Below are 122,599 nucleotides of genomic sequence, written 5' to 3' on the forward strand. Positions count from 1 at the left end.
GAATTCTGGTTTTATCCTGTTTCGTTCTGTTATTTCTTGTTTAAATGTTTTCTTTTGTTGTTTTTTTCCCCTCCTTTTAATAGAACTGTTTTCTGCCCGGTGAATTGCTGTTAAGTTGTTTTGTTTGTGCTAATTCCTGCGTATTTGATTATTCTGCTCAAATCAAATAGGTTAAATTAAACTGACAGAGTTTATTTTTTGCGTTCAGAAACGGAAAGCGTCAGACGACAACGAGAGGAAGCCGAAGCGCCTGTCGACCGACGGGACGGCAGCCGACCAGACGGTCCGTCTGCTTGAGCTCGCCGTCGCCGCGTCGCCGCACGGAGAAACCGGTCCGATGGAGTCGAGCGTGGGTTCTCTAGGAGTGGACCCGGCCGATGGAGTCAGATCGGGTTTGAACTTCCCACTGACTCTCTACCAGACAGCCGACGGCCTGATGAGCGATGCAGGCGCTGCGGAGCTGCTGATGATGTCAGACGGCGCCGCAGAGGACGGCCAGGTGGAGCTGGTGAACGGAATCACGGCTGCCATCTTAAGCCAGGGCGCCATGCTGGTCCTCAACGAGGGGGCGCCCGATCCGGACCTCGCGTCCTTCGCCGGCGAAGACGTCCCGCAGGAAGTGGTGGCTTACTTTGAGACGGTACCGAACGTTCTCCCCGGTGGGACGTCGACCCGGGTCGCCTCCCACCCCGACACGGTGCTGTCGCCGGCTCTGAGCTCCAAGCCCATCTCATCCACTCTGCCCATCGTGTCCAAACACGTCCCAACGCCGCAGCCGCCGCCATCACTCGTCCTCACGCTGGAGCGGCTGGACGAAGCGGAGGACGGGGACACCATGACGGACACAGAGGAGCCGGAGAGGGACGACCAGCAGCTGGAGGAGCACTGGTGAGGACAGACACCATCTGTTTACCTTACCATCAACAATCACAATACGATACTTTGACCGTTTTGAATTCTGCACCTAAAAATTAAACAAAATATGGAAAAACTAAACTGCTGCTATAATAAAAGCTACTAAACTAAACATTTAACTAATAAAAAGTATCAAACACACTAAAAACTAATTAGTTTGTTTGCTCATTTGTTTTTAGCAAACTAATTAGCTATAAATTTGTTTGCTAAACTAATTTTAGAAAACTCATTTTGCTGAAAAAAGAGCAATTTCTTTGGTTAAAGTAAATTAGCAAAAACGTTTTTACTTTACCCCAAAAAATGTGTAAAAAGTTAATTTTTTTTTTCTTACAAAAGCTTTTTGTGTCTATAAGAACTAAATGTTTTTAGTTTTTCCTAAAATACATTTTTATTCTAATAAAAACTAAATCAAAACTAAACATTTAACTAATAAAGTAGAAAACACACTAAAAACTAATTAGTTTCTTTCCCAATTAGTTTTTAGCTACAAAATTGTTTGCAAAACTAATTTTATCAAACTAATTTTTGCTAAAAAGAAAAATGTGCAGAAAATTTAATTAAAAAATGTTTTTTTAAGAATGTTTTTGGCTTTTACACAAACTAAAACTGTTTAAATATCTAATATCAACTAAACAAAATGAACTAATAAATTGGCCAATTAAAAGTTTTCTTGTTCATTAGTTTTAGCAAACTAATATTAGCAAACACATTTTTAGCACATTTGTTGCTAAAAAAATTAGCTACACATTTTTTGCAAATTTTAAATGAAAACTTTTACTTTAGTTTTTATAGAGCTAATAAACATTTAACTAATTAAAACCAGCAAAACGCTAAAAACTAGAAGAATTAGGCAAAAAGTCAATGAAATAAAACTGAAACATGATGAAAAACTCCAAACTATTACAACCCTGCTGCACATTCATCATGGCTTTTTTAACTAGCAGCTAATTTGTGTTCACACATGCTAGAGGTTCCTGGATAAATTGGCCCTGATTTCCTTAGTTTTAGGCAATCAGCCAATACTTGCATGAGAAATCGATCTTATCCGTCAATCTTTTCTGAATCCACAAACGTCTGAAAATCAGCCACTGTCAAAAGATCGGTATCGGCCAAAATTGGAATCAGCAGGTCAGACTCTTTAAAGGTGACATGTTGTGCTTCCTTGAACAGCTTTGAAACAAAACATTGCCTGTTTTTCTTCGGTTGACATTATTAGACGGTTCCTTGGAAGCATAAAAACAGCCGTTTTAAACAGCCTCATGCGTTATCACGGTTTTCACGTTTTGTGTGCCTTTGTGACGTGAGCAGCTACCACAAGAACAGCTTGAGTAAGGAGCAGCTGGAGGCGATCGTGGCCGAGCTGCAGAAGAAGGTGAAGGTGCTGCAGCAGCGGCACCGCCGGCACCTGGAGAAGCTGCTGGGGCTGGAGAACACCGTGAGCCAGCTGAGGCAGAGCAACATGCTCAACGAGGAGCGGCTGCAGCTGCTGGAGAGGGTATTTATTCAAACATCTCACTCCTAGCTGCTGCCAGTATAGAGACCGTGTCAAACACAGGGCTCAGGGGCCAAATCTGGCCCACGATAGCGATTTAATGTGGTCCTCTGGACTCCGTAAGCCAAGTTACATCAATTAGTCCCTCCAGTTTTTCACCTGTTATGCTTCCTTGAACAGGTTAGGTTAGGTCTATGGCCTATACAAAACATTTTCATTACATATTTTGCTAAAAAATCTTTCTTAGATACTGAGATTTTAGTCAGTTCTGCCTATTTTGAGCTGTTTTAAGGCGTCTTGTCACTTTAAATCCAAATAAGCTGCTGCTGGCCACGCCCCCCCAACGCAACGTTTACACTTTTATGCAAACAGATGCAACATTATTCAGTCCATAAGAATGCAGTAAGTGGTTTCTGGACAACAAAACACTTGTCTTTTCCAGCAGCCATTGTACAGTGTATACACTGCAAAAACACACAATCTTACTGAGTATTTTTTGTTTAGTTTCCATTGTAAATATTGTAATACACTTTTTAAAAAAAGACAAAAAAATCAATTAAAGTAACTTTTTAGCAAGACATTGGAGCTTGTTTTAAGTCAATAATCCATTAATATAGATAAGAAGAGCTAGTTCCACTTGTAGATTGTTTCATTTTAAATAAGACATTTTTCACAAGTAGCAAGTGAAATAATCTGCTAATGGAATTACAATATTTTCATCAGTAGTAAGAAATTATTGAGCTAAAAAACGACCCTAAATTTAGCTGAAAAGTTACTTGTAAGTTACTTTTCTCTTATTTCAAGTGTAATAAGATATTTGCACTAGAAACTAGACCAAAAATACTTTGTAAGTTTTGTCCAAACATGCTGGAACTCAGCTTGGGTTGCTAAGTAACAAGCTGGGCTTTGCAAGGGTTGCTAGGTAACGGGCAGTGCCTGCTGATTTGTGAGGTTACATTCCAGGAGGTTTTTAGAAAGGGCTCATTTTCCAGATACCAAAAAACATCCACTTCTTGCCAAAAAAAAAAAAAGTTTTATTGTGGCAGTGTTTTCCTAAGGTCTATTTTTATTTAATGGACTTTGAAGGCTGTTTTTAGAAGCAGTGAAGACTTAAATGGAAGTACAAAAACGTGGGTAATGTGAATTTTGTTTAATTTCCCCCCATTTATGTAATGCTAGGTCCCACCTGCAGGTGGCAGCATTTCTTACTTTTATGACTGTTGCCTCAGCCTAACTTGTTGTCAATTTATAGTCACACTTAGCTTCATACATAAGTGCAGATGTTTTTAAATTAGCACAACTAAATCAGTTGCAAAAAATCAGAAAAACAATCACAAAATCTTGGAGGTACTGACCAATGTGAAAAGTTGTTCAATATTATTAAACTTTAAGAAGCACTTATCTAATGCAGATGAGGATATTTGTTAGTATTTTAACAGATTGATGGGTTTTATCGATACATTCTGGCACAACCAGCATTCATAATCTTAATTTAGCTCAAAATAAGAATGAGTTTGACGCTCCTGCAGTAGAGTAACTGTTTTTATGTTTCTCTCTGCTGGTTCTCCGTCAGGCGTATTTGCAGACGAGTGCAGCTGTGTCGGATGCCGGTGAGACCGTCGCCATCATCTACGGAGACGACGACGCTGCTGCGTACTTTTACACTCCACTGAGCGACCATGCAGGGATGGAGTTGAATATGGACGAGAAATAAAATGACTGGATATTCTGTTTGTGTCTGTGCCAAAAAATTAACTAAAGGGGCTAATTTTGTTGTTTTCTATAATCAGAACTTTATACACGATCAAAATAAAGTGATTCCTTCCTTCTCCTGTGAATAATGAATGATGGGGCAATACTGAATGTTTTTGCTACGCTCTTTGCTTTCTACTCCAACTCTTGTTTGACTGTTTATTTTTGCTTGTTAATTTATTTTTCTTTATGAAAATTTACAGATCATTAAAAATAAATTTACACAAAAGTCTAAAGCTTCTGTTCTGCGTCAAACCGTCACCACAATTCAGTGAACTGCACTTTCTGCATGTGGAAAGTTTGAAACAATGCATGATAACATTCACAGATAAGAACAAAATCTGCAAAAATGTTTAAAATCTAGGTTTATGAATGATGGAGCATGTTGGGAATGTCTCAGAAAACCGTTTAGTTTAAATGAAAACTGGCAACGCAGATTGTTTATGATGCACATTTACACGTTTTAAGCTTTTCACAATAGTTCTGTGTTTTCTGTCTTTCCACTAGAGGGCAGTAGAGTCCGCTGCGTCCAAATGGGTTCATCACTGAAAGATTGGACCTGACGCAACTGTTACAAAGACCCGATCTAACAGCTAAATATTATACACATAATATTACCATACATTATATATGAGTAAATGCCAACATTTACTCATATATATCATTTAATTTAAATGATAAATTTATCATTTAATTTATATTTTTGAAGAATACTTGTAGCATAAACAGACGGGCGGAGCTTGTTGCCGAGTGTGCTGCAGTTTTTTCCTGTGATAAAAGTTAAAGAGAAAATACCAAATATGGTTTTTACAAACATTTAGAAAGTGAATCCTTAATTGGTTGTTCTTCATTTTGGTTGGCAGGTGGACCAGCCAATGGATTTTAATAAACACACTGACCAATTTCTTGTCTTTTTTCCATAATGTCTGTCCAGATCAGATCTAACCCAGTAATGGTGACCTGCACTGGGCGCTAGGCAAGTGTAAATGGACAATTGATGGATGAACAAAAATTTTATTTTCGTTTTGAGGTTTTAAAATATATTACAAAAAATATAAACCTTTTATCTATCTGTAATCTGGCTACTGATTTACAATTCCGCTCGATTTTAATCTCCCATTAACTTTAATTTCTCCGGCACAATTTCAACCAGGCCAATCAGCGATCAGAAGGAGAGACGTGAACGATGACGTCGATATTCTGCGCTACCTGTAGCTTTAGCAATGGCATCAGAGGAGGTGAACAAATTCGCCTTAAGTCCGTGTAGTCAATGCTTCCAAGTATGAAATTAACATCAGCAGCCATCTTGTTCGGCTCGCTACTTCTCTCTTTGCAGTGGAGGATGGTTGTTTACATCGCAAGCAATTTCCGGTAAACTTCATAGCATCGAACTAGCTCATTACGTAATGGCCAAATGGTTAGCGATTGCTCCACTAAGCTGATGGTAAAACAAGAGGCTAATTTTTAGCAGGCTAACATACATGTTAGTAAACGTTTTCTTCAATGGATTGTTGAAATTTTGTAGAACAAAGCTCATATTTTACAACCAAAACACAAAAATATCTCATATTAGCTCCATTCTTAACATTGCATGTATGCAGACAGCGAAGAATAGCTGCTAATGCTAGCTTTTTTGTTGTTACATTTAAAAAGCGTTGCCCAAATCTTTAGCATTTTTGACCGAAGTTCTTAGGTACCTCTGGACCCGCAGGTTTTGCATCTCTTTTAGGATAGTCAGGTATTTTTTGCCCTTCTAAAATAAGACCTTTGCAGCAACAAAACAGAGTCGGTTAGTAACTAGTTACATTTACTTGAGTAACGTTTTGGGAAAAGTGTACTATTAGGTACTTTTGCTACCCTGTACTTTTTACTTTTTCTTGAGTGAAAAGTTGTTAAAGTAGATCTGCTCTGGCCACTCTACCCTCCTCTGAAAACAAATGGTTAAAAACTTAACTCTACCAGAAGGATGTCAGGTGAGTTTCTGTTCCCACTGAGTGGACACAGTGAGTCTGTGATAATCGCAGGTGGGGGCTGAGTTTTCCTCGTCTACCTTCAGGGTCCAGGCCGCCTCCCTGCCCTTCACATTCCCCAGTATCAGTCACGTGAGCAGAGTTTGGCCAGAACCAACGGAGCACGACAAGACACGCTCACAGAACCTCCTTTCTTCCCTTTCCCCGCAGCCGTCCAGGTATGTGATGAGATAGTGTTTCATCGGCGCCTCGGGGGTTTTGGTCAGCATTCACCAACTTTCCTTTGTGTTTGGTTCAAAACGACCTGAACCTGCTGGTCTCATTGGAAATTATTTACATGAAGAAAATAAGTTGTTTCCTGGATTAAACGTGCAAATCAGAGATACAGTGATTAGTTTAGCGATGACCAAACATGCCTGAAGGTCGTTAGCAAGTCAATAGGAGAGGAAAGTAACTGACTGCAGCAAAAACACAAAATCTTACTGAGAAGTTTTGATCTAGTTTAACGTGGAAATATTGTAGCACAGTAGAAATCAAAACTAACTTTCCAGCAACATGTAGGAGATTATTTTAAGTCAATAATTCCTTAATATTGGTCAAAAAGTGCTAATTCCACTAGTATAATATTCCACTCCGCCGTTACTTAGCAACCCCAGCCAAGCCCAGGCCGTTACCTAGCAACTCAGTTCTAGTTCCCCTGGCAGATTATTCCACTTATAGTGAAATGACCTGCCAGTGTAACTAGTGCTTTTTAAATATTGTTTTAGTAGTAAGTATTATTGAATTTGAATTGAATCAATATTAAGAAATTATTGATTTAAAAAAGCCCCCATGTTGCTGAAAAGTTCCTTATTTCATGTGTGCTGCAATATTTCAGCTTTTATTAGATTTAAGCTTTCATTATGATTAGTGATAAACAGAATTTGCACCATTGTTGCTAATTCAGATTGTGAATGATAGCCTCCCTCCCCCCTGCTGTGCAGTTTGTTACAGTAAAATGTCTCCAAATCTGTAGTTACTGTAACCTCCCCTCTGGTGGCGGTGACACCGATATGAGTAACCTGATATGGAATCAAGCACCTCTCCCATGTTTACTGTGAAATGCTCATCAATTTTTCATTTCTCTGCCTCTGAAACCATTCTGTAACATTTTTAAAATGTGTCCACATCTGAAAACTGAAGTTTCAGTATGGAAAGTTTGAGTAACTCGACTCGGCTCCCTTTGTGCTCCTCCTCGCCCCTGCCCGTAAAACCGATCTTGTGGCTAATCGCTAACAGCCACGTTGCCACCTTGACGTAACGCAATCCTCGGGGATTGAATGTCGAGGTTTTGCCTTACGAAGCCTCGGCACATGCTCCATCATTTCTGATAAATGCCGAAGTCATTTTCTCATCTGGACTCGCTGCAGAAAGCTTCAATTTTTAACACAAAACCAGACAAATAAGCAGCTAGTGACACTTTTATTTAAAAAACAAAACAACAACATAAACATCACAGGAGTGAGTGTCTAAGACGTCAAGGTGATTCACTGTAAATTAATACGTAATGTCTCGAAACACCATAATCTCTCTTCACCACAACAAACTAGCAGTTGTGTTGAATGCAGTTATTATCTGTGTTCATGTTTCTACTGCTAGTATTTACAACTCTGGAAGTCCCTTTACTGGAAATTCATCCATTTTCTTTTTACTTAAAGTGGGTTTTGATGATAAAAATCAGAGATCAGTTTTCAGTTGCAAACATTAAAAAGCTACAATCTTATAAAAGGAACTGATTTTTACAGTGAAAGACTTTTAAATTGACAGTGCACAAAGAAATTTGAATAAACAGTTTCAACACTATAAAAACACTAAATTCCACCAAGTATTTTTTTTTCCAGCTTTTAGCAAAAATCTCATTACACTTAAAGGAAGACAAAACTAACTTTCAAGTAACTTTTCAGTAAGCTGTAGGAGCTGATTTTAAGTAAGTAATTCCTTAAATTAAATGCTGAAAATCAATGACTTGATGCAATCTGCTTAGATTTAATACTATTTTGAAGAAATAATTGAATTAATTCTTTTTATATTTTGTACTTAAGGAAGAATGTTGTTCTGATACTAGTGGAGGTAGTACTTTTTAAAATCAATATTCAAGAATTAATGACTTAAAACAAGCTCCTAAAATGTTAGTTGTATCTCAATTAAAGAGTAATAAGATATTTTCACAAAAAATTAGACCAAAATAATTGGTAAAAATGTGTGTTTTTCAATACAAAAACATTTTTGCTCTAGTGTTTAGTGCAAATAAATGAGTACACTTGAAATAAGACAAAACTAACTTACTAGTAACTTATTAGGAAGATATAGGAGCTTATTCTGAATCAATATTTTATTAATATTGTCAAATTATTTCACTTATAACAAAATATTTTCCACCGTGTTTTAAATTAAATAATCTGCCAGAGGAACTAGTACTTTTTTTCATCTGTGTTAAGAAGTTATTGACTTAAAACAAGCTCCTCTATCTTGCAAAAAAATTATTTGAGTTAGTTTTGTCCTATTTTAAGTGTACTGAGATATTTGCACTAGAAACTAGATAAAAAATACTTGGTAAGATTTTGAGTTTTTGCAGTGTAGTTCCACTGGCAGATTTTTCCCCCCAAATGTCTTACTGTAAAGTGGAGCTAGTACATTTTTTAATCAATATTTAAGCCTTATTGACTTAAAACAACCTCCTGAAAGTTACATGGTAGTTTTGTCCTTTTTTCAGGAGAACCAGGATATTAGCAGAAAAAACTCTTGGTAAAGTTTTGTTTTTGCAGTGAAACTCTTGTTTTCTTCAAGTCCCCTCCCCTCCGGACTCGGTGTTCCTGTGGGATCCGGTCGTGTTTGACCTCCACTCATACGTAGTCCTTTCTCTCTAAAACCGGGCCGCCCGCGGACCGGGCTGAGTACGCCATCCTGGAGCTGTTGTACCTCGTCTCCCGAGGCGGACAGGAGCAGCAAAGAAGTCCTCCTCCGAGAACCAGGAGCGCGGCGGCGCCCCAGCCGACGTACAGCGCCGCCCCCAGCTCCCGCCGCTGGGCATCGGTCAGCAGCGGGTTGTAGAAGTCCCTGATGATGGTGTGGGCCGACCAGGAAACGGGGATGAGCTGCATGGCGCCAGAAACGATGAATAGCACCCCGGATAAGATGATCACCTTGGCCTTGGAGGCCTCGTCCTCGATGCAGTTGGTGCACTTTGCCCCGGCGATGGCCACCAGCACGGCCAGGATGGCCAGCAGGATGGAGATGACGGTGAGTGCGCGGGCCGCCTGGAGGTCCGGCGACAGCGCCAACATGGAGTCGTACACCTTACACTGCATCTGGCCGGTGCTCTGCACCACGCAGCTCATCCACAGGCCCTCCCAGATGATCTGCGCCGTCACGATGTTGCTGCCGATGAACGCCGTCACCCGCCACATGGGCAGGGCGCACGCCACGATGGCGATGATCCATCCCAGGATGCACAGGGAGATGCCAATCAGCTCCAGTCCTATAGACATACTGGCTGCTGAGGTCGCCCAGTTAGTGTTAGTGAGTGTGTGATGATCTGCTACCTGGACTGGTAAAGCATCCGTTTTATACCAGTGGGTTGGAGCAGGGGAGGAGTCTGGGATGGAGGTGACATCACTAGGAGGAGAGGAAGGACCTGGGGACTCTCAGGATTCTCTATCGGCTTACAGGGCGACCACAAAGGGCCTGGCCACAAAGAGGCTCTTTACAGCCGAAAGGCCGTACACTGCAAAAACACAACGTCTCACCAAGAGTTTTTGGCCTAGTTTTAGTGAAAATATCTTCATACACTTAAAATAAAACATAACTGATTTAGAAGTGACTTTTCAGCAAAACAGGAGTTTTTTTAAGCCAATAACTACTTAATACTGATGAAAAAGTTGTAGTTCCACTGGCAGATTCTTTTACTTATCAGTGAAATAATCTGCTTAGGAACTACAACTTTTTATCAGTATTAAGGAATTATTGATTTAGAACAAGCTCCTATATCATGCTGAAAACATATTGGTAAGTTAGATATTTGTACTAGAAACCAGACCAGAAATGTTTTTGAAAATGTTTTTGGAAAAACCAAGATGTTTTTTGGTCTTACCAAGTATTTTTGGTCAGTTGGTAGAAATATTGTACCACAAGTGAAATAAGGAACCTGTCAGCAACAGCAATAATAATTCAAATTCAAAAACGATTTTTAAAAAAAGTACTTATAACAAAACATTTTTCCAATGTTATAAGTGAAATAATCTGCCTGTGGAACTAGAACTGAGTTGCTAGGTAACTGCCTGGGCTTGGCTCGGGTTGCTAAGTAACGCGCAGTGGAACTTTCTATTGGTGGAACTAGAACTTTAAAAAAAAAAAATCAATATTAAGGATTTATTTACTTAAAACAAGCTGCTATTTCTTGCTGAAAACTTACTGGCAAGTTATGTTTGTCCTATTTCAAGTGTACTAAGACATTTGTACTAGAAACTAAACCAAAAATACTTGGTGAGATTTAGTATTTTTGCAGTGAAACATGTCTTTTTGTACCCAAAGACACACTGCATGTAGATTTTGTTCACAGAAATCAATAAAGGTCCCTATAAAGTGTTCAGGTCTGAGATCTCAGTTTCTAATTTGTTACTAAAGTCGTTGCTTACTTCAAACTTTTCATCTTTCTTGCTACAAATTACTTTGGTACACTGCAAAAACACAAAGTCTTATATTGTTGGTCTGGTTTTAGTACTTTAGTACACTTGAAATAAAACAAATCTAACTTGCAAGTGACTTTTCAGCACAATAAAGGAACTTGTTTTAAGTTAGTAATTTCTTAATATTAATGAAAAATCTCTGGCAGATTTGTTTACTTCAAGAAAAATGGGGAAAAGAATTGCTAAGAGTGAAATAATTTTCCAGAGGATCTAGTACTTTTTTAAGCTATATTAAGGAATTGCTGAAGTAGAAACATCTTATATCTTGCTGAAAAGTTACTTGTAAGTTTTTTTTTCTTTTTTACTTGAATTGTACTAAGATATTTGCGATGGAAACTAGACCAAAAATACATAATGCGATTTTCTGTCTTTGCGGTGTGGGCTCCAGGGATTCAGTGTAATTATTCATCGGTTAGAATGGTCTAATCAAAGTCAAGACATGAGTCAGAATTGAGAAACTAGGGCAAGACTTACAAATTGTTCTTTGGTGTTGCTATTTAAGGTTTCAATCTTTCTATTTTAATGAAGTTTATTACATAAAACTGTAAAAACAAATATGTGAAAGTTTGCAGTTTTAATATTGAAAACTGAATAGTTTTATAATTCACTTCAGTTAAGAAAACACCAGAAGTGAAAGTTTTTGGGGGATTTTTATGAGTCTGTCTGCCTCCAGAATGTCACTGGGTTTTTTAGGAGTCTGGACAGTTTCCAGAGGAATGCCGCCATTCCTCAGCCTCACTCTGCTGACTGAAACCAAACAAGATGGCTGCCTCCTGTGGAGAGCTGGCCACACTGCCAGTTATCACAAAGTCAACTCATGGATAAGAAAGGTGGGCATGCCACACTTTAGGTCTGGGCTTGCAGGAAGAAAATCACTTCTTTTACCTTTTCAAAGCAGCAGCATCAAACTAATGCTTTTAAAAAGTTATTTTCCTTTGCTTTTTAACTCTGGGAAAAGTAGTTCCACTGGTAGATTATTTTACTTATAAAAAAGAATTGTTTTCTTATTATAAATGAAATAATCTGCCAATGAAACTAAGATTTTTTTTCACAATTACTAAGAAATTATTGACTAAAAACAAGCTCCTATATTTTGCTCAAAAGTTACTTGTAAGTTAGTTTTGTCTTATTTCAAATGTTCTAAGATGTTTTAAAGTTTTAAACCTAAATTACTTGGTAAGATTATGAGATTTTACAGTGCAGGCCTTTTTGCTGCAAAGCTGCCAACATTCAGCTTGTAATTTAAATGATTGAACATAAAATTACAATTCCAGAGGACAACTTGAGAAAACTAAAACCTTTCACTTAAATTATTTAGCTCTAGAATAATGTTGTTGTTTAAAGGGTTTGCCAAGCAGTTTGGATTTCTGGGTATCTTACATCTTTAGTACATTAAGATGTAACTTGTATATTTAAATGGTCTCTGCTGCCACTTTTTAAACTGTTCAGTCAGTTTTTAGCTCAAACGTTGAGCCACAATAATTACTTGTTTTTGCCAATCTTATGACAAGCTTGGTTGGTTTGGTGGTTTTCCAATCAGCATCTCCTCCTGATCAAACTGGATCATTAATACATTTACGCAACATGTATTTATTCAAAATTCTTTATTGTTTAGAATTGTGGTAAGTAAAATTACAAATTTCTACAATCGATTTTAAATGTAAAGTAAGTAGAGCCACCATAAAGGATTGATTCGGGCTCAAAAATGTAAAATGTTTTACATATAAAAAGGCAATAAGTGGAACATGTAAAATATTTCTGTGACTTTTGTTTGCCTGAAATACAAATCAAATTAAAAACATCAATCAAATCCTTGCAAAAAACATTATAAATCTTTGGGATTATTCTCCAACAGCACTTTATAAAGCCAACAACCTTTTAAAATGCAGACATCCCAGATGAGCTCATTAAAAATGACAATTTTTGTTTTCTTTTGGATGCAAAACATTAACAAACATTCTAAACTACTTTAAAAGAAACTTTAATGAAATCACTAATTCTACCATATGCAACTTACAGTATTTACTCAGTGCTTCCAATATAACATAAAAAGGAAGAAAGAAAACTATGATGCGGGATTTTGACTGAATAGAGAGAAAGTTTCATTTTTATGGGTTTTCTTAGCAAATAAAAATAACTTTAGTGGTAAAAACTACTTGACCTAGTGTCAGTAAGTGAAAAACCAAGTTTGAACAGCAAAACGACAAAATATACACAAGTATTTTTGGCTTAATTTCTAGTGGAAATTCCTAGTACACTTGAAATAAGACAAAAGTCACAAAGAAATTCTTCAGCAAGAAATAGCTTGATTTAAGTCAATAATTCCTTAATCTTGATGAAAAGCTCTGCTTCCACTGGCAGATTATTTCACTTATATTCACATGTTGTAATTGAAATAATCTGCCACTGGAATTAGAACTTTTTAAAACCAATATTAAGGAATTATTTACTAAAACCAAGCTCTTATATCTTGGTGAAAAGTTACTTGTAAAGTAGTTTCGTCTTATTTCAAGTATTTTTAGATATTTGCACAAGAAACTGGTCAAAAATACTTTTGTCAAAAATAGTTTTTTCAGTTTTTAGACGTTTTTGTTCTTTTCGGTTCTGTTTCCGGAGTCTTTAATGAGTTGGTACACGTTGGTCGGTGCGTGAGAGCGGAGCAGATGTCGCTTCAGACGTAGTCTCTCCTGTCATAGCCGTTCGGTACCACCGATCTGGTTTGGGAGTACGGCGTTCTGTACCTTTTCTCCGGCCCCCGAGGGCAGCTGGAGGACAGGATGCCGCCTCCGATGAGCAGGAAGGCAGCGGCGGCCCAACCCAGATACAGCGCAGCACCGATCTCCCTCTTCTGGGCCTCTGGTACGGCCGGACTGTAGAACTCCGTGATGATGGTGTGAGCGGACCAGGACACGGGGATTATCTGGGTGAGGGAGGCCAGAACGAAAGCCCCTCCGGAGGCGATCATCACCCGTGCTTTAGCCGCCTCTTCGTCCACGCAGTTGGTGCACTTTGCCCCCATGACGGACATCAGGAGTCCCAGAACTCCCAACACAACGGAGATGACCGTGAGAGCGCGGGCGGCCTGAAGGTCGGCGCTCAGAGCCAACATGGAGTCGTAGACCTTGCACTGCATCTGGCCGGTGCTCTGGACCACGCAGCTCATCCAGATGCCCTCCCAGATGGTCAGTGCCGTCACGATATTCACCCCGATGAACGCCGACACTCTCCACATGGGCAAAGCGCAGGAAACGATGGCGGAGATCCAGCCCAGCAGAGCCAGAGTCACTCCTAATATCTCAAATCCCGCTGATGGCATGTCTGAAGAAATCCCCTCCACGATCAGCACTCACTGACGGATCTAGTGAGCGTCCAGCAGGTGGAACGTCCAAATAAGCAGCAGGTTGTTTTGAGGGAGGAATCAAAGGCGGAACCTCTCGATTATTGGAGAATTCAAATTCTCTCTCGTATGAACAGTGGAAAGCTCGGTTTGGAATGTAAACAGCTCCAGTTTAATCATTCAACTCCCACAGCGCTGGTAGCTCCACCACCTGCTTGGGTGAGGGGCGTAAACGGGTGTAGAGTGGTTCAAACCTAACGGAGAATGAATGAATGAAAGTGGGCAGCAAACTATCAGCTGCTGCTGCTGCTGAGAAACACATTCAATCATCTTAAAGGTGACGTATTATGCTTCCTAGAACAGGTCAGGTTAGGTCTTTGAGCAAAACAAAACATTCTCATTATCTCATTCTGAGATGATGTGATTATAGTCTGCTCAGTTCACACTACTTTGAGCTGTTTTAGGGCCTCTGTCACTTTAATTTAGAATATATTGCTCCTGGCCACGCCCCAAACTCAGTGTTTACACTTGATGTGAAAATAGCTGGAAACAGATCCGTAATTATACAACCATATCTTTGAAAAGCATTGGTGAAGCCTCCTGCACAACCAATAGGAATGCAGCAAGTGGTTTCTGGATTGTAAGTCAACAACAAAACACTTGTCTTTTCCAGCAGCCATTGTACAAAATCTTACCAAGTGTTTTTGGTCGATTTTTGTGCAAATATTTTAGTGCACTTGAACAAAGACAAAACTACTTACAAGTAGCTTTCAGAAAAATACAGGAACCTGTTTTAATTCAACAATGCTGTAATAATAAAAAATACTAATTTCATGTATTTTTCAAATGTTAAGTCAAAGAATCTGCCCATAGAAGTAGTACTTTTTCATTAGTATTAAGGAATTATTGACTTAAAACAAGCTCCTGTATCTTGCTTCATACTTATTTGTAATTACTTTTCTTATCTCAAGTGTATTAAGATGTTTGCACTAAAAGCTAGACAAAAATACTTGGCAAGATTTTGTTTTGCAGCGTACAGCAGTAAAACCAGTTAACCAAATGTGCTAGAGCTCTGCTCTGGTTGCTAGGCAATGAACTGGGCTCCTGGGGTTGCTAGGTAACAGGCAGTGCCTGCTGATTTTTCACGTTACATTCAGAAGGTTTTTGAAATGGCTTATTTTCCAAACACCAAAAAACATGAACTTATTGCCAAAAACATCTGGGTATTTTTTAGAAGCAGTAGAGGCCCAGACATACGGACACGCTGTATTAATCCCACCATGGGGAATTTCATGTCACAGCAGCAAAGAACAAAGTTGCAATAAGCAACTAACAATGACAAGCAGTCAAATCACAATGAAAAACAACATAAAATATAAAATAACTAAAAACTATACAAGACAAAAGTCTGGTAAACATTCTGTGAATAAACTACACTGGTGACACATTCGAAACCTGCAAAATGACAAAAAGCTAAATAAATACAAGTCCCGTAACTCCACACCAACGTGGGTCTGGAGGATTCCAAGGACAAGAATGGCAAATAGAGAATGAGCCGGTGTGGTGGAGGCTGATGAAACTCTGTGTGTGCACATAGTTGGGGGATGGTCTTATCACTTTCCCCTACGCAGGTGAAACTTTTGAGTCTGCTAGTTTCAAAAATAAGTTTCAGTCAAAAGGAAGGAAGTGAGTGAGACTGATAAAGAAATGACGAGCAGCTGAAGAGGAGTAAACGAATGAAACAGAACAAAGATGGAGCCTAAACAATAACGGAAATTAATACTAAATCTAACAAACGCATCCAATACTCAACAAGAAGGAACAACGTCAACTAACAGAAGAAATAAACTAAACAGGGAGGAAATGCAAAAGAACAAATCCAAAATTCAAATGAGAAATAACATAAAACATAAAATATTACAAAGTATTTTTAGTCTAGTTTCTCAGTACACTTAAAATAAGACAAAACTAGCCTGCAATGAACTTTTCAGCAAGATGGGAGCTTGTTTTAAGTCAACAGTTCTTTAATATAGATTAAAAAAAAAAGCTTTAGCTTCACATGTGGATTATTTCACTTATAACAAGGGAAAACTTACTTGTTCTGAATTAAGTAATCTGCCAATGGAACTAGTACTTTTAAAATCAGTATTAAGGAAATATTTACTTAAAACAATCTCCTATATCTTGCTGAAAAGTTAATTTTTAAGTTAGTTTTGTCTTATTTAAAGTGTACTGAGATATTTGCACTAGAAACTAGACCTAAAATACTTGGTAATACTAGATTTTGTGTTTTTGTAGTAAATAAGAAGTCAATGCAAGGAAATAACAGAACCAAAAGTCCAAAATGTTAAGAGAGAGGCAGTACAGGGCAGAAATATAATGTAGAAAACTGAAAGGGAGATGGGGAAAAATGCAAAAATAAAAATACTGAAACTAACCCATTTCTTCATTAAAATGTTAATTGGACTGAACTTATATAGCAGTTTTCCAATCATTTTGACTTCTCAAAGCGCTTTACACTATTCGCACTCACAAACGCACACACATTTCTACATCGATGCCCAGATCAGTAAGCAATTTGGGGTTAAGTGCCTTGCCCAGAGGCACATCGACATGTGGCAGGAGGAAACTGGAATCGAACCTACAACCTTCCAATCACAAGATGACTACTCAACCCACAGAGCCTGCAAAGACCTAATCTTTTATAATCATTATTAAAAATCATGACTTAGATTATTAAAACTTCTTGAGATGTTATTTGCTGTGCTCTTCTTTTTGATTGGCTGTCAAATAGCTCCTCAAGCTAGCACAGCTTGCGTGAAACGAAAGGGAACCGTCAGAAGCCCTGCTATGGAAGGCTACACAATCAGAAGGCAAGAGACGACATTTATGCTAAACGACTAATAATTACCAAATACTGAATAAAAGTGAGACAATATCATTCTAAAAGTCGACGTTTCTTCAGCTGTTTTGTAGTATTGGCCAGAAGCTAATGCTGTTCGGGGGCCGTGGCATCGGAAAGTTCGGGAATCCGCCATGTATGCTAACCACGAAGCTGTATTTGTGTACAGCAAACTAAGTGAGTAACATTTTAAAGTTTCGTATTGTTTGCTGATTATAATAACCAATAACTAAGTTGAGTTGGATTTAGCTAATTTCAAATAAGCTAAATTAGCACCGAGCTAATTCCGAATTAGCTGAATGCAACTGTTGTTGGGATGACAAATGCGGAGGGGGATTAATAGGCTTATGCAGATTTGCTTATGTAAGCAGATGTTTAATATATATATTTTTTAAATGCTGATTAAATTATGTGCTATTTTTAATTCGTTACTAACAATTGCCCTGTTTTAATAAGCTGATGAGAGAAGTTGAATGAATACTTTGGAAAAGATTACGGTATATAACCGATGTGCTAATTAGTGAGTTTTCTGTTGCTTATTTAATTTATAGAACTGTGCACTAAGAAAGTAGAATGTGCATCAAACTGAGCAGAAATAGGTTAAACTACTAAAATAAATGGTGAATCGTAATTTTTAACCAAATAGCCTTTATGTCAGAGAGGTAGCAACTAGATAGCTGTATTACCAAACTTCTGTTTGCAATCACACTGCATTATGTGCCACCCCACAAAATCCGTATATAATCAAAGATTTTGTAAAGTGTCCTTTGTCATAGTGAATTAAAGCCAGATAAAAAAAAAACAATCAAAATGAAGATTTTTCCAGGTCCTGGTAACCTCAGGAGCAAAGGGACTGTAGCTCTGCAGCTGAGCTTGAGCTACTGTTAAAATATCTGTTTAAACGTCCATTTAAATCCTCATGATATTCTTCATTACTGCTACTTGAGGACTCCTCACTTTCCTAAATGTGTTCAGTAAGTGTCAGGGTTCTACTCATATTTTACTTTACATAAATGTTTTTGCGGCTGATTTTGTAGATAAGCTTCCTCTTAAATGTAAGGTACGTACTTTGTGGGTTTGGCACAACTTCTAACTGATTTTTATCATGAAGACACTGTATGTCTGCGCAGGAAAGTTAAATATCATCTGTGGTCACTGAATGGAGGTTTCTACCACATTCAGATGAGTCTGAGCTAAATAACTTACCTCTAGCTTTTCACTGCTGTGTGTTTTTGTAGTCACTATAAACACACAGCAAAAACACAAAATCTTACCAAGTATTTTTTTAATCTAGTTTCTGCAAATATCTGAGTACACTGGAAATAAGGCAAAACTAACTTAGATGTAACTTTTCAGGAGGATTTAGGCGCTTGGTTTGACTCAATGATTCCTTGATATTCATATAAAAAAGTATTATTTCTACTAGCAGGTTATTTCACTCATAAGAAATGTTTTTCATGTTATTATGGAAATAATCTGTCAGTAGAACTATAACTGGGTTGCTAGGTAACGGGCTGGGCTGGGGTTGCTAGGTAACGGCATAGTAGAATATTACTGGTGGAACTCAAAACTTTTTCATCAATATTAAGGAATTATTCACTTAAAACAGGCTCATGTTTCATGCTGAAAAGTTACTTGTCAGTTAGTTTTGTCTGATTTCCAATGCACTAAGATATTTGCACTAGAAACTAGATAAAAGTACTTGGCAATGTTTTGTGTTTTTGCAGTGCATTTTTGGCTTCATTTGTGTGACTTCCAGGAAGCAAAATGGTGTAATTCAATCTGAAACGAAGCTTTTTGCTTCTGTTTTATCTCAACATATATGCGTTTTTTGATGCACTTTCCTTTAGTTTTATGTTCACGTTTCTGTAATTTCTGGATGCTTTTTGCCTCTGTTGTACGGCACCTTAAGAAGGATGAGGTAAACAATTTCAAACGACTGATCAATAGAACCTTTGTGTCTCAGTTCGGACTCAGTTACAGTCCAAATTTCATCCCCCCTCCGAACAGATGGAGACCTTTATCTCTTAGTCAGTTTCGCCTTGCAGATGGAGGACAGGTCACAATAGACGGAGAGCATAAGGCGCTCCTCGGAAACAAGCCCCCCATTGTTCTTTACCTGCACTTACCCTGAAATAAAACTCCTCATTTTGGCTCGCACCAGAACCGCTCTTATTGGTCAGACTCTGCTCACCGACGGACCTGGCATGTGTCCGAGGTTCTGCATAACGGAGTAATTTGGAGCATGAAAGTATTCATTTTAATAACAAATTAGAGTTAAAGAAAAGCTGAAATCACAGAATTAAAAACTTGGTTTTCCATTTTTAGGAACAGAATCTACATACAGAATGTAAAGAAAGGCATTCTGCAACGACATGCTTGTTGGTCTAGTTTCTAGTGAAAATATCTTAGTACACTTGAATTAAGACAAAACTAACAAGTAACTTTTTTAGCAAGATATAGGAGCTTGGTTTAAGTAAATATTTCCTTGATATTGATGAAACGTTCTAGTTCCACTGGCAGATTATTTCACTTGTAACAAAACATTTCTTCCATATCATAAGCAGAGTAATTTTCCAGTGAAACTAGAACATTTTCATCATTATTCAGAAATGATTTACCTAAAACAAACTCTATATCTTACCGACATTTTAATTGTAAGGTAATTTTGTCTTCTTTCAACTGTCCTGTAAGATATTTGCTATAGAAACTAGACAAAAATTCTTGGAAAGATTTTATGTTTTTACAGTGTACTGAAGAAAGATCAAAGTTTTTAAGTAATTATTAATTTTTCGTAACAAATTAGTTTTAATGAAAAGCTAAAATGTCAAATTGAAACATTTTACAGGAACATTTTTCCATCTTTAGGAACAAAATCTACATGAAAAATGTACAAAACCAAAATCCTACCAAGTATTTTTGGTTTAGTTCCAGTGGAATATCTCAGTTCACTTTGAATTAAATACAGTCAAGTTTATTTGTTTCACACATTTCAGTTACAAGGCAGTTCAAAGTGCTTCACATCCTAAAAACATCATGCAGTCATCAGTTATGAAGCAGTTAGTACACATTACATTTGGTCAAATATAAAACTCATCAATCAGATTCACATCAAACATATTGATCAATGATTCACTTATTACTAATCAAAGATAACTCTGAACAGCCTTGATTTAAAGGAACTCTGTTTCAGTTGGCTTGGAAAGACAAAACTAACTTTGAAGAAACTTTTCAGCAAGATTTTAAGTCAATAATAATTCATTATTGATTAAAAAGTATTGATTAGTTCCTCTGGGATATTATTTCACTCATATCAAGACATTTTTTCCCATGTTGTGTTTTTCTCTTAGCAATTATTGACTTAAAACAAGCTCCTAAATCTTGCTGAAACGTGACCTGTAAGTTAGTTCTGTCTTATTCCAAGTGTAAATATAAACTAGACAAAAAAATTTGGCAAGATTTTGTGTTTTTACAGTGTACTGAAGTAATTTGCATGAAAGATCCAACGTTTTGAAGTAAAAAGTCATTTTAATAACAATTCAGTCTTAAATAAAAGCTACAATCTCAGAAACAAAAAGTTTATAGGAACAAAATCTACATGCAAAATATCTTTGAGTACAAAAGATATTATTTCACTGTAAAAACATAAAATCTTACCAATTATTTTTTTAGTTTTAGCACATATGAAATAAGACAAAACTAACTTATAAGTAACTTTTCAGCAAGATGGAGGAGCTTTTATTACGTAAATAATTCCTTTATATTGATGAAAAAGTTCTCCACTGGTTGATATTTTATTTGTAACAAAACATTTTTTCCAATATTAAGTGTTTTAAAATTAAGGAATTATTGACTTAGAATTATTGACTCCTAAATCTATCTGTAAAGTTACTTGTAAGTTAGTTTTGTCTTAATTCATGTGTGTTAAAATGTTTTCCTAGAAACCAGAGAAAAATTACTTGGTAAGATTTTATTTAAAATTGTTATTTTTTTGCAGTTGTTGCAAAAAACTGTAAAACCATCACAGTTTTTGCTTGTTCTGAACATTTTAATTAAGAATCTGATATTTTAGAAAACTTTAGACTAAACGATAAACGATTGTCCTAAATCAAAATTAGATTTTTATGAATAAATTTAGTTGTAAACTAGTTTAAGTCATAGCTCATCTTCAAAGCTTTAGCTCCTATTTTGTAGAAAAGTTCCTTGTAAGTTAGTTTTGTTCAGTTTTGCATTAGAAACTAGAGGAAAATACTTGGTAAGATTCTCTGTTTTTGTTTTTCTATCCACAAACATTTTCAGTCATATCAGTCGTTCAGACATAGTCCTTCCTGGTGTATCCGTTGACCGAAGTGCTTTTGACGGCTGAGTAATCCACCCTGGGCGCTGCGGAGACGGCGCCACTCGGCGCTGCCGCTGCTTTAGACGGACAGGAGCAGCAGAGCAGAGCGCCCCCCAGGATGAGCAGGCAGGACGCGGCCCAGCCGAAGTACAGAGCGTTCCCGAACTCCCGCTTCCCCGTCTCCTCCAGCATGGGGTCGTAGAAGCCCAGCACGATGGCGTGGGCCATCCACGACACGGCCACCAGCATCAGCAGCCCGGCCGCCACGAACGTCACGCCGGCCGCCGCCACCAGCCGCGGCTTGCTGCTCACGTCCCGGCTGCAGTTGGTGCACTTGGCGCCGGCCACCGCCAAGCCGATTCCCACGATGCTCATCACCATGGAGACGATGACCAAGGCCCGGGCGGCCTGCAGGTCCGTGGGAAGCCCCAGCATGGACTCGTGGACGCGGCAGTGCATCTGGCCCGTGCTCTGCACCGAGCAGTTCATCCACAGGCCCTCCCAGATCACCTGGGAGATGACGATGTTCTGGCCGATGAAGGCCGCCACGCGCCACATGGGCAGGCCGCACGCCACCATCACCCCCAGCCAGCCCGCCACCGCCAGGATCATCCCCAGGATCTCCAGGCCTGCAGAGTACATGGTGGGAGGACGAGGCTCGGCGGGACACAAGGCCTTCTGTGTCTGGAGACGAAGGCGATATCGGATCTCTGCCGCTGGAGGAGTTTAAGCGAGGAAGAAGGAGAGGGAGAAACAGATTCCTTTTACAGCTTGGAGGACTGAAGGTGGAGTCAGCTTCAGGTGGTTCACCTTTAAACTTTGGTACACTGCAAAAACACAATCCTACCAAGACGTTTGGTCTAGTTTGTCTTGAGAAAACTAACTTTAAGTAACTTGTCAGCAAGAAATAGGAACTTTACTTTAAGTCAGCAAGTCCTTAGTATTGATTAAAAAGAGATTAAAGGCAGATTGTTTAACTTATGACAATACATTTCCCCATTTTTAAGTGAAATAATCTCCCACTGCGACATTTAATCCATTGGGTTGACTTAAATTGTGTTAAAGAGAGTTTCTATCTAGTTTCTACTGCCAATATCTGATTACACCCGAAAATAGACAAAAGTAAATTTCAATTAACTGTTCAGCTAGATATAGTGATATGATTTTAGCAATTTTACAACAGACTAAACAGTTAATATCTCCACATTCTTGTGTAGAAGTATAATTTAGATTTAGAATAACAATATCTTTAGTTCAAACGTTTTCTAAAATATCAAAACAAGACTTGGGATGGTTTTTTTCAACAAAGCACAAAATCTTACAAAGTATTTTTGTCCAGTTTGTCTCGACAAAACGAACTTACTAGTAATTTTTTAGTGAAGTAACTGTTTTAGTTTGTTTTAAGTCAATAATTCCTTCATATTGATAAAAATGAAGGTACTAGTTCCAACGGCAGATTATTTTACTCATAAAAATACATTTTCCCAATTTTATAGTGAAATAATCTGATAGTGCTGCATTTAACCCATTGGGGCGACTTAAAATGGAGCCCAGTGGAGGTGTGCACATTAAATGTTTCTCCATTTGGGAGAAATGGGGAAAACATTGCAAAAACAATGAGTGTTACCAATTATATTTGGTTTAGTTTCCAGTGCAAATATCTTAGCAAACTTGAAATAAGACAAAATGAACTCACAAGTAACTTCATCAAGAAATAGGAGCTAAAACCTTTGAAGATAAACCATAAATTTAGCAATTTAGTCGTCCTAAATCTAAGTTTCTGTACTTGGTGTAGATTTGCTCTAAATCTCATTTAGATTGAGGAAAAAATTACTTTTAATTCAAAAGTTGTTTAAAAGTATATATTATACAGTCTTTTGAAACCACTGCAAAACTTTAGTATTTTGTCTTTAGTTTCCAACACAAATATCTTAGTACATTTAAAATAACACAATTAGCTCACGAGTAATGTTTCAGCAAGATTAGGAGCGTTATTTAAATCAATAATTCCTTAATATTAATGAAAAGTTCTAGTTTACTGGTAGATTATTGACTCACACAGGAAATATATCTTGTAAGTGAATAAATCTACCAGTGAAACTAGAACGTCTTCATCAGTATTAAGGAATTATTGACTCCTTTATCTTACTGAAAAGTTCATTGTGAGTTAGTTTAGTTTTATTTCAAGTATAATAAGATATTTGCAGTAGAAACTAGACCAAAATATTTGGTAATATTTTGTTTTTGCCATCACAAAAGACTGAAAGCTGCCCAATTATTTGTTGTTGGACATTTTTATTACGAATTTTGAAGAAAGCGTTTGAAATAAAATTAGTGTTTTTTCATCTAAATTAGATTTCCACAAAAAAAAGTTACTGTTATTAGTAAAATTGCTAAAATTGTGGCATATATTCTTTTAGATCGTATTTACTGGATGTCGACCAGATATGACGGCATGGCAGAAAAAGATTGGCTCATTGTTTAAATAAGACTTTTCTGTATTAAAAATGACAAAACAACGCAGCGTTTTGTTTTTAGCTGGTCTGTCATGCAAATAGAAGAAAAACAAGCCTTCATTTCAAGTTTTTTTCCTTCAATGTTGCTAGTTTTTGGCAGGCATACATCTAAAAAGAATAGAAGATACGTTTTGTGGACTTCAGCTGTAAATGTAATGAGAAAATGTAAAGTTAAGAGGTGAATGCATGCTGGAAGAGTCCATTAAAGCTGCTTTCATCTTTATCCCTTTTTATTGTTTCCTGCTGAACAGATCAAAAACCCTGAACCAGGAATTATCTCCTAAATGATCCTTTTACCTGACAGACAGCAGAGGAATAAATGAGGAACTCTCTGTCATTAAAGACTCTCCACTCATTAACAAAGGTCACCGGGGGGGTCAGAGGTCAAGTCAGGTGAAGGATCTTTGCTTTCATTGTGTTTTTGTCTGATGCACTGCAAAAACACAAAATCTAACCAAGTATTTGTGTCTAGTTTCTAGTGGAAGTATCGTAGCACACAGTTTTAGAATTAGACAATATTTATAATAAAAAGCAAAAAACGTGCTTTAATTCCCAATAAGTGTCTTTGAATTAAACTGTTATTGCATAGTTCCACCGGCAGGGGGAGCCAGTCTCTCCCGCTGTCTCTTAATTGGTCCATATGGTCAAAGCAGGAATTTGTTTGGATTTGCCTTTAATGCAAATTCTAACCTGCTTTATTCAAATAAGAACCAGGTTAAAAATAAAACACCTGGATGCTTTAATGTGCAGACATGTGATACTTTGTTGGTTCAGCTTGTATTTCTGTTCCAGCATTCAGTTTTTTAGTTCACATTTCCATCAGTTATACATTTTCCTGACATTTGCTCATTCGCATCGTTGCACTTAAGCCATAATTGGTAGAGAAAAATATAAAATCTCACCAAGTATTTTTGTTTTTTCCTGCCAGATATGGACGCTTGTTCTAAGTCAATAATTTGTTGATATTGATGAAAAGTTTTAGTTCCACATGCAAATTATTTCACTTAAAACAGGACATTTTTCCCCTTGTTGTAAGTGAAATAATTTTCCAGTGGAAATAGTATTTTTTTAATCAATATTAAGGAATCAACACAAGCTCTTGTGTCTTGCTGAAAAGTTACTTGTAAGTTAACTATGTCTTATAAGATATTTGCACTAGAAACTAGACACAAATACTTGGTGAGATTTTGTGTTTTTGCAGTGCATTCCTGAAACTCCTGATCTCAGGAATAGTCAGAATCTAAAACATGTTATGCAAACCGTTTTATAATTTTTTTTACAAAAAGCTGGTGTTTTTAAAATGTCAGACTGTTGAGATGAAAAGATAAACATGAAGTCAAATAACGGTGAGTTCAAACATCAGTCAGATTTCTCATTTGATTGTTTTTCTGTGGAAATAATAAAGTTTTGGAGCAGCTTAATCATAATCCAGACGTAAATTCAAATTAAGATTTGGTCTAAATCTTGAAGCTCCATTGTAACCTGAGTCCAGCATTTCAAGGCTTTGTGATGACGCATAGAGATTAAATCACCATAATAAAACACAGACATGAAAGGAAAAGCAGGATCAGATTTAAAAAAAGAAGAAAAAAAAACAATTTTAGCTTGAGCTTTTTCACTAACATGCTAATAAAATAAATAAATAATAAAATTACGAGGATAAAAACATTAAATTACATGAATAACATAATATCATGACTTTGTTTTCATGTATTATTATGACTTTATGCTTGCATGACTTTATTCTCCTAATTATATCTTTTCATGTTTTATTTTGTGTTAGTCTGGCCATAATAATCCACCGTACAATTAAATGTTGCACTTAAAGGAGCAGGAATCTTCACCATTTCTCTTTTTCTCACAAACTGACAGAATAAGACAAATATTGATTCTCAGAGTCCAAACAAAGAATCCTGAGGCCTAAAATCAAGGATAACAGACACATCACTGTTAAACTGTCACATTCTTCATATAAAAGAAGGCAACCAGTCACTTAAATTTGGTTTGTTTTGTGTAATTCTGCTCGAATCAAAAAGCTGAAATGTAATAAAAGAGGAACTAAAGCCCTTTAGTCGTTCCTCTCCACCCTCTCCGTGTTGCCATTGTTTCTCTGTAAGTTAACTGTAAGTTAAATCATCAAGTACTAATCGCTGCTTCATGATTTAACTCCATGATTTAAGCTACCGCAGTTTTTTTCCTGTAACAGTTTGTTCCAGGAGTTTTAGGGAGTGTCCACTGTGAACGTGTTGTAACTCGTTTCTTGTCAGAACGTTCTTTAAAAGCAATGAAGTCACCGCAGGAGGCGTAAATGTGAAGCAATCAGCAGAAGATTTGAACACAGATTAAACTTCCTGTCACACAGCAGGAGGAATGTTCTCCAGTAGACGGGTTATTAAAGAATAACTAAACCCAAATTAACTTTTTTTCCCCGTCTTTGTTTTACTCTGCAGATTGTGACATTTTTGTGTAAAATCTGGTTCAATTCTGGAAATTACACTTTAACCATGCTTCCATTAATCCCTCTCTTTTGCGCCAGAGACATTTTATTTATTTAAAAAAAAGATTTTAAAAGCCAAAACCAAGGTTTGAGTAGTAAAAAAAAAACTAAGTAGAATAATTCAGTTCAGATTGTTGTCATGCCGGTATCAGACAGAAACTCTTTTGTCACAAAACAAATAAAGATCTCAGGAATATCACAGCCTTAGCAGGAAGCTACTATGCAAAATTCCCTTTTTGCACATTTTTATCCTCCAGCTGCTTCTACAAACAACCCAAGCGCTTAAAACAAACATCCAGTCATTTTTTAGCAATAAGTTAATATTCTTTTGTTGTCTGGAAAATTTGCTGTTTCAGAAACTTTCTGAATGCAACGCCACAAATCAGCAGGCACTGCTCCGTTACCTAGCAACCCCGGTGAATCTCCAGCACGTTTGGTCAGCTGGTTTTACCGCTGTATGTGCTGCACAAGTGTTTTGTTGGTGACTTACCATCCAGAAACCAGTTGCTGCATTCTTGTTGGTTGTGCAGGAGGCTCTACTAATGCTGTTCAAAGATGTACAGTCGCATAATTGCGGATCTTTTTGCAGCCATCTTCATGTGTGAGTGTTCATGTTGAGCTTGGGGGCGTGGCCAGCAGCAGCTCATTTGGATTTAAAGTGACAGGACGCCCTAAAACAGCTGAAAATAGGCAGAACTGGGCAGACTGAAATTTAATAAAAAATTATTTTGTTCAAAAAAACGTAATGAACATGTTTAGTTTACCTGTCATAACCTGTTCAAGGAAGCATAACAAATCATCTTTAAATAATCTCAGGGAGGTTATTTAAACCTCTAGTCATATTGGTATGACTAGACATACCAATAAGCTGCTTTTATCTCTTGTGTCGCCCCCTGGCTCAGTGACGCCCTGGGCAAACTATCACATAACAAATACCAAACATGCACTGCATATTCTGAAACGTGCAGAAGCAGAAAGTCACATTTTGAGTCATGAGTTAGATTTTTTTCAGTAGCTTCCAGGTTCCTAGTGTTAGTATTTCCCTCTTAGAAGTTTTGACTTTACAATAAAGTCTATATATTTTTATTCTTACATAAAATAAAAAAAATAAAACACTTTTAAAAAAATTATTTGCAAAAAATAAAATTCAAAACCACAGAGAAAAAAAGCTAACAATTAGCTACAATGGTAATAACAACACAGAAGAAGCAAAAGGAAAAAAAAACCTTTTAATAATACAAACAAAAAAAACTTTTCTGTTGCTCAAAGTGGTCTGATTGTGGTTCCTCTTGTGTTGCAGCAGGCGCAGCGAACATGTCTGGACCGTTTCCTAGCAGCAGGTGTGCAGTCAGAGAAGGAACACCTGGGTATCACCTGGGAGCGGCAACCAGTCGCACCACTTCCAAGAAGCTACAGCAGGTTTTCCTTTTAATACGTTTGTGTTGGCACATTACGACCCGAGGCGGTCTTTAAAAACAAACACAAGCACCTTCATGTGTCGCTTCCGGCGCGAACGGGTTTGTTTATTTATTTATTCAGCCTCTTTTGTTTGTTTATTCCTGTTGCTGTTTAGTTGTACGATGTGAATAATATGAAAATATGCAACAGGAAGAGAACCTGAACAATAACGCAATAATAAGTAATTAACAAAGTCCTATATCTTGCTGCAAAGTGACTTTAATCTCAGAACTCTGACAGTTTTCTCAGAACTGAGATTAAAATCAGAATTCTTTAATTTTAGAAAGAATTTAAAGCATTTCTTCTTTAAATTTCAGAATTCTTAAATCTCAGATTTCTGAGATTAATGTCAGAATTAATTTTTTCCCCTCCTCCCCAGTGGCCCTAACCGTCTTCCGTAAAAATACTTTGTAGGATGAAATGTTTTTTGCAGTATAAAATATTATTTAATACATGGATAAAATGCATTACAGCATCTAATTTGACATGTGTTACAGTTAATCCAGCTATAACGATTTCTTGATCATAAGGTTCTGTGTAGAAACGATGAATCAGGAGGTCGATGTTTATGTCACGCTCCACATGTGTTTTTATAAATAGCCACAGAAACTGTGACTCCCGGTGAGCAACGCTCTGAGGTGCGCCGACGCGTCACACCGGTCACCAAACACACTTCCTTCCCGCTCGGAGTTAAGACAACGTTCCTGAAAGCACTTTGTTATTTTTGTTCCCAGATGAGGCAGCAGATGCTTCAGCTAATGAGATAATTGAATGTCCAAACTATTCTTTGAATTGTGATTCCCGACCCAGGCTGGATGAAGTGTTGGGCTGAGTTACAGCGATCGGCAGCTCTTACACTCTGCAGTCTGGGCTTGGTTCGGTTTACCTGCTGGTACTTGTTGCTTCTCCCTCTGGAATTTTCTCACGACTCAAACTTATCAGCGGTTGCTGCAGAGACACGCAGCGAGTTTATCTGTCTGCTTTGTGACGAAGAATTGGCTAAACGAAATGAATAGTTTTTTTATTTATTTTTTATTAACCTGCTTATTTTCCTCTGGATAAATCCGTGCCCCTCTGAAATTATTTGTTAATCTTTTAAGTCTTTGTTTTTTTACAGTGTGTGACCCAAAGTAGTATTTCTGGACTAAATTACCAATGTCCCACATTTTTGTAATTTTGCTCAACAAGTTCTGCTGTTATCTTTTTCAAACTTGTGGATTTTAAATGGCTACAGATTTCAGGCATTGCTATGCTTCATGGGTGTCCAAAGTGTGGCCCGGGGACCATTTGTGGCCCTTGGACTGATTTTGTGCGGCCCCCCCAGCTGCAATTCAAAACAAGATACAAATTTGGCCTGTAAATGCAGATGGAAACTTTTAATTTGTTATCAGGATAAAAACTATTTTACAGTAAAATGTAAAGTACTACACAAAGTATTTGTTTATCCAAAGACTTTTACTGAAAAGCTGCACCAAAATCACCTTTTGTTCTTTCTTAAACTCGGCTAAATGTAGCGAGCATTTTGAAAAAAAGAAAAAAAAGACCTAAATCCTGTTCTTATTACTGAAAATAAATTTATTCAATCAAGCCCCAAAAACCCCCTGAAAACAAGATGATTTTTGTGCAAAATCCACAGCGGCGTATTAGGGCCATTGTAAAATAAATAAATAGTAAATTTCTGCCAAAACACTCAGAAATTTTGAGATTAATTTTCAAGAAAAAAATAAAGGTATGTGCTACAAAAAAAAGTCTAATTTTTAGAGTAATCATAAATTTCAGAAGTTTTTGCAGGAATCGACTTTTTTTCCAGTCTATGACAGCCGTAACACCGTTGTAAAAATACCTTTCATCTTTTGGATCTTTTGGATATTTAGTTGGGGTGCTTTTGGCTTTTGAGTCTACAATTTTGGCCCAGGTGACAAAACGTTTGGACCCCCTGCTGTACTTTCTCCTAATTGCTAAGGAAACCAGTTTTTAGTTGAACATGATTGAAATCAAGTTTATTTTAAAGTACGTTCCAGCAACAAGCAGCTCAAAATGCTTCACACCATAAAAACATCACACAGTCACTACAATCTATGAACATTACATTTTGTCAAACACCATCACCAAAACAATCACTACACATCAAATATGCTGATCAGTGTTCCAGTTATTGTTAATCAAATAAAACTTGATTAACAAGAGTTTTTAGTCTTGATTTAGATGCCAGTATTTTGGCTGTTTTGCAGTTTTCTGGAAGATAATTTGAGTTTTTTTTGTCCTGAGAATGTTCTTCAGGTGACAGAAGGCTGATTTCGCAACTATCTTTATGTGTCTGTGAAGGTTCAGTCGCAGATTTCAGTAGTTTCTAGCTGTAATAACTGAAGCTGTGAGTTTTGATCGTTCTCAAATCAACAGTATAAGATTGTTGATTTGAATTGGATGCAATACATGATATTTCAGTTGACTCTAGTTGATTTCAACTTTAGTTGACTGTGTCCAGCTTTAGTTTTTGCAGTGATTTTAGGCTGATCTCGTCCCGAAAGAGTCTGTCCTCGGCATCTTAATTGCAGAAATTCCTGCGTCCCCCCAGAACCCGATCTCCATGGCCCGGCTCCGGTCCCTTTATCTGATCCCACCTCAGATAAAACAGAGTATTATATCCGAAAGAGCAGCTCCGGCCCTTAAACACAGCATCCATTCATTTCTCTACCGCCCTCAGTCTCCGTAGCACTGTTCCCTTTTTTTTTGTTGCAGCAGAAAATCTAAAGAGATTTTTCTTTCCATTTTGAAATCGTTTCCCAACCGATGTGTTCCCATTGCGGTGGAAAGACGATTGGTAATAAAATCATTGATCTGGACTGTAGAGCGCATTTCCGTCTGAAGACGAGACGCTCCTCGCCGTTCATCCTCTAACGCCTGGCGTCGCAACAAGGTCGGCTGTTTTCTTTTAAATTCCCTTTTATGCTCATTTCTTGGTTACCAGAATATAGAAAATAAAAGTTGAAAACATTGTTTTAAATGTCAGGTGGCAGCACTGCAAATAACACTACAGTAGATGTTACCAAATATTTTTGGTTTATTTCCTAGGGAAAATATCTAAGACAAAACTTACTTAGAAGTAACTTTCCAGCAAAATATAAGGGTTAAATTTAAGTAAATAATTCCTTAATATGGATAAAAAGTAGATTTTCACATTTATAACAATTTTTCCATTTTCTAAGTAAAATAATCTGCAAACTATTATTTTTTTTTCATCAATATTAAGGACTTGTTGACTTAAAACCAGCTAGTAACCGTTACTTCTAAATTAGTTTTGTCTTATTTCAAGGGAACTAAGATATTTGCAGAATAAAATGCTTGGTAAGATTTTGTGTTTTTGCAGTGCAGTAACGCCATCCCACGTCTTGTTTGTTTTGGACTTTTTCAGAATGAATCTGGTATTTTTGAAAGCTTTTGAGTTAAAGATAGTTTGATCATAAATCTAAATCAGATTTCTATGAAAAAATAGAGATGCTAACTTCTGATTTAGCTGTTAAAATTGTGGTATTTTCAAAGCTTTATTAGTTTGGAAGGATTGTATTTCCTGGATGTCTGCCGTTTATGACGACCTTGGAGAAAAAGGTTGTTAAAAACCACAGACAATGCAGAGAAGGACAGAAAAAAACCTGATTGTAAAAGCCAAATCAAGGCTTCATTTTGCATTTTTTAAACTCAGTGTTGTCAGTTTTTGGCATGTATACATCTACAAACAATTGAAGATAATTTTGGTGGACTTCAGCTATGAATTTAACCGGAAAAGTTAAAAGATGAACGCATTGCTGGAAGAGTTTCATTTTTATCTACAAGTCGGCGTTTCTCTTTTTATTGTTTTTTGCTAAAGAGATAAAAAAAAAAAACTAAACTTGTGGAGTTATTTCCTAAATTATTCTTTAACCTTGTAAATACTAATGCTTGTGTACTTCTCTTTTTTTTATTCGCGTGACGTTTTTCTTTGTGGTTGAAAGCAGTTACTTTATATTCATGGTGAGTAATAAGATCCCCCAGTTCTACATTTTTCTGTTTACCGTCAAACACAGCAGCTTTTCAGCAGAGAATAAAAACATTTTCTGCTTTTTTTCCTGCATTTGGACTCATGAAGTAACACATAATAGAAACAGCCTGTTTTGATTTTTGTGATCTTGCCAGATGTTGTGTAACCCTGCGTGTAAACCATTAAAATCTGGAAAAGTTAGCAAGAAATCTAAAGAAAGAAATCAGATTCATGGTTTTACATCGAGAATCTTTGACACTTTGTGTTTTACTGTTGCACTGGATTTTATTTAGTGGTAAAAGGGGATAAATTTATGCACTGAAGTTGGTGATTGCTACGTAACAAGCTGTAAGAAAGTCCAACTGTTGGCATGTCTTCTTGAGGACTGTGAATGATTAGCTTGGCGTTTTTTATAAGTCACTTTTCAAACAACCCAGAGGTTTTACAGAGCAAACTTCCTGTTGTGTAGGTGAAAAAAAACTCACAGTCTGAGGTTAAGAAAACACATCTGAAGGTTTTTTTTCCTCTTCGTAAAAATAAATCAGCTGTAAAATGACATAAATGAAACAAAAAACAGGATCTTGTTCTGGAATTTGAGATAAATCACTTTTAAAAGAAAATCCTTGAGACTTTTTCATTGAGTCATTTCAAACCAGAACGATTTTCTTACAAATACACTGCAAAAACATAAAATATTACCAAGTATGTTTGGTCTAATTTCTAGTGAAAATATCTTAGTACTCTTGAAATAAGACAAAACTAACTTACAAATGACATCATAATGAGAAGTATGAGCTTTTTTAAGTCACTAGTTCCTTAATATAGATAATAGACAAAAATGACCTACAAGTAACTTCCTGTTTTTAAAAATAAATCAGCTCTGAAATGTGTCATAAATGACACAAAAAGACAGAATCTTGTTCTGGAATTTGAGATAAATCTCTGGAATTTCATTGATGTACCTTAAAATAAACAAAAAGAGTATTTTTATTAAAAACCTGAAGGATTTTCCTGTTGCTTTTCTTGTGTTTCTTTGATTTGAGTGTATCATAGCAGCCAAGAAATGAGTCATGTTGTTGCATTTCTAGCTGTTTTGATTGCCCTGAAAAGGACAAAAACCTGACAGGATGAGACATGCCTGGAGGAGGGGAGTGTGTGTGTGTGTGTGTGTGTGTGTGTTTGTACGTCACATCGTGACCATGTGACAAGCCCCTCCTGGCTCAAGCATGTATAAAAGACTCGCTTCCACCCTGGACAAACATTTACTCTTGGGGATCTCTCAAGCGACACTTGCAAATAAAGACAAAGCAGACAGAACTTTTGGACGGTTTTCCTCGTGAGTTAGCATGGCATCTGCAGGATTACAGATCTTGGGCATTGCCCTCGGCATCATTGGCTGGATCGGGGCCATCATCACCTGCGCTCTCCCCCAGTGGAGAGTGACGGCCTTCATCGGCTCCAACATCGTCACGTCTCAGACCATCTGGAAGGGCATCTGGATGGAGTGCGTTCATCAGAGCACGGGCCAGATGCAGTGCAAGGTCTACGACTCCATGCTGGCGCTAGAGCGGGACCTCCAGGCGGCCCGCGCCCTCACCATCATCTCCATCCTCGTCGGCATCCTCGCCGTCCTCCTCGCCGTCGCGGGGGGCAAATGCACCAACTGCATCGAGGACGAGAGCGCCAAAACCAAAGTGTGCATCACAGCCGGAGTCATGTTCATCATTTCTGGCCTTCTGTGCATCATTCCCGTCTCCTGGACGGCTAGCAGCATCATAAGCGAGTTCTACAACCCATATGTGACCAACGCACAGAAAATGGAGCTTGGAGCATCGCTCTTCATCGGCTGGGGGGCCTCCGCCCTCCTCATCCTGGGCGGTGGACTTCTCTGCGCCAACTGCCCTCCCAAAGACAACTACAGCGCCAAGTACTCAGCCCCTCGATCAACCGCTCCCAAGGACTATGTCTGAGAGGGCCGAGACATTAAGAAGAGACTCTGATTCATTTCTGGGGAACAAAATGTTTTGGACTCGTTGTGTTCAGGATTCAGTCTGATTTGTTTCATCGTGAGGACGAGACGGCGGCCACGCCCGATTAACTGTCACCGGGAAGCAGGAGAGAAAATGACGACAGATCCCTGGGAACAACTTTTCTTGTATTACTTTAACTCATAGTGTTATGTTTTTTAAATGCATTTCATTTGTTTTTATTCATTTCATTATTTTTTTTTTTACTGTTTGAATTATTCACTTTATACTAGTTTCTGTCTGAAACTGTAAATAAAGATTTTTTGTTATTAATACTAAGATTAAGTAATCTGTTTGACTCATTTTTGTTCAGAAATGAAATACTTAAGACAAACTCCAGAACAAAATCTCACCAAGTAGTTTTAATCTATTTTCTTGTACACGTGAAATAAGGCAAAACTAACCTACAGTCCAACTGTCAGATTATTTCACTTAGGGGAAAAATGTTATAAGTGAAATAATCTGCCAGTGGAACTAGAACTGCGTTGCTAGGTAACGGGCAAGTCTTGGCTGGGGTTGCTAGGTAACGGCGCCGTGCCCGTTGATTGTGAATAAAGTGGAATAATCTACCCTATTGTACTTTTTCATCAATATTAAGGAATTGTTCACTTAAAACAGGCTCATATCTTTCTGAAAGGTTACTTGCAAATTAGTTTTGTCTTATTTCACGTAAATTTAAAATATCCGCAGTAGAAACTAGACAAAAATACTTAGCGTGATTTTGTGTTTCTGCAGTGTACCTTTCTGAGCTGATCAAATACTTTTTGGGGTAAATTTCTTAGATTTTTTTCCTGATCTGTTTCCAATAAAAGCAGACCTACACTCCTTTGTGTAACATTGCTCTTCATTAAGCTAATCTCCAAGAATTTTTATTTTTCTAGATTTTTTTTCAAGCGTTTGTAACCAGCAGGTGTTGGATAGGTGTGGCTCTCTGGGAAGAGTAGCTTTTGTTTTCAGGAAGGTGAGGGTTTGACTCCAGCCAACCGTTTTATGCAAATGTTCCCTTAGGCAAAATACTTTACTCAAACTTTCCTACAAATGTTTTACCAGCGAAAACTGCAGCTGGTTTGATGGAATTTGATCAATTCAGTTCTTTTTTGTGAGGCAGAAACAACATGGATTCTCTATAATTACACTTTATATGTCAGTTCATGAGCTAGCTATGTTCTGCTGTTCAGCATTTCTTAACAATTTAAGACATTTTCTGTCAGTTTGAAACTTTGTTCAGGCACTTTGTCCAACATACGAGGACATTTATAGCTTTAAAATATGAGCATTTAGAGGATTTCAAGGTTTGAGAACATACTATCATAAATCAGGAGTCTTTTTCTTAAAAATACAGACTAAAATTTGTAATATCTTTGAAAGGATATTACTGAGCTGTCTGGGTAAACAGCTGCGCAACACTGCCCCTCACTGGTAGAGGAAGAAAAATTATTTTCTCATTCAAATTCTTAATTTAGCCTATTTAAGCATTCTATTTAAAATTAGGCTGATTTTATAATTGATATTTAAGGGACTAATCCAGAAAGTAGCAGCAGCAACACATCGGCTTGAGTAAAAAATATGTGTGACAAGCTTTAATACTCGTTTTTCATTGATAAATGTTAGAAACTGATCAGTTATTAGAGCTTTCTTTCCTTTTAGGCTCCATGTTTACATATTTGTTTCTTAAGTCTGAACTTTGGTGCTTTTATTTTCAGGTCACTTATCATCACTAAACATGTCGATAAAATAAAAATAAAAAAATTATTAGGCTTCATCAAGAAGTTTTGAATAAAACTTTTAACCTCTTCCAGAGAAATATTTGATATTGTGACATTTTTAACACAGAAACTAAGCTTTGAATGGTTTGGTTTTGTGGCTAAATAAATTAGCATGAATTTGAAATATGTGAAACATGCAGCTTAAAATCAGGAAAAGCAGGGATTGTGTTTAAACACTACTCATGCTTGGGGTAATTAAAACTCCTTTTCAGAAACGGGATCAAAATTACTGAAAACAGTACATAAAAAATTTAGATATATGAAGTAAATGAAAAGATAAACAGTAAAATATAATAATTGTGTTAAAAGAAACAGGAGAATAGAAACAAAATGATCTCAACTTGTTTAGTTATAGTTCCAAAAACACAGATCTCTGATGACCTGAGGGGTCAACCTGAGCAGCAAGTCTGTGACCTTTCACACACTAAAAACTACATTTGTAAAATAATAACAGGATAGGAGTGTCTAAATGGTTCATTTTCCTGGTGCAGGCAACCAGTAAATTACAAAAGATTAACCCAAAAATTAAATCTTTAATAGAATTTGTCCAACATTGAGTCCATAGCTAAACTTTAAGGCCTATTCTAGTGTTCACCCTAATTCAGAGCATCTTAAGTGTTCATCTTTTCATTTGTTGTTTAATGCAAATGTATTTTTGCTTTAAATTGGGGGAAATTGTGGCTGAAATAACCAGTGATAACACAAAGATTGTTGCAAAGAGACTGTAATTTGGTGACACAAAAATATAACGTTGTGTGTCATCAGCATAGCCGTCTACATTTGAAACAATAAGTTTACACAAGTTGAGTAAAGATACACACCTGTTTTTTTCTCATTGTCTGACATTAAATCAGACCAAACCTGTTCAGTCATAATTATAAAAAAATATTTCTATTTGCTAAATGCAACAATAGTGAGAGATTTATTTATTAAGATCAGAAGTTGTCAAACCAGAAAGCAACGTTTTCCAGGTGTGGCCTTTAAATACATTCATATCCTCAGCTTTACCTCGTTGATAAAGAGGCACTAATCATTCTTTATGTTGACTTTAGATTTCAAAGATATTAATAAATAAATTTGTGATATTCTCTCATTATTGTGACATGGCTGATCTTAAACAAGAGAAATTGGGTCAGATTTAACTTCAGACAGAGAGAAATGTATGCAAACGTTTGGTTTTGTTGTAGTCTGTGCTGAGATAGGGAGTGTGAAATAAAAGGGCACTAAGATGGGAGCCTTGAGGAACCCCACAAGTAAATTTTCTGTGCTCAAATTTACAGGAAAATGTTGGCGTGGGATGTTTTTTTTAACAACTTATTGTGTGAACAAGCGTGATTTTAAATACGTTTCATAGACTTATCCTAATCTGTTCAGGGAGGCATAATAAGTCATCTTCAACAAACCTCTTGTATGTTATTGTTTACATCCGGAAATTTCGCACATGCTCACAACGCTGTAGGGCAAAAAGACGATTCTTTTACTTTCCATCCATTACAGCCACAGTAACAGTAATGTTAGCTGTATGAATTGCCTTTTTCCTTATTTTGTAACTGAACCAAACACACTGAATTCCACCTCACATCTATATGTTAAGATTGTCATAGTCAAGCTAGCACCACTGACCTACTTCCCTCTCCCTAGCTATTTTTCATCATTAAAACTTTTTCCTGATCTTGTTATCTAGTGTTCGTAGTGTTGACAATTAGTATTGTCCCTTTTTCTTTTATATATCACGCAAACATTTAAGATTTTATGCGTTATGTTGACAACTTAACAGCTAAAACCAATGCTAGCCATCATCAGTGAGTAGCTTTTTGCCCAGGGAGATGGAGTCCATATTGAAGGGGTATCTTCTTTCAATGAAGATCCCAGTGCCATTAGTTTAGGTTTCATACTGATTGCTCACCTTGAAACTTGCAGGTCAGCACTGCATTAAGGACACCTTCATAAACTGTGAAGTGTTTTGTGTACAAACACTTCACAGCCAATAGCTGCTGAGGTTGGTGGTATCGGCTACCCTCATGCTTCTGCTCACATAAGAACCTTTACAGTCCAGCCTGCGACATTTCCACTGTTTTCTCGTTGAGTTCGGCGTGTCGCAGCAAGGCAGGAAGATGGTCTCTCAGGGCATCCAGTTCACCGGCATAGTCATAGCCTCGATCGGCTGGCTGCTGGACATTGTGGTGTGCGGGCTACCCATGTGGAGGGTGTCCGCCTTCGTGGGCGCCAACATCATCACGGCTCAGACCATCTGGGAGGGTTTGTGGATGAGCTGTGTGGTGCAGAGCACGGGTCAGATGCAGTGTAAGGTGTACGACTCCATGCTGGCGTTGGAGCAGGACCTGCAGGCGGCCCGCGCCATGATCGTCGTCTCCATCTTGTTGGGGATCTGTGGGGTGTTCCTGGCCATCGCTGGGGGAAAGTGCACCAACTGCATTGAGGACGAGCGATCCAAGTCGAAGGTCTGCATCGTTTCTGGAATTCTGTTCATCCTCGCCGGGCTGCTGTGCCTCATTCCCGTCTCCTGGTCCGCCAACTCCGTCATCAGCAGGTTCTACAACTTGATGATAATCGGAACGCCTCAATACGAGTTGGGAGCGTCGCTGTACATCGGCTGGGCAGCTTCCGCCTTGTTCTTGATTGGAGGGGGGCTACTTTGCTGGAATTGCCCCACCATTGAGGGAGACCTTAACTACGTTTCCAAACCCAGATTCACCCCAGTGAAGACCACTTCGTCATCCAGAGAATACGTATAAAGTTTCCCTCCTAACACGGACACGAAGGCTCAAGACAGCTGACATGTCAGCTCATATTTATCTTACTGATGAATCCACGCAAAGTGTAAATATTGTACGAATTCTCAGCTTTTGGCCAGTTTTATGAGGGGTTTGATCATAAAAAGGCTTATGAAAGGCTTTCTTTCATAATGATTACTTTGGAAACGATCTGTTTTAGTAATCCAAGAAATGAATATTTAATTCCTTTTGAACATTGCAAGAGATTTTATTAAATGTCATTGTGATCATTTGTATTTTTAAAGAAATTGACCCTAATAACAAACACATCTATGTGTAAATAAATGCGTAATGCTTTTTCCTTTACTTTTAAATTCTTTTTGTTCTCCATATAGTCATGTAACTTTACTTGTTTTTGTGTTTGTAATGTAAATACACTCTGTTAAAACTGAACTATTACATTATAGTTCCGTGGAAAATTTAAAAATAAAATAAAATGTTACGCAAGGACTTGAATATTCCAGTTTATTTCCTGGTTGGAAAATTTTGGGCGAGTCGTTAGTTTTAACACTTTTCAGAGTTTTAAACCTCAGTATGAATTTAATGAAACACTTGCAAACTTTAGTTAACTTACATTTAATTAGACATTTGAGTTTTCTTGTTTCTGTGCTTTAAGACGGAAACGAAGTGATGATGAGATTGTTTTGTAATATTTTCCAGGTGACGAACTTGTTGGCGCAGCGTCATGTGACAGAGGCGCGTCTCATTGGTTTTGTGTATACAAAGGTTTCAGTCATGGGACATTGTGAGACTTTTTTTTCTCCATCAGTTTGTTTTCAGAAAAGCTTTCGATGCAGACGGAGTGGATCGCTGTCATCTGCACAGGTTGTTTTCTGTCAGTGCCGCACCTTAAACTTCCAGTTTCAGGACAGATTTTCTGTCCTCGAATGTTTGTTTTTCTTTTTCCTGTGAAGCTGCGTCACAAAATACACTTAACAGAAAACAGTTCAGACTTTTCCTATTGTTTTGTTTGTGATGAAGGGGAATTTTTTTTTCCATTTAGTTAAACTCTCAATATTCAGCTGAACGGACTGAGGTGATGAATTTAAATTGGTTAATTTTATATTTAGGGAATCAGTTCTGCGTTGACCTGACCATAATTGGATGAGTATTGTATTCATCCTACACCAAACTGTCCTGTTAAATAAATTATAATTTGTGTTCTGATGAACTTCAGATTGAAAGTAGCTTTTAAAGATAGCAACCTTTAAACTGGTATTAAACATACCTCTAATTAATCAAACATTTTGGTAGTAAAACATATTTTTATTGGTTGTTCTATTTTTTTCCTTAAATGTTGAGTTTTTATAAACTATAAACAACAAAACGTCATAATTAACAGAAGAAAGGCTTGGAAACATCAATCTGTGTGTAGTTGATCTATAAATGCTGATACTGTTAGCTGCCCACAAATACTTAAAATCCACAAAAACTTGAAATCTGCTCTAAAGACTCTCATAACTTCCTTCTTTAATGATTCAAATATTCAATAACACATATGTTAGAAGCCATCCTATCATAACTACAGAATATAACATTTACAGACTTCCTTACTTTTGCTCTCAGGATACAGCCAATCAGTACCAAGGAAGATAAATGCAGCTCCTGGATTGGCTGCTTTTTAAACGCCAGCCAATTTCACGTCAAGTAACCTTTCAGCTTCCCGAGCTGCATTTTCTTTCAAATATTTTAGATGTGCTCTACTGAAAAATCCATAAACAATTCAGGAATCACGTTCCACAGAATAAGCCGTAAATATTGAGCCGCAAACATTTTAATACTATTTTAATTTATTGAATATTACTGCACTTAACTTTGGGCCTGAGTTTGCATACATTCCTCTCTGTTTTACAGATTGTGTTGGAGTAGCTCTTCCATTGGAAACCATAATCGGGTGTGTGTGTGTGTGTGGGCTTGTGTGTGTGCGTGTGTGTGTGTGTGTGTGTGTGTGGGTGTGTGTGTGTGTGTGTGTGTTCTAGTCAATTTACAAGCCTGACCCAGTTGCAAAAGCTCAACCTGGAGCAATGGGCCAAACTTCCAGTTAACTATTGTGAGAGGCCTCTAGACGGTTATCCACATTGTCTGACCCAAGAACCATCATTTAAAAGTTAAATATACCCATTTAGGAGGTAGAAATAATTAAGGAAACCCTAACTGAGCAAAAAAAGGGAAAAAATAACTTTGATTTAAACTCAGACAGTGAGAAAAATGCTATTATTTCACAATGGAAGCATCTGCAGTTGAAACCAGATGTTTACGTACACTGGATAAAAAGACACCTACAGATTTTTTTTTTTGCACTGTCTGAAGTCAAATCACACCAAACTTTTCTTGTTTTGGGTTAGTTAGGATTACCAAATTTGTTTATATTTGCTAAATGTTGTGAAACTTGAAGAGAAGTGAGATTATTTTGTAACTTTCCTCAAATTCAAAAGTTTAAATACCTTTGGTCAGTATCAGGGATTACTAAATGTAATGATAAAAAATGTATAACTTGGGTTAGACCTTTTGGGTTTGCATGCGCTGTATAATGGCTGCTGGAAAAGACCACTGTTTTGTTGTTGACTTACCATCCAGAAACCACTTGTTGCAGTCTTGTTGGTTGCAAAGGAGGCACCACTTCTGCTTTTCAGCGATGTATTCTATTATTGCGCATCTGTTTGCAGCCATTTTTATTTGTGAGTGCAAACTTGGAGTTGGTGGCGTGGCCAGCAGCTTATTAAGATTTAAAGAGGCAGTATTATGTAAACTTGTTGGGTTTTTTTAACTTTACATCATGTTATTCAATCATCAAAAACAAACCTGGAGTGTTGCTTTGACTATTTCATGCATGTTTGAGAAATCCTTTAATCTCCATGGCAACTATTCAACTGAGCAAAACGTCAGGGTGGACCAAGCCCCGCCTTCGAGGCACATCTCCTCCTCAGAGATGCAGTTTCCAAGTTTCTGAGCTTCTGCTCCACGAAGCAGGTTTCTCCCACTCAGATCCTTCAGACTAGCCAGCAACAATTAGCAAACACCTGGTGGAACTGCTGAGCTCATTATAGTAGCTACTTTTCAGTGCAGCACTGGTAAAAACATTGTTAAAGGGTTAATAGAGAAGACTAATTCCTGAAGGCGGAGTTTCAGAAACAGCAGGAGTTTTTAAAGAGACAGAGGCCCAATTTCAAGATTAAATTAGGAGATAAAAATTCTTTTAATTCATATTTGATACATAGAGCATTTTTATATCAGCTGAAGTTAACAGTTAATTGATTATGCTATAAAATGACAACAATATACCTGGAAAACAATACTGTTTCTTAAAGTGACAAGAGGAGACTGGAGTCTCATTTCAATCCGCTGAAATGAGATTGTTCATGTTTTATATATTCTACATACCTAACCTGTTCAGGGAAGCATAAAGGGTCACCTTTAAAGTAGCTGCCACTCCTGCACCTGCATGAGAAGGAATCTTGTTTGTCCAGAGAAACTCACCTGACAGCACCTCCTCCTTCCCATTCTGCGACAAACAGCTGGTGAGAGAGCTGCATCTCTCCGAGAACCGACTCACTCCTGCCGCGGACGAAGCCTCTTCACCATGGGGAGGATTGGCAAGGAAGTGGCAGGCCAGGTCATCAGCTTCGCAGGCCTGGTCCTGGCCTGCGTCTGCTGCGGCGTCCCCATGTGGCGAGTGACCTCCTACATCGGCGCCAACATCGTGACGGGCCAGGTGGTCTGGGACGGGCTGTGGATGAACTGCGTGATGCAGAGTACGGGTCAGATGCAGTGCAAGATTAACGACTCGTTGATGCGGCTGTCGCAGGACCTGCAGGCCGCCCGCGCGCTGGTCATCATCTGCCTGATCTTCGGCTTCATCGGCTTCATCATCACCTTTGTTGGAGCCAAGTGCACCAGCTGCCTGAAGAAGGACTCCAGCAACGCCACTGTGGTGATCATCGGCGGGTGTCTCTTGATCCTGGCAGCCATCTTGATCCTGGTCCCCGTCTGCTGGTCGGCGGCCGTCAGCGTCTCGGACTACCTGAGCAACTTGACCATTGAGACGCAGAAAAGGGAAATTGGAGCTTCTATTTACATCGGTTGGTGTTCGGCGGTGTTGCTTCTGATCGGAGGGATCATCCTGACCACATCCTGTCCTCCCAATAAGCCCTATTATCCCGCCTACAGACCGCCAGTATACACCTACGGGCGCCCGAACGCAGCGACGTACGGTCCAGTGTACGCGGCGCCGTCCAACCAGTCGTACACCGGGCCATACACCGGGAGCTACGTCCCCTCCAAACCCTACGCAGCTCCAACCGCGTACTCTGCTCAGCCGTACGTCAGAAACTGAAACTTTGGTTTGCACTGTATCATAAAACTGCATCTCAACAGATACTGTATTTTTAAAAGATGCTTTGTAATCCAGCAAAATGTGACGTAAAAGTACTTTCTTCAGTAGCTCTGATTCTACACCCTGTGGAGGAATGTTGTTCCCTCTTACCTGTAACTCATGCATCGTTTTTCATAAGGAAACAACTGTTGTATTTATTTTCCAACTTTCTGAGTTGCTGTGATTCATTGTTTGTTTCCCAGAAAAACTGCTTCAATAAAATGATTGAGTCTTTTTACATTTTTATGTTTGTGGAGTCATTTCATACAATAATAACAATAAAACAAACAAGAGAGGTTTTTTATTATTGTTATTAAAAGTCACAATATAATTATGGAGGACTGACAAAATTAAAAATAAGAGAGAGATATATAAATGGTCCAATAAAAAATCAATACACTTAAAATGCAACATTTTATTTAAAAACGGAAAAATGTTATATTTTTTATGAATTAATTGACTTTCATATTTTTTTCAGTTAAATTGTAACAGTATAAATTTTTAAATTAGTTTTCTTTTCACTCTATATAGATAGATTCATTCATTTATATATAGATACATACACCTCTATAATTTTATCTTAAATACATTTATCTTAAAATGTATTTAAGATAATTCTTTTTTATTTATCTTAAATAAAAAATGGTAACTTTTTAGTTTAGCAAGTAAAATGCAATCTGAGTTTCTGCCCCAAATATTTTACACGCACACATATAGGGGTGTGTGTGTGTGTGTGTGTGTGTGTGTAATTATAAATGTGTTTTTCTTAGTTAACCATTTCATGCATAGTGGTCACTACAGTGGACAGATATCTAAAAGCCATTTTCTTGTGCTTCCTGTGGATTTTTATGTTATAAATGCACACAGACCACTGAAGTGGACACTAATGCATCATAAAATATACCATCAACTACTGGCCATCAGCTGCAAATGCAAGAAATTATTTTTGTTAAATACAATATGGCCGACAGACAAAAAAGCATGAGAACCGACCCGCTCCCTCCTTCTACTGTAGACGACTCTTGCAAGTAAAAAAAATATTGTGACATCAGATAACCCCTAAGGAACAATACTACTGATGTATTTTTCAAATAACAACTTTGTATTTGGACAAAATGACAATTGATCACATAAAAAAAAAAAAATCTTTTTACAAAAAAATGTTCCTACCTTTTTTTATGCCTTAAGAAAAAGTTTTTTAAAAATGGAAAAAAATTCTGATACAAAGGATCATAATTCATGCATGAAAGGGAAAATAGCTCAATTTAATATTAAATTGTGAATGTACATTTGTTTAATTTACCAACAAATAGCCACATTTTTAAATTGGTATGTGTGCATCGATATATTTTTGAGATATAATGTGTGTGTGTGTGTGTGTGTGTGTGTGTGTGTGTGTGTGTGTGCGTGCGTGCGTGCGTGTGTGTGTGTGTGTGTGTGCTTTCCAAAATAAGATTGGAGACATAAAAAAAAGTTTGTCTGCAATCATAAGAAGCTGTCAAACGGCCTTTAAAGGTAATAAATGATTTTAAACATATTTGTAAAGATGTAAAAACTTCTAAAAGTCTTTTTTAATTATTATTTTTCACATAAATACATCTTGTTCAATAGGAATTGTTGTTGGTATTTCATGGCTTCTTCCACTTGATAATTGAATGTTGTTTGTTCAAGAGGATTAAACAAAATAAAGTCATATTTAATAATTTTGAATATATGTCTAATAGATGAGGCTTGCTTGTCAGATTAAAATCTTGTCAGTTGGTGTTACGCATACTTGTCATTAAATCCATGTTTCTGTATTATAAAATTTTTTTTTATTGTTCTGATGTAATATTCTAATTGTAAATGTTAAGTTCATCTTAACAGATATAAATTGATTCAAAGTGGTTCACTTAGTGATAAACGTCCTTAAATAATATATTAAATTACTGAATGGACCTGTAGTAAAACCAGGAAGAGACTCCCTAAATGGAAATAAAGATAGTTTTCCACGTCCGGTGAAACTCTCTATTCTAAAAACCTGAAACCAGTTCTTGGAAGCGACCTCCCAGTCTGTCCAGCGTCTTTTGTTGTTGTTTAAATCAGGAATGCTGAACCTCAGCTGCACAAAGTCGTCCATCTTGTCGAAACTGCGTCTCAGCCGCACAAAAAGTCATGTGAAAAATCTGGTCAGACTGGTAAATCTCCACACAATCTGGTTTCAGATCCGAGGTGAAGCTGCTCTGGCTCCGCCTTCAAGCCAGACGTCCTTAAAACCAACTGAGGTTTGTCAGCGTTTGCAATAAGTTCTCCAACCGGCCGATCTTTCAACTCGTTTGTCTTCTCTGCTCGGTTCAGCCCCGACTCAAACTCCACCATGGTGTCAATGGGACGACAGATGCTGGGCTTCGTCCTGGCCGTCATCGGCTTCATCGGGACCATCGTCACCTGCGCCCTGCCCATGTGGAAGGTCACGGCCTTCATCGGCGCCAACATCGTGACGGCGCAGATCATCTGGGACGGCTTGTGGATGAACTGCGTGATGCAGAGCACGGGCCAGATGCAGTGCAAGATCTACGACTCGCTGCTGGCGCTGCCGCAGGACCTGCAGGCCGCCCGGGCGCTGGTGGTCGTCGCCATCATCGTCTCCGCCATGGGAATCATCCTGGGAGTCGCCGGAGGAAAGTGCACCAACTTCGTTGAGGAGCCTCGCGCCAAAGTCAGGGTGGCCATTGCTTCCGGGGTGATCTTCATCTGCGCCGGGGTTCTGGTGTTGGTCCCCGTGTGCTGGTCCGCCAACACCATCATCATGGACTTCTACAACCCGGTAATGATCGACGCCCAGCGGCGGGAGATAGGCGCCGCGCTCTATATCGGCTGGGCCACGGCGGCGCTGCTCATCATGGGAGGGGCCCTGCTGTGCAGCTCCTGTCCTCCCAAATACGACGCCCCAGAGTATCCCATGAAGTACAGCGGACCCAGATCTGCTGTACCTTATGGGTACAGCGGATCTGGCAAATCTGTGGCCAGATCCGTAGCCAATAGCCGGGCATACGTCTGAAAGCTGAGAAAGACTGTAAATTATTGACATTTGTCTGCGAAATACCTTCCATGTGTCTTTCTGAAAGAAAGAAGAAAGAAGAGTAATTGACCGACTGAGAGGCTGGATTCTTGAAAGAGATCTGGGAATCCTCAGCTGAAGACCTTTTTAAAGAAGAAAGATGTGGTGTGAGTTCTGGCACTGAGCGCTTTGTTATCTGAATGTGACGTCTGAACTGGTTTATGACCATTAAGACTTCTGATTGACTTTGTACAATAGACCAGTGATATATTGTGAATTTATTGTATTGTATTCTATCCATTTGAAACATTATTATCATTTTTTTTTTTATCATTTATTGAATTGTGTTTTTCAACCTCATACGTTTGTAATAAAATATGTTTGTCATATTATTACTGTTGTCAGAGATCATTTCTTGGTCAGAGATTCCCTTTTGGTTACATACCACCAGAAACACAAAAGTATTTATAAGTGCAGATATCTTAGTCCACTTAAAATAAGTACAAACTAACTCACAAGTAACTTTTCAGCAACATATCAGAGTTTGTTTTAAGTCGATAATTTATTAACATTGATTTAATAGTTCTAGTTTAATTGGAAAATTATTTCATGCATAACATGGTTAAAAATGTCTTATAAGTGAAAGAATCTGACGGTGGAACAAGAACTGGGTTGCTAGGCGATGGGCTGGGTTTGGCTGGGGTTGCTAGGTAACAGCGCCAATGAAACTAGAATTATTTCATAAATATTAAGGAATTACTGACTTAAACCAAGCTGCTATATCTTGCTGAAAAGTTACTGGTTAGTTAGTTTTGTCCTATTTCTTAGTGTACTAAGATATTTGCACTAGAAACTAAACCAATAATTCTGTGTAGGATTTTCTGTTTTTGCAGTGCATGCACAAAAATTTCACAATTCAAAAGTGTTTCTTTGATTCTCACAGAGAAATTACTTAAACATTCAAACACCTTTCAAAGTCTACCAAATACTGATGCATATTTAAAACTATATTCATAAGTAACAGCTGAGACACTTTTCCTTTCTTAGAGGATGAGTTAAAACGTGTCTGTTGGGAAACTTCTGTGCAGGGAAAGTATGTAAAAACATGCAACTGTTCAAACTCGTCAGGCTTTTTCCAGCCCAGTTAAACCAGTTTTACTGTCCAGACCAGAGTCGGAGCCTTTTCTGTTTTCTGTCAAGTTTCTGCCAACATTAGGAGGAACTTATACACACCTCGTTGTTTACACGGGGAAAAAGGTCTGAATGTTTGGAGGTAGAAAGTAAGGCTCACGTTTTCTGAAGTTGTGTTTCAAAGAAACTTCACAGAGAATAAATGTCACTCAGTTACTTACTCAAGTTACTTTTGATAAAATGTTATTTGATCAGTTTGATGTATGAGAAATTAGACTTGATATTTGTGGGAACGGAAACAAAAGGAGCACTTTCTGTTTTTATTTGAGCACATATTGTAGTGTCACTCAGTAATACAATGACCTGTGTAGTACTTTGACTGCAAAGTGAACCAAACTACTTTAAAACAAAACACATTTCCACCAATCTGGTTTTGTACCAATTATGGGGGCATTTTATACCTGATTTATAGTTTTATATAGCCGCAGTTTCATAGAATAAGGTTATGACTTAAATAAAGCTTAAATTGGTTTTAGAGGCCAAACTGGAACCAGAACCATAATCATTGGAGACAGGATGTAAATAAGATCTTCAAAAAATAATATACACCAATTTCCAAACAAAAAAGAGGATTTTATGATTATTTATTCATACAAATATGTAAGCATTCAGAAAAATATGCAACAGGTTAAGAAGAAGTTACTTGTTTTTGACTGTAAAATGAAAGTATAAAAGGAAGAAATGGAAACTTTAAATCTTGATTTATGTAAACTCCTGCAGTCAGTATAATGAATGGAATAAGTTTCATAGCTAATATCTGTTTCTACATTTTGATCAATGCCTAATCAATGCTGCCAATCAGATCATTAAAAGATGGAGCTGCTTTACATTTTAAACTTTATTTCAATGCCAAATGGATCCAAATGTTTGTCTGTAACTTCCGATAGTGAAGAAATGTTTACATGAAATCGTTGTGACTTTTAGAAATGATTCCCTTTACGTGAGCGGTGTGATGTCAGCACATCGTGATGTGGGCGTGTCAACACACCCTGCCCTGTTTCTGCTATCTGGTTTCACATTCCTTCGTCTGATGTCGAACACGAGCGACTGACTCGCCCACGAACCGGTTACAGGCGCAGTACTTCACCTAAAACTCATCCACAGGGGAGCAGCTTCCGCAAAATCTCACAGAGTCAAAAGAAAACAGCTGAAACTGCAGCTCTTATTTTTAGCTTTTAGGTTTCCTATAGCAGTCTGTATTACAGCGAAGTTGAAGAAGCCTCTGACTGAAGACACTCAAAGGTTAAAGGACCTTTTCTTAGCATTTGATTTTAAAATGCTAAAAAAAATCTTTTGTGAAATACACAACAAAGATAAACTTAAATATTCTAAAAGTATACAAGAGTCAAAACATCAATCTATTAATTTACTGTATTGATTGTGACTTAATCCACTATCAAACTATTTCTCATCTTGCCATAAATCCACGTCTCTCCTGTTTAGACGTAAGATTAGTTTCATTCAACCAGGGAGTCTGATTATGATTAGAAATGAGACGTCTCTCAAAAGATCACAGAAAAATGTAGTCAACTTTGAAAAAAATAATACATAAATTTACATATTTATGTTTTATTCTAAAAGGGTGCGTCAAAAAATTATTACCTTCTCAATAATCAGTATAAAAGTATTTTTTGGCATCGCAGGAATAAACTCTTTCCTGTTTCCGTCGGTATTTTAATGATTAGTTTAGAGTTTAGTTTATTGCTAAACCCATAATAAACTAGTTTATTTAAAGTCACCTTATAAGACTTTCTACAAGGTTGAGTTTCATTCAATAAGATTTATTTACGGCTAATTTCTCAAAGTTCTGGTGTGACCTTCTGCACTGAGTCTTCTAGTAACTAAACGATACGTCATCAGCTTTTAAGATAAATGAAGAGGAGTAAACAGTGTGAGTAAATCTGTGCTGGTTGTGGTTTGAGGAACTGATTTATTTTTAGAGAATGGTATTTCAGATTGTGAAACACAGGAGAGTTATGTCAGCACTAATTTAATAACATAACACCCTCAGTTGTGAAATATTTCACATTGATTTGGTGAAAGTCAGAAGCACAATGATCCAACTGACTTTGTAACTAATTACACTGCAAAAACACAACATCTCACCAGGTATTTTTGGTCTACTTTACTGCAAATATCTTAGCAAACTTGGAAAAAAGGAAAAACTAACTGACAAGTAACTTTTTAGCAATATTTGTTAGCTTGTTTTTAGTCAAAAAGAGTTTTTTTTTCCTTACATGCTTTGTGAATATCTTCATTTATTGCAAAAACACAAAATCTTACCAATTATTTTTGGTCTAGTTTATAGTACCAATATCTTTGTACAATTGAAATAAGGCAAAACTAACTGACAAGTTTTTAGACAGATGTAGGAGTTTGTTTTAGATCAATAACTCCCTAATATTGATGAAAAAGTTCTTGATTCACTGGCAGATTGATTCACTTATGGAAAAAATTTCTTGAACTTTTTCATCAATATTAAGGAATTATTGACTTAAAACAAGATCCTATATGTTGCTCAAAAGATACTTGTTAGTCAGTTAGTTGTAAGATTTTTGCACAAGAAACTAGACCAAAATACTTGGTAAGATTGTGTGTTTTTGCAGTGTTCAGATTCTTTAATCTCTGTCAAATACTCCCTTTGCTCCACATGACAAACTGTCATCATTTTCTGCAGTTGCATTCTGGTTAATAATGTTCCAGGAACAACTTGTGCAGCATTCTGGCTGGTCTGTACTTGTAATTGTTGAAACCCCAACCTTTATTGTCCTTGCACACAAACACCACCTGCAGGTGTGGAATCATTTCAGGCCTTCTAGTGTTTCCCTCATAGCTTGGCTTTCACACCTCCCATTCTTCTGCTGCCTCTGGTTCACACAAACGTCCGGGCGCCACTCTGTATTCTGCCAAAGACGCACGGCGATGGCCTCCATGGGGTTGCAGATGGCCGGTTGCGCCTTGGCACTCTCCGGTTGGATTGGGGTTCTCATCGTCTGCGGCGCGCCCATGTGGCGGGTCACGGCGTTCATCGGTAACAACATTGTGACCTCGCAGATCATGTGGGAGGGCATCTGGATGAGCTGCGTGGTGCAGAGCACCGGCCAGATGCAGTGCAAGGTGTACGACTCCATGCTGGCGTTGAGCAATGACCTTCAGGGCGCCAGAGCTTTGGTGGTGGTTTCCATTGTCGTCGGCATTGTGGGACTCCTGATTGCTTTCGTCGGGGGAAAATGCACAAACTTCATTCCGGAGGAGAAGGCCAAGGCCAGGGCCTCGGCGGCTGCAGGAGCCATCCTGATCGTCAGCGGAGTCCTCTGCCTCGTTCCCGTTTCCTGGACGGCCAGCATCATCATCCAGGACTTCTACAACCCTCTGGTGGTGGAGGCGCAGAAGCGAGAGATCGGGGCGTCTCTGTACATCGGCTGGGGCGCCGCGGCGCTGCTCATCCTGGGAGGGGGGTTTCTGTGTGCCAGCTGCCCCCCAAAAGAGGAAAACGCCCCCTCTGTGAAGTATCTGCTGAACAGATCGGGAGGAAACAGCCAAGGAGAATCATATCGATCATCCTCACTGACGAAGACGTATATTTGAGACGACCCAGAATTCGGACTGCAAAAACACAAAATCTGTCCAAATACTTTTGGTCTAGTTTCTACTGGAAACATCTCGATACACTTTAAATAGGACAAAACTAACTTACATGCAACTTTTCATCAAGATATAGGAGCTGGTTTTTAGTAAATAATTCCCTAATATAGATTTTTAGAAGCACTATTTCCACTTTCACCTAAAGGAAGACATTTTCCCAAGTTAGAGTGAAATAATCTGCCAATGCAACTAGAACTTAAATAACCTAAACAAGCTTCTGTATCTTTCTGAAAAGTTACTTTTAAGTTAGTTTTGTCTTATTTCAAGTGTACTTACATACTTGCACTATAAATCCAACCAAAACTTCTTGGTAAGATTTTGGTTTTTTGCAGTGAAGGACGACATTCAAGCAGCATGAAGAAAAAAAACACAACAATTTTTCAACCTGAAGTGAAGGAAATCAAACCTGTGTTACTTTTTGCATTAAAGAAAGTTTAGTTTTAATTTGTACAGTTCTATATTTTTATTCATTTTGGAAAATGGTTTTTTGTATTGTTCTTTTTCGTTAGACGGACCTTTTGTTTGCTGTTAAGCAGTGAGCCAGCAGGTGATATTTGAACCAAACGCAGCAGGAACCTGTTTGGCCGGTACTTACCAGACCAAAATCCCGAGAACAAGATCAGTGACTCAGGGAATCACAATGCTGTTGACTCGTAAATGTTTAGCTCGATTTGCTCGAAACCTCTCAGTGTCCGACATTCATACAGAAAGGACAGTAATTAAACCAAAAACAGAGACTTCTGCAGCTTAAATCCACACAAACGGTTTTTAAAAGATGTGTTTTGATGGATTTGATGTTTTTAGTGACACAGCAGCAGCATGACGGGTTTGATGCTTTCTTAGCCAATCACAAAGACGCTTCAGATGAGAAGGAAGGAGTCAAATTACGCAGCAGCGACGCTCAAAATGGCTCTTCCTCTTTTACTCACATTACAGGAAATATGTTTTTTTTTTTATTGTTTTCTTGTATATGTGTTAATATATGTGTCTGTATATTTACACATGTGTGTGTTGCTTTTTTTTTGCTTCATACACATTTATTCAAAAATAAATATGTTTTAATTTAAATTGTTTTTCATTTATAGCTGTTAAGACTTCTGGTTAAAAAGACATAAAATACACTGAAAAAACACAAGATCTTGAGTATTTTTGGTCTAATTTCAGGTGCAAATATCTGAGAACACTTAAAATAAGACAAAAATGATTACAAGTAATTTTTCAGCAAAATAGAAGAGCTTGTTTTAAGTCGATAATTTCTTAAAATTGATCAAAAAGTATTAGTTCCATTGGCAGATTATTTCACGTATACCATGAGGAAAATGTCTTGTTATAAATTAAATAATCTGGCAATGAAACTAGAACTTTTTCATTAATTTTAGGAAGTTATTTACTGAAAACAAGCTCCTGTATGTTGCTGAAAAATTACTTGTGAATTAGTTTAGTGTAATTTCTTGTGTACTAAGATAGTTGGTCTAGAAACAACCAAAAATATTTGGTAATATTTTCTGTTTTTGCAGAGTAAATTAATCTTTTATTACAGTTATTTAACGTTGTCACACACAAAGAATACATAAATATAACCTTTAATTTTATTCCTTTTTTTTGACTCCGTGAGATAAATGTAAGAAAAACCTTTCTGTCATTATGTTACTGTTTTATATTGAAATCAATTACTTCCTGTCTGCATAATGTTATGAATATGATGCCACAAGTTCTCCAGAAATGGCAAGAGAAGAGAACATTTCCATTCATCTAAAGCAGACCTCCTCTTTTTTGCCCTACCACCACAAAAGTAAACAGGAAGTTTGCTAATTGCTACTCTGGCTTCATTTTAGAAACGTTCGAAAGTTTTCCTTGATGAAACCTGTAAGAACCTGTCAGGTGATTGGAATGCAAAGCAGAAACAGATAGTTAAAAAAAGAACGATTAGATCTCTGTATTTTTGTATTGTTCAGCCTTATTGTGAAATGTTACAGGAAATGTTACAGATTGTGACTCTTTATGCAAAATGGAGTTGTATGACTTTTTAAACTGTATACGTTGGAAATAATACTGGTGTAAAATTAGTCAACATATAAAAACCACTCATGTTACCAGTAATAAAGGAGCTAAATTAAGATGCCACTGAAATAGCAAAAGAGCTTTACTTTGATGAAGTCCAGACATTTTTAAGTTGGATCAGCAGCAGGATAAATTATCTACAAGGTAAAAGATGTTTGGAAGAAAACAAAAATATTTCATTCAACTCTGAAAGCGCAAATATGTGACTTAATATTTCAGAATGCAGCTAAATAAAAGAGCAAAGCATGACACTGTGTTATGTTTTACCAACCTCAAGTTTGGACTTTTTCCGCCTTCTCTGTATTTTGTCCTGCGCTGCCACCTAGTGGCCATCTGGTAGCATGGCTAACAACACGGGGTAGCAATAAGAATCAATTTTAGCATTCAGGTTTGACATTTATGCTGCTTTTAATTTCTTTTCACGTTTTAAATGGTTTGACAATAAATCCGAAAGTGTATAGTTTTATATATGTAACTTATCTTTGTAGAGATTTGGTTTTGTTTTTATTAACTTAAAAAAGGAAACAGGGTTTCTGCAGGTTTTACCAACTCAAGTCTAAGATTTTTTAAGACTGTTAGGAATGAAAACTGAAATCTGTATCTCGGCAGAAAGGTAGACAAGAAAATCACATATTTTATATAGTATTACACTGCAAAAACACAAACTTTTACTGATATTTTTGGTCTAATGTCAAGTGCAAACATCTGAATACACTTGAAATAAGACAAAACTAACTGAAAAGTAACTTTTCAGCAAGATTTAAGAGCTTGTTTTAAGTAAATAATTCCTTAATATTGATACAAATGTTCTAGTCCCACTGGTAGATTATTCCACTGCGCTGTTACCTAGCAACCCCAGCTAAACCCAGCCCGTTACCTAGCAACCCAGTTATAGTTCCACTGGCAGATTATTTCATTTACAACATGGGAAAATGTCTTGTTGTAACTGAAATAATCTATCAATGGAACTAGAACTTTTTCATTGATACTGAGGAATTATTGACTAAAACAGGTTATTTTGAGTTGCTTTGTCTTAATTCAAATGTGCTAAAATATTAATTCTTGGTAAAATTGGGTGTTTTTACAGTTCAATGTCCATTTTTTTCATAAAAACTGGTTGAACAGATAATGCGGTGTTTCCGATTGGACACTCAGAGCCTATTTGTTGTGTTTTTAACAGACTTTAAGGCTCACATGGCTCTGCAGGAGCTGGGCATCAGCCTGTCCATGATGGGCGTCGCCGGCACCATGTTGATCTGCGGCCTGCCCATGTGGAAGGTCACAGCGTTCATCGGCACCCACCTGGTGGTGATGCAGGTGTTCTGGGAGGGCTTGTGGATGACCTGCGTCAGCGAGTACACGGGCCAGATGCAGTGCAAGCTCTACGACGCCCTGCTGGACCTGTCGCCGGACCTCCAGGCGGCCCGCGGCCTCGTTTGCATCAGCCTGGTGCTGGGGTGTCTGGGGTTCCTCGTCTTCATCCTGGGAGCTCGCTGCACCAACTGCCTGGGCCACCCGCGGATCAAAGCGCGGGTGGTGATCGGCTCCGGCGCCATCTTCTGCCTGTCCGCGCTCACCACCGTGGTCGCCGTCGCCTGGACCGCCAACACCATCATCACGGATTTCCACAACCCCAGAGTTCCCGAGGTGCTGAAGAGAGAGCTGGGCGCGGCTATCTACATTGGGTTTGTGTCGTCTGGGCTGCTGTTCTGTGGAGGAGCCGTTCTCTGCGTGACCTGCCCACCAGAACCAGACAGATTCCCGTCCAGCGGCTACATGCTGGCCAAGACTCCCACCCGGAGCAGCTACGCCATCAAGAACTACGTATGAAAAGAGAAACAAAACCACAACGTCTTGACCTCTACGAACTTCTTCAACCCTTTTTATGGTGCTTGCTCCTTAATTATAACTTCTACACTGCAAAACTACAAAAAATGACCAAGTATTTTTGGTCTAGTTTCTAGCGCACATATGTTAGCACACTTGAAAACCTTTCAGCAAGATATTATTGGGTTAAAGCTGCAGTCTGTAAAATGTTGAGTAAACGTGTTAAAACTGTCACCACGTTCTGACAGTTTGAGGCAAATAATCTGAGAAAAGATGGAGCTCCTCCACCTCCCAAAAACAACCAATCAGAGCCAAGAGGAGAGGCTTAGCGCTGTCAATCATACTTGTGTGCATGCTGCTAAATGTGTAAATGGCGGAGAAACAACTTACTGTTACAGAAAAAAAATGTTCATCCTATGCCATCAGTGGTCATGCTAACTAGCCTTAGCATTCACAACAAGTTCTGCTGACAGGGTGAAACTGTATCATAGCAGAGCAAGAGAAAAAAGGGTGGAGGGAGGGGTACGCACATGATTGACAGCACTAAGACCCGCCTCCTGACTCCGATTGGTTGTTTCTAGTTAGTGCTGGGAGAAGACAGAGAACCTAATTATTTCTGTCTCATATCATGTTGCCACGACATAGTTACAGTTTCAACAAATATGTAAAAAATACTTTTTATAAAAGTTACACACTGCAGCTTTAAGACAAAACTCATTTACAAGTAACATCCTGCAAGATGTTATTCACCCCAAAAAGCTCCTATTTCTCTCTGAAAAGTTATTTCTAAGTCAGTTTTGTCTCGTTTCAAGTTCTCTAAGATACTTGAAACGAGACAAAAGTACTTAGTAATATTTGGTGTTTTTGCAGCGAGTTTGAAATGCGACTTTTTTTTCTTTCTTTTTTTTGCTAAACTGCTTGAAGCAAATATTTTAACTGCTATTTTTGCTCGTTAATCATTTGATTGTAGTGGCAGAAATAAAAACCGTAAAACATTCGTGTCATATTTGATTTATTGTCTTAAGTTTCTAGCAGATGAATAACAGAAGCGTAAATATGAATAAACAACACAAGTTTGAACTTGCGACTGAAAACTCACAGCTGAAACACGCATGTCGCCAGAAGATATTTTCAATAATTTAACTCACATAAATCAGGTTTCATCAGGCAGAATCAGGGCCCACACTGCAAAAACACAAAATATGACCAATTATTCTGGTTTCTGGTGGAAATATCTTAGAACACTTTAAATAAGACAAAACTAATTTACAAGTAACATTTCAGCAAAAAATGTGAGCTTGCTTTAAGTCATATCTTAGAGAAAAATTACTTGTAAATTAGTCCAGTTTTAATTGAATTGTACTAAAATATTTGCACTATAAACTAGACAAAAATACTTGGTAAGACTTTGTGTTTTTGCAGTGCACTGAAGAAATTTGTAGTACGAAGAACCCAAAGCTTTGAGGTAAGTTGTCATTTTAATAAATAAATTAGTTTTAAAGCTAAAATCTCAGAATTAAACACTTTTAGGAACAAAGTCTATGTAAAATGTGTTTGGGTACAAAAAGATGTTTCACTGCAAAAACACAAAATCTTATGAAGTATTTTTGGTCTCGTTTTTAGTGCAAATATTTCAGTACCTTAATTAAGACAAAACAAACTAACAAGTAACTTTTAAGTAACGTTTAATAGGTTTTTTTAAGTCCTTAATATTGATTCTACTGGCAGATTTCACTTATAACAAGACATTTTTCACACATAATAAGTCGCAATAATCTATAAATTGTATGATAACTTAAAGATTGATCAATTCTATTCTGATTATTAAAATTTATTGAAGCTACATTTTGTTTGCAGAGACTTCATAATTAATTTTATTTATGATTTTGATTGTAAGTGGTTTTTTCCATAATTAATTTTTTTTTGTATTGTTGATATTTAAATGTTCTTAATGTCGAAGCGTTGAATGCTCTTTACAAAACTTGCGTTATTATTCCATTTTCAACAAATATATTACGAATTGTTTCAAAAACACCTGGACAATTTATCATCCAGTAAAATTTCTCATGACTTTTTCATCAATACTAAGGAATTGTTGACTTAAAACAAGCTCCTATGTCTTGCAGAAAAGTTACTTGTAAATGAGTTTTGTCTTATCTTTATTGTACTAAGATATTTGCTCTATAACCCAGACCAAACATACTTGGTAAGATGTTGTGTTTTTGCAGAGCAGCGGCTGAAAAGTCAGAGCACAGCGGACGCTTTGTTTTTTCCCCTCTCTGCACAAACGGGGATAAATGGATTGTTTTGAAACCATGGCAGAGAAAACAGAGGGATTTCCCTCCTCCGCCCAGCGACGGCTGAGCCAATGTCGTCTTTTTAAGAATGCCAAAGAGCCGGTTCCCTCCGCTCTCTGCACGGACATGCAAAACACACAAACCCAACACTGCACTGCAAAACCACAGAACCTTACCAACTATTTTTAGTCCAGTTTATAGTGCAAATATCTTATCACACTTTAAATAAGACTAAACTAACTTAGAAATGTGTTTGTTTTAAGTCAATAATTCCTTAATATTGACTAGCGAGACATTTCCCCATTTTATTAATTAGATGTTCTACCAATAGAACTAGTCATTTATATTAATATTAAGGAATTATTTACTTAAAAGAAGCTCAAATTTCTTCCTGAAAAGTCACTTGTAACCAGAGTTGGTTTGGCTACATTTATTCAATTACATTTACAGTAACGTCTTGTAAAAAACATACTTGTATGAGTATTTTTACTACACTGCACTTTGAGTAATATTATTATGAAGTATTTCTACTGTTGAGTAAAATTTCTGGATTCGCTTCACACTGAATGTAAACATGTTTTAACCAAAACTTCAGCAGACACAATGAATAAAGATAATGGAGTTGGAGCTTTAATAAACTCAGTCTTACAGGCTTTTATCATTTTACAATATTATAGATGAGAAGTTTGTCCAAATGTGTTTATTTATTCTTTGAATTCATTTTGTTTTAGTTGTTTCTACAGTCATTTATATTAAGCTCTGTTGCGCTGCTCTGGACGGTTGGTGGTTACCATAGCAACCGGTAACTTACAGCCACGCCCCCTTTTTTCCGTTCGCGGTTCTGTAACTGTGGTATGTGTTGGGTGGGATCAGCTCTGTTTTCTTTACAAGTATATTTTAACATAGTTTAGACAAATGTAATAATATTCATATTTATCTGTTATCATTCTTAATGTTGTGCATTTTAGCTGTGTTTAAATTTACAACTGCTAACTGCTGCTAACTGCTAACTGGGAGTTATTGCTCTGTACTTTGTTTAGTTGTATTTTATTTAGTGTACAGAAGCTGCTGGGCTGATTTTAACCACCATCTTGATTCGAATCTTTTCTTAGAAAGAATCCGGTGAACCTGAGAGTTTCTGTGGTGAAATCAACCTGCTGGAGCTGAGACGGTTACATCAAACTGAGTTTCCCAAACTTAGTATATGTATGTTTGTATAACATTTTAACTTCACATATTTACTTAGATAATCTTAATTTTATTACGTGTAATAAATTAACTCTATTCTTTAAAGTTGGTCACTAGTTTTGATTTTTGTTTTTTAGTGCACACACCTGCAGTTTCTGTTAAAGTTTCATAAGTTTTTCATTGAAAGAAATGTTTTTTTTTTCTTTTGCCTAATTTTATTAATTTTGCTACTTATACGAATTATTGTCATTTTGGTCCCTAAAATACCAACATTTCCACTTAGCTTTTATATTTTTGTCCATCTGATGACATCATTTACTCAGTTACTCAGTACTTAGACTTTACCAAATACTTGTTTTACTTTTGCTTGTTGAAGTGATGCCACTTCATCACCAGTGAGTTTGTGTACTCTGTCCTCCTCTGCTTGTCAGTTTTGTCTTATTTCAAGTGAACTAAGATATTTGCACATGCACTGAACCAAAGTTACTTGGTAGGATTTTGTGTTTTTGCAGTGTGTGCTTCACATGTTGAACATTAACGCAACGCCCCGCTCCGACCCGCTCCGCCCCGGCCCGGTCCGGCCCGCTGCCAGCTGTTTCTGGCTTTGGCAGCAGAGAGAAGAGAGGAGGCCGCCGGTCGGAGTCATGAAGCGGCAGCTGGAGATCGCCGCCCTCGGCGTGGCCGCCGCAGGTTGGCTGGCCGCCGTCCTGACTCGCTGCCTGGCGCTGTGGACGGTCAGCGGGACGCTCGACAACCAGACAGCCAGCCTGCCTGCCTACTGGGATGGGGTGTGGCTACAGTGGGATCACTGGGATCTGGCCCACGATGGCAGCCTGCACTGCTCTTTCTACCAATCCCTGATGTCTCTTTCTGGAAGTTTTCGCACGTGGAGGGCTCTCATCATGGCCGCCATTGGAGTCGGGGGCTTCGCCATGGTGGTCGGAGGAGTGGGGCTGGTTTGGTTCCCACAGAGGGGCCAGATCAAGGTGTTTTCTGGGAGTTTTTTCATCGTGGCTGGGATCCTGCTGCTGGTTCCCACAGCCTGGACGTGCCACCACACCAGCCAGCCACTAGAGGGCGCGGTGCCGCTCAGGAGAGACTGGGGACCTGCTCTGTACCTCGGATGGATCTCCTTCGCGTTGATGCTGGTCGGTGGGGTGTTTCTGACCACCAGATGCCCCGCCGCTGGGGTGCAGGAGGGGCAGCCTGGCGGCCCCGAGGAGGAGGCCAGCAACCCGCTGAGCACCATCAACAGAACCGCGTTCACAAACAGCCAATACAACCGCAGGTCGCCGCCCATCTGACAGAACTGGACCGGGCAGCAGAACCAAAGAAAAGTGAAATTAATGCTCTCAGGAAAGCGTCTGACTGCACTTTTTTAAGATATAAAGGGTTAGAATTAACTTAAATGAGCAGAACTGCACAGACTTTATTAACAGGAACTGATGTTTGCTGTGTTTTGTTCTACTTTAACAAACTGTTTGTCTTTTTATTATGTCTATCCCAGTAAAACAGAACAAGACGGTGACTTGTTCATACAGCGGCTCTCTGGTATTGAGAAACGATTATTTCCTGGAGGCATTTCCACTACAAATGTGCGCAAAACTGTCAATGTTCCCGTAATGTAAAAATGAAACAACAAACAAACAAACACAAAAAAACCCAATTTCGCAATTGACTGCGAAGAAGGAAGTGCTGATCACAGCAGAAAATCGACGTCATCGTTTACATATGATGGAGTGTTAGGGCTATTGTGGCTAGAAAAGAAAATAGGAGCAAATTTATGTCAAAAAACTCAGAAATTTAGAGATTAATCTTAGAAATTATTTACAAAAACCTCTGGAATTTTTGAGCTTGAAAACGAAATTTTTAAAAGTCCAAATTTTTTAACTTTTGAGCTCAGAAAATCTCAGTTTTCTAGAAAATATGTGAAATGAATCTCAAAATTTGTGACAGTTTTTCTTGCAAATTTTGGACTTTTGAAGCTCAGAAATTTACAACTTTTTTCCAGAAATTTTCTGAGATTAATCTAAAAATTTCAGAGTTATTTTGGCAGAAATGTACTCCTGTCTTTTTCTAGCCACAATTTCCCTAACTTCAAATCCCCTTCTCCGCCCCCCCTACCCCCTGCCTTCATCCCTCCTCAATTTTTCTTTCTGCTTTCTGATTGGCTGGTTGAAATCCTACCAGAGGAATCTAAGTGAATGGGAGAAAAGCCAGAATGTGTTGTGAAGTGAGATGTAATTGTTTATTTTATGTTTATTTCTTAAATCCAAACATACCACAGTAAAAAAAGTAAACTCTGTTTAGAGTTGCTATGACAACACTAAATATTGGTGGATAATTTCAGCACAAACTACTGTTTGCAGAGATGGGTAGCAACTAGCTACATTTACTTGAGTAACATTTTGGGAAAATATACTTTTAGAAGAATTTTACTTTTTAGTTTTACTTGAGTAATTTTACTATGAAGTATCACTACTCGAGTAAAATTTCTGGATTTTCTGCCAGCTGTGAGTAACTGAATGAACAACCTTATTTTACCCAAAAGTTTTATATTGAAATAATTTGATTTGTTGTGACCTTATTTATATGAATTATTTTCATCTTGGTTTTTAGCATTTCCACATAACTTTACATTTTGGTCCATCTGATGATGTACATTTTAAATATTATCAAATACTTTTTCTTAGACGGCTACATTTTAGTAAAAACATGCTGAAGTAGTTGTACTTTTACTAGAGTATAACTTTTGGCTACTTTTCTGATCTGCAGACTAAACTGAATCAGACGTGATGGGAGGCGTAGAAACAGCTAGAAGAGGGATTAGTGAAGAATTTATACATTTTTACAACAGAGCAATAAACTTTAGACTAAATGTATGTGCTCAGAGTTTCATTTTCCCTGCAGTCGAACAAAATGACGACTGACAAAATTCATGTATTTCGTATATTTTATGTCAAACTGTTGTGTTTGGTTGAACTGGAATCAGACGCAGTGTAACAGGAAAAAACCAGGCATGTTGGAACACGACCCAAAGCACACAAACAGGATGGGTGGCGTTGAGTTGCCGTTTTGTTCTCTGAATCGAAGTCGCAGCCTTTAAAAAAGCACAAAAGTTTTGAACTTATTCTTCTGCAGCTTTACGGTTCCTCTGTGTTTCTTTAAATGTGATTTCATGTAGAAAATCTGCTGAATTTAACCTCGACTTTTCAGACGTTGTCAAATGTCGACATATCAGGATGAAAAACAATAAAAAAATAATTTTATTTAGTCATTCACTTTATTTATCCAAATTTAACACTGAAAGCCAAAGAAGCCTGACTCTTTAAACTTGACTCTTTCTTCTTTTAAACTTTCTGCTTTAACTTTAAATGAAACAAAATCATTTTAAACTTCAGATTTAACAATGTTTACTACTAGCAACATCACCATATCTGAGTTTTTCCTCTTAGCTTTGTGTGTTTATTCTATTTCAGAAGATGCAAAAAAAATCTTATTTTGCATCTTTTGTTCAAATCTTCTTGCTTTTTTAAAGAAACACTAGATAAATATAAAACATAAAGGAACATTTAATATAACAGCCTCCCTGGTAAAGCCGTTTAAAAATCCTGAAAACATTTTCTTCTTTTATTCCAGAATTAAAAAAGATTTTACGTCTGAACCAATAAACACTAAAGTCCCATTTTCAGTCTAAAGGCATTCATTTATTTATCGAGTTTATGATGTCACACTTTTGCAAACAAACCCACAGCATCACAGATCCTTCGCCGTGCTTATTAAATGAATCTGAGTTGCTTTTCCACATATTCAGCCTCTTTTTCACACAGCTCTAGCGTAGAAAACGTCAAACACTCCATTTCTGTTTGTGATGGTAGGACAAAAGCTGTGAAGTAGATGGTTCCTATGGAAACTCATCACCAATATGATTTTCACCAAACCTAAATGCCATGTATACCAGTCTTTCCCATTTTGAAGAGTGGCTTAAAAAAAACAAAAAAAAACACCTTCAGTCATATTTTTAAGGTGACATTTTCTGAAACAATTATGTCTCAATGTTATATTAAACACTGTTTTTCTCTGAAATAATAAAAATAATAATTTATTTGACATATTTCTATTGGGCTGCCAGGAAAAGTGACAGCTTGTGTGTATATTTATAATTATTTTATGTCAGTAAAATCCCCGTCTACAGAAAACAATCAGGTTTTTTTTCTGTCCAGCTGCAGAGAAGGATTAACTGTTGGAGTTAAATATTTACTTCTGGGCCTATGAAGATAAGGAAGGAGTCAAAGATGTGCACTAGGACAGGAAAATAATAAATAATAACATAAAGGTCAGAGCTAATTGCTGGCTTTAGTGTTTTACATCTGAACGCTGAAGCCTGCTATCGGATCGACTCTTCAGCAGTAAGATTAGTGGGAGTTTCTCTTAAACATAGCTGCTGCGTTAAAGGCTGAAATAAGGTGAGCTGGACAATAAACTGTGTCTCTGTAGGAGTTTTAGTGAATCAGAAGTGAATCAGCTCCTAAAGCTTCTCGTCTCCTTCCTCCACGTCCTTCAGGCTCAGCACCTCCAGAGAGCCTCGGCCTTTGGTCTCGCAGCGGATCAGCTCATCGATCTCCCTGAAGCAGCCGGGATCCACCAGAACCACCTGGCAGGGAGACAGGGAGGAAGGTTAGAGAGCAAAGGTCAGTGCTGTTCACTGAGCCACAGCGCTTAGCTGGGTTAGGAGAGGTTAGCTGAGGTCAGCAGCACTTAGCAGAGGTTAGCTCACCATTTCCAGCTCTTCGTCAAACTCCTCGCTCTCCACCACCTGCAGCAGCGGCTTCAGCTTCTCCCTCAGCCTCTTGGCCTCCTTGGCCGGCACCTCCAGCCGCAGCCGCATGTGGGCTCTCTGGATCTCCATGGTCTCCTTCAGCTGCCGGATCACTTCCAGGGCCTGGAGGGAGCAAACAGAGGGAACATGGAAGGAGCTGCAGACGTACAGTCCTGCACAAAATCGGGTCTTTAGCAGAAAAGACACAATTTCACCAGAAGAACTTTTTAAGATTAAAGAAAAAAGTATTTTTAATGAAAAAAAGCTTTGAAAGTTATTAAGTTCTGCCATGAGCAGCTCAGTCCGTGTCGTTCTCTCTCCTAAACGGACTCAGACGTTTGCTCAGTCGCGTCAGAGTCCTGCTGCTGATAATAATTTGGCGCTGATGTGTTCAAATTTGAAGTATATCCTTAATTGTAAAACCATCTTGTGAAGTTTTACTTCACAAGATGCTCAACAACTCCTCATTTTATTTTTTGTTACAAAAAATTATTACTTAATTCTCCTAATATTCCAACTTAATTCTGGGAATGTTTACGCTTTTATTCTATTGTCGTATGACTTTATTCTCGTATTACTACGACTTTATTCTCGTATTACTACGACTTTATTCCGCCGTACAGTTGACCTGAATTTTAAGTCCAAATAAATAGAAACATTCTTGTCAAACAAGATGGCTGCCCTGGGCGTGCTAACATCACTCTGACCCAATGAGCGCGTTGGAGGGAGGAAAAAAAAAAACAGATTTTCAAAAAATGTAATCTTCAGAAAGTAACAATTTTCTGCTTTATCTGAACAATTATGCTGAATATTTATTTAGTGCCAATTCAACACAATTCAGCCCAATTTACCCCAGTTTGTATTTCAACTCAGTTATTATGATGTTTAATTTTACTTTACTTCAGGTTTTGCTTCATTTTAGTGTTCAGACCTGGAAAACATACTAAAAAGGGGTTATACAGAGTCTTAAAACATTTGAAAAAGCTGATAGTAGTTATGATTTTGTACAACAGCACCAGATATTTCCACTTCCTGTTTGGAGCTGTAGGGCTCAGTTTTCCCCGCTGACCTGCTGCTTGGTGCTCTTGTTGGGCTTCACAGAGTAGTGGATGTCCTTCATCGCTCGCTCGATCAGACTGACGGTGTAAGGCCTCTTAGTGTTTGGATTCACACACTTCTCCGCCACGATGGTGGCGATGTCTCTGAACATCGCCTCCAGCTGGCTCTGCCTCTCCTTGTCAGACACCTGGAGTTCCCCTTTGGACAAAATCTGTTATAAAAAAACAACAACAGAACAGAACGTTCAGGAAACGATCCGAATGCCAGGGGTAGAAACTCCTCGTGCTTTATTCACCTGCTTGCAGATTTCTGTTTGATCACCTGTTCCAAACGCTTTCACCAGATCATCCTTCTTCGCCATCTGACCTTTGGAAACATTGACAAAAACAGAGTGTGTCTGCAGCACCTCGTCCAGGTCCTTCTCTCTGCAGTAAAAACAAGAAAATAAAAACGTTTGTTTCACCCAACGGTCAACCGAAAACAAAAAAACGCATTCTGAAAGTCTCACAACTGCTTTCAAAACGGACAAATAGCCCGTTTAAACCCCTAAAAAGTCGGAGAAAAGTCCCGGATGACGGAGTTTTAAAGTGACTCACGCGCCTGATCTCCAGCTCATGACTTTGTTTTTGTAGCACGCGATTTCAAACCGCTTCCCGCCCTTCTTCATCCGAACCACAGCGACGTTGGTCAGCCGGATCTGGTTTGTTGGGGTGAATATGGACATGTTTTTGTTTGATAAGACACTAAGAGAAGTGTCTTCGAGTCGCTGCTACAGTAAATAAGATATGACGTCGCCGGATGTGTGTCTAGAAGAAGGAACCGGTGAGAAATGCGAAATGTGAAATAATAGTTCCGCTCCCCGAAACTCTGTCGATATCAGCGCCAAAAACTCTAAAAAACGAACATTTATAAAATATTTTTTAAAAACAGCTATATCTTTCTTCATTTATTATGGTAAATGAAAGCTATAATTACGTTCTTAAATTAGAAATGGACAAATTACCAGCTATGTGACTAACTGTAAACACTGATGGATTGATTGTGGCCCTTAGAAAAATGTCAGAAATTATTTAACTGTCAGTGATGTAAATTGTCAGAAAGACAGCGGTCTTTTCAGTGAGATAATTTTACATTTGAAGACGTTACTTAAATTTCATTAAACTTTTCTTTCCTTCGTGATAGCAGAAAATAAAAACCCTAATCTTCATCGCCTTTCTTGTTAAGTTTATCTGTATCTGCTGCCATCCAGTGGTCATTTAGAAGAACTGCGTTTGGTTTTTGGGCAGATTTTGGCCATTTTCAGATATAAAAAAAAATATTTTAAAATTTAAATTTGTTTAAAGCACACAATCTTACTTAAACGTTAAAATTTTCTGTATGAACGTTCAAAAATAAATGTGACTATTCAAAATTGGGCCAAAAATTCTCATAAGGACAAAAATTTTAAAGCTTTTTCTCAGACGGATTCCTAAATCAGCTGACACTAAATAATAATAATAATAATAATAATAATAATAATAATAATAATAATAATAATAATAATAATAATAATAATAATACACACAACTTTGAGAAACGTAAAGAGCTGTCAAAGACTTCGACTCCCAGCATTCCTTGCGGCCAACCAACATGGCAGCGTACTACAGCACAAGCTTCTGAGGACGCAGTATTTTAAAGTTTTCCGCTTTTGCAACCATGTTAGCTTTACTTACAGTTATTTCCTTTCTTGCGGGCTCTTTGTCTACCTCCGACACTAAAGGTGAGTTTTTTTAAGCGTTTGCTTTAACTAAAAACCTCTTTTACGTCTTCATGTTTTGGTCGAGCCACACTGTTGATTTCTGCCCCAGATAATTTAAAGCGGGTTTTAACGCTTTTTGTCTTGAGACGTTGGGCTGGTTTTTGTGTTTTTGGTGAATATTAGAAGAGTCAGTTGGACGTTTTTTCTCCGTGCAGTCCCACAGGATGTCCGCAGTCCCACTGAAAACTATCTGCTGTGGACGTGGAACAACAGACTCTACGTTTATTCTGCTGCTGCTCTGCTGCTGGGTTTCTGCTTCTTACTGCAGGTTACACGAAGGAAGGTGAGTCCTGTCTTAGTGACGTCAACACCACGCACCATTATTGTTCTTCATTAATCCTCTCTGTTGTTGCCTTTTCAGATAAATCATACAAAAGATTCTGGTTTGAAGGTTCAAAAAGCTGCAAAAAACAAAATCAGCTCAGATAAAGATGGTGATGTTCATGTTTCAGGGGTTAAAATCTTCTACGGCTCACAAACTGGAACAGCAAAGGTACACAAATCCTCCACATCGTAGAGAAAACATACGATTATATAAATATACAAAAAATGGCTTCTTTAGCCTCGACAATGTGAAATACACAAAGATTAGCTTAGTGTATTTGAGACGCAAAATCACGACAGCATATTTCTGCCAGTATAGATAGAAAAAATTAAACATTTTCTGTGGAAAACTCAGAAAGTTTGAGATTATTCTCAGACATTTTCTGTAGAAAATAAGGATTTTTTTTTGCTTTAAAAGTAAAATAATTGCGAAAAAAAAATCTGAAATGTTGAGATTATTCAAAAATATTTTGAGAAAGAGAACTTGGAAAATTCAGAAGTTCAAAAGGTAAAACCTTTTTGACTTGTGAAAATTTTCAAAAGTTGTAAATTTTAAACTTTTCAAAATCAGACATTTTTCTAGAATACAGAGATTAATCTAAAAGTTTCAGAGTTTTTTTGGGTGTAAATTTAAAGTAATAAAAAGTGTAGTACAATAATCTTTGATGGAGAAGTAGAAAAAATGGCCAAAATCTGCCCAAAAACATTTCTACAATAATTTAACATACTTTTAAGAAAAAAATGGACATTCTCTGATGTTGGACAGTTGTAAATATGAAAGGAATTTTTTTAAATTAAAATACATTTCTGATATGAAAGATAGAATATTTATGAATTCAGAAATCTGTAAGAAAAAGCCCAGGTGTCCAGTGATTACAAAGTCAGACGTTTGCGACAAATTCACAACTTCTTGACATCAGGGAATGTTCAGATGCATTTCTGATAAATATGTGAAATTACCGTATTTTCTGCTGTTCATGTGTTTTTCTGTTTCTCAGGGTTTTGCCTCGGAGCTCTCGCAGGAGGTGCAGACTTTGGGTATCCCAGCGGAGGTGATAGACATGAAGGACTACGACCCAGACGATCGACTTGCAGACGAGGTAAGCAAAGTCCAAACACGTCCGATTTTTACTCCAGGATTCCTGCAGAGTCGGGAAAAGTCTGGAATTACATTTAAGTGCTTTTCTGATTGCTTAAAAAAAAGAATAGTGTATTAAAAATGATGTTATTTCCAAATCCAATCAATCAGTCGTTGCATGTTTTCTATTTAAACCCTGACTCATGTAGAAATATGTGATATGAATTCATAGCAAATGTTTGCACTGGTTCCTTAAAAGAACGAGGAGCTCATCCTCACCACGGTGCGTTGGAGCCACTGCAATGTAACAAATCCAAACGGGAGGTTTTACACACTGAAGAGAGTTCTTTAAATTACTTTACAAAGATTAGAAATATGAGTATATGACTAATTAATCCAGAAAGAACAACTGGAAAGAAGAGAGAACAAAGGAAAAAAAAGATCAGACAGATCAGCTTATACTTTATAAACAAAACTCAGCTGTTCCAATAGAAATTTCAAAATAATCAGTCACTCTTTCAGTCCTTCACAATAAACACTACAAAACCAAAACTCACCGGTTGTTGTCTCAGAGTAAAAAGGAAAAGATGAGCAATATGGGGGAATTTACTGCCATAAAGTCGAGAGCACATTTAGAGTTTGAAAACAGGATTTCATCTCTTTGTTCTCAAACCTTCTGCTTTCTCTCAAATCTTTGTGTTCACGCTCAAACTTTCTCCTCGCGCTCAAAACTCGTCTCTGCACCGATTAACTCTCTGCTTGCAAACCTCTCTGCTCGTTTGCGCATCTCTTCTGCTCTCTCGTGGAACAGGAAGTACCGTTGCCTGGCAACCGTCCCAGCCAATAGAGTGAAAGTGCTTTACTGGGCGACGGGAAGACATTCTTGCGTCTATAATAATACCAACTAGAAAATTTCTGAAGAAATTTAACCGGGGCCTGCCAAAGTGTGCCCGTCGGTTTGGACCCAGCGTTCTGATGCTAGAAATTAGCATCGATGCTAAAGAAAGCTGCAACGTAATCAATAGCATGTGGAGATTGACAAGAATGTTTACTAACATGGACTTGCACCATTCGGTAGGATAAAGTGAGTGTGTCAGCTAAAATTAGCAAAAATGCTAATGTTAGCATCATTGCTGTCACTAGCATGTGGGACATCACTAGGATGTTTTCTATAATGGTATTACTCCATTCAGTAGACTAAACATGGCTAATAAGTCAAATAAATAGGTAATAGCTTATATAAGCTAAAATGCTAATGCTAATGAACTGCCTTGCTGCGCAAGGCAGTTCCCTAACCTGAGAGAAAAAGATAATGCAGAATAATATTATTGCACCGCCTGCGGCGGTGCACTAACCTCAGGGGCATGTTGAGGCTTTTATTTTGAAATTTTTGTTAAGCTTAATTTCAAAGGTCCAAACTAATCCCATGTCTAATAGTCACTGGGTTAAATCAGTTATTTATTGCTCAAAAGAGCAATTACCTAATGTAAGATTTCTCAAGGCTTTTATTTTGAAATTTTTGTTAAGCTTCATTTCAAAGTGCCAAACTAATCCCATGTGTAACAATTGCTGGGTTAAATCAGTTATATAGTGCTCAAAAGAGCAATTATCTGATGTAAAAATTGTCAAGGCTTTTATTTTGAAATTTTTGTTAAGCTTAATTTTAAATTGCCACACTAATCACATGTGTAACAGTGCTTTGGATAAAAAAGTCACATAAAGCCAAAAAGAGCAATTATCTGATGTAAAAATATTCAAGGCTTTTATTTTGAAATTTTCAGTATGCTTCATTTCAAAGAGCTAAACTAATATCATGTGTATCAGTGCTTTGGATGAAAAAGTCAAATAAAGCCAAAAAGAGCAACTACATGATGTAAAAATATTCAAGGCTTTTATTTTGAAATTTTCAGTAAGCTTCATTTTAAATTGCCACACTAATCCCATGTGTAACAATGGTTGGATAAAATCAGTTATAAAAAGCCCAAAACACAAGTAGTTCTAAAGGCCAGCTCAGTCCTCCTCTGTAGTAACTGACAGTTCCACCATGTTGTAGTTCTGACATTCAGCTCAGACCTCTTTTGTAGGCACTCAGTGTCCGCCATGTTGTAGTTCTAACCTTCAGTCATTGTAGTTCTAAAGAGCAGTTCAGAGAGGCAGACTAAATTCTGTCTATTTTGAGTCTAACTGACACTGTTTTGTGTCAGTTAGACTTTTGTTTTGAGTTAAATTTGGCTCGTTTTTTGTTAATTATGTCGCCACAGTTACTCGAAATGCCAACAAAAGTAATAGCTCCCCTAACGGGATTGAGCCTCACGTTTTGATATATATATTGTGAGGGGGCATGCAGCGGTACGAGCCGCATTAACAGTAGTAGGAAGCGGCAGTTATTTTGAGGTGTAGAACAATAGGTGCCTGCCATGCAATGCATAGGGATTACATCCCTATGCATTGCTATGGGCAGGCCCCAACTAGGGATGCACCGATTTATCGGCCAGCTGATTTATTGGTGCCGATTTCCCTAATTTTGAGAAATTGGTGATTTTTACATGTGAAGCCGACCTTATCTACCGATTTTATCGACCTCGGTAAAGGTATTTAAATCAACTGCTATCTTCTTCTGCTCTGCGCTGAGAGAGGTTTGACTAGCAGACCGGCCTACCAGATCATGTCTATAAGTTTGTAGTTAACAATAGTCATCTCACTGTTGGCAACTCATCAATTTATTGCTATATTTAGCAACATTTTAGACAAAAAAAAATCGGTGTCGGCCAAAACGGAATCGGCAGGTCCGGATTTTTAATAGATCGGTAATCGGCCAGAAAACTGCAATCGGTGCACCCCTAATACTTACATTGTATTTTATTTATTTATGTTTTAATCTCTGTTCTTAACCTTTTTTTCCACAGAATATTTTATTTTATTGTCACAGTACATTAACAAAAGGACAGGAGTAAATTTCCGCCAAACAAATCTCAGATTTTGTTTTTTAGAAAAAATCGTAACATTTCTCTGTTTGAAAAGTCAGACTTTTGAACCTGAGATTAATCTCAAAATTTCAGAGTTTCCCTGATCCATGAAGGTTTCCTGCTTTAATTTCTACGCTCTCTGTCTGTCCGTCTCCTTCAGTGCGTCAGTAAGTCCGTCTGCGTGTTTCTCGTGGCCACGTACTCGGACGGACGGCCCACTGAGAACGCCGAGTGGTTCTGCAAGTGGCTGGAAGAAGCTTCCACCGACTTCCGCTACGGCAACTCCTTCCTCAAGGGGCTCCGCTACGCCGTGTTCGGCCTCGGCGACTCCGTCTACGTCGGCCACTACAACACGGTCAGATCAGAACCAAACAGAACCGAAATGGCTCGACAGCTTCGTTTATTCTGCCGGTTCCATTCCCGCCGCAGGTGGGTAAAAACGTCGACAAGTGGCTGTGGATGCTGAGCGCCAGGCGAGTGTTGAGCAGAGGAGAGGGCGACGGCAACGTGGTGAAGAGCCGACACGGCAGCGTTCAGGCGGACTTCCGGGCCTGGGAGGTCCGGTTCCTGAGCCGCCTCAAGGCTCTGGCCAGAGGGGAGAAGAAGAGCTGCAGCGGGAACTGTAAGAACGGCGCTTCCTGTAAGAACAGGAAAAAACACGGAGCGCAGGAGGAGGAGGAGAATGGATCCGAGGTAACAGAAATCTGGTGACAAACACAAAAATGTCTTGTTATAAGTGAAATAAGCTGCCAGTGGAACTGGTCAAACACAGAACTTCAACTCCTTCTCAGAGGAAAAAGAAACTTTCCATAAAAAAGAAATAAATAAAAATACATCCAAACTATTTGGACTGTTTTAGAGATATTTTCACAGGGTGGTAACATTTATTGTGTTGCTAGTCTGGTTAAAAAAGGGCCTTTTCACGTTTCACATCTCCAAATCAACATAAACGCAGTTAATCGATCGGTTTTCAACCAGTTTTCACTGAGCGCCATTTACAGCGAGGGAACGTAAAATCCCATGTTCTCAGAGAGACTGTAGAGAATAAAGAGAAAAATAAAATATTTTTTTTATGTTTCAGGTGGAGCTGATTGAATCCAGCAGTGAGGAGGAAGAGTCCGGCTTGTCGGGTGAGAAAATGTCCCGCTCCGTGGTCGACGTGGAGGATCTGGGCAACATCATGAATAACGTCAAGAGAGCAAAGGTTAGGTTTCACCCACGATCAAAACGGCTTTTTGAGCTGCACATGCTGGAAAAATTGTGTGCAAAACTTAACCAATATTCCACTAATATAAAAAAACACCATTTTGTAATTGCATTGTTTCCGTTAGCCATTCCAGGCCGAACGTAGCCTTGCCAAATTTGCAGCATCGTAACTCCACCACACTTTACGCCATCTAAAAAATTCCAACGGTTTCTGAAAGGGGAGACGATGCGTTCTCCAGCCAATATCGGGTTATTACTAGAGGTGTGCCGATCGATCGGCCACCAATCATAATCGGCCAATTTCTGTGAAAAAGTGTATGATCAGTGACCGCCGATCACTGACTCTTGTTACCGATCACCAAAACCGATCACATTTATCCGTTTATCTCACTTCTCAGCCTGCGTGTGCAGCTGATCTCCTCTTTCCTTCACACGGCTCAAGCGCGCAGCAACAAATCCTGTCGTGTGGAAATTTAACCTTTGAGTGGATGGGGAAGTTTGTGTGTTGCGGCGGAAAATTATCATGGGGGAGAAGCGCGTCAAAATGCATCAGCAAAACGATTCTAATATATTGAGGCTCAATGCAGGAAAAAAGCGAACAGACAGCAGGTAAAGCAGCACAACTACCAACACAACCCGGATTAGCATCACAGTCAGAAAGCTAAACAAATAATCTGAAAAATAATTTAAGTCAATGAGCTGGCGGTTAAAGATGCTGGTTATCAGAACCAGCATTAACCAGCTAGCCGATCAGAACCAGCATTAATCAGCTAGCCAATCAGACCCAGTATTAATCAGCTAGCCAAGCTATCAGGAAGTTATGATTTAGTAACTCAGGGTTGTTTATATTGATGCAACCTGCACTTGACTTTGGATGAATGTCTCCTGTATTACTTGACATTATTCAATGTAGGCAGATTTATTTGACTAATAATTTATGGAACTGAGAATCTTACTGTTAAATATTATTTTACTGATTTCGGGTTTTTCAGTCGTCCTTTTGGCTGAATAGCTGCTGCATTGGGCCTGCAAGTATTTTACATGTTTACGTCTAAATTAGGTGAATTTATTGCCAGATCTTTTTTTAATTTTGCCAGATGACTTAGTATCATTTCTACCTAAAGAGAAGAATTAACAGTCAATCCAGGTGATCGGCAGAGATCAAGGACGATCGGTATCAAAATCGACAGGAAAAAACCTGATCGGAGCATCTCTACTCTAGTTATTACGGTAATTTCATCTCCGCCGTAGTAGGGAGTGAAGAGAGGCTGTCTATTAATAGACGGTAAATTGAGAAAATAACTAGCTAGATATTGAAAGTTCCAGTTGTTACGGATAAATATATTTACTCACAGGACATTTAAAGAACTGCGGTGCAATTAAAATAAGCAAAAAATATCCAGGTGGACATTTGAAACTCGAGGGAAATTATTTTCTAAATTTCAAATTGTGCATTCGAACCTCATTGATGTTTTTCACACAGCAGAAGTTTGTGTCTCTACGTAAAAAGAAGCTTCAGCGTCTAGATTTAGTTGATTTTCAGGATTTACCAGGTTAAGGTATAAAAGCAGCATCGTCACCAGCATCCGTTCTAACCTTTCTCAGTGAAAATGGAAATCTGTCAGTGAGGGCAAAATGGCAGATGGGTTGATAGACATCAGAGCACGGCGGAGAAGAAATGGAGGCTTGTGTAAAATCTGCGACGCCCACTCCACAGATCTGTGAGGGATGAGTGAGTCAAGACGGGAAACTGGAGGAAAGAGACGTTACCAGTTCTGCTTTTCCGGGGGTCATTTTGAACGAACGAAATGATTCATTCATTTTATTTCCTACCCTTTAGCTCTAAAACCTAAACCAGTATAAACAACTGGGGGAGGAATTAGATGTTTCTGCCAACTGTGGTTCAGCTTTAAGAAGAAAATCCTGCTGCTTTTTTCTGATCACTGAACTTCATTCAAGAATTACAGCAATTCGATTGATTTAATTAATTGGTGGATTTTTAAACATTCATTTAAAAAGTAAACTGGCCTTAAGTATGTTAATCACAGGTCTTAAATTTTGGCTTATTTTGGTCCTAAACAACAGACGTCAGCTGTAGTTGCTTTTTTCCTAATCATTCACCTTCAGGAATTTATGTAATTCGATCGATTGGTGGATTTCTAAGTTTGGGATTTATGCTTTGATTTGTCTTTTTTTTTTCTTTTTCTTTTTACCCCTCCAGGGGGTATTTTTGTGGGCTCTAGTGTCCCTTATATGACAGTGGGCTGGCAGGAAACGAGGAAGGAGAAGGTGGAAGACATGCGGCAAATGTCGTCGGGTCCGGGAGTCGAACCCGCGTCGAGGACTGAAGGCCTCCAAATGTGGGTCGCGCTAACCGCTACGCCACCACGGCACGCCCTTTGATTTGTCTTTTAAGTGTATCCTTAAAAAGTCTTAGTCATATATTTAACATTAGGGCCTTAAAATGTCTTGAATTCATTTTAATAAAGTAAGTTGGCCTTTAATAAGTTAATCACTTAACTTAAGTTAATCTTAAGTTTTGTCTTGCCAGGACTATTTAATCTTGTATATTTTACATATTTATTTTTCTCTGACTTTTCTGTTAGGCAACAGTTTGTAACTCACTGCTAACATAGCCTTGCTAACTCTGTAGCTATAAAGCTAGAAAGCTAACTAACATAGCCTTGCTAGCTGTGTAGCTCTAAAGCTAGCAGGCTAGCTAACATAGCCTTGCTATCTGTGTAGTTGTAAAGCTAGCAAGCTAGCTAACATAGCCTTGCTAGCTGTGTAACTCTAAAGCTAGAGTACAATTTCAGTACAATTTGTATATGTTTTTTGCATTAGCAGTTTTTAAAATATATTTAGTTTCCATAAAAACATGTAAATGTATATAAAATGTTACATTTTGGGAGTTACTTTTTTTTATAAATAAAGCAGCAAAAGTAGTTCCATTTTTTTTTTTAATAAATATGACAGCATTTTGTGTTTATTTATTTTTCTAATCTATGTAGAATCTTTAGGTAATTTTCAACTTTTAAAAGATCATTGTGAAGCTTTTCACTGTCAATATTTCCAATATTTATGTAAAATAAATATTTCTTTTCACTTAAAGCAGCTGATCGACACAGAAATAGTTTTTTTCTTCATTCACTCTGAATTCCTCATAATCTGAGAGCTTAAAGTCAGAAACCTTTAATTAGATTAAACATTTTTTTAAATTCTTTATCCTAGAAAAGCTTAACTGAAGGGAAATCCTTGAACATGTTAAAATCACTCAGCCTTTGAAGGAACTAAAACCCCGAATTAAAACCCATCCATGCAGAAATCTGCACACCGTCTCCGGCGTTCTTTCAAAATGTCGGTTTCTTTTGGACACGTTTGCTGACTCGGGATCGGCTCCTTCGCTGCTCCGCTGAGGCGACGCGCCGACGTTTAAATCCCCGCCGACCGGCGCAGGAAGTGGCAGCTGCACAGTAATTGGGTGAAGCTGTCGTTTTACGGACGGCTCGTTAATCACACCTTTCTGCTGGCGGCTTTTCTGGGGATTATCGATCCTCTGTTTGTGAAACGCAGCGTGTCTCTGGGATGTTTAACTTTTTAAACAAATTGCATTAACGGGACAAAAAGGTGTTAATCTGTCAAATAAATGGGATTCAGCAGATTTAACAGCAAAACAAGAACCTGCTGGTAACGGAGCAGAAACCATCGCATCCAAACGTTTTTCCATGAACGCCAAAATCGTTAAGTTGAAAACACTTTCAGGTCACAAAAAGTATTTACTTTTGTTTTGGTTTATCTGCTCAATAGTAATATAAAGTAAAATGTAATTCATTGTAGATAGAAAACTTAAGAAAAAGGTTTTGCACCATTATTTTATCATAAGACAGGCCAACAGTTTCTAATCTTTTGGGGTTGATTATTTTCTCTTTTTTTGCATTTGAGTAAAAGTACCTTGGTGATTGTTGTTGTAGTTACTTCAAAGTTAAGACAAACGCAGAAATATTGTTAATAAGAATTTATCTTTTCTATCTCACTTTTTAAAAAAGATGTTATTTATAAAAAATTTTAATCAAATGTTTATTTGTTATATAGAGCATTTTTCCAATAATTTCTGAGTTTATTTATTTAATTTTTATCCTTTATGGCCCTCCGTATCTCAGAGCTTTGCATCAGTATGAGGACTTGGCCTGAAGCACAGTGAAAGTATAATATCAACATGAATCAGTGCCACTTGAAACATATTAGCAGTTGTTTGGGATTGCACACATTGATACTGATGCACCGTTTTATGAATGTATTTTGGTTAAAAAGCCTTTTGTAGAGCAGAGCAACCCCGACTAGGAGCTGGTGGAGTGTTATCTGTGTGTAGATGTTAATAAATTACCTTCTAACCTTTGGAATATAAGAAATAAGTTCTAAAGGAGTGATGTGAAGCAAAAACTTGCCAGCAGAGCAGAGAAAGGTCATAAAACCCGACCAGTTCTTTCCCACACAGAGTAAAATGTCAAAGAAATGTCAGATACGGCGACCTGAGGAAACAAGGCGGCATGCAGGAACAAAATCTGACATAAAATGTATTTTTTACAAAACCAAAAGGGTATTTATAAACCTTCAGGGCTGATAAATAGGAGTAAAAATGTTTCATTAAGCAGAAATGGGAGAAATTACAAGAGTGTTATTATTCCATGAAAATATAATCGATGCTTTTATTAAGTTCAAAGTGCATCAAAGAAGAAGTTGATATGGTTCATCTTCTGCTTTTCACATACAAAAAGAAATTGATTTTTAAATATTTTATCCTCTGATCAAGGGAGAATTGATTTTGATCCCTGATTGATTGGCCTGTCACAATAACACATTTTGCTGGACGATAAATTCTCCCAGAAGTTATTTTGATTAATGATAATATTGTTTTGAGACCATTTTCAAGTAACATATTAGTAATAATGGCATTCTCAAGGATCAATAAGCTTTAAATTCTGATGAACATTTAAACACTGGAACTGGAAGACATTTTAAATGTCCAAGATGAATAAATAAAAACAACTGAAACAACAAACAAAATAAATTATGAGGTCTCTGCTAACAAAATTATGTTTCAAAAAAGCACCAGACTGAAAACTTTTATCACTCAGTTTTTGATAAAAAGAGAAAGAAAGAGGGAAAAAAAGATAAATCAAGCAAATGAAAATGATTAAGTTTCACTTAATTTATCATGCAATTAATTGATTTATTGTTTATTGTTACAGGCCTGCTGGTTGGTTGACTGGTGCATCACCAAGATGAGATAAAATAAAAAAACATAATCCTTTATTTGTCCCACAAGCAGGAAGTTTGAGCTGAAAGGGGACAGAGTGGAAAAATAAATTACAATAAAAACCATGTAATGTAGAAAAAGCACCAAATAAGGCTAAACTAGAAATATAAATATGAAAATATCCAAATATACGCACACGTACAGTATGTACAGTGATCTAAAATCAGAAAAATCACTTCTGATTATCTTATTGTTTTCATCTGTAAATTTCCAGTTGTGCACAAAGCTGGAGGTCAAAAAGACGATTTTTGTTTTTTACTTACCATCAATAATTTTATTAATGGAATGAAACGGGGAGATGTAGGTATTATGAATTTCAAAACCGCTTGTATTTTTCATCTTTCTCGCTTCGCAAAGTCTCGTTGCCATAGTAACTGACTGACAACACCACCAACTAATGTATCAGGATTCAACACCAAAGAGAGACGCAAAAGTCGAACACAAACATTTTCATTTGTGGGATCTGACGTCACGCTGCAACGTGTCCGTATCCTAATCAGTTTCTGAATAAATAAAGATAATTTAACTATGATTTGAAAGAATAAATGTTCTTCTGCAAGACGCACAAAAAGAGATCGACATTTTTAACATTTGGGTTAAAAAAGAAAACCATTTTACTTTCTGTCGTCAAAACAATCTTTTCTTTTAACTCCTGGCCATATTATTACGCCCCAGTTAAACCTTTAAAACAGGTTTTACATGTTTTTCAGGGTGTGAAAGAGGATCAAGGAGACGGCCAAATGGTGAAACTGACCAAACAGAACGGAGTGATGAAGACTGCAGATGAAGAGGAGAGAAGGGAGATGATCACCCCGGCGCTGAGGGAAGCACTGACCAAGCAAGGTGAGGAAAACCTGACTTTTATGTGAAAAACTGCTTGGAAAACGACAGACAAGGACATTTAAACGTTAAGAAGAGAATTACTTAATTAGCTAGAAAGTTCTTCTTAGATCTTCAGTGTCATTTTAACATTTAAAGAAAGGAGGAAGAATTGGATGCTGCAGCTGGAACACCTGTTTATAGAGATTAAACGTTGATTCTCCATGTTGCCGGTTTTTGGTTTAAAAATCTACAGAAAGGCCAGAAAGCGACACACAAATAAACATGTGAAGAAACAGCGACTCCTTCTAAAGCATCTAAATACTCTAAATCCTGCCGACCTTTCTCTGTTTTCTCTCCACACCGTTATTTTTTAAAAATTTTAAGCAGTTAACGAGGCAAGATGTCGGAACATTAAACTGCTGCTGCGCACATTACTCTTCAGGTTGTTGCTAGGCAACCGGAGAACGACTGAGTGAGTTGCTTGGCAACCAAAGAGTAAGCGAGTGAGTGAGATGATTCCGCCAACCTGAAAAGATTTAGGCTAAAGCTAAAGCTAAACCTCTGCCCAAATCTCCCAGAATGCTGTGCGGTTCTGGATCAGTGTTCAGTGAAATTATTGAAGATTTTGTTGGACGTAAAATAAAATATTCAATAATTTGAATATTTTATATAGACACATATACATGTCTATATATATAGACTTGTATATAGACATATAAATGTCTATATATTTCTACAGACATGTGATGATGAACACATGTCTATAGCAATTACTATTTATTGATTTATTATTCAGTCCTAAGTTCCTCAAAAATGAGTGAAAAAGCATCAAAAATCCTGAGAAGTTTAAATTTAGTTTTAATTTTAAAATTGGAGAGATAATTCTCAAACCTTCTGCCTGCATTTGTTTAACAACCATCTTTCAGAAACCAAACCTAAAAAAATTATTTATTCATAAGTATTCATCTCCATCTTTTCCGCAATTTGTATTTTCTAATAATTTATTTATTTTGCCTTTTTCAGGCCAGAGTTTCTAGAGGATTACGTCAAGCTTTGTCAGTTTCATCCTGCGCAGAATAGAGGTTTACAGTGTAAAGACATGCTGGTCGAACTGCTTGAATTATAATTATTTAAAATAATCATATAATAACTTTGATTAGAATAGTATGTTTTGCTGTTTCAAAAGCATTTCTGGGTTGCTTCTCACTGTGATTCCTTGTCTTTCCCATTTTGAACATTGGCTAAAATAAGTGGGCAGGGTTTCATATTTAAACTCCAGGAATCAAAACTAAAAGTTTCTAGACAATCTGATCAACTTAAAAAACAATTTAGATTAAAATATTCTTTATTTTTTCCTACTGAATCAAATTAAAGACAGGATTTCTGTAAAAATGTCATGTTTTTACCAGGTTGGACCATCAGTACCACATTAACAGGCCAGCCGTTTTCAGCCAACATTTCCTGCTGATAGCTTACAGAACCCGCTATAAATAGCGCCTCTTAGCGAGGCTTCACTCCGTTTGACCAAATAATGACCCGTTTCATGTGCCATGTTGGCAGCAGCCGCTCCTGGCAGGTGGTTGGTTTTATTTGGAAGTGAAGAACGGAGGATGGAGGTTTTGGCTTCGTTTCAGTGGCGTTGGGTCTTGAGGGAGACCGGCTTCCTGTTTCAGGCTTCTTAACACAGTGCACACGCAAAAGTCACATCCTGCCGAAACTACTGCTGAGTTCCCAGCAAAGTTTTAACCCACCATCAACAAAACTCAGGATGTTACAACTTTACCTGCTTTCTACAAGTTTTTGTTTATTTTTGTGTCTTCTGTTTTGGTGATATTGCTTTCTACCATTGTTGCAAAGTTTACCAAGTATTTTTGGTCTAGTTTCCTAAAATAAGACAAAACTAACATACAAGTAACATTTTAGCAAGAAATAAGAGCTTGTTTTAAGTCATTAATTCCTTAATACTCATGAGAAAGTACTAGTCCCCCTGTCTTGTAACAAGTGAAATAATCTATAAGAGGAACTAGTACTTTTTAATTCACCATTTAGGAATTATTTATGTAAAGAAGTCCTTGTATGCTAGTTTTGTCTTATTTCAAATGTACAGATATGTTTGCAACATAAACTAAACAAAAATACCTGGTAAGATTTTGTGTTTTGCAGTTTTGTCCAACCTACACTTGTGTTAAAAGCAACATTGCCAGAGTCACAATAACAAACTTTGCTGGACGTTAAATTGTCTCAGAATGATAATATTGTTGTTTTCTGAGCAATTTCAAGTCATATGATGGTAATAATAATAATACAGGAACCCAAACCCAAAAATCAGTAAACTTTACATTCTAATGAACCTTTAACACTGGAACTGGAAAACATTTTAAATATCTAAAATAAACAACCGAAACAACAAATAAAATGAACCATGAAGTCTCTGAAAATGTTCTTTGTACGAATTTTCTGCTGTGCTTTTACATGAAATGACTTATTCATTTCAATTAAATTTCCAAATGTCTAAAATACAAACAAACTTTTACCTTTTTTCTCACATTTATCACAATTAGGCCATGGATCAATACGAAGATACTTCTAGTGATTTCAAACCTATTCACTTACTTACTCATCAACATGTTTTGACCTTTCCTCCTTCAGGTTATAAGTTAATTGGAAGTCACTCCGGAGTGAAGCTGTGCCGATGGACCAAGGTAAAAAATAATTAGACATTTTCTACCAACTGGGCCACCAAACCTGCCTGAGTCACAGTCAGAGGTCTGTTTGTGATCTTAGTCTATGTTACGAGGGAGAGGAGGTTGCTACAAACACACGTTTTACGGCATCGAGTCGCATCGCTGCATGGAGACGACGCCCAGCCTGGCCTGCGCAAACAAATGCGTCTTCTGCTGGAGGTATGCAACCATTACAGCACACAGTACGGTAAATATATACATAAATCTGTCTGAAAAGTGGCTAAATATAACAGAGGTGGGTAGAGTAACCAAAGATTCTACTAAAGTAAGAGTAGGACTACTTCGGCATATTTTTATTTGTTATTTTGCTGAAGAAATGTTTGTAAGTGAGTTCTGTATTATTTTAAGAGTACTTGGCTTTAGATAGAAGCTTAAGTTTCCACTGCACCGTTACCTAGCAACCCCAGCTAAGCCCAACCTGTTCCCTAGCAACCCCAGCTAAGCCCAACCTGTTCCCTAGCAACCCCAGCCAAGCCCAACCTGTTCCCTAGCAACCCAATCCGCCAGTGGAAATGTTACTTTCTTTAACAATATTCAGAAATGATTGACTTATAACAAGTTCATCTATTTTGCTGAAAAGATACTTGGCTTTAGATAGAAGCTTAACATGTTATATTTTCTGTTTCCTAACTAAAAACAAGAAAAACTGAATCCTGCATCCTTTTCTGATTGCATTTTTGATAGTACTCATAAAGAGAGGTTGGTAAAGTGCCAAAAGTTGTACTCAAGTAAGAGCAGCACTACTTCAATATATATTTACTCAAGTAAAAGTAAAAAGTAGCCGTCCAAGAAATAAAAAGTAAGGGTAAGAAAGTATTTGGTAAAAAGTCAACTAAAGTACTGAGTAAGTGATCAAATTATCAATCAGTTAATATTTAAAAATTACATCATCAGATGCACCAAAATATAAAGTTAAGTGGAAATATTTTGTATTTTAAAAAACAAAATGACAATAATTCATATTAAAAAAATAACTAAATCAGGCAAAATAAAATGTTTCCAAATCAGTTTCATTGTTTTTCATTAGTAGGTGAAATAATGAGCCAGTGGAACTACAACTTTTTCATTTATATTAAGGAATTATTTACTTAGAACAAGCCTCTATCTTTCTAAAAAGTTACTTTTAAGTTAGTTTTGTCTTATTTTCAGTGCACTGAGATATTTGCACCAGAAACCAGACAAAATTACTTGGTAAGATTTTGTGTTTTTGCGGTGTGGGCTTTGTCCTTGTTACTATAATACGCTTTATTTGACCAAATACGCGTGTCTTCATCTTCCCACCTGTTGGTGAATGAAAGTAATTATTGCGTTGAGTTGAAATGTGAACGCTGATTGGTTCTGAGCGTTGAGTCTCCTCCGGTTTGGTTTCAGACAGCGGCTGTGTGGAGTTGGAAAGGTTGCCGTCGGAGCGTGCCGCGGTGAAACCGCGCGGCTGTCGCCACAGATCTGCCTTTCTGTCTGAAGGCCGATATGTGGGATGACAGGAAATAAGCTATTTCAGGGCGCAGATGCATCGCTGCTCCTGCCCTCACCTCGCTGTCACAACAGCTGCTATTAGATTGTTGAGAGTGATATCAGTGGACTTGAGGACGGTACTTGGAATAGACCGCACTGTTGTGATTTATTATAAATAGACATCAATGTTAGATGAGTATATTTTAAATTACATTTGTTTTTTCTTTTAAGGAAGACCTTACCCAAAAGGCCTGTCATGGTAACAAACTTTGCTGGACGATAAATCATCTCAGATGTTATTGCGATAAACGATAATATTGTTATTTTGAGACCATTTTCAAGTAACATAATGGTAATAATGGCATTAATATGCAAGAAATCGTTCTCAAATATCAATAAACTTTAAATTCTAATGAACATTTAAAACTGGAAGACATTTTAAATATATAAATTAAATTAACAAAACAATATAAACAACAAAGAAAATGACTCATAAAGTCTCTGTAAACAAAATTATCCTTAAAAAAAATTAGCTAGTTGAGACCAAAACACCAGACTGAAAACTTTTATCATCCAGTTGTTGGTAGAAAGAGAGAAAACGATAAATTATTGAGTTTATTTTAATTTACAATGCGATTAATTGATTTATTAATTATTGTGAAAGGCGTAAGCACGACATTATAATTTATAAGAGAAAGAGTCAAATTGAACATCTAAGTACATAAATGTAGTAAAAAAAAACAAAAAACTTTACTAACGCTCATAGAAATCTCCAAAAACCCAGAGGTTTCAACTTGGACTTTAAAGATCTCAGTTGTATGAACATAAAATGTTAAAGTTTGTTGGGAGACAATTAGAAGAAGATTAAACAAGCATGGATTGTGTGGACGGGTATTTTGATTCTTTTATGCACGTTTGAGAAATCACTTAATCTCCATGGCAACCATTTAGCTTTGCAAAACGCCTGGTTGGACTTAGCCCCGCCTTCGAGGCGCAGCTCCTCCCACGCTCAGCTCCTTCAGACTAGCCAGCAGTAATTAGTAAACACCTAACCGGTCTCAGTGAAACGCTGGTTAACGATATTAAAGGGTTAATGGAGGAGCCATGTTGTGACAACTTCCTGAAGGCGGAGCTTCAGAAAGAGAAGGTGTTTCTTTTTAAAGAGACAGAGGCCCAATTTGAAGGTGTTAAATTACAAAGTCAAATTTATTTAAAGTTATTTGACATATACTGCAACTAAAAGTAACATAGTTTGTTGATTTTTGCTACAAAGTGACACTAAATTCCCCTTTAAAGAATATTAAGTCCAGTATGTTCACATAAGACAAGCAAAGTATAAAATGGCAGGTGTGAATAAATCCATCCAACAAGATACAGGATCAGGTTAAGAGCTTCTTCAGTATTTTACTTAAACTTCTTCTCCTCCTCGTCTCTCGTTTCGTCTCTAACAGACACCACACCAACCCGGTTGGCACCGAGTGGCGCTGGAAAATGGACCCGGCAGAGAAAATCCTGCAGGACTCCCTGGAGAAGCACCAGAACATGATCCGACAGTTCAGAGGTGAGCGCTCCAGCAGGTTCTGGGTCAAACTCGGAGTGCGCAACGCCGTTTGGACCTGAGGAAAACGTTCACAGCAGTTCCAGACGCCGCCTCTGTTTATCATGCACACTTCGCCGCCGCTTCTGTTTACTGCTCACGACCTTTCGTAACCTTCAGTGTAATGAAGCGGAGAGAAGATTAAAATGCGGCTGCTGTGCCTGCTGTTTTGTCACACCCTTGTTGTAGTACCTCATAAATCACTTTTCAAACTGTGTCCCACACACATGCTGAGTATTTTCTCCATTTGGCACGCCTGACTTCACTTTGTCCCTCTACGGTTTTTGCTAAGCTGAGATGCTGGAAGCCTGTTTAGACGTTTTATGATTAGAAAAGAGAGCAAACATTATTAGTTTTAGAGTTTGATCTGATTCCAGGTTGGCAGAGAGCAGCTGGTCGTTGGCGAAAGCTCAGCAAAAATGAAAAATTATGATCATCCCAAGAGTAAAATTTGACCACATTTTGAGCAAAGAGGCAGCGAGTTGCGTTTAGACTTTTATGAAACTAAAAGCGATCTAATTAGGGAAAATGATTTTCATGTTTTTAAATTGAAAGGTTTTAGAAAAATATTCCCAATGAAAATGTCCATATGCATTAAAATGTCTTAAATTCATTAAAATTAATTAAAAAATGTATTATTTTTTTCTTTGTGGGGCTATTATGTCAAACCAATACTCTGCATTGATCATAGGTTCTTTAAAACAGGGTTTATGTTTTCTAGTTTTAAAACAGTTGAGAATTCTTCCTTAATAATATTGTTTTATCTTTCAACTCATCTACAAAAATGTATTTTCCCTCACTTTAATTCCCTGCTTTCAGCCTCCTCTCATCCGTTTCTTATCTTTATGAGCGCCCTTGCTGACAGACTGGCGATAAATGTCTAGTCGTTTTCCTTCTGTCATGAGGCCCAGCCGTTTAAACTGCTGATTAAACTTTGATTTGTATCTCTACCTGTAACTCTGCTCCGTTTGCCACTGACCAGTTTGAGGATGTTGACCTTTGAAGGGACGGTCTCTCTCCCTGCAGGCGTCCCTGGAGTGAAGCCGGAGCGATACGAGGAGGGTTTGGCCGCCAAGCACTGCGCCCTGTCCTTGGTGGGCGAGCCAATCATGTACCCAGAAATCAACACCTTTCTTCGCCTCCTCCACTCTCATCACATCTCCAGTTTCCTGGTCACAAATGCTCAGTTCCCAGAGGAAATCAGGTGGGTAGAAAGCAGAAATAAACTAGTTTTGCTTAGAAAAAGCCAAACTTTCCTTTAATTTTCAGAGCTTTCCTGAAGTTTCCTTAATATTTGGTTTTTAAAACACGTTGAGACTTTTGCTCTTACTTTCATTTTAGCGTTTTAATGTTTACTTTGTTTTTTTTCAATGTTTATTGATTTTATCTGTTCACTTTGTTGCAGCTAATATTGTTTTAAAGTGCTTTACAAATAAATTAGTAGTATTGTCTCTAATTTTAGTTAAAAACATTTCTAATCTGTAGAAAATAACCTTTGTTTTAGAGAGGATGTCTGTGCATCCTTAAAAAGTCTTAAAATTTATACATCTAAAATTAAGACCTTAAAAAGTCTTAAGCTCATCACAAAACTATGTTGGCCTTTGATATGTTAATGACAGGTCTTGTGAATTTCTGAACTCAATCTATTTGCATATTAATCAACATGAATGCATCACATAAATATGCCAGATTTAGCCAAAGAGGCTAATTTTCATCTGTTGTTCCACAGCAGGTTGATGGAAGAGGTTAAGTTGTTATTTTAAAATTAACATGCATGACTTAAGTTTTGTCTTGACAGGACATTTCATTTTGTACAGTCTGTGTTTTTAAGTTGCTCTCACTTCACTGTTCCCTGTATTTGAGGCTACTGCTAACTAGCTTCTAATATACCCTTGCTAACTTGCTAACTAGCTTTCTGTCATGAGTAAGTGCAAATCCAGTTGACCGGATGAAGTTTGTGCATTTCTTTGGAGGTATAGGTCTTAAATTCCATTCACAATGGTCTTAAAAGTCTTAGAAAGTCTTAAATTTGAGTTGGGGGGCAAAGCTGTAGAAACCCTGCTAGAGAAATATCTGGCTGCCTGGTGGCAGCATATAAATAAAGTAGAGTTGTCTGAAAGTTTTTAGTTTGAGTATGTGGAACAACTTGACTGCCTCCAAGGTGCATGAAGAAGTCAGAGAGGAAGTTTGAGACGAGAACGGGGAGAACCGGTAAGTTGTGGCCTGACAGAAAGCTCTGGCCTTCACACTTTTCAGAACTTTTGCTGAATTTGAAATAAATTTTTACTCTTTAAGTATTTTTTCTGATTCAAAACATGACGTATCTTATAGTAAAAGTCAGGATTTTGATTTAACTGGACATTTATCTTAAAAAAACAGTAAAATCTCCGAGAAGTTCTCTGAAATTGATAAAACAGAGTTTTTTTTTTGAGAGTTCAAATGGATTTTTGCAATGCTCAGCATCTTTAAACCTCTCAGTCCAGAACCACTTCAAGGTTGTGAAGACATACCACACTGGCACATCCTATAGCTCGGCTAACTAGCCTGTCAGCGGCTCACTTATCACACACCCGTCCTTCAAGGTGAAGGTAGGACACCAGTCAGCAGCTGGGTGAAGATGAGCTGTTTCTTTCAGAATGTGGAGAAATCACCTTTTTACAGTCGTCCTTGTCATTTAGAAATGTGTTTCTTTCCATGAACATCATATCATCTTAGCCCTTCTAGCTCTTAACCCTAATCCTAATGGTTAGGATTAGGATTAGCCTGTAGGGAATAACCCTAAACCTAATGGTTAGGGATTAGGATTAGCCTGTAGGGAATAACCCTAAACCTAACCCTACAGGCTTCAAATGTTAGATCTCTCCTCCCAACAGCCATAACTATCTCCAATAACTCTGAAGAATTTGAATGAGTGACAATATTTAATTTCCTTTTGGGATCAATGAAGTATTTTTGAATTTGAAATATTTCGCTCTGTATAATGAATCAGTTTATCTTTTGAAACAAGTGACTAAATATTGGATTTTCTCACGCATTGAGCTGTAGTAGTAGGTATGCATGTGTCCTGTTAGCGGTTTGGTCATATGGAAAGCCTTAAAGTGTGTGCACACATTGTTCCTATTTTTCCAGGAACCTGGTGCCGGTGACTCAGCTGTACGTCAGTGTGGATGCCAGCACCAAGGACAGCCTGAAGAAGATTGATCGGCCTCTTTTTAAGGACTTCTGGCCTCGTTTCCTCGACTGCCTCAGGGCTTTGGGAGAGAAAGTAAGTTCTGCTGGTTTTAACGTTGTTGGTCTGCAACTTTTAGATGCTTCCCTGCTGCAACGCACCTGAATCCATCGAAGGGTTAATGGCCAACGCAGGTGTTGGAGCAGTGATGAGACCACAGTGGCTCTTACAGACTGCTGCTCTTTCCTTTATCTTCAGAGTCGGGTACTAACTTCTTTTTAGGGGAGGCAAGTGAGGTTCTGCTTCACCTGTCATAATGGAAAAATATGATAAAAATAATTTATATTGCTATTTTCACCCTGTGGTTTGTACTATAAAGTACCTACTTTTCATTTAGCTTTAGCAATTCTGATTATGTTTTCTTCAAAATAGCTGAATTTTCACATTTTCCCATTCAAATGCTCAGAAGCGCAGCTGGTGAGGCAGCAGGAAGCTGAGCCTCACCTGGGATTGATCAACCTCTCGCTAACGGCACTGGCTGCCATTCTATGCTCCTCCTGGCTGTATGTCGCCAATAAAATGGCCACAAAGCATTTTATGTATGAACTGATTTTCCATAATTTAGCTTATCTATATAATGTACAGTGTTTTTTGTCACCAACTGTTTGTGTAACATGTTTCGTGTGCTGAGGAGCGATCAGAAACCAGAGAACAGATTGGAGGTGAGGCAGGCAGTTCTCTTGCCTCATGGCAGGGGGCGCTCATGATCCCAGACATTGTGACTCCACAACTGCAGAGTAAGAGACAGTAACAGCGAGCTAGCCATGGAGCTAGCCATGGAGCTAGCCATGGAGCTAGCCATGGAGCTAGCCATGGAGCTAGCCATGGAGCTAGCCATGGAGCTAGCCATACAGTAAAGTGCAGCGATATATTGATAGTTTTCTCCTCTTACCACATCAGTCACTTATTAATAATCACAAAATAAACATTAAGCCTAAAACCAAAGTACTGCAACAGACTGAATGTTCTGCTCTTTGTGTAGTAAATATGTTGGGTTTTTTTGTCAGTTGCTATAGCAACTGTCTGCGCGTAGCTGCGCTGATACAGAGAGCGAGAAAGACGTGGTTTTGAGTTGTACTTTAACGGTTTTCCACTTTGCTGTGGAGCCCAGCAAGAAATTAACGCATTTTTACAATTTTAATGAATATATTTTATCTGTATATTGTGAAAAAACTAAAGAAGCTGCCTACTTTTATCTGCTTAAACCGACTTAATTAAGTCCCATGGAAAACAGCTTCATTAATATTTTGAATCGGTTCCTCATTCTTATCATCACGCTGTAATTGCGCTCTGTTTAATTAAATTAATATTTTTTTATTGACTCGAACTTCGGCTTCTGTGAAACCAAGATAAGACGACATTCTGCCAAACTCTCTAACGTTTCCTCCAGATGGGATCGATTATTTTTATGGAGTCATAACCGTGAGCAAACCATCTTTAATTTGAAACTTCCACGGCCATAAAGTTGAAGATCTGCTTTTTTTGTTCTTAAAAACCCGACCAGTTCTTCACCTTCGATTGCCTGAGTCGATTCTCTTAGTGCTTCACTAAAGGAGGAAGAAAAAGCAGCGATTTGATGGACCACCGCGCAGCCAAAGGAAGAAATGTGGAGACATCATAACTCTCTTCTGCTTATTTAAAGCTTTTGCAAGCAAGTAGCAAATTCATTACTCAGCTTCAGATGTGGGAAAATGCTAATTTTGAGACTGATCACCTGGGATCTATCATTTAACTTTAATTTCACCTTGTTCATCATTTTTACTGCAACACTACATAAAACTATACACAGGAGGTAACTGCAGCGGTTTGGGGAAAGAACAGGGCTTCATTTATCCTTAATGCATCAAATAAAGTTAAAATACTCGGTAAGTTCATTTTCTGTGGCCTTTAACAGTAAAAAGATTGATTCAGTCACCAAAAACCTTCTCAGTTTATTATAATTGAGTCATATTATAGATTTTTTTAAATGTTAAAATGCTTTTCTTGCACAAATGGATTCAGTTTGAAACTTTTAGATGCATTCCTGCTCGAATGAATCGAACAAGTGGTTAAAGGTGATCGATTGTGCAGAATTCACATTTTGTTTTTTCCATTTCAGCCCAAGCACTTAAAAAAAACTGTTAAAAGTTTTTTGGTGTCTGTTTCAAAACTTTCTCGATTGTTAAGTCACAATCAACGGGCACTGCGCCGTTGCCTAGCAACATAAGCTGATTTCCAGCACGTTTGGTCAGCTGGTTTTATCACTTTACAATGGCTGCTGGAAAAGGCAAGTGTTTTGTTGTTGACTAACCATCCAGAAACTACTTTCTGCTTTCTTGTGGGTTGTGCAGGAGGCTCCACTTCTGCTTTTCAAAGATGTACAGTTGTAGCTTTTGTTGTGTTGACATAGTTGGTGACACAGATGAAACCAGAAGTTTACAAACACCAAATAAAAAAACCATTAACAGTTTTTTTCCCCTCACCGTCTGAAGTTAAATCAGACCAAATGTCTCTTGTTTTTGGTCCATCAGAATCACCAAAATTATTTCTATTTGCCAAATGGCAAAATAATGAGAGATTTATTTAGAGATTTATTTATTATTGCCCTCAGGATAAGACATGAAGTTCAAAATCTAAAATATGGATCAAACTTAAAGTATTTAATTAAATGTAAATGCGTCACACGATTTGTGAAACTTTTTCTTTAAAATCAGAACATCTGGAAACAAATGAACTATTTTATTATATTTTCTTTACTGAAGCTCAATATTTTTATTCTGTATCAGATAGTTTGGTGCTCCAGATGGATTATTACATCAGCAGGTTGTAATTATTTAATTGGATTATTTAACTATTTGGGGGTCAATTAAAACATATATATTTTTTAAGATAAAGATGAAAAAGAACGGAAGACTGCATATTACTGGAGGTAGTAAGGAATGCTTATTTAATCCGTCTGAAGGAGAAAAGATTAAATTGTGTTGATTATATTTAGATCTAAATTGTTGCAGTTTATAAATCAAATTAATAAGAAATTTACCTGTTAAATTGGAGACAACTAAAATGCGGTAATTTTGTCATCTCAAATTTCGGTAGTTTATGCACCTTCCAGATATAAGTGTCTAATAATAAATCATCTAAAGTTTTATTTTTTCATTTATTGCTGCGTTGCCGTCCTGCCTGCTTCCTGTCTGACAGCCGTCCTCCTTTACTCCACCTGGCCTCCCGCCATCCCGCCGTTCTGCCGTCGCTTTGGGAGTTGTCAGAGTTGTGCGTTCGTGTCAGATTTGGAACGGAGGCAGCTTGAAATATCTCACCTCCCTGCTGCTGTCGGCCAATTATCCTCGTCTCTGCTGGGCTGAAAGGACCTAATGCCACAGATAACCTTCCAGTTCGAGGTAGAAGTTGGAGGGACATAAAGGGAAAGCTGCAGTCTTTCTTTCTTTAACATCCTGTTGTTGTTTATATACCGGTGGGCAGCAGAGACCACTGAAAAGCATCAATTTATTTGCTTTTTGTTTTGTTTTGATTAGCCATTTCTCATGATAACTTTTCTTCGCCATCATGTTTCTCTTAGGTTCACACTGCAGCCTGAAGTGACGCAAATCAGAATTTTTTTTAATTTTTTTTGCGTGCTTTCCAAATATATGAGATGTGATCTCCAAACATCACGCACGCACAGTAGAGGGCGCAATAACGTCACTCAAGAGAGCATGCTCAGTGTTCTACCATTAAAAAAAAAGAAGAAGAAGAAGCGCTCAGCGTTCAGAGAAGTAAACGTTGATGCCAACGGTGGAGCGTATCTTATAATTTTAAAAGACCAGATTCGTATCGGCTCTAGATCCACTCCAAAAATCCAATCTGTGTTGTTCAGACTGTCGTGAAAAGATCAGATTCTGATCGCATTAAAGCAAAACAAAATCGGAAAGTAGTTCAATTACTTGGAAGCTTAACGATTTGCTTATAGGTTCGCGTAGCGTGTGACTTATTTTTGTGATGACGTATCGCTCACGCTCCGTAAGATGGCGTCGCATCAAAACCGTTCCAAAGTATGTGTTTTTTTATTTCATTTGATTTATTTATTTATTTCAAACAAGTTTTTAAAAACGAGAAAACATGCAGTCAGTAGGACAGAGAAAACGTGCAAACATAACCAAGAGCAACATTTACTGTCGTATTCAATAAATAGAAAGTAAATTTTGACGAGGATCGTTTATTATATTCACGGCACAAAAACCGTTGATGTGCAGGAAGTTAAATTTCGTGTTAAAATGTTTATTGTTTAAGAAAGTTTTATTTTTACTTAAATCGAAAACAACATGGTGCATATTTTGAATGAAAGAGTTTGTGTACGAACTCAATGAGAATTGAAAAGAGAAGCAAATTGATAAGCAAAATCGATAATGGAATCGGTATCAATAAATTCTTATCAATTCCCTTCAGGCTGCAGTGTGAATGCAGACATATTCATCTTTTTTTGCTTATTCTCCTTCATGTTGTCACGTAATACAGCAGACATATTTTGACTTTAAGCAAAGCCTTTTCATTTCTATTATTTATCATATTTAAAATAAATCCCCATCTGGCGCAGATCATATTTCTTTTAGATTATTTTTCTAGGACAGTTTACTTGAATTTTAGATGTAACAGAATAATTTTGTTATTTATGAGCAGTAACCGCCAGCATTTAAACTCAAATCTTTAAATTATGTATTAGAAATTCAGTATAAACAGTTTAGGGCAAGCCTTGACTTTTTCCTCTTTCTTTATATTTTGCTTTTAGATATTTTAGTCATTGATTCCCTTCTGACTGGTTATCAAACTTTTACTTTGGATTATTTTTGCTTCTTCCCAGTAGTTGTTTTACATTTACACCACTTAATTTTGATGATCATTTAGGCGTAAAATATCACTAAACTCCATCATGAACCGTATTGAAAAACTGGCAAAAAAATTGCAAGACCTTATTTTACATGTGATAAGTAGAAAAATGACTAAAAATGAGGCAGAAGTGGGTATTTTAAGACCAAATAGGTCAGTCGTGTCTAAAGGTTTCAATTAAATGCAAATTCAAACATATTTCATTGATCCCAAAGAGAAATTAAATGTTGAAACTTTCAGAGTTATTGTCTCAGGGGTCAAATTTTGCTAAAATATATTAACAAAATTGAAAAACAAATTATTGTGATTTTCTTTTTTTACCTCCTTAACAGTAAAGTTGGCATGCAATATTGTCCATGAACAGATAGTTGTATTAGAAATTAAGTATACAAATTAATTCAGGCAAGTTTAATAAATTAGCAAAAGCAAATTTGGGTGCACCAAAGTGATTTTGAGTGAATGTGTTTCTGTTTAATATCAATTTAGACTGAATGCAAAATACTTTTTGTTATGTCTCAAATTTTCTATTGTAAATGTGATAAATGAGCCGTTCAGTGATTTATAAACTAACATCAGTATTTTAAAGTCCATTCTCTCAGAGTAAAGACTGTAGAACTGGGTGATGTGCTTCACCGTCCTGGTTTTAGTCAGAACGCCAGCAGCAGCGTCCTGTTGGCTCCCCCACCTTCTGCAAATCAGACAAAAATGGTGTCAAACGTTTGTGCTACATTTGTGCTGGTTGTGCAGCAAAATATTGTTTGTGCTGCTTTGGCTTTGAAGATACCAATGAAAGTTTAAAGGTCAACCAAGCCCCTGTTACTCTGTCCATGCCTGGCTAGTCTGCCATTTATCTAGTTAATGGAGAGTGGTACAAATGAATGTTTCAGACGGTTATATTTGCACAGGGGAACCCTGAACCTTCTCCCAGAGTTCATAAGAACATATTCTGATGCGAGCACATGTGAAACATCAGACAAGCTGCTCTGAGCCTGCTTGATGGTAGCCTGCTCAAACAGGTGCTGTGGAGAAGATAGATCCGGAGTGATGAGAAGTTTCCTATTGAATCAAATAAATCCTTGTTCTTTATGTAAAATTTAAACCAAAATGCTAGTTTTGATTTCTGAGTTTTTCTGCCATTACTTTTATCACCTCTGCGTCTTTTTTCCCTGGTCCAGAAGCAGAGGACGGTTTACCGACTGACGCTGGTGAAAGCCTGGAACGTGGAGGAGCTGCAGGCCTACGCCGAGCTCATCGCTCTGGGTCAGCCCGACTTCATCGAGGTCAAGGTAAGATTGCAACATCCATAAAATATCTGTACATTCCTGCACTTTTCAATCAATCAGTCAATCAATCACATTTTATTTGTATAGTACATTTCAGCAACAGCAGTTCAAAGGGCTTTACATAACAGAAACAAAAAAAGTCAACAATTGATACATTACATTTTTCCAAATGTCGCCATTTACACGTCAAAATGATGGTTAGTGTTTATTATGGTATAATAGCAACTCTAAATTTAAAGGAACTCAGTGTTTCGGGTGTTTTGCTGTTTTATTGGGTGTTTCTAATTATGTATTCTTAGAAATATTTAGACAGTTTAATGTTTTCTCCAAAGCTTATTTAATATACTTTGATGAAACAAAGAGATGTCTGGTACACATGCATTTATTTTGTCTTTCTGGATTATTAAACAAGCTGAATATGCACATTTATCTGAACTAAAATTCAGCCGAAAAACAGCCGAGAGTCGGAGGGAAGAAAAAGGCAAGCAAATATTTATTGATGATATTGTTGTTTCTTTTGTGGAGGTCAAAGTTTTAATAAAACAGGTCTGCCAGATGAAAACATAGTTGTAACAAAATCAGTGTTTGATTCTTGTATTGTGTCATTACTGACGCAACACATTTAACTCTACAAGTTATTTTTTTTAATTTTATATTTAAAATAGAGTAGTTTTAGTTTTTTCATACGTTGGTTAATTTTTAGATGCAGAATTTTAAAATTATTAAAAAGTATTATTGTATTGTGGTCATGTATAGACCCACTGCATGTTATTGTTTAGATCTGGAAATTTCTTGCATGTGCACAACCCTGGAGGGCAAAAAGACGATTCTTTCACATCCGTTACAGCTGCGCCGCCGCGTTGGAGCGATTACTGTAACTAAATGAAACCTGGAGATGTAGGTGTTATTGATGTAGTACAGTGCACCACAGCAAGGGGGAAAATAATGTAGAAAAAATGGTAAGAATAACTCAAAAACATTGTTTTCTCGCTCCCTTTGTCGGCTACACCACGCGCATACTCGTTGTCACAGCAACTGACAACAACGCCACTACATGTTTTTAGATTCAACACCAAAAGACACTCAAACATTTCCCACACAAAGAACAGAACATCAGGGTAGGTTCAGGCAATAATCAGGCTTGATGTTTAATTTGCTATTATCAATAAGTGATCGTTGTGTTAGATTAGCTACCGCTGCTATTCGCTAAGCTAACATTAGCTAATTTAAACACCTGCTCTACTGATGACCTGTCAGAGTTGGTGTTTAGGTCGCCTTTTTTTAAATTTTGTAACTGAACTGAAACACACATAATTTCACATCACATCTACACGTTAAGATTGTCATAGTCAAGCTAGCATAGCTGACTTACCTCTATTCTTTATGAATTAAAACTTCTTCCTTTCCTCGCTATCTTGTTGTTGTAGTGTTGATAACTAGTATCAAAGCACTGAGTCCCTTTTTCTTTTATATGGGACTCGTACATTCAAGATTTAGTGCGTTATTTCTACATCTTTAAGCTAAAACCAGTGCTAGTCATCATCAGCTAGCAGCTTTTTGCCTTCCAGCAGAGAGATGTGACGTCATGCTGCAATGGGTTCATATAAGGGTTAGGTATTGAGTACTCCATAGATTTCATTTTCAAAAATTTCATTAAATTATTGTCAAACAACCAACTGAATCTGGAGTTTTCTTCCAACTCTTGCTGTCACCATTTTGCGTACTAGCGTAGCGTAGCCACCAGGAGGAGAATGGAGCACCATAATTTGCCACTTACATTTAAAAGACTAATAAATAGATTCATATACACAAAATCTAAGCATTCGATATGCAGTGTCAGTTTTATAAATGCACCAGATAATTCCATTTATTTACAGTTTTCCACCATTAATCACTGTTTTTATTTATTTCAGTTAACAAAAATGTTTTCTCAATTTCAGTTTTCATAATTTCATTGGTTGAGGTTAATAACTCTGAACTGAGGATGAGTCCAGTCTGTAGTTCAGTGACATTGATTCATCTCCTTGACATGGAGTTCCTCATAGATCCACATCAACCAGAGTTGATATTCAGCGGCACCTAATTTCAATTCCACTGCACAAGAGTAAGTGAATTAATTTGGAGAGGTTGTTTTGGAGACCTCCTACATTTTGTTCATGAATACAAGCCTCAAACTCTCCCCTCTTCCCATTCTGTGCTGCTGTCATTTCCACTGCAGGATGAAAAGCTTTAGCCAGCATTAGTATTCATGAAAAGCCTGTTCCCACACAAGACAAATTTCCCACATCCTCTAATTTAGAGAGCGTTTTGGCTACTTGACAGTCGAGTTTCAATGCTTGATATTCTCCTCAGGGTGACGACGTTCATTAATTCAAACCGGTTGGTGGTGAACTGAGCCCAAAGCAGAAAATAAAATCGAAAAGAATAGAAATCGCCTTTTTTTTCTCCCTCAGTGGGGAAATTAAGCCACAAAGCGACGGGTAAGTCAAATTATGTAGCTTCACACAAAATAAAAATATAAAACAGAAAACAATAGTGTTCTGTACAGTAAACAGCTGCTATTCAAACTAGAATACTACAATTTAAATAAAGAAAAAAAAAACTGATTATATACAAGAAGTGTAAATAATAGCAAACAACAGCAGGGATGTAAACACTTATATTCAAAATGTGAATATTTTTGTACAGTTTTGGCTTAATTACTCCTCTAATGTTTTTGTTTCAGCAAATGACCCTTTTTAGAGTCAGTATCCTCTAGTTAATGGTGAATTAATTATTTCAATAATCATGATTAATCCGAATAATTGTCCCAGCAATCTCAAACACGGCAAAAAAAAAAAAAAAACCCACCAAAACTTACTAAATATTTTGGGTTTAATTTCCAGTGGAAATATCTTTGTACACTTAAAATAAAACAAAACTAACTTACAAGTAACTTTTCAGCAAGAAATCAGAGCTTGTTCTAAGTCAGTAATTCTTTAAAATTGGTTAAAAAGCACTATAGAGTAGATTATTCCACTTTTTTCACAATCAACCGTCACGGCGCCGTTACCTAGCAACCTCTGCCAAGATCAGCCCGTTACCTAGCAACGCAGTTCTAGTTCCACTGACTGATTACTTAATTTATGAAATGGAAAAATGTCTGCCAATGCAACTAGTACATTTTCATCAATATTAAGGAATTATTGATTTAAACCAAGCTCCTGCATTTTGCTGAAAAGTTACTTGTAAGTTAGTTTTGTCTTGTTTCAAGTGTAATAAGATATTTGCTCGAGAAACTTGGTAAGATTTTTGCAGTGTTTGAGATTGCTGGGAGTAAGGCTTGGAAACGATTAATCGTGATTATTAAAATAAATAAGCATTAACTAGATGACTGACTCTAAAAAAGGTCATTTGCTTAAATAAAAACATATTTAGAGCAGCAGTTAAGCAAAAACTGCACAAAAGTTTTTAAATATTTTTCATTTAAGGTAAAAATCAACCAATATATTCTACCCAGATCTCAACAAGTTGCAAAGATTTAGCTTCATGTCAGTTAAATTCCCTAAAAAAAAGAAACAAATATCCTATTAACCATGTTTTTCTTCCAGTTATTAATCGTTTAATCCAGAAAATAATCTGCCCTACAGGAAAAGATGAACTTTTTATAGTTAAAGTATAAATGTATAGATGCAGACGCATCTATAAATGATCAAACATTCACTAAAGGAATGCTGAGTTGTTGCACTTTAGGCAATAAATGCTTATTTTATTAATTTAAAAAGTAGAAATGTATTGTGAAAAGACAGAAAATAATAATAAGTCAGTAACAAAACGACAATAGTCAGCGTTTGTGCTGTAACAGGAAGCTTCGGTCAGCTGCTTTTCTGTCTGATAGATCTTTTTTTTTCTGTCTGCATAATAAAGCTACCAGATCAAACTGCTATCTTTCTTTTCCTTCAGCCTTTTTTCTCTGGTGCGTTCTCGTTGGGGAACTGGCTGGGTGGCTAAGGGGATTCATTTCAGGGCTGTTATTACATCGATGAACCCAAAACTGTTACCCTGTAGAGAAGACTTTGTTCTTGTAAGGAGCTATTGATGTCTCCACTCAGATTTTCATCTGTGAGCTTCCAGTATAAGAGCGGAAACAAAAAGTTTGAAAGAAACTTTCTGCTGACTCATCTTGGATAAGGTTTAAATTTGGCCCTATCAAAGGCTGCTTACCCCAACCTGCGACATTCGTACATGTGAAATTTTGGTAACATTTCATCTGAAAAGGTTTGCATAAGACTGACAGGACACGTTTTATAAACATGAAGGAGTCTTCAGGAATGTTTATAACTGTTGTTATGACATGTCCTTCAGTAAATAATGTCACTTTTAATGCAACTTTGCTTCAAAAATGTTATTATTTTTCAAATAGTAAAGTTGATGGTTTGAATGGACTTTTAATGCAAGTTTTAACTTGACTTTGCATTAAAAGTGTCATTATTTATCAAATGACACTTCAAGACAACAGTCAAACATTCATGAAGACTACTTCATGTTTATGGCTGTCAAGTCAGTTTTATACAGCCCTTCAAATAAAATGTTGCTGACATTTTTCTTCTTCTATTTGTGTAAAATGTAATGCTAAATCTCAATTTTTGGGAATTTGTTGCTGTTTTCATTGACAGCAATGAACAAGTTATCAGCAAAGTTTTGTTGTTGTTTAACAAGATCCTGCCCCCATCTCCCTGCTGCTGGGCAAACGGCTGCTGCTAGCTGAGGGCTAGCATCGGTTTTAGCTGTTAAGCTGTCAACATAATGCGCTAAAACTTGAATGTACGCCTGATATGTAAAAGAAAAAGGGATGCAGTGCTTTGCTAATTGTCAACACAACAACTAGATAACAAGGTCTGAAAAAAGTTTTAATTAAGTAAAAGAAATAGTGAAGGAGAGGGAAGTAGTTCAGTCATGCTAACTTGACTTTGACAACCTTAACATAAAGATGTGCTGTGGAATGTTTCAGTTCAGCTACAAAATAAAAAAGTGACCCACGCACCAACTCTGACAGATCATCAGTAGAGCAGGTGTTTAAATGAGCTGATCAACCACCGCAGTGTTAGCCTAGCTAATAGCAGCGGCGGCTAATGGCAGCGGCAGCTAATCTACCACAGAGATCACTTATTAATAATTGTAAGATAAAAATCAAGCCTGAAAACATAAAACTGCATGTTCTGAATGTTCTGTTCTTTCTGTGGGAAGTGTGCTTTTTAGTGTTGAATCCTGATGCAATAAAGGGGTGTTGTTGTCAGTCGCTATGGCAACGAGTCTGCAGCACAGCCGACACAGAGAGAAAAAGTAGTTTTGAGTTGCTCTTTAACGTTTTTTTTTGCAATATTTTTCCCTTTGCTGTGTTGCACTGCTCTAATTAGTAATATCTACATCTCCAGGTTTCATTTACTTACAATAATCATTGTATCGCTGCAGCGCGGCTATAATGGATGTGAAACAATCGTCTAGTCGCCCTGCAGCGTTGTGCGCATGCGTGAAATTTACAGATGTAAGCAATAATATGCATGGGATCTACACCTGAATATTTACCCCAAAACCATCTTCAAAGAGTTGTAAAAGTAAGACTGAAAGTCATATCTGTAGTTTTTAATTCGTCTTCCCATCTTTATAAAGATGTTTGATTCAATTTGAATTATCTCTTGACCTCATGTACAACGCTGAAAAGTTTCAGTTGCATTATGTGGATAATCTCTGTATTCTTTCTCCACGCTGTCAGTCTAATCTCTTTCGTCTTTTCTCCCCTCTTAATTATCTTCTCTTTCTCCTCTTATCTTTCTGACCCGTCGCTTCCCCTCTTCCTGCCTGTGAGCGCCTCTATATTGTGACGAGATAAAAACCCCGCGGCCGCGCCGAGCCGCAGGCGGGTTATCGGCTTCATCGTGAGCCCAGTAATTGGTGCGTCCCGCCTTGGACTGGTGACAGCGTGACAGAACTGCTCAGTCACATAATCGACTCTAAAATTAGCTGTCACTGCTGACTGATGGAAAGCTGCTGCTGCAGTTCATCGGTCATCTTACAGCTGCTGCTGTACTTAAGATAATGGAAACTTCTTATATGTTGCTCTGATATTCATACATTATACAGCCGTATAATCATACCATTTAAATAAACACAGATAAGGCACCGTTAAAGAAAACTGTATTACTTTAATGTGTTTCATTGTCATTTTATGCCACAGTTCAACACAATATAGTCCGTAAATCTTTAGAGGAAGGAAAAAGATTCTTGGTTTGCTTTTTCACTGACTTAATACTTTTAAAAAGCACATTTACTACAATTACAAAAAAAAACCTAACCACATGAAATGAAATGAGTAAAAGTACATATTTTATATTAATTTTAGAAAAAAGGTGAATTTCATATATATCTTCATTACACAGAGTGAAATATTTCAAGCTTTTATTTCTTGTAATTTTTAAAATAATATCTACAGTGAATTTAATTTTAGTTCAAATTAATTTGAATTAATTTATAATTATATATATACAGTACAGAGCAAAGGTTTGGACTCACCTTCTAATTCAATGAGTTTTCTTTACTTTCATGACTATTTATAAGGCAAGAAATCCCACTTATTAACCTGACAGGGCAGGTTGACCTATGAAGTGAAAACCATTTCAGGTGACGACCTCTTGAAGATCATCAAGAAAATGCAGAGTGTGTGCAAAGCAGTAATCACAGCAAAAGGTTGCTACTTTGAAGAAACTAGAATATAAGGGCTATTTTCAGTTGTTTTACACTTTTTTGTTTAGTGCATATTTCCACATGTGTTATTCATAGTTTTGATGCCTTCAGTGTGAATCTACAATGTCAATAGTCATGAAAATAAAGGAAACTCATTTAATTAAAAGTGTGTCCAAACTTTTGGTCTGTACTGTACTGTATATATATATATAGATATATATCCATTTGTTTCTATTATAAATAATAATAATGATATTTTCTTTCACAGATCATAGTTTGGATATATAAAAACAGTAAATTTCATGTTTTCTGTGTTTCGGCGCCACCTTTGTTATCACCATCATCCCGTCTGATTGGCTGCTCTCCTCCAGTCGGCGTAATTTATGGTCCTCTGTTCAGATGCTGTCCGGTGTGAGATTTACCTTCTGAACGGCACCGGTACCGTTTCCCCTGTCGCCGATTCCTTTCCTGCTGGAAGAATTGGACCATCGGAGAGAAAACATTCTGCCAGCGGCATAAATGAGATAAATCTGGTGCAACACGTTGGTGTGGGACTTCAGCAATCAATACTGACGATTTCCAAAAAAGGTTATTTAAACTGGAAAGGAGGGGTCGGCTCCTCGCTTCTACACGACTCGGTTGATACGAAACATAAAGTAATTTTCAATCTCTGTTGTTGCCCGACTCTGCTACTCCGGTGTGATTTATACCAAACGTTGGAGAGATGATCTTTATTCAGAGGACCTCCAGGCAAGGCTGAGAACTGCAAGGTCTTTCATCAATTCAGCACGGCGTTGCTGCCCTTGCCCCCGGCCACCGCCTTACTGTCTGTTGCAAAAATACAACCCCCTAATGATGCAGCACACTTTCCTTTTGTTTTTGTAGCCTTTGTACAGATTCACAAGTCCAGCCGTTCACCTAGCAACCCAGTTCTAGTTCCACTGGCAGATTATTTCACTTATAACATGGAAAAAATATCTTGTTATAAGTGAAACAATCTGTACTTTTTCATCAATATTAAGGAATTATTTACTTAGAACAATCTTGCTGAAAAGTTACTTGTCCGTTAGTTTTGTCTTATTTCAAGTGTGCTGAGATATTTGCATTAGAAACAAACATACTTGGTGATATTCAGTGTTTTTGCAGCGATGTGTCCTTGTCTGTTTCAGGGCGTGACGTACTGCGGGGAAAGCTCGGCCAGCAGTCTGACCATGGCCAACGTTCCCTGGCACCAGGAAGTGGTCGCCTTCGTCCAGCAGCTGGCTGACATGCTACCTCGCTACGACATCGCCTGTGAGCACGAGCACTCCAACTGTTTGCTCATTGCACATGATAAGGTAAGAAGACCTCAGCTGCCGAGCGCAGATGAAAAACCCAACGCAACAATAAGCGGTAACAAGATGTGCGAATTGAATATATGTTCTGCTCTTGGGGTTCAGCTAAATTTGTTTTAAAGAAATCACATTTTTAATGTCTATGTCACAGAAAGGTTTCTGCTCTGCAGAGACAGGAAGAAAACCATTTGGACTCGGTTTTATCAGGGTTTTTTTTAGGGATTTATACTTTTCAGAACACCGTGTTCCACAAGTTAAGCCTTCCACCCAGGGGAGTTTTATTCATAAAAGCATTTATGTGAAATATTACTAATGTTTGGTGCTCAGATGCAGCAGAGAATGATGGATTGTGAGAATGTTGCACGAAAAGCAGGAGTCACGTTCTCAGCCCAGAACAAAATCCACCATCAAAATGTGACGGGGTCGCTTTCTGTGAGGAAGCGATCCTCATTTCTATCGCCTTCAATTCCTCCAGAAACATTCAGCTGGGGAGACGGAGCAGCAAACAGGCTTTTAATTTAATATATCTCAAATCAAATATCCATGTTTACTAATACAAAATAAATAATACTGATGTAAATTATGAGCAGAGATTAGCCCAAACATTCGCTCATATGTTGCAGAAACCTAAGAATCTGATGTTTCCAATCTCTGAAGTCTGTTTCTTTAAATGCAAAATTAATCTACACAACAATAATATTACTCAAGTAAAAGTAAAAACTACTTGCAGTAAAACTCCTCCTATAGCCTTCTTTTTCCAAAAGGTAAGTGTAGCTGGAACTGCCCACCTCTGCACACACAGAACAGCAAAATTAGCAGCTTGATGTCTGGTGAGAGAAACTGCAACTTAACCCCTTGACCTTGAACCCCTAAATCACCAAAAACGCCTGATAAGGCAAATTAAATCAGCCGCTGTTCTTCAACCATTACAGTGATCCCTCGTTTTTCACGGGGGTTACGTTCCAAAAAGAACCCTTGATAGGCGAAATCCGTGAAGTAGTAACCTTTATTTTTTTTTACAATTATTATACAATGAAATACTCCATAATACATTGAAACCAAAGAACAAAACCTTTTTACAGGCCCAAACATTTGTTTAACAAATAAAAGTACTGTATAAACGGGGTTTTTTTTTTTTTTTACAAATAACTACTGTACTGTAAAATAATAATTTAAACATCAATACGAACTGAAGGCTTCAAATTGCGGAGATCAGCGCCGCCCCACCGCGACCTGAGTCATTGGATTAGAACGGGAGAAAATTAAAAATGATTATGAAAAAAACAAAACAAAGTACAGTAGGACAAATAGTGACTCTCGTGTATTTCACTGCTCTTCTGGCTGAGCCGCTGCATCCTGACTCCACTCTGTAACGGGGTTTTTTTTTCTTCTAAAGCCCGCGGTGCAGGTGGGTTTTATCGAGAGAAGAACATAGTTATCGGTAGCTGTTGTCGCTCTTTTTTCTTCTGCGCAAAAAGATTCTTGTAAACCGACATGCCACCATCGATTATGTTAAATATGGCATACATGTACATATTAAAGCGCAACGTTGTTGACACACTGGTAGAGAAGAAGTGGAGAGACTGTTTAGCCAATCAGAATGCAGAACACAATGCACGATGCAAATCCGTGAAGCAGCGAGACGGCGAAAATACCATATCTGGGGGGTAAAGGGCGGTAGTGTACAGTCAGACTTCCTCCGCCTTCTTGCAATACGCTGTCCGTCCGCCCCCATCCATCCGTCCGTCCGCCCCCATCCATCCGTCCGTCCGCCCCCATCCATCCGTCCGTCCGCCCCCATCCATCCAACCATCCATCCATCCATCTGTCCGTCCATCTCCCCCTCAGCACTCAACAATATGCTAGCCCCCCGCCTCCCCACCCACCCATCTCTCCTTCGACTTTAAGTGATTTTGTGTGAAAAATGTAATGAACATGTTTTGTATAAGCCATAGATCTATTCTAACCTGTACAAGGTAGATTGTCTTTAATGATGTAAAAGTGCAAAATGATCACTCAACAAACTTCTGATGCATTCTCAGTGTCTTTTCTGTTGGTTTGAAAAGGTTTTTAAGACAGAATGTTGGACGTTAAACTCCTAAAACTCTTAAAGCTGGAGGTTCTGGTGCGAGCTGTCCAGGTTTAGATGCATTTTGCATACAAAGGAGCAAAGTGCTGCTGGAGATTAAACCACAGCTGTGCTAATTGGTCCCTAATGGTCAGAAACAGGATGTGAGGAAACTCTGGGATCGTAAATTATCATGGACAGCTAAACGATAATTTACTGAATTTTAGAAATTTAAAGAGGAGTTTTTATAGGCTCTGGATGTCTGGAGGAAAATGTTTTGAGCATCCAGATCCTCTGAGTGAAGGTGTTAATGAAAAGCTTTCTTCTTACATTTCATACACGGAAACAACCTGGTAGGACTTTTATTTTGCAAACGGAAGAATATTAAAAATAAGAGGAAAACATTTGACCTCATTTCTTCAGATCCTCATTATTTTTGTTTGAGTTGTTTGATAAAATGGTATTTGTGACATCAGTTCTAACAGAAAAAAGGAAAGTTTATTAATATAGAAACATTTATGCATAACGGTTTACAGGATAGGAAATGAAACAAAAGGATTGCACAAAATAAAAGCATGTTGGACAGTTTTTAACATCTTAAAATAAATGTTTCACAGTGTACTAGTTGGATTATTTGATTAAAAGCTGCTGTAAACAAAAATAGTTTTTAATTCAACTGAGTTTATTTTTAGAATACAAATTCACAACAAGTACCGTCATGAGGCACTTAAAAAAATCAGTAATAAATTTTACTGGAGGATAAATCGTCCTGGTAATTATTGCAATAAATTATAGTATTGTTGTTTTCAGACTATTTTCAAATATATTGATCATGGCCTAAAAATGCAAGTTCAAAAAATATCATTTTTTTATTTTCAATAAAACAAATTTGATAAATAAATGGGTGTATAATTTTTATATTTAATGAAGTAGAAGAGGATTTATGTTTCTGCCAAAGCAACTCAAGTTTATTTTTCTTTAATTGTGCTTCTAAATTACAAACATTTGGACTGTTTGCACAATATCTGATAGTAAAGAACAAGTTATTTTTTTATTTCTGTGTGTTTGACATGATTGGAAAGCTGAGAATCCACAAGGTTCAGAATCTGTAAACAACTCAAAACGACTCGTTTTGACGTATTCGTGACAATAAGTGAGTTAAGAGACGAATATTTTCATTTTGGAGATATATAAACATGTTGTGTTATTGTGGGGCAATTTAAGTGTTTGCTAAACACTAACAGTTTGAGAAACACTTAACTATCAGAACCAGAACCCGGTTCTGTCCAATCCAAGCCAGACTGTAAAGGAAACTGAAAGTATGGATCAACCCTGAAAAAACCGATCAAATGGAATCTGATTTAATCTACTTATAAATAATAATTAATTACTTTTAGTTGCATAATCCAACTGATTTCGAAGGGCTTTTTGTTCCTAGTGGAAAACAAGTTTACATTTTAACATGAATGACAGAAAATGTGAGATATCAAAGTTTAAAGTGATTTACAGTTTCATTTTGTTTCTTTGTTTTGTTCTGCCTGTTTGTCTGCAGCAAGTTGCAATATTTCCTTTTATTTGTTGCTGGGGTTATTGGATCCTGGTTCTGACTCTGTTCGTCCTCATCAGTTAGAAACAAAACCAATATTTTTCCTTCACTTTGTCAAAACGAAAGGTGCAGATGAAACAACAGCGAGCGCATAAACTGACTCTGTTCCATCCAGCTTTGTTTTAAACCCTGATTTAAAATCCTCGTCTGGAAAGAAGTGCGAAGCTTTGACTTTATAAAAAACAGTAGAAACTCTGTTACTGTCAGCGAGACACCATTAACAGAAACAGCGTGCAGTCCTGTTCCCTTCCCGGACAGCGCAGATTTACTTTGTTCTTGGAAATATTACCCAGACTGAATAAATATCATCCTGTCTCGTTACCGGGAACGTTTGTTCCCAACAGGCGTTTCTTCTCAAGCCTCATTAACAATGCAGCAGGTTGGGTTTATTTTTTCCTCTAATGTCACACCGTAAAGTGCCAAACCCATCCAGTCGATGCTTCCTCCGCAGGAAGGTCGTCTGCAGTGCAAATAAGTGTTAGTCCTCCAATGCGTTCATGCTGAATCTGTTTTAATTACTTTTGTGATTAAAAATAAAACTATATTAGGAATAATGTGAGGCATTAAGGCCAATCACAGTTTCCTCATTGCAAAGAGCTGCAGTCGTCTGCTGGGCCAGTTTAGCTCCATTTCTCTGTTATTTATGACGTTCAGGAAGGTCCGGCCTGTACCCAGGATGCTGTCCAGTCAGCTTGACCTCTTTGAAAATTGAACTTTGCTGGACAGTTTGCCCTGCTGCACATTTAGCTTCCTTTTCAGCCTAATTTTGATTCGACTCTGTTCTTTGCAAAAGTATTCCGACTTACTTCAACATATCCACGTTTTCTGTTTTAAGTTATAGCTAGGACTGTCGCAATAAGAAATGAATCAATTAATCACATGATGAATTAAAACGAGCTCAATAATTTCCATTTGTATGATTTTTTTTTCTCTCTTTTTCTACCAAAAATGTAATAACTAAAGCCTCAAAATTGGTGTTTTGGTCTCAACTGCACCTTTTTTGAGGGACAGTTTTGTTTACAGAGATTCATAATAAATTTTTCTGTTATTTTGTTTATTTATTTTAGATATTTAAAATGTTTTCCAGTTCCAGTGTTAAATGTTCCCCAGTATTGAAAGTTTATTGATCTTTGAGAATGTGCTCTTGCATTAGTAAGACATTATTATTATATTACATGAAAATGGACTTAAAAAACCCAATATCGTTTATCACAATCATTTCTGGGAAAATGTATCGTCCAGTAAAATTTCTTATGGTTGCAGGCCTCCATGGCAGCCATTCAGCTGTAGAAAATGCCTGGATGGACCTAGCCCCGCCTTTTAGGTACAGCTCCTCCTCTGAGCTGCAGTTTCCTAGCTACCGAGCTTCTGCCTCACACCCGGCTCCTTCAGACTAGCCAGCAGCAATTAGCAAACATTAGACGCTACTTCTCAGAGCAACGCTGGTAAAAACTGTTAAAAGGTTAACAGAGGAGCCGTGTTGGGACATATATATATATATATATATATATATATATATATATATATATATATATGTGTAATTTTATGTCAACTGAAGGTAACGTAGTGACTTGATTGTGCTGGAAGATGGTACTCCACTCCACTTCAAGAAAACACAGAATCTTTCCACGTTTCTCATGCAAATGTCTTACTTCACTAGAAATAAGACAAACCAACTTACAAGTAACTTTTCAGAAACATGTAGGATTTTGTTTGAAGTCAATAATTCTTAATATTGACAAAAAGGTTTTAGCTCCACTGGCAGATTATTTAACTTATAACAAGACATTTTCCCGTGTTATAAGTTAGTTTATCTGCCAGTGGAACTAGAACTGTGTTGCTAGGTAACGGGCTGGGCTTGGCTGGGGTTGCTAGGTAACAGCTCAGTGGAATATTCTACCAGTGGAACAAGAACATTTTCATTAATATTAAATAATAATGTAGTTAAAACAAGACTCCATATCAAGCTGAAAAGTTACTTTTAATTTAGTTAGTTTTATTTCAAGTGTGCTAAGATAGTTGCAATATAAACTAGACCAAAACTACTTGGTGAGATTTTGTGTTTTTGCAGTGTATATTTGCCTGGAAAATACATAAGGCCGCCCCTTTAAATGTCCTTTTCCTTCCAGTTCAAGGTGAACGGCGAGTGGTGGACTTGGATCGACTACGACCGTTTCCAGGATCTGGTCCAGGCTCACGAAGACAGCGGCGGGCAGCAGAGCTTCTCGGCCTTGGACTACACCGCCAAGACCCCCAGCTGGGCTTTGTTTGGGTCAAACGAACAAGGGTTCGACCCGGCCGACACTCGCTTCCAGCGGCGCAACAAAACCAAAGATATCTCTGGATGCTGATTCTGAAGATGACAATGAATTTAAAGAAACAGTAAAAAATTAATATCAGCTTTATTGTTCGGCTCTTCCCTCTTACCTGTTCTGTTTGGATCTTTAAATGTATTTGCATCGCAGCTGAATGAACAGAAAAATGACCTTTTTATTGTTTCTTTTTTTAATGGATGTACATAAACTGTTCAGCTGTTAATCTTCTTGATTTCTCGTTGTTAAACTGGATTGTCCTTCTTCAGAAATTTATTTTTCCAGTTCCTCTTGCTCTTCCTTTCTGCTTGTACTTTTTTCTTATTCCAAATTTCTGTTTAAAAGTTTCATCGCTTTTTTTTTTCTTTCTTTCATCTCAGGGTCAGGATTTTTCAAAACATCCCTCTGGTGTCAGAGTATTTTATTTCTGTCAACTGCTGTCAAAATGTTTTGGCCACTTAAAATAAATGTGTTTGAAATAAAAAATTAAAAACTGTTTAAAATCTCAGTGGCTTTTGTAGAATTATTGTTATGATAACTAAACTCTTGGATTGGAAGGCCTCCTTGCTGCCTCTTGTCATTTGGGTTTTTATGCAGTTTTAGCAACAATTACACTGGTAAACATCCAGTAAGTCGTGTTTAGGGAGTAAAGCAGGTTCCTTTAGGTGCCTGGTGGTTCAAATCACTTTTTGTTTCTGCTTTTTATTTGAAAAATCAAACCTATTAAAGAAAATTGGATTTAAAATCATCCATTTTGTCTGTGTCACCACGATGTTTAGCCTCTTAGTGACATGAAGAAGTAAAGAATAAGATGTGATGCTTCCCATCATATCTTTTTTTTTTTTACCCCTCCAGGGGGTCTTTTGTGGGCTCTAGTGTCCCTTATGTGACAGTGGGCTGACAGGAAACGGGGAAGGAGAGGGGGGAAGACATGCGGCAAATGTCGTCGGGTCCGGGAGTCGAACCCGCGACGGCCGCATCGAGGACTCAAGGCCTCCAAATACGGGTTGCGCTAATCGCTATGCCACCATGGCACGCCCCCCATATCTTATTCTTACATCAAGGGCGTCAAACTCATTTTCAGTTTGGGCCAAATCAAAAATCGGAATGTTCTTAAAGGGCCGGCTGGGCCAGAATGTATTGATAAAACCCATTAAACTGTTAAAATATTATTAAAAGCTCTTTGTTCAATAAGTGTTTCTTAAATTGAACATCTTTCAATACCTGGATGGACTGATCCCACACGGATCAGTCCATCCAGGTTTTCTTCATTGTTTTTGTAGTTTTTTTGTTCAATCAAAGTCACAGAATTTTAGAAATATTTGAAAGGAATTTGTACCACATTTGCGTTAATGTCTGATGTTAAATATAACTTATTGTCGTATCAATCACGGACTATGAAGTAAGGCTGAGGCAGCAGTCACTTAAACTCAATGTTTCTGGACAATTGTGAGAGAAAGTTGCAGCAGAAATCAGGAAAAATGGGGGAATTTTGAGTGAATTTTGTGTATTTGTGAAAAACTGGAGGGGCTTACTGATGTCATTTGGAGTCTCGAGGGCCACATTAAAACACTACTGCGGGCCAGATTTGGCCCCCGGGCCTCAAGTTTGACACACACGACTTACATTTAAGAGTTCTGAATTTTTAAGGATAAACTTTGGACCAAAATTACTTTTAGTTGCTTCATCACTTTCACAGAGGAATGCTTTATTGCATATTTTAATATAGTTAAAAAGAAATGATAAAATTCTCTTTCATATAACTGCTAATTAGAGAGTTTTGTGCGGAGACAGTTTCTTCTCTGTTTGTGGCTCCTTGGTTTTCCTGATCTCACCTTCAGCAAATCAGCACCAACGAGTCAGTCAGACTTTGCTGGAGTTCATTAGAGCATTTCCACGCTCACTTGTTTGATTTGCGTCAGCCTCGTTGCTGACATCCGAACCCATTCAGGCTGCAGTAACGTTTTATTTTGCTGCAAATCTGCGGAGCTGTGGGGGAATGACCTTGATCCGCTCATTTACAAACCCTTTCTTCAAGCAAAGTGACTTAATTAACCAAATGACCGTCTAATGCAGGCTGATGCTTTGTTTCTGCACTCCCTCCCTCGCTGGAAACCTGACAGCTGACTGGTAAATCACAAAGCGATCCGATGAATCATAAAAATATTCAGCCTCTGAAATGAGTGTTAAACTGCAGGCCTGCTGCAGAGAGATTAGAGGAGAAATGTGCTAATTGCCTGCTGTGTGTCCTGGATCACTCTGGTCTCCTCAGGTTCACGTCATGCGGCCTGTTCCACAGACTCCTGGCTCCGTTTTCCCCCCATTAAAAACAGTTTGAAGGTTCGGATTTCCAGTTTAATCTGTAATGATTTAAATTGCCCAGTTTAATCAGTTTGTGCATTTTTGTCGATATCAACCTGCGGACATCTGGTGCTTAAATGCATTTGTTCCTTGACAAAAAAGGACCAAAAAAAAGCTCTTTTTTAAAAACCTTTTCTTAGAGTTTTATTCCTCTGCAAGTAAACTTGTTTTTAAAAACAATCCGCCTGACAGATCCCTGCTCTGTTTATAATTAGCTTCTGTACTTATATTAAATGTTGCATTTTTAACTTGTGATTCCCATTAGCACTAAGCAGAAATAAAAATGTCCCCATCTCCTGCAGAGGGGGGCAGTTACTGCAGGAACGTCTGCATTAAAAAGCAGCTGCTCCTATTTTTGTCCCTCATGCCCTGCCATACTTACACAGGATATTAAATGTACTTGCATTACTTCTTCTGCTTTTAAAGTCACGTTTAGCTTTTTGGTTATTTGCTAGAAATTAATTCAGGAATGATTTAATTCATACACAGTTATTAAGAATATTTAAATGTAATTTCTGCTACACTTTCCAATATCAATAATCATATCTGCATGTTTGTTTTATGACTTTAACATGTCTGGACCTTATTCACTTTAGAGTCACTTATTTTACACAATCATAGTGAAAAAGTAAAGAAAAGTCTTCCTGTTTTGAGCCCTGTGTGTTCATAAGTGTGATTGAATATTTTTATTTAAGATGTGACCTTTAACCCCTGTCTTCTCTTTTGATAAAGCCAGGCATACCATCACAGTCAGCTGCAAAAACACAACATCTTACAAAGTACTTTTGGTTTAGTTTCCAGTGTAAATATTTTAGTTTTATCTTAACTTATGAGTAACTTTTCAGATAAATACAGGAGTTTGTTTTAAGTCAATAAATCAACAAGACATTTTTCCCTCCTTTTAGTGAAATAATCTTCACTTCTTCATCAATATTAAGGAATTATTTACTGAAAACAAGCTCCTATGTCTTGCACAAAAGTTACTTGTAAGTTAGTTTTGTCTTGTTTCAATTGTACTAAGATATTTGCCGTAGAAACTGGACCAAAAACACTTGGCAAGATTTTGTGTTCTTGCTGTGACGAGTCTCTGTAACAGGACAGTGTCGTTATTCTCATGTCGAAAGTTTGGAAAATGTATTTGACGTTGCTTGTGAGATTTGAAATAATGTTATTTCTAACTAAAGAGGCAACATGATCAGGAAACTCCTCATTCAGAGTCTGATCACTTCAAATGTAGAAATGTTCCCTGATTTCAAAACTTTGGCTGAAGCCGTTCTTGTAATCCCAGTTGTCAGAGTGGCAGCAGAGTCCAGATTTATTCCCCAGATCAACATCAAAACCCTGAGAAATGTAACTACACAGAAACAGCGATGCATTCAGGTCCACGCCGACCAGGAGGAAGTTGTGAGACGGTGCATTCAGGCAGCAGCAGGTGAGTCGTTCATAATTTCAATTCAGTTTAATCATGTTATCTGCTTGATGTGTGATGGCATAATGTGGAATCTCTGTTCAGCTTATTGAATCTTAATGCAACCAATTGAAAATACAGTTTTGTTGAAAATATCATTATGATTTTAAAATTGATGGTGAAAATAGATTTTTTTTTTACTCCATCAGTCAAAATGACCCACAAATAAAAAGTCTGCCCACTGCGTCTTGATCCGACTCAAACAGTCCAGACATGTTTGTTTGAATGCGACTGAAGTTGGGTTGGCTGCAACAAAACACAAATTAATTAGTTAAAAATTATGCAATTTGATTTTCTGGGTGTTTTTTGTTTTTTAGATTCTCATGATGAAAATGACCAATCTCTCCTTTTTTGTTTTTAAATGGGAAAACTTTTGTCTGCTTATTAAATGTTTCTTTTTCTCACTATATATGACACTATTAACCAAAAAACAACATTGGAGTGTGAATTACTGAGCCAGTAACAATTATTTTATTTTGCTGTTGGAGACACAAAGTAAAAAAAAAAAAAAAAATCAGTGAATTTAAACTTCATTCAACAGTTGAATGAAAACATTTTTATTAGTTGCTTCACACTGGAGATTTGATTCTAATTATTGGACAGAAACGCTGCTGCAGTTATGATGTATGTAATCAAAGATGTATAATGTGGAGAGTTACTAAAGATGGAAATCCAGGAGTGGCTGTTGTAAATAATAAATTCCTCTGTGAGCTTTTGGGAGAGAGTGTTTTTTTTTTTTCCTCGCTCTCCAGAAATGTGTCGCTCCGATCTTCTGCTCACGGTCACACCGAACACATTAGCAGTCAGAGAACACAGATGCCTCACATTTGGTGGTTCAGAGGAAACTGAGCGTACTGTAAGCGCTGCGTCTGTGAGAGGAGAGCTTGGCGAAGAAATGGACGTCCAAATATAGGTGCAACATCACGAGCATCATCAGAGGAAGAGGACGTCTTAATGGCCGCCACAAGATTCAGGAAACGGCTGAGTTTAGGAGGAGTTACTGCGCAAAAATGGCTCAGATAATTACTTTTATAGAGAAGAACTAATGATTCAGCTTGACTTTTAAGTCCTTTTGCTCCAATGATAGATGCTGATAAATAGTTTTCCTGTAACAATAATTTGCTTCTCCGCCATTAGACATTTAGCAGTGAATGGATGAGCTTGATTGACGGCGCTAAGACCGTCATCCTGATTCTGATTGGTTGTTTTTGGTCGGAATAGTGCATTACTTTAGACAGCAATAGTATCTCATGGAAAAGGTGGAGGAGATCTTTTCACAGATTATTTGTCACAACAAACTGTCATGACATAAAAATATATTTTTTAATTAAAGTTATATACTGTAGCTTGAACAAAATGTAACAACATAGCATTTTTTGAGAAAAACTAATGGTTCAGATTCAGGTTAAGTCCTTTTGGGCGTGGTGCAAACTAAAATGTATGTATTTTTTATAATTTTATTAAAAATCAATGCTAAATATGATCATACTGAGATGACTCAGTCATGCCTGATTTTAATAAAGAAATGTCCACGCTAAAACCAAGCATAGTGAAGCATGAACAAAACATATATCGAAGGAAAATACATTTGTTGTATGAAATACAGTGGATTTATAAATTTACACACAGGGGGGAAAGTTAGGACATTCCTAACGGCTTCTGAACAGCAGGGGCCCACAAATATCTTTTTTTTTTTCTTTTTCTTTTTTTTTTTAAGAAATAGAAAGTTTTGGGGGTAGCCCTGTCAATAACAAAATTTATTATATTGTGTTTTTAAAATATGTTTTTAGCAGTAAAAATTATACGTTTCCACATTATAGACCCTTTTCACAGTGACGTCAGACAATGGCCGCCATAACTCAAAACTGGGTATCTTTACTTCCGGTGTGATTTTGCCTTGGGAACCAAGCTGAAAACTTCCCGCATTCTCATAATCTTAAGGATATAATAAAAGGTAAGTTTAATAATAACAGCATTTAAGTGTTAGATAGCTGTTACTAATCATTGTAAATTCACCATTCTCTATCTGTGTATAAAATAAACAGCCTCCGATCGGAGAGTAAACCACCTAGCAGCAGCTTTAGCCACATTTAGGAAAAATATACTCTCTGTCAGCGCTGTAACGTTTAGAGGTTCACTTTCTGTGTTTTATAAAACAGTGTTTACGTGCTAGATAACCGTTATAAGTCATTGTCAATTTACCATTCTCCAACTGTATTCAAAGGAACCAGCTTCCGATCATGAGTAAACCAGCTAGCAGCAGCTTTAGCCACAGTTAGGAAACATATACACCGCCGCCTGTCAGTGATGTAACGTTTAGAGGTTCATTTTCTGTATTAATGGAAAATAAAAACAAGACAAAAGCCACAAATAACAGTTGGGCTTGACGATATTTCTGTTTTTCCAGCAACAAAATGCGCATCTCCATGCACTGTTCATGTTTCTGTCACTGCTAACTGTCACAGAGTCTCTCCCAAAGACGCAAAGAAGGAATAAAAATAAATACACAAGAAAATATTAATGTGCAATGATTTGGATAAATAACTTTAATCTGATTACTGGATTTGAAATACGAACTCGTTAGATTATTCGTTACCGAAAAAGTGGTCCGATTAAAGGCATTACAAAGCAGCGGCGGCACCGGACATCTCTGCTTATAACAAACAAATCCCTATTTTATGGGATGAGTGGCAACTCCAGTCTATAATTTAATAATCTGATCAAGATTAGAGCCTAAAACGTTATAGTTCAAAAACAGTAAAAAGTTCTGGTTAAGGAACAGTTATGTCACGTAGTTAGCTAGCTAACAAAATTCACTAATGCTAAGCTAACGGTTACGCAAAACAAAAATACCTACCTTCATAGTCAAACAGGTATTGTTCGGTGAAGAATTTGTAGCCTTTGTCTAATTTAGATTTTTTTGTCAGAGAGAACTGGTTTGCAAATCGTGATATATCTTCAAATCTTATTTTAGGCAAATGTTTTAGAGATTGTGTAAACTCCATGCTCCGGTGATCTGTCTGATCAACATATGCTGTCAGATTTATACATCTCTCTCTCTCTCTCTCTCTCTCTCTCTCTATATATATATATATATATATATATATATATATATATATATATATATATATATATATATATATATGAAATAGACAACTTTATCATTACTTACTATGTACACCGGAACTAAGGATACACAGCTTCGAGTCAAAACGGAAGTTGTGTGACGTCATGTGAAAAGGGTCTATTTGCACTGAACACCCCCCCCCCGGATCTGCATGAAATGGTTTCTCCCTGCTTCCTGCGGCGTTCAGCAGCGGTCAGGAAAAGACAACGACGACTGTGGCGGTTACTACGCTGTCAATAAAAATAATAGTTAAGGTTTAAGGAAAAAAGGAGAACAAAAGGAGTCAGACAAAACATTGTCAGTTTATAACCCAGTTTTTCTCCAAGAGAGGTGGGTAGACTGAGAGATTACCAACCGTTTAGCATAGTTAGCTTAGCTACAGACTACTGTTTGCTTCCATTCACTAGCATTTAATGAATGAAGAAAAAAAATTACCAACATATTCATATATTTAACATGTCCCTGTGACTTTAACCTCATTTAACAACAGGTGAGTCAGTCAGCAGCAGCAATAACCCCGATACCAGCATGACCTTTAACCCCTGTCCCGGTTTACAAGGTGAACAACACTGTTCAGTGATAAGCTAGTTAGCATCATTCCAGGGAATCTGTGTGGATTTTTTCTGTCTTTTTTTACAATTGCAAAACAAAAACAATATTTATTACTCACAGAAATTCAAACAGTTTTTATACAATGATAATAAAAAAACAACCTTCTGTCTGGACTGGAGCCAGTTTATTTTACATATTAAATTAAACATTTAAAAAAATTAACAATAATGTTTTGGTTTAGCCTGTCATGGAAAGAAGAAAAAAGAGGTTTTTGCTTTTCAGATTCATATTTTTACCATGCTATTCATACATTTGTACATTTCACAACTCTAAACTAAATATTTAATTTGCAAGCTAAATATTTAGTTTGGAAAATAAAAATTGAAGTTGCTAATTAAATATTTTGCTTGAAAACTAAATTAGGAGATAATTTTGTTTTCTAGCAAAAGATGATAAATATTTGGAACTAAATAAAAAATTTTTTTTAACATCTTAAATAAATATTTAATTTATCAACCTTGAGAATTTAGTGTTTCCTTTGGATACTAAATATTTATGACCAACATAAATACTTAGTTTAGAAAATAAATATTTAGCTTCAAAAATACATGTTTAGTTTGGAAATTAATTTTTTTAATTTTAGCTAAATATGTAGCCTTCTAAATAAATACTTAATTTGCAAGCTAAAAATATTTACTATGTAAACTAAATATTTAGCTTAAGAGTTGGATAGTCAGTTATTTAGCTAAACATTTAGTTTTAGTTAGTCCAAGCTAAGTATGTAATGTAGAAAATAAATTTTGATTTAAAAAATGTCATGGTTAGTTTGGAAAATACATTTTACTTTCAACTAAATATCTAGTTAATAAAATAAATATTTAGTTTCCTGACTAAACATTTAATTTGCAAGCCAAAACTTTAAATATTTAGCTTGTGAGTTAAATATCTTATTCTGAACTGTTACATTTATAAATGTCTGAATAACATGGTGAAACACTCATATTTTTATTATCTCCCAGACAAGCTAAAAAATGTTTTTTTTGTTTGTTTTTTTGCTGTGTACTTTTACAAATTACACCCCTCATCATTGTGCAATCTTTAATTTGAAATAAAACTGAAACATTTATGAAACAACTACAACATAAATCTGTCAAGTTTCTGTGCGGACTCGGCTGTTTTCCTGTGGATAATAACGCAGTGAAATGGGGGGAAATTCAGCAAAAAAAAAAGAAAAGCTGACATATTTTGGGCTTAAGTTAGGAAGCGACTCTTTCTGTCGCTGCCTCAGGCTGCTGACTCAGCGGGAGGAAGAAAACGAATGCCTGAGTGCCTGAGGAGACGCTTTCTGCTCGTCTCAGAGGCTTCAGGCTCCTGGATTGAGAGCAGAACAGGGAGAATGTGTTAGCTTTGCTCCCTCACAGTGAGGAGGTGATTAAGATCAGGTTATCTATGTGTGAATGTTTACTTGTTTCCCTGTAATCCTCACAGAATGGAAAGGTAATCTAGATTTTATTACTGGTGCAGAAAGACGCACGTCTCAGAGTTGGTTTCAGGGAATGACTGTAAACAACAGCAGAACAATGTTCTTTCTGAAAATCAATGATGCATTTTGAACTATTTTTAAAAATTACTTAAGGAACTATAAACAAATGGTTGTTCAGGTTAATTTTGTTTAATTAATTGTTCCCTTTTATTTATTTGTTGGTTACTGTAGATGAAACCGGCTGCAAACATTTGTAATTGTTTATTTGTATGTAAAACCACTAATTTGTCTGTCGTAAAGCTGCAGATTAACTTTTGTAGCCATTAAAGTAGTAGCTGCCATGCCTGTCTCGTTATCGGTTAACTTCTTTGCAGAATTGCTAAGATTTTTTAATTATCGGCTGATCGTCAAAACCTGAGAGACCCCACACACGACGATAAAAAAACGGTTGATATAACAGGCTTTGTCGTACCAATTTCCCTCACCGACATTCAGATTTCAGACGGAAAACTCGGAAAAAATCCCAAGACCAAACACGAGTTCAGTGTAAACAAACATGGCCGACTGGGAAGAAGCAATGGCCGTGGTTTCTGGGCTATATTTATTTTAGATTCCCATATAAGTTTTCCATCACCTCGTTTTCTGATTTGCTACGCGTCACATTTACCAGGTTCCATTTTTGTTTGTTCTTGGAGGAAAAAGATTTAATTAAAATAAATAGCCAGGCAGAAGGAAGCAGGTCAGTTATGCTAGCTTGACTTTGTGAATTATAACATGACGATGTGCTGTGGAATTCTGTTTCAGGTCAGTTAAAATACAAAAAGGCGACCTAAACACCAACTCTGACAGATTATGTAGAGCAGGTTTTTATCTCTACCACTGCTGTGTTAGATTAGCTAATAGCAGCGGTAGCTAATCTACCATTGCAATCTCTTATCAATATCACAAAGTAAACATTAGGCCTGAAAACATAAAACCTTAACAGACTAAATGTTCTGTTCTTTGTGTGGAAAATGTTTGCGAGTTTTTTGGTGTTGAATCCTGATACATTGTTATGAGTTGCTACGGCAACGAGACTGCTGGTAGCGTAGCCATTTTGAGTTGTTTTTCAGCGGTTTTTCTGTGTTGTTTTTTCCGTTGCTTTGTGCTTTGCACTGCGATAAATTAATAATTACTGCATCTGGAGTGAGTTTCTCTTTAAATACAGTAGGCCTCATTTAAAAATATATTGCATCTTGTTTCATTTTATCAGTGTGATTGTTTCCAGAGTTGGGGAATTAATGCAGGGGAATTAATTTGGACAGTTGCAGAGGCTCCATGGAATTGGTCTCTGGTATGTTTCCATGGTTGTTTTTTATGGTTATCTATAGCAGGTTTTCTCCTTATTTTTCAAATTGGATGGGTCTCTCATTGGAATTAGAAAAAGAAAAAATATATATATACATATATGTATGATCATCATGTATGTATCGAACAGAAAGAAGCTAGGCTGCCATTTTGCGCGATCAACCATTTTGGTAAACACCAGCAGATAAGGCAGATTAAATATCTTGCCCAAGTACACAACAACAGAGGTAGGCAGAACAGGAATTGAACTGGTGACCCAACAATTGAAGGAAAAACTCTTACCACTGTCGCCACCATTACCCATTTTTATGTTTAATATGTACAGCATTTCTTCAACAACTGAAGCTAACATGGTTACTTGACTGTGCTATAAAATGGTACTATGTAATAATGATTACTCTTTCCACCGTCGTAATAACAATTTATGTTAGGAAGTACCACAGCTAACGTCACCACAGTGAACCAGGTGCAGCAACAGTAAACGACACTCTGTCAGGGCTTTAAAGTGTTACTCACTAACCCATAAATTAGTGTGATTTCTTGTAAAATAAAACACAATTAAAGTGCTTTCACATAATTTGTATTGACATGCCTTAACTCAGGCCAGACATATGTTTTGTTGACCTCTCTGAGATCTTTCCATGTCAACCAAATTAGATTTTAGACCTGAGGTGAATATATTTCATGTTGATGAGACTTCTTATGTTGTGTAAGTGACTGCATGTGAATATAACACTTCCCACACTGATGACAGGTGAAAGACTTTTCCATGGTGTGGCAGTGCTGATGGTTCTTCAGATTCCCTTTCTGAGCGAATCTCTTCCCACACTGGTCACACTTATATGGTTTTACTCCGGTGTGGATGCGCTGGTGAACTGTCAAGTTAATTTTTTTGGTAAAACTTTTCCCACACTTATCACAACTGTATGACTTTAATTCAGTGTGGATGTGCTGATGGATCTTGAGATTGCCTCTCTGGGTGAATTTTTTTCCACACAGGTTACAGCTGTACGGCTTCTCTCCAGTGTGGATGCGCTGATGGACTGTTAAGTTGACTTTTTTAGTGAAATGTTTCTCACATTGGTCACAGCTGTATGGTCTTTCCCCAGTGTGAGTGCGCTGATGGACTCTCAAATCTGCATTATGGTTGAATGTCTTCTCACACTCGTCACAGCGGTAAGGTCTTTCTCTTGTATGAATAAGCTGATGGCCGGTCAGATACCTTTTCTGAGAGAAGCTCTTCCCACACTGGCTACAGTTGTATGGCCTCTCTCCAGTGTGGATGTGCTGGTGAAATCTACACCTTTTACATTTGCTGAAACTCTTCCCACACTGGTCACAGACATGAGCCATTTGTTCAGTGTTGACCGGCTGAGTGGAAACACTCTCTGAATTCTCTCTGCGGTTGTCGTGGCCGTGCTTTTCCTCAGAGTCGACTGGCTGATTTGCCGTGCTTTCGCTGAAGCTGCTCACACTCTCATCCTCATAAAGTGCATTCTGGAAGATGCAGATCTCCTCCTGTGAATGGAAATCAGATGAAGGTTGTTGAACTGAAATTACAAAAACTGAGAAAGAGCTTGAGAAAGAAGAGGAAAAACGAATATTTTAAAATAAAAACCTTAAAGTGTGTGCTATGTTGACCTTTTAGCTCAAATTGACTGACTATATTAATTTCCAGTGTTGCTCATATATGCAGATATGAGCCGCTTCAGAGCAATGTTAGCACATAGTTGTGCAGATGTATGCATATTTCATGACAGTGGAGTTCCTGTTTTATTGATTGTTCATTTTCTTCTATGCAAAACAAGAAAAAATGACAAAATTCAAACAACTGTATTCATAATAATTGTTTTTTTCTGTTGAGGTTTTGTTCGTCTTTAGGGGCCTTGACGTATTTAAAACAGGACTTGATGAGATTAATTGTATATAAAAGATTCACCTGAAAAATAGGAAGAAAATATGAATAATTTCTCTGTTCACACTAACATATTTTAATGACAGGAAAACTGAGGGTTTGTAGATTAAAAGAAATTGCTGGAAAAAACTCTTAGCTAAGAAATTTACTAAAAAAAAAACATGGACATGTCTGAGTTTCAGAAGTTGAATATTTAACATTTTTGAAATTAATTATTTCCTAGAACATTTCTGAGATTAATCTCAAAATTAAAAAAAATTAAAAATCCAGCAAATTTTCAACCTGTGTAGCTCAGAAATTTCAATGTTTTTTTTTCTAGAAAATTTCTGAGTTTATGGTGGAAATGTACTCCTTTTTTAAGCTAAATGAAGATTCTTAAACCGCTAATTAATTTTGAGCTTTTGTTGTTTTTTTTTCCACAAAAAAAAAAAATAAAACAAAAAAAAAAACACATTTCTGAGTTTCCAAAGTTCAACATTTTTGACTTTTTGAACTCCAAAATGTTCATGTTTTTCCCTAGAAAACTTCTGAAATGAATCTAAAAATTTCTGAGATCTTCCCGGAAAATCTTCGACTTTTGCGAAATATGAGTAACAGAAAAACAGCAGAGATGAACAAAGTTTACACTTTCCTGACAGGGGAAGGCATCTTGGAAAAAATATGGGTTCAGTTTTATTTATTTAAACGAGCAAAATGTACTGTTTTCTTTTGATTTTACATATTTTGTCCTTTCAAGAAATGTAACTAGTTTGTGTTTTGTTTTAAAATTAATAAGTAAATGTCATCTTCTGGTCCAGGTGTACTTTCTATGTTCAGAAAAACAGCTAAAATCTCCAACCAGTTGTGGTAGCGCCTTGTCATGCTTCATGTTGAGTTGGATGTGTAATTCATAAACAAATCTGGTTTGAAATACTGACAGACATTAAATTTGCTCCACTTGCAATGAATAAATTTTTTTTTTTTACCTCCACACCCCTAGGGGGCGTGTCTCACACTTTGACAATCGCTGCTTTTAATTCTACATAGTGACCATTTTTAAACAACACACCTCTTCTGAAGGCATAACTGGATTGTTTATGTTGCTGTTATCGTCCTCCAGGAAATCCAGAAGTTTCAGAAAGTCCTCCATTTTGTGATCCTGTTGAAGAATACGAAGAGTCAAACTTCACAGCAGAAGTTTATGCTACCAACAAAAGGGCGTATGACTGTTTTAAAAAGCTAACATGTTTTGATTTACTATTAGCAAAAAAACAAAAACAAAAGATTTGTCTCATAATATCAAAAAGTGCTAAAATACTCCTTAATGTTTTTGTCCCAGGAGAAACACACAGCAGTTAAGGTGCGAAAATGAAAATACAAACTACAATAGTTTTGTGGGAAACCAGGCCAGATCAGAGGTGTCCAAACTTTTTATCAAGTGACAAAGTTACCGTTTATCAGTGTGAGATGTCCAGTCAGTCTTTGCACGTCTGTCTGTTTTGATATGACCTGTCTCCGTGGTTTCCATGGCAACAGAAGCCGAGTACAGTTTCTAGATTTCTAAACGTCTTGAGAAATTTGAAACAAATCATTTAAAGTTCTTAATTTTTTTTTTTACTTTGACAATTTCTAAAAAGTGGAGATGAAGTGAATCCACTAAAATACAAAATACCTTTTTTCAAATTTGAATCCAAAAGATTCAAATTTTTGGATATACACAGTACAGACCAAAAGTTTGGACACACAGTTGTGTCCAAACTTTTGGTCTGTACTGTATATATATATATATATATATATATATATATATATATATATATATATATATATATATATATATATATATATATAGTGGCTAATACAATGGTTAGAAATATAAATAAATAAATACAAATCTGAGATGTGGATTCTGTGAGCTTCAGTTTGTTATTTAAACCGTCACAGAACAATAAAAAACTGTTTTTCTTAAAGGTTTACCAGAAGAAAACCTTTTAAAGACAAAACTTGTAGCCAACCAGGAAGTGATGGACTCTTCCTCTCTGATTGGCCTTTCAGGCCATGCCTGTAAATTACTTGTTTTATTGTGAATAAAGACACTTTTTATTTATTTATGTTTTCTATATTTTCTGTTTGTTACTGTTGAAATTTATTGACTCAAACAAGATATTTTTTTTTAATGGTAAATCATGGTGTGCATTTAATATTTACAGATACATCTTTATTTCATTCATTATTAAATAATGTCTGTTCATGATAATTTAAAAGAAAACATTCATTTCGTCGCCCCACCTTAGTGCATTTCCATATTTTTTTCTTTGTTCAGGAAGTGCCTGCCATTAACTTTATTATCTGCCAACATTGATTAACAACCAGACGCAGGAAAACTCACCGGACTCTAAATCACTGGCTGTCCTCTCAGCAGAAGACGTCTCTCGTGTCCCTCGTCTCTTATTGAGACACCAAATGCATCCTGATTCCTTATCCTCTGGTTTTTATTCAGATCTTTGCTTCTACGATCACATCAAGTCTTCCCCTTTATTCACTGAAGCAAACTGATGATAGGAAATATTTTAGGAAATATTAAAGTTCACCAACTTCTCCTCTAAAAATACATATATATATATATATATATATATATATATATATATATATATATATATATATATATATATATATATATATATATATATAAAATATATAATTTTTTATGTATTCAATTGAACAACCAAATTGTCTCTGGTGTTTTCTCCCGCCATTTTGTGGACTAGCATAGCTTAACCACTAGGGGGCGCATGGAGCGCCATAATTATCGACTGCTGACGTAAACTGCTTATGTGGGGGGGCTAATATTTATTAGCCTTTCACATCAGTTTGAAAGGCTAATAAATATATTTATACACACGAAAACAATATTACGTACATTTATAAATGCACCATATAGTTCCAGTTAGTTGCAGTTTCCGTTTTTATTTATTTCAGTTAACGAAAATGTTTTCTCGGTTTCAGTTTCCGTTATTTCGTTAGTTTTAGTTTATTGGAGTAATCTTCACTGGACCGCCGTCCGAGGCGGAAAACTGGAGGCAACTCACGCGTTTCAAAATGGCCGCTCCTCACAACAACAGCGGTAAGATGAAGCGTAAACATGTTTATTTTATGAGACTCGCATGGAAAAGTGCGTCTGCAATCAGTGTTACATCTGCAACTCTAAACTGAATAAATGAAAAGTTATGTTTGCTCATGAAAATAAATTAAAGTTGCGTTTTGTAAACAATGTTTGTGGCCGTTCCCGTTTATTGTTGAAAATAAATAATTAGCACAAAAATATGCAGAATTAACTTTAAGTTTCTGAAAGGACAATACATTTTAAGTGCTACCATTTACTGTTTTTTTACTTAGAAAAACATGAAATTAAAAAAAGTTTAGCCTTTACTTTGGAGATAAAAATATGTTTTCAGATTTATTTTGTAAGGTTTTATAAAAGTATATTAAATAAAATATACAATTATTGTGCATTTTGTACAAGTGTTGCACAAAAATGACATATGTGCACATATATAATGTTCTAGACATTTTGATGGTCACCCAACATTTTCGGAAGACATTTTACTCATTTTGTTTTGGATTAATGTTACTGTTTGTGAAGTTGT

At 37.3% G+C, this 122,599-nt stretch overlaps 14 protein-coding genes across 14 annotated transcripts in view; 9 read left to right on the plus strand and 5 right to left on the minus strand.

Moving 5' to 3' along the window:
* Positions 1-4,383, plus strand: part of LOC106700091 (THAP domain-containing protein 5-like) — a 7,188-nt gene extending 2,805 nt beyond the window's left edge. The window contains exons 3-5 of the mRNA XM_023350774.1: positions 209-888; positions 2,224-2,410; positions 3,981-4,383. Coding sequence (XP_023206542.1) covers positions 209-888; positions 2,224-2,410; positions 3,981-4,121 — 1,008 coding nt within the window. The 3' untranslated portion in view covers positions 4,122-4,383. The remainder of the gene's footprint in view (positions 1-208; positions 889-2,223; positions 2,411-3,980) is intronic.
* Positions 4,384-8,702: 4,319 nt separating this feature from the next.
* LOC102230855 (claudin-3-like) lies at positions 8,703-9,925 on the minus strand. The gene has a single exon (XM_005813006.3). The coding sequence runs from the start codon at positions 9,654-9,656 to the stop codon at positions 9,012-9,014; it is 645 nt and encodes a 214-aa protein (XP_005813063.3). The 5' UTR covers positions 9,657-9,925; the 3' UTR covers positions 8,703-9,011.
* A 3,464-nt stretch (positions 9,926-13,389) lies between these two features.
* On the minus strand, positions 13,390-14,291 carry LOC102231115 (claudin-4-like). The gene has a single exon (XM_023350934.1). The coding sequence runs from the start codon at positions 14,167-14,169 to the stop codon at positions 13,525-13,527; it is 645 nt and encodes a 214-aa protein (XP_023206702.1). The 5' UTR covers positions 14,170-14,291; the 3' UTR covers positions 13,390-13,524.
* A 7,066-nt stretch (positions 14,292-21,357) lies between these two features.
* LOC102231371 (claudin-4-like) lies at positions 21,358-22,087 on the minus strand. Its single transcript, XM_005813008.2, has one exon. The coding sequence runs from the start codon at positions 22,071-22,073 to the stop codon at positions 21,405-21,407; it is 669 nt and encodes a 222-aa protein (XP_005813065.1). The 5' UTR covers positions 22,074-22,087; the 3' UTR covers positions 21,358-21,404.
* Positions 22,088-27,839: 5,752 nt separating this feature from the next.
* LOC102232662 (claudin-4-like) lies at positions 27,840-54,818 on the plus strand. Its single transcript, XM_005813013.3, has 2 exons — positions 27,840-27,863; positions 53,995-54,818. The coding sequence occupies exon 2, from the start codon at positions 54,009-54,011 to the stop codon at positions 54,642-54,644; it is 636 nt and encodes a 211-aa protein (XP_005813070.1). The 5' UTR covers positions 27,840-27,863; positions 53,995-54,008; the 3' UTR covers positions 54,645-54,818.
* On the plus strand, positions 33,162-34,769 carry LOC102231634 (claudin-4-like). The gene has a single exon (XM_023351240.1). It carries the CDS (start codon positions 33,264-33,266, stop codon positions 33,885-33,887), a length of 624 nt encoding a protein of 207 aa, XP_023207008.1. The 5' UTR covers positions 33,162-33,263; the 3' UTR covers positions 33,888-34,769.
* On the plus strand, positions 37,776-38,948 carry LOC102231892 (claudin-4-like). Its single transcript, XM_005813010.2, has one exon. The coding sequence runs from the start codon at positions 37,825-37,827 to the stop codon at positions 38,464-38,466; it is 642 nt and encodes a 213-aa protein (XP_005813067.1). The 5' UTR covers positions 37,776-37,824; the 3' UTR covers positions 38,467-38,948.
* LOC102232147 (claudin-4-like) lies at positions 41,982-43,115 on the plus strand. The gene has a single exon (XM_005813011.2). The coding sequence runs from the start codon at positions 42,086-42,088 to the stop codon at positions 42,836-42,838; it is 753 nt and encodes a 250-aa protein (XP_005813068.1). The 5' UTR covers positions 41,982-42,085; the 3' UTR covers positions 42,839-43,115.
* Positions 45,147-46,124, plus strand: LOC102233960 (claudin-4-like). Its single transcript, XM_005813018.3, has one exon. It carries the CDS (start codon positions 45,234-45,236, stop codon positions 45,915-45,917), a length of 684 nt encoding a protein of 227 aa, XP_005813075.1. The 5' UTR covers positions 45,147-45,233; the 3' UTR covers positions 45,918-46,124.
* On the plus strand, positions 50,031-51,153 carry LOC102232398 (claudin-4-like). Its single transcript, XM_005813012.2, has one exon. It carries the CDS (start codon positions 50,031-50,033, stop codon positions 50,694-50,696), a length of 666 nt encoding a protein of 221 aa, XP_005813069.1. The 3' UTR covers positions 50,697-51,153.
* A 3,889-nt stretch (positions 54,819-58,707) lies between the features above and the next one.
* On the plus strand, positions 58,708-60,072 carry LOC102234221 (claudin-4-like). Its single transcript, XM_005813019.2, has one exon. It carries the CDS (start codon positions 58,771-58,773, stop codon positions 59,428-59,430), a length of 660 nt encoding a protein of 219 aa, XP_005813076.1. The 5' UTR covers positions 58,708-58,770; the 3' UTR covers positions 59,431-60,072.
* Positions 60,073-61,811: 1,739 nt separating this feature from the next.
* Positions 61,812-64,811, minus strand: sbds (SBDS, ribosome maturation factor). Its single transcript, XM_005813014.3, has 5 exons — positions 64,601-64,811; positions 64,300-64,429; positions 64,015-64,215; positions 62,904-63,068; positions 61,812-62,780 (listed from the first exon to the last, which is right to left on the minus strand). The coding sequence occupies exons 1-5, from the start codon at positions 64,726-64,728 to the stop codon at positions 62,655-62,657; spliced, it is 750 nt and encodes a 249-aa protein (XP_005813071.1). The 5' UTR covers positions 64,729-64,811; the 3' UTR covers positions 61,812-62,654.
* Positions 64,812-65,625: 814 nt separating this feature from the next.
* Positions 65,626-107,218, plus strand: LOC102221516 (S-adenosyl-L-methionine-dependent tRNA 4-demethylwyosine synthase-like). Its single transcript, XM_023351799.1, has 16 exons — positions 65,626-65,763; positions 65,958-66,085; positions 66,164-66,295; positions 67,125-67,226; positions 70,331-70,525; positions 70,600-70,863; positions 71,252-71,374; positions 77,404-77,536; positions 80,165-80,217; positions 80,300-80,418; positions 83,166-83,275; positions 84,338-84,515; positions 86,441-86,576; positions 92,576-92,686; positions 100,573-100,740; positions 106,541-107,218. The coding sequence occupies exons 1-16, from the start codon at positions 65,700-65,702 to the stop codon at positions 106,760-106,762; spliced, it is 2,238 nt and encodes a 745-aa protein (XP_023207567.1). The 5' UTR covers positions 65,626-65,699; the 3' UTR covers positions 106,763-107,218.
* Positions 107,219-117,721: 10,503 nt separating this feature from the next.
* On the minus strand, positions 117,722-120,472 carry LOC106700173 (gastrula zinc finger protein XlCGF7.1-like). Its single transcript, XM_023351683.1, has 3 exons — positions 120,407-120,472; positions 120,025-120,114; positions 117,722-118,579 (listed from the first exon to the last, which is right to left on the minus strand). The coding sequence occupies exons 2-3, from the start codon at positions 120,103-120,105 to the stop codon at positions 117,722-117,724; spliced, it is 939 nt and encodes a 312-aa protein (XP_023207451.1). The 5' UTR covers positions 120,106-120,114; positions 120,407-120,472.
* Positions 120,473-122,599: the final 2,127 nt, after the last annotated feature.

Source organism: Xiphophorus maculatus, chromosome 18 (assembly GCF_002775205.1).
Source record: "Xiphophorus maculatus strain JP 163 A chromosome 18, X_maculatus-5.0-male, whole genome shotgun sequence".
NCBI classification, from domain to species: Eukaryota; Metazoa; Chordata; class Actinopteri; order Cyprinodontiformes; family Poeciliidae; genus Xiphophorus; species Xiphophorus maculatus.

Bases quoted from the DNA above. Each gene is read 5' to 3' on its own strand.
- LOC102231634 (XM_023351240.1), top strand. From the start codon at position 33,264: ATGGCATCTGCAGGATTACAGATCTTGGGCATTGCCCTCGGCATCATT.
- LOC106700173 (XM_023351683.1), bottom strand. From the start codon at position 120,105: ATGGAGGACTTTCTGAAACTTCTGGATTTCCTGGAGGACGATAACAGC. The intron at 118,580-120,024 runs GTGTGTTGTTTA...TTCCATTCACAG, and splicing joins CAGTTATGCCTTCAGAAGAG to GAGGAGATCTGCATCTTCCA.
- LOC102232147 (XM_005813011.2), top strand. From the start codon at position 42,086: ATGGGGAGGATTGGCAAGGAAGTGGCAGGCCAGGTCATCAGCTTCGCA.
- LOC102221516 (XM_023351799.1), top strand. From the start codon at position 65,700: ATGTTAGCTTTACTTACAGTTATTTCCTTTCTTGCGGGCTCTTTGTCT. The intron at 65,764-65,957 runs GTGAGTTTTTTT...TTCTCCGTGCAG, and splicing joins GTCTACCTCCGACACTAAAG to TCCCACAGGATGTCCGCAGT. The intron at 66,086-66,163 runs GTGAGTCCTGTC...TTGCCTTTTCAG, and splicing joins TGCAGGTTACACGAAGGAAG to ATAAATCATACAAAAGATTC.
- sbds (XM_005813014.3), bottom strand. From the start codon at position 64,728: ATGTCCATATTCACCCCAACAAACCAGATCCGGCTGACCAACGTCGCT. The intron at 64,216-64,299 runs GTGAATAAAGCA...TTTTTATAACAG, and splicing joins AAACAGAAATCTGCAAGCAG to ATTTTGTCCAAAGGGGAACT. The intron at 63,069-64,014 runs GTCAGCGGGGAA...TGCTCCCTCCAG, and splicing joins ACAAGAGCACCAAGCAGCAG to GCCCTGGAAGTGATCCGGCA.
- LOC102232398 (XM_005813012.2), top strand. From the start codon at position 50,031: ATGGCCTCCATGGGGTTGCAGATGGCCGGTTGCGCCTTGGCACTCTCC.
- LOC102231115 (XM_023350934.1), bottom strand. From the start codon at position 14,169: ATGCCATCAGCGGGATTTGAGATATTAGGAGTGACTCTGGCTCTGCTG.
- LOC102233960 (XM_005813018.3), top strand. From the start codon at position 45,234: ATGGTGTCAATGGGACGACAGATGCTGGGCTTCGTCCTGGCCGTCATC.
- LOC102231892 (XM_005813010.2), top strand. From the start codon at position 37,825: ATGGTCTCTCAGGGCATCCAGTTCACCGGCATAGTCATAGCCTCGATC.
- LOC102231371 (XM_005813008.2), bottom strand. From the start codon at position 22,073: ATGTACTCTGCAGGCCTGGAGATCCTGGGGATGATCCTGGCGGTGGCG.
- LOC102232662 (XM_005813013.3), top strand. From the start codon at position 54,009: ATGGCTCTGCAGGAGCTGGGCATCAGCCTGTCCATGATGGGCGTCGCC.
- LOC102234221 (XM_005813019.2), top strand. From the start codon at position 58,771: ATGAAGCGGCAGCTGGAGATCGCCGCCCTCGGCGTGGCCGCCGCAGGT.
- LOC102230855 (XM_005813006.3), bottom strand. From the start codon at position 9,656: ATGTCTATAGGACTGGAGCTGATTGGCATCTCCCTGTGCATCCTGGGA.